The sequence below is a fragment of the Neophocaena asiaeorientalis genome, unplaced genomic scaffold (assembly GCF_003031525.2).
Source record: "Neophocaena asiaeorientalis asiaeorientalis breed wild unplaced genomic scaffold, Neophocaena_asiaeorientalis_V1.1 scaffold196, whole genome shotgun sequence".
Lineage (NCBI taxonomy): Eukaryota > Metazoa > Chordata > Mammalia > Artiodactyla > Phocoenidae > Neophocaena > Neophocaena asiaeorientalis.
In genome coordinates this window covers 6,075,821-6,219,999 of record NW_020173929.1, presented here as the reverse complement: position 1 = coordinate 6,219,999, position 144,179 = coordinate 6,075,821, and positions in this window count along the sequence as shown.

The following is a 144,179-nucleotide window of genomic DNA, read 5'->3' as shown; positions in this document are numbered from 1 at the left end:
TTTTAAGATCTAATAAGGCCATTGATCTTTCCAATGTCCCCTTTGTCAAATTCCTCTCATATTAAATAGTGGAAGTGGCTCCTTGTGGGTCCACTGCCCATTTCATGGGAAGTCGAGATGCAACTGGACACTCAGTTTAGGTTGAGTGGAGTTTAGGTTTCCATGTACATCTAGTATACTTTTAGTACTAAACATACATGCATATATAAGTATAGGTAGACCTCAGAGATACTGTGGGTTAGGTTCCAGAACACTGCAATAAAGCAAACATTGCAATAAAGCAAGTTACTGTTAACCTTACCACCGGAGGAATAGCTTTCATCTCATTGACTCACAAGGATGATAACAGTTTTAGGACCAGAGTTCATCTCAGAGTATGAAATTTTCCTACAACTTTGAAACCCAGAAATATGTGGGCATGGGATGAGATACAAGGGGTGAGTTGCATAGAGCCAAATTCAAAAAATTCTATACAATATTAGAGCTTATGTATGAAAGACACTTGATAGAGATTTTTCCAATTTTTCAACGATCCTAAACATTTATATGACATTACTAATGAAAGGTTGTGAACCTGAAAAAAATGGAAAATTATTAAAATCAGGCAGGCTAGAAGAATGAAGGATTATTTTTTAATTTTCTCTGTGGAAATAATATCACAAAACTAGTGAGATTGAAAGATGTGTTAAATTACTATGTCACTGAAAAGGGAAGAAAATAGTGTTAATAGAAATATTTCAAGCAGTTTATCAATGAATAATTTTATGAGTTTTGTGTTATTAGTGGTATTAAACATTTTTAAAATTTTAATGGATTGTTTCTTTTATCAAAATCATAAAATATTTAATTTTTAATATTTAATTTTAAACCAGATTTTGTATTTGTATTCTTTCCCCAGTTCCAAGTTGCATAAGCTTCAGGCTTCATAAAGCTTAGACCCTCCTCAGAAAGTGGGGTGTGCTAAACATTGTCCTTGACACCTTGCATCAAGTACTTCAAAAGCATTATATTTTTAAAAGTTAGGTCAATTAGGAACATAGAGAAAGACTCTAAAAACAATATCTAATAGGAAAAGTTTGTTAATAGGCTGTCAGGAAATAAGTAAAAGATTAAAAGAAAAAAATAATTCAACTTAGTTGGTTCCAAAGAAATGTTGTAAACCAAATAGACTTAGTTTCTTATTAATTTGCTCATTTTATAAAACCTAGAGTCCACAAAAATGTTGGATATTGTTTGTTTTCCCATTTTTTCCCTAATTGGGAAATTTCATTTTACCCCTTCAAAATATTTCTTCCTTATTAAAATTATTATTGATTTTTTTCTCTTCTACTAAAGACATCATCTACCGTGAAAGAAGTTGAGTTTTAATTAATTTTGAAAGTTATCTAATCCAAACACTGATAAAGCAACTAAGTTTCTACAGAGTTTTCATCAAATAAATAAATTTGATCATGGGTACGGATTTTGATAACATTAATTCTCCATGTATCCCATTTAATTTTGCATTAGGGATATTGGAAAAGTCTTCCACGGTTTACGTTAAATTTTTCCCTTTAATTTTTTCTTTCTTTTTTTTTTTTTTTGTGGCCACAACATGAGGCTTGTGGGATCTTAGTTCTCTGACCAGGGATTGAACCCGGGCCCTTGTCAGTGAAACTGCAAAGTCCTAACCACCGGACTGTCAGGGAATTCTCCCTTTGATGTTTTCCACCCATTGACTTTATTTTTCTCTTTCTTTTTAAAGCCCTACAGTTAAATTTCAGTCCCTCCTTCATGCAACAGCCTATAAAGAGTTGAGAATATTTGTCATGTTACTTTTGAGTTCTTCCATCCTTTGGGAATCCTGCCAAAGACTTTCCACTATTCCCAACATGAAATCATGTATTCTATAGCTTCCTTACCAACCTGACTCTTTCCAGTTTATTGATATTCCTTAAAAAGTATGGTGCTCATAGCAGAACATATCATGCTTGTGGTCTATTGAAAAATGAGTAGAGAAAGACTATCATGTCTCTTATGGATGTCCTCTTTCTAGTTCTGCAGCCAAATAATACTATTGCATCATCTTAAAGTAACCACTGAAAAAAATCCCTGAATATTTTTCCATGCTCTTCCAAGATCACTTGTGAAATTGTGTAGCTGGTGGAGGGCTTCTAGCAAAAGACCTCTCATGCATTCCTGTTAATTATCATCTATTGGAGAAGACTACTTGGCAATGAACTTAGAGTGACATATGGCCAACAGCCAGAGAACTGAGACTCTCAGTCCAAACACTGTCAGTAATTGAATTCTGCCAACAATCTTCTTCTTCTTCTGAGCTTAGAAGAAGACCTTGAAAGTTGAGCTTTCAAATGAAACCTTATCACTGGCTGACAATTTGGTTGCAGTCATATGACAGAACCTGAAGTCGGGTTGCCAAATTTAGGAAACAAGAAAGAAACAGACAAACAAAAATCAAGATGCCCAGTTCAATTTGAATTTAGATAAACAAGGAATAATAATTTTTTTAGTATAAGTATATCCCACAGGATATTTGAGACAAGCATACATTAAAAAATGTTGTTAACTTCAAATTTAGCTGGTTACTTTATCTGGCAGCCCTAACATAAAACAAAGGATGACACGAAGCCCTGACTAAACTCCTGACTCAAATTATGTGTGAAACAATAAATTTGTGTTGTTTTGAATCACTACCTTGTGGGGCAAATTGTTGCATAGTAATAAAGAGAAAACTAACACATTGTCTTGTTAAATTTATCACATTTTCCAACAAATCAAATTTATTTTGGATTTTGAGTTTACTGTACAACATACTTTTCCCAGTTTCCTGTTCAAAAACCCATTTTCTATGTTTACCTAAGTTAGTTAAAAATAATTTATTAGGAAATAGTTGAAAGTAGACACTATTGTTGGCATGGATTAATTACATGAAAGTCACGTTACTGAGATTTAGACAGATAAATACATATTTAATTTACTTTGTGTTTTCTCCAAATTCTACAATTTTCTAAGTAAATCAAAAGAGCCCTCGCAGTTATATTTTGTCTAGTTGACTTACTTATTGTCAGACTCAAGGATAATTTGTTTGACTTGTTCTTAATAGGTGGTGTTCTTCAGATCCCTGTTTCCTCCTTGAGATGCTCACAAACATAAGGTGAGTACAAAACCAAGTTAGGATTTTGCCTGTTTTAATATTGATTACCAATCTGTAAGTTATAGATTGAAAATAAGAGTAGCAGCCATGTATTTCAATATCTGAGCTATTTTAACACTCCACAAAAATAATTAATAGTGGTTCAGTAATATTATTTTCAGTTTTTTTTCTTACCTAGTACCAACTTTTATTCCTCTTATTAGAGAATGTCTAGTGTGGGAAGAGCTGGTTCAAAAGGAAATATTTCATTGTCTTTGGTTTCATGAACTTACCAGAAATTTGGCCGTATTTACCCAAATAAATTTAGGATTTATTTATCTTTATCTATTGGATTTTAATTCTATCACTGTTCTTCACAATTTCTCTCTCATTTTTTTTTCTTGTGAGAAAGAAAACATTCTCTTAACTATTTCTCCATCAGAAACTTTCTGACAAAAATGTTCTACCCTTTTATGAAAGGTTCAAAGAACAGAGAATGGTTCAACCACAGAGCCAAATATATTAGATTTATGATTCATATGCTATAAATCACTTAATTCATGAATCATTAACTTACTAACTGAACTGCATCATGAAATATATTTTTCTGCAATGAAGTTGGAAATTTTTACTTCTGCATTAATCGGATGTTAAATTAAATGTAAAAGAAAACTAATGTCTGATAATATTTGAGGGATAGACCAAGTGCTGTTAAAATGAGCAAATTACTTCAATATATATTTCTACGAATATTTCTGCAAGTAGTTTATGATTCTCAAGAATTGGGGTGCATAGAAGATTCAAGTGCAAAGGTTAAAATCCAGATGCCAGGCCCCAAACTAGCGATTTTTACTCAGGTGTTCTGAAGAGTGACACAGATATATGGATTTTTAATCAAGAACCAGCAGTGATTCAAATGTTTGTCCTCATTTTGAGAACAACACATATTGTATATCTTTATACTTTTCATAAATTTTCAGGGAAAAAAAACCCCATAGTTTTTATGTGAGATTCAACCTTCATTATTTCCTTGTGTATCCAGTGAAAAGGAAGTCAGAGACATAGTACACCAGGGGTTTCATAGTAGCTTAGTAAGTGATTCATTTGAATGAACCTAGAGCAAGGCTCAGCCTTACAGGCTTTGGGAGTCTGACCCTTTTATTCTTGCATATGCTTTGTGGAGTGGAATACAATAAAAAGTACAATTGTCTTTATTCTTACTTTTACATAACCCATGCCACTTTGGATTTGGAGGAACACTTGCTCTTTGTAAGGTGTACAGAATTGAACAAATTGCTAAGGAATACTAATGATGAAAATGTGGAGTCCTTTCCCATTTGGAAAATGAAAAATATATGTTCTGCATGTGGAGGTCAGTAGAGACAGTCAAAGAGTCAAATAAGTCAAACTTATTTCACTCACAGACCTATATTCTCCAGCATCTTACTGCTCTCTTATTAACTGAGGAGGCCACAACATTTTCTGCACTAGCTTTATCATTTTCCAGTACAATTTTCAAAACATTCTCATTCCACTCTTTTTTGAATGCTTTGCTCCTCTGAAGCTCATGCTGTCACCCATTCTCCACAGGACATCATCTGAGACCATTAACTTTCACTCACCAAGAGTATTGCTAATGAATTCCCAATGTTTCTCTATACTCTTCAATTCTGCCCTCAACGTAGGTGGGTTCATTCTTTAAAATTTTAAGTAAAAGTCCCCTCCTTGGAGAGTTTTCAAGTTTGTTTACAAGCCTACATGACTAGATTGAAAATCAAGAGCTGTTGTTTTCCCAAGACAGTCATGAAAAGTCTAGTAGAGCCTTATTCTTCACAATCAAGGACATAAATAAAACTGAATTATCTTCAAGTCATATAGTTATTATAATTTAATTTTTATTTTATATTAGAGTACAGTTGATTTACAATGTTGTGTTAGTTTCGGATGTACAGCAAAGTAGTTCACTTATACATATACATATATGCATTCTTTTTCAGATTCTTTTCCCATATAGATTATTACAGAATACTGAGTAGAGTTCCCTGTGCTATACAGTAGGTCCTTGTTGATTATCTATTTCATATATAGTACTGTGTATATGTGAATCCCAAATCATATAGTTATTATAGCACTTCATAATTATTAAGGAATTTCTACCCTCTAAGAGCTATACTGATTCTTTTATATGTGTTAACTTATTTTCTCATACCTCCAGCTCCCTACTTAATATTTCCACGTAAACGTCCCACTGATACTCTAAATGTATACACTTGAAGTGTTTCAATTCTGTTACCAAACTTTTCTCCCTCATTCCCCAATTCCTATATCCTTAAGTAATACTAAAATTGACTAATTATTTATGGTATCACTCTAAAAGGTCAAGAGCCCTCTCCCAGCTTTTATTAGAATGAGTAGAGAGATAAAAATTTTCAATAAGAATATAAATGTTTTAAACTTCAGTACCACCAACTGCACTAATTCACAAATTAAACACGTGATTGATGTATGCAACAGGAAGCATATATCTCGTAGACATTTCGCTGAGAAAATGCAGCTCTACATGAAGATTATATTGGATGATTTCTATTTTCAGAAATTTTACAGTAGAACAGGCAAAGTTAATCGGTTGGGTTTGAAATCAAAACAGTGGTTGTTTTCCCACAGGAGTGGTATTGACTGGAAGGGGTAACAGGGAAACATTCTGCACTGAAGGATGGATTTTATATTGGTTGCTTAGTGCATTTCATAGGCATGTATAATTTTTAAAACTCGACTTACTGTACATTTAAGAATAGAACTATGTAAGACAGAAATGCCTTTTCAAAAAGAATTCTTGAGGTCTACTTCTTCTGTACTACTTCTTATGAACTTGTGATGTCATTGGCAAATGGCAGGTTTCTTCTCCTTTGTTAGAATACAGTAGCTCCTTTTATTAATCTGCTATTTTTCTTTTTAATTTATGTTGACCTTCTGATAGAGAAATGCATTTTTCTTCTTTTTATTCATATGAAATCCCCCTTATTTTTCTTAGAAATCTATTATGTCCTACTCACTGTTAGATACCAATAATTCAGACACAAATTAGACAATTTCACTGTTCACAAGGAGTTGATAGTCCAGAAGAAAACAAATATACTACTAGGAAATGGAAATAATCTATGCAACAACAAAAAAATTAACCTTACCTAATCTGTTAGATAGTGCTAATAAGTAAAAATAATGACATATCTGAGGTACAATCATATTCCCAGCAGTGATATCATCTCTTTGCTGGTTTCAGGGTGAACTTTTAGATAAAGACAGACCCCTACAACTAGAAAGACTATCTAACTGGGTTAACTGAATATTCCTGTAAAGTCAGTCATTCTGTGGTTAATTTTGGATAAATAAGTTGTCAATAACTGTGAAGGGTCTTGCCATCTCGTAGTTACCCTGCCACAGTTTCTTGTTTGGTAGAAGAATACATGTAAATCCTAGGTCAGAGACAAAAGAATGTAATTCAAAAAATAGCATTACAGAGAGTATCAGCATTTTATTGTCCTGGTTCCCTGAGCCCCAGTTCCTATAGGACAACACAATGAAATCCAGGTGACAATTGTAGACACAGTGGGTTGAGTTACTGGAGAGGAACCCTGAGCATTGGAAATCTGAATCTTACACAATGGCCAGTAAGCATGCCTACTCCGTGCTCCAGAGAAAGAGAAATTATGTTTAGAATACTGGAGAGTAATTTAGCATGCCTTCTATTTGTTCCAATGGCAGAGGCAGCTCCAAAGCTGATCAGTATACAATCTTTGTAAAGATAGTGTAAAACAAAGTCCATCAATGCCTCTGTTCACAAATTGTGAAGAAACATACAAGACTCCTGGAGAATATTCTTCCAACAAAGGTTAGACTTGTCCCTGGATTGTTTTAAAATACATCCCTATATGTAGCATGGTATTTAACTGTATTTCAGAGTTTCAGAATCACCCTCTCTGACAGGTGTTATTGCTATTTACTCTAAAAGTGTACTTTCTTTCTGAATAGCTTCAAATGGGTATTTCAAACAATGCTCACTATCAGGTAACAGTGTACTCTTGTAAGTATCATCTGAAAAACTTCCTTAGCATTGTGCTCTTCACCATTGGTGACATTCTGGTATATGAAATGCTACATGTATTTTTCACATTTAAGGCAACTCTATTTCTTATCTGATTAGATTTTTCATAAAATGAAAGCATGAAAATAATTAGGAACAGAAAAGTTACTTTGGTGGTACCACAATATTAATCTAGCAAATGCATTTCAGAATTTCTATACTTTGTCAAGTCTTTAGAATACTATTTTTTCTCAAGGCCTTGATATTTACTATTGTTTTGACTGGTCCAAGCATTAGCAGTACTCTTAGGAATCATATCTCATTTGTCTTTCATTCTTGGGCTGAAGAGAACATCAAACTATCTGATTGATGTCCAACATCAGTGGACCACTATGTCCTGTAGATTCAGTTTCAAAGATCACTTCTACCTGAAAGGGCAGCCTCTCAATTTGCCATCCACTGGTGAATTTGTGATCAAAGCATTTTGATAAGGAGGGCTACTTGTGAACGGGGAAGCAGTATAATGTTTCTGGCTTTGCTTAGTCTCAAGAGCAATTAAATTTGGAGAAAGAAATTGAAAGAACACGAGAGAGTCATATTTATAGAATCATTACATATTAAAGCTACTAAATCTCATTTTTACCTCCCAGCAACACTTTTTGATGAATGTCATCATCTCTATTTCATTTGAATGAAACTGAAGGCTAGAAATTTTGAGAGATTTGCCTGGAATCCTGTAAACATCATTGAGAAATCAGCCAATTGATTTTCATTAATGAGGAAAATGAGTCCCAATTTGGGGGCTAAAATCCAAGGCTTATAAAAGCTTAACCAGTCATATTCTTTTGATGAATTGCCCATATAACTCCTTGCTCCATGGATTAACATACCTAATCACTACTACATCATAGGATTCAAGCTAGGGGCACCGTGTTCTGTTATCATAGCTTGGTAGCAGGTATGTCACTGGAAGGAGAGTGACCATCACAACCTGCATACGATGTTAGTTTATGTTTTCACAGTAGAAAAAATTGAGAGAAGACAGTGGCAGTTACCCAGAAATATGAATCTTTACCCAGAAATATCTACCACTAAATATTAATTACAAGGAAGATATGTCATCAGATATCATTAAGATATTATAACATCTATTCTTAATTGCTGGACAGGACCACATGTCTAAAAGCAGATCCAGAGTCTCCTTTCTCTCATTTCCTTAGGAATAGAGGAAATATATATTTAGCTCTATAGTTCCTATTTTTCACTCTTCCAGAGGAGTGAGAGAATTGACCTTGATTCTTTTAGTAACTGGGGTATACCATATGACCATAGGATATTCAGGAGGAAAGGATAGAGGTTCCTGAAAAAATATTTGAAAAGTTTGTCTCTTGAGTTCCGTACATAGGTGAATCTAAAGGATATTGCAAGTACAGTTGTGATTTAGGCAGTAGTGCTTCTCAAGCTTCCTGCTTAGACAAGCAAATCAAATGGTGGTGAAATCGACAGAGTCCAAACACTTGGATGTTAGCATGTCCTTTGTCTTTCAGCCATACAGCCAGGGTTTGGGGGTCAGGCTTCAGTTCTGGAGTGGATTTAGTGTACTAATTAGAAGACCCATTTGGAGTACACATGGTAGTGAAATAGGAGCACAGATTTAGAAATCAAAATGTGTAGGTTTTAGTTCTACCTGTCAAAAATAGCTCTGTCATGTGACTTGTACTCTCTATACTTCAGTTTCCTCTTCTGTAAAAAGGATTTATTTTTGAAATGAACAAGATGGTTTTGAGATAGTTAATATGTGAAAGAGTACATGGTACATAGTAAGCTCTATATGTGTTTGCTATATTAATAATACTAGTTATTTTTAAGAATTATAGCAACACGTAATTATTAACAATTAATAATACCTTGTTGCTAATATTACATTCAATTCTAGCTGGCTAACTGCCTTAAGGACACTTTCTGAATCTCATTTTGCTTACTCATTAAATGAGGTTAATAGCACTCATCTTTCAAGATTGTGGTAAGGATCAGAATTAATATGAAGTACCTGGCATGGAATTCGGGTGCAATGATTTAATGATAATTTCTAAGAGTAGATATCAAGGCAGAGCCTAAGAATATAGACTATTTAGTAGCTACCACTGGGCAATAACTTAGGCACTCAGTTTCCTCAATGGCCCACCAGGTTCCAGAGCTTGAGAAAAAAATTGATTTCATTTTAAGCTACAACCAACTGAGGTTAGAAAGGTTCTGAACACTTAGAATTGCCTTTGCTTCAGGTAATATTGGCTCAGGAATTTTGGTTGGATGCCATCACTACATCCATCTTGAGAAACACACAAAGCTGAGGCTGGTAAATATTTTGAGCTCAGAATTTCACTGCTAATTAATCTAAGGTGGAAAAATGTCTTGCTTTGTAAAGGGTGAGTATGGAGATGATACCACTTACTAGATAGTTCTTGGCAAAATATTACACATTAAATTACTTTAATACCATCAACTATGTACTTTAATATGATTTTGATATGTTAAAATATTACCAGGGTATGTTAAGGTCCATCGCCCTTGATATACCTAACATGTGTTTTTTGGGACATTTAATTTACTTCATGAAAACTTCATATAAAATAAAGATATGTCATACAAAGGATCTTGCTGTTCCTGGACATTATTCAAATTGTTAGAAACATGACTCATTTGCAATATTTGAATGCACACGGGTCCCTAATATTGAGTTCCTGGAGAGTATCCACTGGCACTGATTTCTGGGAGTAGATTTAGAATGTCAAGTTTACCATTCCTTCCATAACAGAAACTACATATCAAAATAGTTGTACCTTTCTATAAAGAGAATAAAAAGATTAAAAACTAAAACAGAGATTTCTGATTTCCTTTTTACATTAAGCGTCATTAAATCTGTTCAAAAAATAAGGAAAATAGATTTCTTTCTGGATTAATCTTATTTTCCCCAAATTATCTGCAACTGATATGACTTTTTCCATAAAAAGACAAAAAAAAAAACTGGCCTTGTTGCCTTCTATTTATTTCAGCTTTTAAAAGATGTACAAAATAGAAAACAGAATTAAAATTGGGCTCCTTAGTCAAAATTTCAGAATGATCTGTATTACCCTGTATGAACTATCAAATAAATAGTTCAGTGAACTACATGCAATTAAGCATTTATCTCTGTTTAGTTAAAATAAAATATCCACAGTAAGCTGCAGTCATGAATCTATTTATTCATTAAAATAAACAAATCTTTATTCATTACCAACCATATGACAGACCTGTTCCAGAAAATGATGAAGAAAACATACTATCTGCAGAGTAATATATAATATAAAAAAATCTGTATTTATTTATTCAGGATTTGCTGAGTATAAATAGTGAGGGAAACAAATACACAAATCTGTGTTTTCATATATGTGTATGTCACAAGAAACATGGTATATTAAAGACAGCATTAGATTTGGGGGCAGAAAACCTGTATTTTAGCTGTATGACTTTGAGCATTGTTACATTCAGGTATATGATGAGATAAATCATATTAAATGGGAGATTTTAAAGGTAGAAGCTGAAGGTGAAAACAGCCAGTCAAATGATGTGAACTTTAAGATTGACCATCAGTATCTAGAGTAGCTCAGTAGATGTTCATTTTTATTAGTTGATAATAGAGTTAGAAAAATATAAAAATAAATTAAAAGGCATTATTATTTCCACCTCTCCTCATTTTTTCCACCTCTCTCCCTTCTTTCTCAACCCCCAGAGTAAGTATTAAACTTATTTTGATGTTCTTCCAGTGCAATCTTTGTTGATTTATTAATCTGATATGTCAGTCTCATCTGGTTTAACAAACTGGTGCTTTCACAACTGTGGTACCGTGGTGCCCAGTTATTTTAGTCTTGATAAAAGGCGATTGTCAAGCTTTAGCTACAGCTAGTTTAAAACTTCCTCTCTGTGCTTGCTATTTCTGAATATATAGGTGTTGATTTTATTTATTTATTTTCCTTTGATGGAACTACTTTCTTGCCTTCTGGGAATTCATGCTACACTCAGAAAATATTTGCAGCTCTGGCTGAAAATAGCCACATGCAAAATTCTAAATTGCTAAACTATTATCTAAACTTTGGTATAATCAAATGTTGGTGTCATTATTTACTGTACAATTCATCCATTTAAAGTGTACAGTTTTATGATCTTTTAGTATATTCACAGATAAGTGCAATTACTTCCACAGTAAATTTTAAAACATTTTTACCACTTCCAAAACATGAGCTGAATTCATATTGTCCCCAATCCCAATAGAGAATTATAGGCCAATAATCCTAGGGATGAGATCAATATAAGAGCATGCAAATTTAATTAAATGATTTTCTCTAAATTTTAATAATAATTAATTCAAATATTTATATGTCCTTATTTTCTTAGATGTTATTTAAAGTTAAGTACAGATCCCTGTATAAAAATGTAATTTTAGTAACTAGAATGTTTCACATAGTCTTATGTCAAGGTGACTCAATAATATCTTTTTAATTAAATGGTTCATTTATTCAGCACATAATTATTGTTTTCTTGCTATCTGTCAGGTAGTCAAGAAGATAATAAAATGCACAGTCATTGACTTAAATTAATTTTCAGTATCTTTTAAAGGCACCTATCACAGAAATCAGAAATTAGAATTAAACATGAGTCCTTTGCTAGAAGTGAGCACAGATGCTAAAAGAAGTTGAAGGAGGCTGACCTAGATTATCACCCTGGTAGATATTATTACTGAGCACAGTTATTTTTTGATGATTGGATGAACAAATGATACAAGAAGAAGGAAGTCCTGGTTGAAGCAACATCAGGTGTAAAAGCATGCAGTTATATAGTAAGTACAGTACCTTTGCATGAATTCAGGTAGTTTCTCCTGTAAGGTAGGATTTACATTAAAATAAAGTATACAGTATATAGAAAGAGACCTTTCTATGTATGCAAGGAGTTTGTAATCTAATTTAAATTTAACTTGAAGATAATAAGAACTCAAGAGGGTTTTATGCAGAGAGTAACATAATGATACTTGGGCAAGACTGAACAAGTCTGAGATTAGATTGGAAGGCTAGGGTGAAGGAGTGATGGTGAAACTGAAGACTGGAGACTTGTTAGTAGAATCCAAGTTAGAAATGAAGAGTGAGGATGTAAAATGATGTATCTACTTTGGAAAACTGTGTGAAGGTTCTTCAAATGGTGAAACAAAGTTGCCATATTATGCAGCAATTCTATTCCTACTTATGCAATCAATAGAAATGAAAACATATATCTACACAAAAAATTTAACACAAATGATTACAGCAGCATTAATTATAATAGCCAAAAGATGGAAACAGCAAAATTGACATTCAACCAGTGACTGGATAAATAAAATATAGGGTATCCATGCAATAGAATATTATCTGGCCATTAAAAAGGAACAAAGTACTATTACATGTGACAGGTTGGATAAACCTTGATAAGTGAAGGGAAATCATCATAAAAATCTAAATATTTTCTGATTAAATTCATATGAAAACCCAGAATAGGGAAATCTATGGAGACAAAAAGTAGATTAGTGCTTGCTTACAGCTGGGGGTAGGGGGTAAGGTGAAGGAATAGGTGGGTGATAAAGTGCATAATGTTTATTTTTGAAGTGGTAAAAATGTTTTAAAATTTACTGTGCAGATAGTTGCACTTATCTGTGAATATACTAATATCGTAAAACTGTACACTTTAAATGGATGGATTGTATGGTAAATGAATTATATCTCAATAGAGCTGTTTAAAAAGGAAGAAAAAGTAGTGATGAGAACCTGAATAAAGACAATAGCATTAACAATGAAGAGGAGAGGATTGAGAAAGTTGACAGATATAAAGGGCTTTAAGGCCAGGTGGATTTCTTGGCTGGCTGGGAAGTGAGGAAAAGGGAAAAGACTAGGGAAATATCTGGTTTATTGTTTTGAGAAGTAACTGAGTGATGGTGATTCCAATTATTGAAAAGGGGTCTTCAGGAATATCATGCATGTTTAGAGGTAATATGGAAATATATAATTAGTTCTGTGGTTTATTCGTTGAGTTTAAGCTGCTTGTGTGACATATGTGAGGATCACCAGTAGGTTGTTTAATATGGGTATATAACTTAAGAGAGCCATCTAGGCTATAATTGCAGATAGAAGGTCACCAGTGACCATGTAGGCAATAAAACTGTAAACATAGATGGTTTCTCCAGAAAGAATATTTTGAGAGATATTAGTAAAGAGAATGAAATTTTGGAGACCACTGTGGCAGGAAGAGGAAGAGAGCCTTTGCCAACATTATTTTGGAGTGAATGGATCCATTTTGAGTAGGACTTTGAATTAAATGAGATATTGCAGATTGTCTAGTACAGTGTTCTTTAAATATGGGATAGGTAGCACAGATCAGTTGATTCTCATGAAATCGTAATAGAAGCCCAAATATAAAACAAATAAAATAGCTGCTCTGTTCCAGGAAGAGCACGCAAGCATGAACTCTGGGCTGTTCCTATTCACTTCATAAGGAGGGTCACTGAGTTGCTTACTACAATTTTTAGGATGAAGAGATTATAGTGTGAAAATACCTGCTATTTTAAATTAGGGGAGCAATGATGCCTCAATCAGAAGTTAATCAGAGAAGAAGAACTACAATGAATAGTATATAATGAAGGATTTACTCTAGGAATGAAACCTACCCAGTTGCGGGAGAAGCTGAGGAAGTGAGAGTCCAAAGTGAAAGCTGGAGAATCAGAGAATCAGTAATCACTTCTCTGGAAGCACTGATGCAGGTGAAAAGATCAGAGCTTGCAAGGGAATGTGGGAAGCCAGATATTTCAATCTGCTAGAATGAGACCAGAAAGAACTGGTGGAGAAGGCTATGGAATCTGCTACTGCATCTGGTAATGAAAGTGGCAGTTGAAAAGAGCTGAACACAGAGTGAGGGAGAATGAGGACATACTAGTAGTCACTGGCACCTCTGTATTTGTCTTTCACCACGGGTAACCAGGCCAGCGTTTAGAGAGTAAGCTGCCGTTTCATGTCCACCTCCTAAAGCCCATGCAAATTTCTCTTTTGTACTATTTCTACTCAGGATTGTGATTTCTGGGAAATATAGATTTAGTTTGGATAAGCTGACACAGGACAAAAATGCCACAGTGACACTGAAAAAACTTGAAGACAATCTTTCACTGAATAATTAATCAACCTAAATACTGTTTATTTTAACCACAGAATTCATTTTTTTAAATTCATAAGAACTATTTTTTAATCTTTGCACTTTTTTCAAAACTAATTTTATTTTTTAAGTCGAAAATTTCCCCTTGGATCTGAAGATAGTAATTAGAATTTATTAAAGCATAGTTTTGGTTTCCTAAATTACCTATTTTTCTACTGTTCTTTTTTCTGTTTTGTTTTGTCTCCTTATTTTGCTTATATGTCATTTTGCATGCTATATTAATTCATTTTTTTCATGCTATCCATTTCCTTCAAATTTCTATAATCTTTTTTTTGAGTGTTCCTATTTATAACACATGAGCTTTATTTTTAGTATAAAAAGTTGATACAGGTTTCTCTTGAAGTTACATGAAACTATTTCTTCAACTAATATTATCCTTAGATGGAAATACTAGTTATTACTTCCATCAAGAGGAAAGAGTTCTTCTGGGACTTTCTAAAGGAAATCCTCACACCATTGTAAAGCAATTATACTCCAATAAAGATGTTAAAAAAATAAAAATTAAAAAATAAAGGGAATCCTCAAATTGGCAACAATTGGAAAAATAAGACAGGTATTTCTCTTAGAATAGGGAAATATTAGTGCCTTCACCTATTCTGTTGTTCTGTCCTGCTCTGGCACCTTTTCTAGGATCTATACCTCTGTGTCCCCTGCATCGGCAGGTGGACTCTCAACCACTGTGCCACCAGGGAAGCCCTCTCTTCCTCTTTTTAGAGACCAATTCTTAAGCTTTATCTTGGAAGCAAAACCCACTCCTGCCAGCTATTTTATTTTTCCCTGAGAAAGGAACAATATTAACCATCTACTTATACAAATACCAATTATAAAAAATCATCTTAGTAATTGTTCCCCAGCTTTGTCAAGTTTTCTGTAGATCACATTTAATCCAGTTACCCTAGGAAAATCTATGCTCATAATATACATGTTCTCCATCTATTGGATTTTACATGCTTGCTACCTCTCATGTAGTCTTAAGATTTTTGGACCATTGATAGCACAAATTACATTTTTCCAACACTTTTAAAATTTAATGTTTCTTTTAAAAGATATTTCTTGTTTATTTATTGCCAGATAAAACAGTTGGTAAATGTAGATGTGTGTGCTGCCATAATTAAACTGAAGAATACTGTTGGACTTCATAGCAATACCACACTTACACTGGGGCAATTTAGAGGACCTGACCCAAGCCCTACACATGAGGTAACCCATGGTTTAGAATACTTTCCCTAAAACTTTCTTAGTCCCCCTCTATTGTCAGAGACTAGCCAGACTGGAAGAACTGAAGACAGGGGTCCTGCAGCCAGGACAAGACCTTTGTCTTGAGTCACCATTTACATCCATTGGGAAGCTTTCCAGCTCTACATCTGCACCTACCACACGGGATCAGTCTGAGGCATGCCAGGTCACTCCAGAGACCTGGTAGTTGGCCACATACTAGGAAGGTAGCCTGGTGAGCGAATCATTCCCACTGAGTTGCCTACTTCTTTTGCGAGACTGATCAGGGTCCAGAGTGATTCCAACATGCTGATTTTAATGACTGTTGCTCACACTGGACATAAGAAGAGCTCAGGGCTCTGGGATATCAGTGGTACATCACTGATTTCCCCACACATGGACCTATATCTGGGTTTTCATCCATCCATGTTCTCACCATCACCTCAGTGATGGCGGCAGTCATCTTTTAGCCCTTGTAAGCTCCACATCACATGTCAGGCAGTCATCCAAGGATGACTTCTCCTTTGTCCTCAATAGGACTTTGGAGACCTTTGCTCTGCAGTGCCAATCGGCCATTCCAATTAATGTTCTCTCTTGCCTCTGATACATGTGAAATGTTTTGCCCTATCGGAAGAATCTTAAGACATGCAAAGGAGGGACAGACAAATAGAACTTTGGCAAACAAAACCACTCCTGTTACTTCATCAATGGATTCTTTGAGTGTCCTCCGCACTGGTAATGATGTGTGGAAGGCAGGTGCGCAATCAACAGTGAAAGAGATCACATTCAATAATGTGGTGATTCTGGCCTAGAGACTTCATGAAGATCTAGGAAGATGTGTTGCTCTACCTTTGCCCTATAAAATTCTGAACAGAAAATTCAACATGAATAGAAAATGAATTATTGCTCACATTTTCCTGCATAACAGGCCACAGGGCTTTCATTCATAGTCATTATCAGCAAAGCACAGCAACCTTTGTGAGAACATTGGAAACCAGTATTTACCAGAAGTGTGAAGAAAGATGCAGCATCGCAAGGAATGATGTAAAAAGCAATAAATAAATGGTATTAGAGAACAGCAGAAGCTGAAGAACTTTATTGTTTTCATAAACATTATCTCTAAAGAGCCATGGTATTGCAGATAATACCACGTGGCTACCTTCTTCTCACGTATATTAGGTTTCTAGGGCTACCATGAAAAAATACCACAAACTAAGTGGCTTACACAACAAAAATGTATTGTCTTACAGTTCTGGAGGCCAGAAGTCTGAGATCAAGGTATTAGCAGAGACATGCTTCCCTTCAAGGTGTTACGGAAGGATCTCTTCCAGGTCTATCTATCTCATAGTTTCTTATAGTTTCATGGCTTGTGGCAGGATAAGTCCAGTCTTTACATGGTGTCCTTCCTGTGTACATTTCTGTGTCCAAAATTCCCCTTTTTATAAGGACGCCAGTAATATTGCATTAGGGATCTACCCTACTCCAGTATGATCTCATCTTAAACTTAACTCATTACATCTGCACCAGCCCTATTTCCAAATAAGGTTATATTCTGAGGTACTAGAGGTTAGGGCCTGAATGTATGAATTTGGATTGATGTTGTTTAACACAACACCTTGAGTGTTGGGAGATATGAAATTACCCAGCAGCAGTTAATTAAAAAATAAAGGAAACAGGGCTTCCCTGGTGGCACAGTGGTTGAGAGTCCGCCTGCTGGTGCAGGGGACACGGGTTCATGCCCCGGTCCAGGAAGATCCCACATGCCGCGGGGCGGCTGGGCCCGTGAGTCATGGCCGTTGAGCCTGCGTGTCTGGAGCCTGTGCTCCGCAACGAGAGAGGCCACAACAGTGCAAGGCCCGCGTACCAAAAATAAATAAATAAATAAAAAATAAAGGACAAAAAAAAAATGGGTTTCTGGACATGAACAGTAGCATGATGGTACCTGGACACTATGGAAAATCTTCATGTGATTGGATAATAAAACACATGAGCTAGCACCTCTTCTCTATCGATTATTATAATTTTTTTTTTTTTTTTTTTTTTTTTTTTTTGTCCCCTGCATCGGCAGGCGGACTCTCAACCACTGCGCCACCAGGGAAGCCCTATTATAATTTTTTATTGGAAAATCAATATATCTCACATGGGCCAATGAATTTTATAATACACTGTCAAATCAAACTGTTTATATAGACAAGGGTCCTACCAAAAAAATGCTTTCCTGACATCCCATACACCCAGAGGACAACCCTGAGGATGTCTCTGATATTTTTTCTTTGCTGTTATGATTTTATTCTTACCTTTTCAAATCAACTAATCTATGTTTGTTCGTTTATTTGTTTGTTTTGTTTTCCTTTGAATAGAACCCTTGGAATGAGTGCATGCAATATGTACTCAGTTTGCCATTTTTTGACTGGGAGACTAAACTAATTTAAATGCATCTAATTATCAGCCTATTTTAGTTCTAAAAATATGTCATAGAATAGGCTATTTTTTGAAAAAATTTAAAATCAGCACTCACATGATATATGTACTTAATTATCCAAAACTACAATAATGTTTTTTACTATTCTCTTTCAGATACATGTAGCTTACAAATATCTTCTTAACTAAATATTGTGCAATGGTACCAATAAAAAAGTGAAAATGTACTGAAGTACATTTATAAGTTATTGATAAGACAGAAATATTAAAATCAGGGTAATTGAGGAATAAGTTAGATTGTAAAATATGTTATGGCATCATTTAATAATCTTTAAAGTTTCCTCAAGAGAGACTTCCCTGGTGATCCTTGAATCCATCCTTCAATGCTGGGGGTGTGGGTTCAATCTCTGGTCAGGGAACTAAGATCCCACGTGTGCGCCACAGCTACTGAGGCCACCATGCCTCAACGAGAGAGCCCACGCACTCTGGAGCCCATGCACCACAACCAGAGAGAGAAAAAACCCGTACTCCATACCTAGAGAGAAGCCCACGCTGCAGTGAAGAGCCCTCACGCTGCTACGAATGATCCTGCATGCCACATCAAAGATCCCACGTGTCACAGCTAAAGACCTGATGCAGCAAAAAAAAAAAAAAAGTTTCCTCAAGAATAATGACTAATGGGAGGAGTAGCCAACATGGCAGAGTAGAAAGACCTTGAGTTCACCTCCTTTCAGGGGCACACCAAAATTACAACCATTTACAGAGCAAGTATGTATAGAAGACCTGAAGACCAGCAGAAAAGATTGTCTACAGCTAAAGATATAAAGAAGGAACCACAAAAAGATGTGTAGGAGGGGTGAAGACACAGTACAGTCAAGACCCATACTCCCAGGTGGGAGACCCATAAATAGGAGGATAATTACAATTATAGAGGTTCTCCCCAAAGAGGGAGGGGTCTGAGCCCCACATTGGTCTCCCCAGCCCTGGGAGGAATGCACGGGGAAGATGAGCCCCCAGAAAATTTGGCTTTGAAGGCCAGTGGGGCATACTTTCAGAAGAGTCAGAGGGCTGTAGGGAATAGAGATTCCACTCTTAGAGGGCACACACAAAATCTCACACACTCCAAGACCCAAGGCAACGCATGGCCTGGAAACCAGTCAGACTGGGGGCCAGCCACATCTACCTTTAAACCCATGGTGGTCAGCCAGTGAAACAGACAACCTATAAGAAATGGACAAATTCCTGGGAATGTACAATCTCCCAAGACCGAAGAAGGAAGAAATAGAAAATATGAACAGACCAATTGACAGTAATGAATTGAATAGGTAATAAAAAAAAAACAAAACCCTCCAAACAAACAAAAGTCCAGGACCAGATGGCTTATCAGGTGAATTGTACCAAACATTTAGAGAGCAGGTAGCATCTAGCCTTCTCAAATTATTCCAAAAAAAAAAAAAAATTGCAGAGGTAGAAATGCTCCCAAACTTATGAGGCCAGCATCAGCCTGATACCAAAACCAGACAAAGGTATCACTAAAAAAAATTACAGGCCAGTATCACTGATGAACATAGATGCAAATATCCTCAACAAAATATTAGCAAATCTATAAATACATCTCTTGTGTAAAACTGGATTTTATTTGGTGAATTTTCTTAAACAAAGAATGACTGTTAATAACCAACTTTAAAAAGTGCCTTTCATTATTTCACAGAAACTTGAAATTAAGATTTATACATTTAACTGAAGGTATACCATTGACAAGATAAAGACCGAAATAAGCAATTAGACATTCACATAGCATCTCTTTGAAAGAGAGAGAGAAATCTTTTTTCTGAAGAGTATACCAAGCTATGAAGAGACCTTAATTATGTGGAATTCCAGTTAAGAAAATGCATAAGAAATTATTACCTACAGTTTAAGTACCCAGTTTGATTTTTTCTATCTAAATTTTCAAGAAGAAATACCATTTCTAAATGAGGAAGATTTCCTCATGTCTTTAGAAAAGTTAAATAATTTATTTTTAATGTAAGTATAATTCCTCTTAAAGTAATGTATGCATAAGATTAGTGTATAATGAAATGGAAATTTTTAAATGCAGAAAAACCTTGCAGGTTTTTTAACAGTTTTAGACCCTCACATAGATCTTTTGACAAACCCCTTTTATAGAGTAATTCTGGCATCTTGCTTGAGGTGAGGACAGTATTTGGAATGTCTGTATGTGTATAAATTTGGAAGGTACAAATTAACAAGTTGCTTGATGATATGTCCAGAAACATTTGCAAATATTTCTGGTCTCAGCACAATTCAGATTCAAATAAGAATTTGTCTGACACAAGACCATCTATATGTAAATTAGTAAATAAGATGGAAGGAGAGGAAAGAAATGAGCTGAGCTTTGTCACCCACCGCTGGATTCCAGAGTAATCAGTAAACGTCCTGTACAAAATAATCACTTGTCGTAAAATAAATGCAGAACATTTTGCCTATCTGTCCAGGCTGAAAGAAGCACAATGGTTATACAATTAAAAAATTATAAACTATCATCTAAAATATATTATCCAGAAGTTCTTTCTAGTAAGTTTATTATGTGTGATTCCTATACCCATTTTGGGTTTAAGAGTGTCATTTGTTCAAATTTGATTAAATTTGCTCCAGTCTGGTCTTTGACACCAATAGAACTCTTCTTGCTTTCCTTCTTTGTTTCTTAATTAAATTAATTGGAATGGGACTTCACAAAAGTCCTTGAGGCCTTGAGGAAAGAAAAATATGTATAAATTTTCTTGTAATAGAGGACATTCGGTAGTTTTACTCAAGCATATCAGAGTAAAATTCCAGAGGAATAATGTATATACATTTACACGTATTAAATTTTTAGTAGACAAAATTACATTAAAAAATGCTTTTGTTTACCTAATGCCCCCCAAAACTTATAAATTATTTATTAAATACATTCTGTGTGTCAAAGCACCATTTTCTGCTGTTGGAATCCAGTAAGCAAAATAGTTGAAATGCTGATCTCTGGCTTAAATTATAGATGGGGAAGGAATGTTATAAAATATGAATAAATTTATTAAATGAATTAAAATGGTAATATATGATAAGAGAAAAATGAAACTATGTGACAGGAACAGAGTGATTGTGACAAAACCCTTCTTGAGATTGAATGATCATGTAAGGCTTCTCAGAGAAGTGACATATAAAATGTTAATTTAATGAAAATGAACAGCCATGTAAGTGAAGAGTTAGGATCAGAAATCCCAGGCAGAAAAAAAGCAAGAAAAAAGATTTTCTGAGAGGAACTAGCTTATAATGTTTATGGTTAAACTTACTGGTGTAGTCGGTAAGTTTTGAGCAAATGGAAAAATGAAAGAAAATGTGGTATAGGGGTTAAATAGGAGCCAGATTTTGGTAGTCAAACGTCATTGAAAGGAATCTGGGTTTTAACTGAACTGCAGTGGTTGAGAGTGCAACATTCTATTGTAAAATAAGTTCATCTTGGATTGACCCTCTTGTAGAACAACTCTCAACTCTGCACAAAATATTAAAAAGCACAAATATCTGAAGGCATTCAGTGTGCAGAAATGCAGGCAGATTCTGGAAGGATGTCAAGACTTAGAAGAGGGAACGGGATAAGGTGGGCTTTCCATTTTACTGTTTCTGGCCTGAGGGCAGGACATATTCAGCACATACAGAGTGTCTAAAAATTTGCCATCTTCCTGGCTTTAGAAAATCAGAAGACAGAGTCTGAGAGAGCTACAGCAGCTGAAAATTTATGGTAGTACTTCAGACACTAGAGAACCATGAAGCAAGGAAGATGGGTTATCATGAATTTTGAGTGTAAACTATGCCTAAATAGCTGACTGACACCTAAATTACACATGCACAGGTTAGAATCAAGGCATCCCAGTAAAGGATAAAAGAACTGAGTGGAAATTTGAACTGCTACCCAAGAGACAGACCTTGCAGTTTGAGTCCAACCAACTTAAAGCCTGAAAACAAAGAAACAAAAAACAACATTCTTCAGAGGAAGAAAATAGAATCTAGACATTCAGAATATAATATACAAAATATCTGAGATACAATCCAAAATTATTCAGTAAAAGAAGAATAAGGACAATATGACCCATTCTCAAAAGAAAATCCATATAGACCAACCCTGATTTGAGACAAATATTTAATTGAGAAAAAAAGAATATCAAACATCTATTAAAACTATATTCAATGATGGAATGAAAAATATGGTAATAATGAATGATTATACATGAAATATCAACAGAGAAATGAGATCTATTAAAAAAGAAGAGCCAAGTATAAATTTTAGAACTGAAAACTACAATATCTGAAATTTTAAGTTCCCTAAACTTAACAACAGAATGGAGATGAGAAAGGAAACAGTAAAGTTGAAAATAGATAAAGGGAAATTATCTATTCTGTAAAAAAAAGAAAGAAAAAGACTGAAAATAAAATATACAGATCTTTAGGGAAATTTGAGATAAAGTCGAGTTTTAACATCACCTATAAGGAAAAGAGGGAGGAACTGGGGTGAAAAAATATTTAAAGAAATAACCATCAAAATTTTACCAATTTTTTGAAATATGTAATTCTAAAGATTTAAAAACTTCAATTAACCTAAATAAGAATAGATAAGAAAAGAAACATTTCTAGGGACATCGTGGTGAAACAGCTGAAAGCGCAACTACAGTAATGGAAAATCATGGAAGCAGTGAAGGTAAAAATAACAAATTACATGGGTGGGGAAACATGGCAATAATTAGAATGATTGCTGATTTCTCATTACAAAATATGGGCTCCATAATATAGTGAATTAATATCTTTATAGTGCATGTTAAAAAATAATCAACACAGAATTCTCATTCTATATCTACTAAAAATTTTGTTTATGAATGAATGTGAAGCAAATATATTTTTAGATAAATCAAAACTGAGAGAATTCATCACAGCCATTCCTAACTAAAAGAAATGCTGAAGAAAATTCCTCAGCCTGAAGGAAAATTATTCCAGTAGGACATTCAGATCTATAAGAAAGAATTAAGAACTTTGGAAATGGGCTGTTAAGAAAAAAAGTAAAAGCAATGGAAGATTTTAAGCAGAAGACTAACACAATCTGATTCATATGAAAGAAAAATTCTGATTTTAGAAAAATGGATTTTATGGGGATAAAAGCAGTGGCAGAAAACACTTGTTAGGAGTCAAGTCAGAAATCTCAGAGTAATCATAGTGCCGTAAGTAACAGTGGTCTTGATGTCAGTGTCGGCTTGCACTCTGAGTTCAATAGTCCTTGAAATGTTTCTTTTTCTTCCACACCTTAATAAATGGTAATATGTCCTTCTGCTGTAGGATTGTAGGGATTATGATTTTGTATACTTACTGATGTGTTATAGTGACCTTTTTCCAGGGCACCCACCTCTACTTGGTTTGTGGGTTTCTAGATCTAAAAATTATTTCCTTTTCAGAAATTTGGCATGGAAACATGGCTTTTTTATTTTAATTGGGGTAACTTATCAAACTCTTGATTATCCATTCTTGATTTCTTTTCATGGTATAAGTTAAGTATCTTTGCTGGTTGCTCATCTCTTCTGCCTGGAAGGACATTATGTTCTCTTAAACATCAACATATTTTCTGTAGGTCAGACTTGCCTGACTGCCCTCTTACCACTCATTATACTAATTGTATACAGCTACTTGCTACCAAGTACAGTATTTACCACCATGACTTGATTGTTTTAAGATCCTTTCATTGCCATTGCTATCTGTGAGTTTCCTAACAGCCTCTAGCACTGTTAGCCCTGGCATACGTTGAAGCATCACTCACTTGAGTGATCTGGTGCCTCTAGCAACTGTGTATTCTTTATGGCCTTGGAAAACAGTTCATATTCTTTTCCTTCCTATAGAAAACAATCATGTTTCATTTTCTGGCCTTACATAACGTTCACTTTTCTGAGCCTTTTAATCACTTCTTCCTCCATTTGTTCCTCCAGATTAATATGGACCATATCTTATTTTCACACTTTTAGAAGCCATCCTACTAGTAAGCTCACACCATCACCTAGGCTCCTTGCCAGGATATTAATTCCTGTAACCAAGAAGAGTGCTTACAAATCAGTAAGCTCTTCCATATACAACTTTATTTCCACCTCACTTTATCAAGCACTCTCAGAACCCAATTACACACATACTTCCCTAGCTCTGCCTAGTATATGCCAGCTGGGTCTTGTTCCTCTTTTGTGGTATAATAATTCTCTCTTTTATTAGGTTCAGCATATCTTCAACTAGGGTATGTTTTGACTTAGCCCTCATTACAAACCTTTTTTCCAGGAGGCATGCTGAGGAAATAACCTGAGATGGAGGGAACCTGTTTTGTGTGCATTATCTCTATGCAAGGAGGACATGTCAGCTTTTTATAGGGATAAGCGGGAAATTTCTGCAGCACAGGGAATCCAGGGTGCATCAATGCAGATACCTTCATCCTGTTTGTCAGGTTCCTCTTCTTCTCTAATCTGAATTTTGACCTTGGTAGATCACATCTTCTTTGCTTCAAGGTTTAACATTCTTTGGAGCTTGACTGCTCTGATAATTAAGTCTTGGAACATCAACTTTGAAGATTTTAGAAAAACACATTACTTTCATATTAAAATAAGCAAAGATATATTATGGAGCAGAATGCAAAAATATGTGAATTTTTTTAATATGAAAAAAGTGACTTCAAAGAATGTTTGTTCTTATATCTGGTTTGCTTCAGGCTAAGGCACTTGATCTCAGGGAGGTTATACATTCACTGTCCTATGCTGATATGAGTATTTCAGTGAAAAACATGAAAATTATTACATTATACAAAGTTTCTCCCTGCTGTGTGTTGCATCTGTTAATATTTATAACTTTCTTATAGGCATGTGGTTAGAACAAACTCTTCAAAACTTAAAAATATATTGAAGGAATACAGACAAACATAAACACAGTGGCACTGGAAGACTTTGCCTTATCTAAGTTGGTGATTTCACTGTTTTCACCAGAATCTCTGTAATTTCACAGTCATCATGGGACTTAAATCTACCATTTAGATTTTCTAGATTTATATTTTCTAGATTTATATGTTACAGTAATCAAACTAATAATTTCACAAATCGTTGTTTTGAAGGTTGTGGGTAACATTTTGGCAAGTTGAGATTGAATTCAGATAGAAAACAGTGAGCCTGGGGGATGACTTAAATATTCTAGCTGACCATCTTAATAGTGAGTTTAATATTGATGATAATAAGAATGAGTTCTATGGAAACTCTTTATAACCTAGAAAATATACTCATATAAACTATCTCACTTACTCTTTATAACTCTTCTCTGAGGCAGGCCGGAAAAGCTTACCATTCTTGCTTTAAAGATGAAGAAGCTGAGATGGTGACTATAGCTAATAATATTGTACTGCATACTTGGAAGGTGCTAAGAGAGATCTTAAAAGGCCTCATCACAAGAAAAAAAATTTTTGTTACTATTGATGGTGATGGATTTTAACTAGACATATTATGAGGATCATTTCAAAATATATACAAATATTGAATCATTATGCTGTACACCTGAGACTAATATAATGTTATATGGCAATTATACCTCAATAAAAACAAAAAATTACTTTGTCAATAAAGTTTGCTGAATATACTTTAAATAAAAGATGACAAAGCTGAGGCTTACAATAATGAAGTAATGTGCCTATGGGATTATCATGGGATCTTGAAGTAAAGCTTGTCTTCAAACCCATCCTTTAGCTTTATCCATCACATTGTAAAAGAGTGAATAAAGGATTAAGATCCACACAAGATTTAAATTCTGGTTCAAACAATAAATATGCAAATATGGGGTTTACATCACAGGACTATTACATCTTAAGCCATTTCAACTATTTGTTGTTTGTATATTTGAGAAGAAAGAAACCTCAGTGATACTTTTATAAAGGAGTGGCTATCTGAGTTACTCAAGTTAGATCTGGGTAGAAATATGCAGAGATGTACTAAATGACCTTACTATCAGTTGAATATCATATAACTTTTGTAACAGAAATGACTGATTATAAGAAAATATTATTCTTCAAGCCAAGGCTTCCCAGCTTTGCCTTTGTAACTCCCCAGGTTTCCTTCGGATGTTTCAAGGATGAAAAAATGCTTCAAAGTAAATATGTATTGAAATTTAAAATTTTCATATGTGTTATAATTATTTTCTGTGTGTGGAGCAAGAGAGTAAATGGATATTCTAGCATTTAATTTCAGTGTGAAAAGTTTTGCAGATAGAGTTTTCCTGGCATCATGGAGTTATGGCATATATTTGCAAATCTTCTAAAATGCAGAGTGAGGCTGGGGGTGGAAGAGGGTGCTACATGAAGTTTCTAATCAAATAATCATTGTGCACTGTGAGAAATGAGACTAGTACCTTTAGAGCTCTCTCTAAAACTAGTGGAAACAAATTTCATCAGTTATCCCAACTGTGAGTGAGGAAGCTGAGGTATTTACATACCACCTCTTACTACATCATTGGCTGAGGGCTGCTTCCAGCATTAAATCTCCAGTAGTTCCATTTTGCTGGTGTCAGTATGCAGAGCTCTGTGAGGGATTATTTGTGGAGTCCTGCAGTATCTGCTACAATCTTCCCCAGACTATTCATCATTCCTTAGTTCTGCACTTTCAATCCTTCCAGGCTTCGTTCATATTTGGAATGCCTTTCCACACAGGATACTCACAGTAAAGGACAGATCTTCACACGATGCCCTTTTTCACCAAGACTTAAAACTGATCCTTAACTCCCTGTTCTAATATAAGAGAGTAGCCCCTTTCCTCCCAGGTCCTCCCAGTTACAAATAAAAACCTTGAACCTAATCAAACAAACATAGGAAGACTCTGAAAAGTGGCTAAAAAAAAGAAAAAAGGTGGCCCACCTAGGAACCTCATCACTTGTAAAACAAAATCCAATTAGTTCTCTGGGTCTTCTTACTGCCTCCTATATAATCTGGACAGAGTGCAGCAGAAAGCTACAACCTGGAACCATCAACAGGTATGCACAAAAAATAGCTCCAAGAAGAGCCTGATACCTCTAGCTAAAGGACCAGGAAAAGAGTAGCCTGAAAACAACAACAACAAAATATTTTGGCAATATCTACCTCACTTCAGCCAAAACCCAAAGGAAAAACCACACTTATTCATGCAATTTCATCAATCCATGAAGGAAGTAGATCTTCCACCCAACACTCACCCTTTCCTCACCCCATGGATGCTGGTGTTGTACTACAATTCCCCTGCCAGGTGATATCAGTAGGCCACGTGGGATCTGCTCTTCTGTGTTCTGCCTAGTATAACCATATGGAGGTCTGCTTTCTCTTCCAGGATATTGTGTTTTGGAGCGTGGGCTCTAGGCACGTGGGCTTCAGTAGTTGTGGCACATGGGCTCAGTAGTTGTGGCTCATGGGCTGTAGAGTGCAGGCTCGGTAGTTGTGGCACACAGGCTTAGTTGCCCCATGGCATGTGGGATCTTCAGGGACCTGGGCTCGAACCCGTGTCCCCTGCATTGGCAGGTGGACTTTTAACCGCTGCACCACCAGGGAAGCCCCTGCTGTTTTTCTCTTGGTTCACATGTACGTCTGAGATTTTGGCTGGGAAAATTGGGCTGACTCATCTTTGGTCCATATTTTTTTATTTTAATCCTCCATCAGATTACCCAGTACTTGTTAATGTAATGATTTCAGGGTTAAAATATTTAATTGCAAGCTATCCAGTTCTCTCTTTTTTCTCAGCCATGTCGACTTATAAATTTTGAGGTAATGGGTATTCCATCAGCCTGACTCCAAAGGGAGGTCAATGTATTTGTATTATTTTGCTATTCAACCATACCTTAGCCTAGCCTGACTCATTTTTGCATATAATAGGTTCCATATAAATGTTCATTGAAGGAATGAATATTTATTTTTCTTATTAACTATATCAGAGGAAATAAGCATGTAAATGAAACCTTCTTAAAAAAATATACCTTGACAATTTGAGGGTAATGAAGGTTATATATTCTAAATAATATTTCTCAAACCAGAGCTTCTGAGGATATATGACTAATATTTGGATAAAAGAAAACAAAATATTACCAAACTAATTCATATTAGCTATATAATTTCAAAGTCTCTATTCATTCAATAAATATTTAATCACTAAGAAGTAAATGCCAGTCCTTTTTCCAGGTACTAGAAATACAGAAATAAATAAAACAGAGAAAAGTCACACTCAAGGGAATTATTTTCCAGTACTTCCAATCCAAATCCCCAAACCAGCCCCAATCCAAAAAACTGAAAGTTAAATTATATCCCATTGAGTTTAATTCTATCTAGAGGTTAGTAACCCAAATGTATTTCTCCATTTATAGTTACTCGCCATTCAAATTTTTATATCAAATAGCCATTTCAATCTAACATAGGTAAAACATAATACTTCATTTCCTCATACCCATCACTTCTTCCCCACATCACCTTAACTTCTACCCCTCAAATGTGTCTTTCTTCTGACCTTCTTTACTTTATATCAGTGTTGTGGATACTGTGATGTTCTACTCAGACGCCTCTACAAAGAATTTATCATCATCAATGTTATCAATGCTATTAGCAAGCAACCTTCAGGGGTCATGTACCAAAATCCAGAGATACTCAAGTCCATTATATAAATGGCACAGTACAATGAATACCATCAGCCCTCTGTATCCATATAAGGTAAGTCCCCTACATACAAAACTTCAAGTTGCGAACTTTCAAAGACGCAAGCGTGCATGCCAGCCCCTGTATGCCAGCAGTTGTACTCTACTACTCTACTTTTCAAGGTACTGTACTGTAAGTTTAAAATGTTTTCTTTATTTTTTGTGTTTGTTTTTTATGTACATATTATTTGTGTGAAAAGTATTATAAACCTATTGTAGTACAGTACTATACAGCCAATTGTGTTAGTTGGGTACATAGGCTAATTTAGTTAGACTTACGAACAAATTGGAATTACGAACATGCTGTTGGAATGGAACTTGTTCCTATGTTGGGGACCCACTGGAGAGAAAGAGAGAGAGAGAGAGAGAGAGAGAGAGAGAGACAGTCTGTTTCTGTGGTAGATGGTAGAACCCTGATGGATACATGGGCTATGATATGGGATCAATTGCTAAATTGAAGTACATAGTATTTTTTTTATTGGAGTATAGTTGCTTTACAATGTCATGTTAATTTCTACCATACAGCAAAGTCAATCAGCTATACATATACATATATCCCCTCTTTTTTGGATTTCCTTCCCATTTAGGTCACCACAAAGCACTGAATAGAGTTCCCTGTGTTATACAGTAGATTCTCATTAGTTATCTATTTTATACATAGTATCAGTAGTGTATATAAGTCAATCCCCATCTCCCAATTCATCCCATCCCCCCTTCCCCCTTGATATCCATATGTTTGTTCTCTATGTCTGTGTCTCTATTTCTGCTTTGCAAATAAGATCATCTATCCATTTTTTAAGATTCCACATATATGAGTTAGTATACAATATTTGTTTTTCTCTTTCTGACTTCACTCTGTATGACAGTCTCTAGGTCCATCCACATCTCTACAAATGACCCAATTTCGTTCCTTTTAATGGCTGAGTAATATTTCATCGTATATATTTACCACATCTTCTTTTTTTATTATTTTTATTTTTTTTTAAACATCTTTATTGGGGTATAATTGCTTTACAATGGTGTGTTAGTTTCTGCTTTATAACAAAGTGAATCAGCTATACATATACATATGTTCCCATATGTCTTCCCTCTTGTGTCTCCCTCCCTCCCACTCTCCCCATCCCACCCCTCCAGGCTGTCACAAAGCACCGAGCTAATATCCCTGTGCCTTGCGGCTGCTTCCCCCTAGCTATCTACCTTACTACGTTTACCACATCTTCTTTATCCATTCCTCTTTTGATGGACATTTAGGTTGCTTCCATGTCCTGGCTATTGTAAATAGTGCGGCAATGAACATTGTGGTACATGACTCTTTGAATTATGGCTTTCTCAGGGTATATGCCCAGTAGTGGGATTGCTGGGTTATATGGCAATTCTATTTTTAGATTTTTAAGGAACCTCCATACTGTTCTCCATAATGGTTATATCAATTTACATTCCCACCAACAGTGCAAGAGGGTTCCCTTTTCTCCACACCCTCTCCAGCATTTATTGTTTGTAGATTTTTTGATGATGGCCATTCTGACCGGTGTGAGGTGATACCTCATTGTAGTTTTGACTTGCATTTCTCTAATAATTAGTGACGTTGAGCATCTTTTCATGTGCCTCTTGGCCATCTGTATGTCTTCTTTGGAGAAATGTCTATTTAGATTTTACACCCATTTTTTGTTTGGGTTGTTTGTTTTTCTGATACTGAGCTGCATGAGCTGTTTGTATATTTTAGAGAGTAATCCTTTGTCAGTTGGTTCATTTGCACATATTTTCTCCCATTCTGAGGGCTGTATTTTTGTCTAGTTTATTGTTTCCTTTGCTGTGCAAAAGCTTCTATACTACAAAGCTACAGCAATCAAGACAGTATGGTACTGGCACAAAAACAGAAATATAGATCAATGGAACAAGGTAGAAAGCCCAAGATAAACCCGTGCACCTATGGTGACCTAATCTATGACAAAGGAGGCAAGAATATACAATGGAAAAAAGACAGCCTCTTCAGTAAGTGGTGCTGGGAAAACTGGACAGCTCCATGTAAAAGAATGAAACTAGAACACTCCCTAACACCATACATAAAAATCAACTCAAAATGGTTAAAAGACCTAAATGTAAGAACAGACACTATTAAACTCTTTAGAAGAAAACATAGGCAGAAGACTCTTTTTTTTTCTTTCTTTCTTTCTTTTTTTTTTTTTTTTCGGTACGCGGGCGTCTCACTGTTGTGGCCTCTCGTGTTGCGGAGCACAGGCTCCGGACGCACAGGCTCAGCGGCCATAGCTCACTGGCCCAGCCACTCCGCGGCATGTGGGATCCTCCCAGACCGGGGCATGAACCCGTGTCCCCTGCATCGGCAGGTGGACTCTCAACCACTGCGCCACCAGGGAAGCCCGGCAGAACACTCTTTGATATAAATCGCAGCATATCTTTTTGGACCCACCTCCTAGAGTAAGGAAAATAAAAAATAAATAAGCAAATGGGACCTAATGAAATGCATAGTTTTTGATGATCAATTAGTTGTACTGTTTTTTATTTCCCTGTATTTTCAACCCAAACTCTTCTCTTTTGAAAGAATTTTAGTGGGTATGAGATATGACCCAGTTTGTATCAGTGCCCTCTCTTTTAAGTTGATCTCACTGAGACCAAGCCCTGAATGCCTTGTTTGAACACAGTTCCCACTTGGACAAAACCACTTGGACTCAGCTTTCTAACGAGTAAAATGAAGAATTCAGGTAAAATAATGTCCAAGATCTCTTGCCATTCTAACCCTGTTATAATCAAAAACTCATTCTCACTGGCATACAGGACTACTTACTGAGCATTAGATTGCTCTATGTAAGAGTCAAATAATCACCATATTATATGATGGAGAATATGTAAATTATGTTAAATATCTCAAATACGATATGATATATAAACATAGAATTTGCCTTCTGTCTCATTTTATTAAATAAATGTGGATTGCAATTTTTCCTTTCTGAAAATTATTGTGTTTGAGCTCCAAGTGTTATCAACTAGTACAATTATTTTTGATACTTTAATAATGTAGGAAAGGATCATATTAGAGAGAAATGTTTAACTTTTTTGCCTTATTTTGCCAAACTCAGTTTGGATTTAGCAAAAGAGATTTTACAGTGATGGATCCACTCTCATTTCCTACCCCCTAAATTCATATTCATTGTATCTCATCAGCTTTTTAAAGATCTTAGGAACATGTCAGTTGATCTTCTCATTTTATGAATATATATAATATTCTTAGCTTTTAGAGTTAGCTTAGTGCTAAATCATAAGTTTACTTTGTTCATAAATTATGAATAGTGACAACATACTTGGAAATGCAAATATACCTCAATAAAAGACCCTATGTTGTCATCAGAGTAAAAGCTTGATGTTTAAGGCCTAATTAATTACAGTGTTCCGTCAACAGGAGTTTTTGCTGTTTTCTTAAATTATATAATCATCAGTAATGCAGTGCTTCCGTGAAAAGATAAAAATTCTGCTAGGAATGCAGGAAAATAGAAGATAGGTTGGACGTAATTGTCTGGGTTAATAATGGTTCCTGTAACTTTAAAGCTGTTCAAGCAGCAGGGGCAGAGAAAATATTTCATCCCCATGTTCTCCCTTTATATATATGTGTGTGTGTGTGTGTGTGTGTGTGTGTGTGTGTGTGTGTGTGTGTGTAACCTGAGTTATATTCGGGATCATAGGAGTATTCAGACTGAGTATCATGAGACAGATTTACCATACTGTAAGGAAAAAAAGAAGGAAAATGTTTACACTGACAACATTTTTGAAGTTATCTTTGTGGGAAAAAATGGGCATGATTTCTTGTTTGCTTCTATAGACAGTTCATTATGTTCTGAGCCAAGGGGTGCCCTCCTATTGATCACACAGAGGAAATGCTTAAGTGGTTTGGAGGATAGGCCTTTTGATGATAGAGAAATGGAGTAACCCCAGACTCACTACTTAATTTGTCTGAGCCTTACTTTCCTCAATCATAAAATACCTACTGTGCAGGCTTGTTGTAAAATAATAGACACAAAGGATTTAGAATAGTTACTGCCATGTTGCAAAGTCCAGTTTGTGGCCACTGCCTAACATGCTTGTTGTCAGAGAACAAAAGAGGATAAAGATTTTTTAAAAGGGTTTGAGACACGGAACACTGTCTAGTTTTTAATTCTGTGACATTAAATAATCCATGTACTATTTTGCTCTTATAATTGAAAGAAATAATTATGAAATCACTGTTATATACTTTAAGGCAAACTAAGGTTTGTTATGTAGTATACAGTGTGTATTTAAGAAATTCACCATGTTTTTCTAGGAGACAATATTTCCGGAACAATTAAGCAATTTCCATGATAAATGTGCTGTTTTCTTTTCTTTTGCATTAGAGTTTTATTTCTCCTCAGAATGAAGCATGTATATTTCACTTATGAGGATTTTCCTCCTAAAGGTATTTCTAAAACTTTTAAAACTTGTAATACTAAATAACCAACTAATTAATCAAGTGGTTGAAAGGACGCTTGTCTGGGAAGATATTTTTGTCTATTATTTTCTAATATCTAAGAACAATTTAAATGTATAAAACATATGATTTAAAAATAGATAGACTGTGTTTTGCTTTTTGAACCCCAAATAAAAAGTTGTTTCAGTTCATTTAATTCCTCCAGAGCAGTGGATGTTTACAGTGACTTTCATATAAATCTTGTGTTCAGGTTCTATGAGGTCATCTTTCCTAATACAGCTTATAGTGTTAAAACTTTCAGAGAAAAAAAAAGTATGTCTACTATAGATTAGCCAACATGTATATGAGTCAAAATAATATATCTATCATTTAAAAAAAATAAAACAACCACAACCTAAAGCCATATCATGTAAGTGTTAGAGCTCAAATACTGGTGCCATGTAGGACTGAATACACATTGTGGCTAAGCCTTTTGTTAGATGTCTGTCCTTGCACAGTTACTTAACTAAGTTTCAGTTTTCACATCTGTAAAATGAGCATAATAGTAATCCCTTCCTCATTTAAATCTTAATGAGTGTTTCATATTTGCCTTGTAATTTCTTAATGAATGTTAGAAGTGATGATGACGACGATGATGATGATGATGATGATGGAAATATGTAAGTGATTCTTGGATTTGGTTTTCTCTCAAATTGCATGATGAACAATGTATAGCTCAACAGCTACGAGATGACTTAAGAGAGGCATGAGTTTTGGGACTCTTTCAATGAAATGAGAGATGTGGCTTAGTTGGAGAGTTAAGACTTCTAAAGAGTCTAGAAGTAACAAAAAGAGTTACAGACCTCAGTGTAGAAAATTAGAGAGAAATATTGACCAACTGGAACTGAAAATAAATTCCATTATATTTGATTGAAATCAGAAAGTGGGTATTCTCCATAATATAAAACCAATGAATTTGGGTGGATTTAGATATCTCAGAAGACAATTGGTTTCTGTAAGGCTAATGTAGAGCAGGATATGAAAACTATGGAGAAGGAGTAGAATTCAGGGATGAGAGAGAGTCAGAGAATGAGAAACGGAGAGAAATTGAGAAAATGAAGCAATTAGTAGGAATTTTGTCTTTCTGTTTTTGCTTTGTCACCTTATTTATCAAGTGCAGTGTGTAAGCACTGAGGGAGAAATGAACAGTAAATGCCATTAAAAATACCCCATGTTAGGTTTGGTAGAAGGCCTGGCCAGAAAATTCTGGGGGTCTGGGATAGCTGGAATGTTACTGACCTTACATGAAGAAGGAGCTCTCTCCATAATGTCAAATGTTATGGAAAATCATCCCAGGAATGCTCAAAGTACGATCTCTCATTTGGATATACGAGTTATATAATATATGTTTATTCAAATTCATGCTGTAAGCCTGCACTTGTCCTGTTTTCAGATATTCCCAGATGGTAAAGAGGGAATATGCCCCTTGGCAATAACCCGTAAAACTAATGGTCTGGGGAAATTCCTGTAAAAAGATGCTGACAACAGATTAGGATAAAAAATTAAAAAAAAACCTCACAAGCTCAGTTTCTTAGGAATCTGATTTAAGTTTCTTTAACCAACTTTGCAGCATATGGTCAGACTGCCCTTTAACCTATATTAATGTAACTGGAAGATATGTAAATTTGTGTATGACATGAAGCTCAGAAGAAAATAGTGACATTCTTTTCTGTAGACTGTAGTAATGTAGGAAATTCAAAGGCATCCCTAGGAGAGTATTGGTCATACCTTTTCCATCTTTATTAGGGTCATCTTCCCTAGTCTTTTTTTTTTTTTTTTTTTTTTGAGGTATGCCAGCCTCTCACTGTAGTGGCCTCTCCCGTGGCGGAGCACAGGTCCCAGTCGCGCAGGCTCAGCGGCCATGGCTCACGGGCCTAGCCGCTCCGCGGCATGTGGGATCCTCCCGGGCCGGGGCACGAACCCGTGTCCCCTGCATGGGCAGGCGGACTCCCAACCACTGCGCCACCAGGGAAGCCCTTCCATAGTCTTTTTAATTGAATACTTAATTTCTGTTCTCACTGCCCTTCTGCATGTGGCATTCAAAAAGGATTTTTGTTTTGAAACTGATCCAATAGCCACTGCTAGATGATATTCAAATGGCTTATTCAGTTTTAACACACTTAAAACTGAAATGTTATAACATTATATGGAATATATGCAGCAGAAACTTAAATAAATGGGAAGATTTTTCAAATTTTCATGAAGAAATGCTGTATTCAGTGCTTTAGAAAAATAGGAAAAGACAATGTGAATTAGTTATGTTAAAAGTTGAATAGTTTTTTAATCATTTTGATTATTCTTCAAGATTATGAACCAAAAAATAGAAGTTTATTACTCATAAGAGTAGTAACACTAATAATGATAGCAATGAGGGCTTCCCTGGTGGTGCAGTGGTTGAGAGTCCGCCTGCTGATGCAGGGGACACGGGTTCGTGCCCCGGTCCGGGAAGATCCCACATGCCGCGGAGCGGCTGGGCCCGTGAGCCATGGCCACTGAGCCTGCACGTCCGGAGCCTGTGCTCCGCAACGGGAGAGGCCACAACAGTGAGAGGCCCGTGTACCGCAAAAAAAAAAAAAAAAAAGGAAGGAAGCAATAATAATGATAGCAATGATATTTATATAACACTGGGTGCTAGGCACTGCTCTAAGAACATTCATATGTTAATGAATTTAATGTTCACATACATTAAGTCAAGTACAATGCAAGAAATGTAATGAAATAATAATATTAAATACTCTTCATTTCATTGTGCCTACTGAATTTCATCCTTTAAATCTATTCTGAAACCCCATGTACCTTTTTCTAAACATAGCAAAAGATTTCCTACTTAAATGATTTTCCCACTATATTCATCCCTCTTTCATTTCCTGGTGAATTTCTATGAATATTTCAAGAATACAGCCCAAACGGCAACTTGATGAAAGGTTCTTATCTAGCCTATCCTTTTATTTCTACTTTGAAAAATAAACTATATACTGTTAATTTCCATACTACTTTTTATGCCTAACTAGGTCATAATGCATTGTATTTATTTGATTGATTATCATTTTGCTCTTGGTAATCATAACCTCCATAGATTAGATAATGTCTTTGACATGCTTAGAACAATGTTTAAGCTTGATTTCTGGGACAACATAATATCAAATGTGAAGTGTCTGTAGTGATTGGAAAATGAGGCAGCAGTTTCTTGGTAAAGTGCAGAAGATTCTACTCCTTTTAAAGTTGAATTCTTTGTACTACTTTTAGGCATTGTTCTGCACCTTGAGTATTTTTTTGCATGGAAGCTACCTGAGCTGCCATGCCAGTTTATCTCCTTATTAAATATGCATTAATAAATCAATTTTTTCTGTAGACAGGAGTTTGTTTGTTTCTCCTAGCTATAGCATTTAATATAAAACATGTAGTAGCAAATCTTAGAATAGATGGATGCAAAGAGAATAAGAGACCTAAAAAGGAGTTAGGTTGAGGAGGTTGAATGTTATACAGATGGTCAATTTAAAAATCAGTGGTACTTGGTGGCTATTTTAAGTACTGAGAGCACAAGAGTTTTTGTTGTCTGGACTATACTTCAACTTTCAAACAAAGATAAGGGTGGAGGAGCAGGGAAGTAAAGAGAGAAAAAAAAATGAGCAAAAGTGATGGCTCTGACTGGATTGATTCAGATGTACAATACTAAGTCAAGAAATACCTTAATAGTATAGTGTGTTTACCTTATCTCCTAGAGTCAATGACTTTCTTTTCTAACCAGATTCTGAATCTACATTTTTTTGGACTAAAACATATATGGCCTTGAAAACATTTTCCAGACTCCAGAAATTGCCTTCATTGAGATACTACTGAGGAATTAATCCTAATTAAAAGTTGGTTCTGAAATCAATATGCTCCCACGCACGAATCTCTCTAAGTCTTTTCAGAGTAGTACTGGGAATAATAGAATTTTAAGTGTGTATATGATCTTTTGATGAACAGACTATAAAAGAAGAAATAAAGAAATATATAGTGAACAAATAAACTGTAAACCAAGTAGAAGTTAAAACTTAGGGACTCAGACCACATACGTGCTCTATGATTCTACTTTTTCAGGAACAATGACCTGATTCTATGAATAGTATTAGAGTCTTTGATGACAGTATAAAAACAATTAAATGAGTTAGAATGTAATAAGTTATCACAGAAACATGAATCTGGCACCGCCAACTCAAAATTGGCACTTACCGTCTACCTCTACAAGAATTAAGTCACTAGCCACTGCAGTCGCTGACCTTCAACACATCCTGAAAGGAGTTCAGGGTGGCGATCAGGAATGAGGCACTCTGTGCTCTGGGAAAAACTGGCAGAACAGACCTTCAGATAGTTAGATATTTTCAGGAAAAGACATTTTGAGGCCAAATTCTTGCTTCTTCTTATATCTAGAAAAGCACTAAAATCATTAACGGAGACGTCTGTTCCTCGTGACTAGCAGTAACCGTCACAAGACTAGCAGCAATCTTCTGCAAAAATGTGTGCTTGATTCCATGTATCCCCCTTCACCAAAGTCACGTATATACGAACCTCCCCCTACCTCTTCCAAGCAATTCCTCAGAGCTATGAGACACTGTCTCCATGGGCTATAGTCTTCATTTTGCTCCTAATAAAACTTAACTAACAGCTGTCACTTTGTGCATTTTTTTTTCAGTTGACTGCACTTATGGTCCCAAAGATTTGAAAACCCTATGATGAGTATGAGCCCTTTTTCTGAAGAAAAGGGTAAAAGAAAACAGCTATATGTTTTATCCTCTTATTGCATGTTACAAATATGATGATATAGAGGTGACTTTTGGGATTACTTACCATAACATTTTTCTTAAAATGGAATTTACAGATTATTCAGTATCTCCTACTACAGGTTTCATGGAAAGATGGAAGGAAAGAAGAGCGTTCCGTGATTATAAATATTTTCTGTGATAAAATATTCTTGAAAAATATTGGATGAGGCAAAGTTTAAAAGGCACTTAATTTTGTTGTATTTTGTTTTATGCTTTGGTATTTCTCAACCTTTTATAAAAGCAATCTAAATGACAGTGCCAAGCAAATAGCACACAAATATTTACTGAATGAAATACAAGCTGCATAAAATAATGAAAACGTGCATTGTGAGTCTCCAAAAGAATAAGTGATAAACATACCTTTAAAAACTAATTTTACCAGGGAATCTTTTTTTTTATCAGCGTTCCCCATGACTAGTATGCACAAACTATATTGGGAAATGCTGGTCAGATCAAACCATGTTATTTTAACATGAGAAGCTGAGGTCTAGGGAGAGGAAGCAACCTGTTCAAGGTCACACTTGTATTTAATTTTTAAGATGATTTCTAGTTAACTGAAGGAAAAATGTATATTTTACAATTAAGATGCCCATGTTTTAAAATATTTTTCATAGTCTAATCAACACTAATATAGATGTTTGAAAAATATGACAAAAAACATTCACAACTTCCATTTTCTTAGAAGGATGTCAATTTTCTAATTGTTGCTAAATAGCTTGATAGCAACAAGCTATTATGTTATCCAATTTGACACACACAAAAAATGAGCACGTAATAGTTTAGTTAGCTTGAGCAGGTACAGATAGCTACTTTGTCATATCAAACCAGTTATTAAGATGGACTACTCATACGTTTTACCCATACTCTTAAAATCAAGTAAAATAACACTGACCTGACATATTGGGTTGTTACTAATTGTAAAACACTTTGTAAATATTAAATTCTGATTTATCACTGTTCCAAAATTAGTATATAAAATTCAAGGCAGCAGATGAAATAGAAAATCTTGAGAGCTTAGGAAGCTTAGTGAAATATGTCATGATGAAATACTAATTCCAGTTCAATCTTTTCTGTTCCACTTTCACTGGAAGTGCAATTTAACAAACCCATTAATAAACTATAAAATTGATTTTTCACCAATTTATTATGCTCCCTGAATTTTAAGTGTTTTTTCCCTGTTCATTGTTGAAGAAAATATTTAAAAATCGAACACTGAATTATTTATGTTGCTTTAATTTCTTATCTATTCAATGGTTTAGTATTGTAAATGGTGTCTCTGGTATATATATACATACACACACACACACACACATATATATATAATGTTTTCCCCATATCTGGTTTATGAAATATCTAGTTTGGTTAAATGACCTAGAAGAGCAAAGGAACTCAACCAAGGTTTGTAAACTGTGTAAAGTCACATAGAATGTATCGAAATCTCTGTCTATTGTATGTAGTTTTGCAGGAAATACATTCTTTTTCTCAATGTCATATGTAGCATATCCATCAAAATTCAATAATTTTAGAAGTTAAAAGAATTAAATTTGAGTATAGACTAATATAATATAAAGATCATGGCCTTCATGATTAAATGTGTTTTGATTTATATCTTAAATTCAAGCTAGTGGGATATATATTTGAGAATGTTAATATTTCTGGAGCCAAATTTCCCATTATGAATTAAAGAATTAATTCTATATGTTAATACTGTACATTAGAGTATTATATAGTCTATAATACTCCATATTAATATATATCCAAAAATGTTTCTATGAGGAATAATGAAGCTAGGTTATGTATGGAGTCTTGAACAATTACACAGGATGGATTTAATAAATGTTAGTTCTTCTCTATGAATTTCCTTCTTTGTATCAGGACTCATATTCATTCCATCTAATATAATAAACATGACTGAGTGATGAACATTGCACACAAAGAATGACAAGAGCAAGGATATGTAGACCACATTTTCTTTAGTATTTAGATGGATTTAACCATGATATTTTCTCCCTAAATCTAAGCCATTTAAGGATAAGATTAACTCATTTCCTACATGAAGTATTAAATTTGTCTAGAAACCATAAGCTCTTTATGAGTTTCTACTGTTTGGATTCTTATCATACTAAAACTTATAAACTCAAACATGTTGAGCATCACATGCCATTCATCGTATTTGATGCAATCATATAATATTTAGCATAGAGCTAGAGGAAGTAATACTTAAATTGCAACTTTAAGGAAAGAAGAGGATTACCCAGCTACAAGAATGAAAAGAGAATTATTTTACAGTAACGGGGATGAATTTGAGTGAGAAGTAAAGAAGAGCAACTAGTTAAAGTTGTCTCCCATATGTCTAGTTTTAGTAGCTGGATACACAGCTGTTTACTGCAATACATACTGTAGGGGGCTTAACGTTTTAAATATAATGAAATTTTAGACATGCTAAATTTGAGAGATCTCAGAAGTCCTAACTAAATTGTGTTAAGCTAGTACTAGAAGCCTAGGGAGAATATACTGCTTGAATGGAACAATTATGGCATAAGGTATGTGCTGGGAAACCTGATATTTAATAGAAAGGTACAGGCAAAGAGTAAAAAGAGTAGCCAGAGAGGTAAACTGTAAATCAAAGGAGGCTGTGATGCCACAGATACCAAAGAACTATACTGTGTTAAGATGAAAGAAGTGGCTCGCCATCACTTAGGCTGCAGAGAGCTCAAGTATCATTGTGGTTGAAGTGTCTGTTGAATTTTTCAACATGGAAGTCACTTGCCTAAAGACAGTAATTTTGATAGAGTGTGTGACACAACATCCGTATTGGAATAGATTTAACTGTATTCATAAAAACAAAAGAGATAAACATCGAGGGCTTTATGTTATGTGAAATAAGTCAGACAGAGGAAGACAAATAGTCTATGATATCTCTTATATGTGGAATCTACAAAAGCTGAACTCATAGAAATACAGACTAAATTGGTAGTTAGGAAGGGTTGGAGGTAGGAGAAAAGCAGAGATGTTGGTTAAAGGGTATAAACTTTCAGCTATAAGATGAATAAGTTCTGAGAATCTAATGTACAGCATGTTAATTATAGTTAATAATACTGTATTATATACTTGAAAGTTACTAAGAAAGTAGATCTTAAATCTTCTCACCACAGAAAAGAAACAGTAATTATGTGATGTGATGCAGTTGTTAGCTAACAGTATGGTGGTAATCATTTTGCAATATATTGTGTATATTTAAAAATACACTGTATTTTTAAACGTGCACAATGTTTTTTTCTTCCCATTTTACTGAGATATAATTAACATGGAACACTGTATAAGTTTAAGTTATACAGCATAATGGTTTGACTTACTACATCATGAAATGATAACCACAATAGGTTTAGTGCACATCTGTCATTTCATATAGATACAAAATAAATGAAATAGAAAAAAAATTTTTTCTTGTGATGAGAGCTCTTAGGATTTACTCTCTTAACAACTTTCATATATATCATACAACAATGTTAATTATATTAATCATGTTGTTCATCACATCCGTAGTACTTATTTATCTTCTAACTGGAAGTTTGTACTTTCAACTGCCTTCATCCAATTCCCCGTGCCCCCAACCCACACCTCTGATAACCACAAACTTCTGATCTCTTTTGCTATGAGTTTGTTTTTTGAAATATAATTAACCCACAACACTATGTTAGTTCCTTGTGCACGATATAGTGATTCAATATTTCTATATGTTAAAAAATGATTACAATAAGTCTACTTACCATCTGTCACCATAGAAAAATATTACATTGACTTTATTATTATTGACTATATTCCCCACGCTGTACATTTCATCCCCATGACTCACTATTTTGCAGCTGGAAATTTATACCTCTTAATTTCCCTCACCTTTTTCACTCATCTCCCATTCTCCTCCCCTCTGGCAACCACCAGTTTGTCCTCTGTATCTATGAGTCAGCTTCTGTTTTGTTACGTTTGTTCATTTGTTTTGTCTTTTAAATTCCACATATGAGTGAAACCATATGGTATTTGTCTTTCTCTGTCTGACTTATTTCATTTAGCAAAGAACTCTCTAGGTCCATCCATGTTGTCAAAAATGGAAAGACTTCATTCTTTTTATGGCTGAGTAATATTCCATATATATATATGGCACAATGTTACATATCAATTATATCTCAATAAAGCTGGGGTAAAAGATGGGATTAACTTCTCTTTTAAAAAAAAGTTGAGGTTGGTTCTCAGATGTTTCACTGAAAAATCTAGAGAACACAGAAAATAAATGATCACACGTAGACTCTATGATGCATTTTAGAAAGTAACACCATGTTTCCAATGTATTGTGTGAAGGCATGGGTTCTAGAAAATGAAGGAAGAAAAACTGAGATGGAAAAGAATTTAAAGGCAGAAATAAATAAAGAATGAGATGAGACAAAACTATTTAAAATATTTTATGAAATTCAAACCAATGCATAATTATTACTGAACTCATAGTTAAAAAAAAGAATAAAGCTTCGTCAAACATATTTGGGGATTAGGAGGAACCAGTTTAAACATCTTTCCTTTAAGAGGCTGACAAAATAAAGATATGAGACGGAGGATGACATATGGAGAGGTCAGAAAATAGAAATCTAACATATATATCACTAAGAGCCTCAAGTAAGGGAAAAAACTTGTGAAAAAGAACAAAATTAAAGGAAAATTTGAAGAAATCTTTCTGAATCTAATTAAAAGTCAGATTTTGGTTATTAGAGTTCCCTCAATACCAAGTCAAGATACCTAAAAGAATGACTATAGGGCTTCCCTGGTGGCGCAGTGGTTGGGAGTCTGCCTGCAGATGCAGGGGATGTGGGTTCGTGCCCCAGTCCGGGAGGATCCCACATGCTGTGGAGCGGCTGGGCCCGTGAGCCATGGCCGCTGGGCCTGCGCGTCCGGAGCCTGTGCTCCGTGGCGGGAGAGGCCACAAAAGTGAGAGGCTCGCTTAACGCAAAAAAAAAAAAAAAAAAAGAATGACTATAATCTATGAGTTACTCTTTGCTGAATTGTGCTTACAGAACAATTTCAAAGTCTCAATGAATTAAAACCATATATATTTATAATTTTTTCTCAAATTTAATATTTTTGTTTGCAGATCAGCTGCTACAACTTCTCTAGGAAATAGGGGAGGTTCATATTAGGTCTCTGCGGCTTCCTGTTTCTAGATACGGGCTAAAGCACAGTCCTTTCTCATGCCAGTGGGCATAGCACACAGAAACAGGAGGCTGAACAAATGAAACTAATATAATATTGTAGATCAACTACACTTCAATAAAAAAAAAGAAGCCAAATCAAATCTCTTAAACACACTGAAAGTTTTTGCTCATCTGTGTCATACTCATGTTCATTGCATTATATTGATCAAAGCAAGTCTGATGGCCAAGCTCAGTATCAGTTGGTCATAGGAGTATTACTTCTCAGAGGTAACAAAAGGGAGTGAATATTTGTAAATAACGATAAGGTATACCATATTAGATATGACATAGTAATATGTTTGAATTTTAAATATATATAGTGTGTATATATATATATCTATATATATATATACACACACACACACACATATAGAGAGAGAGAGGGAGAGAGAATAGAAGATATATAAGAAGAAAACAGAAAGAATGTAAGTGAATCTACACAAAATAAATTCAATTTATGTACGTGAATAAATACTTGGCCATCCTATGCTGTTGTCAACGGGCATAAAGCGATCATATTAAGCTTTGAAAAAAGAACAATATGGAATTTAATTTAGTGGGATTGTAAACATAGCTATAGAACCGAATGTTGGTGAAAAATTATGAGAAATAAAATATATTACATGAAATAAATTTAATTGTAGTAATCAGAGTTCAAATTGCATACCAAGTATATCCAAACTAGTAATTAAGGGGACAAGTGTTTAAAGGAAATAATGATATATCAAGTTTTCATATTAAATTAAAGCCAGAAAAGAGTTAAACTGGTGATTTGAAAAACATGAATTTATACATACAAATCATAGTCTTTGACAGAAGTAAACAATAATACAGATTATAATATTCAATTAAGATGTCATTTTAAAAAATCAAGTCAGTATTACACACTCTTAGGAATTATCCAAGTCAATAATTGAGTAGACATTATTGATTAGATTTCCTGGGCCATATGCTAATGTGAGTGCTAAGGACACAGAATGAATATAAGACCTTGCTGTTCTAGTACGAGTTCATAGTTTTGTGGGCTCTCATGATCTAGTAGCCACAAAGAAAAAATAAAAGATGGAAATACCACCATTTTGGACACAAAGTCAAATTTTAAAAAAAAAGAACAGGCGAAACGAAGTATATAAAGTTAAGAAATACACAAAAATACTGAAAGTGGTTTTCTTTTCGTCGTGGGCCTTCATAGAAATTTAAAATCCTGTGTTTTTCTGAATCTTCCACTCTCTTTATTCACTGAGATTATTTTATAGACACATGTGATTATTACAAACAACAATAGCAAAATTATAAAACTAAAAGTCCACCAAGACAACAAGAGGACCAAAGTCCAGTTAAAAAACCTCATCTTATTATTATTTGTTAGGACCTACCATTAGTTGGAACCTGGCTGGATTTGGATATACCATCTAGTGGAAAGGACCCTGCTCCAAACACACTGAATTACTTTGCTATGCAACATGCAAAATAGTTATTATATATAGAAGTGATATCTTATATATACATATATGTATATATAAAGGTAGCTCCTTCATTTAAAAATAATATCAATATATTATAGTGCTTTCCTCCTTCAGGAAGGTGACTTTCTTAGCCATTAAAAATATTGACTGATGTACTGATGAAGAAATGAAGTAGTTCATAAGATTGTCTTCTGGAAATGTAGACTTAGAACTTACACCAGCTCAAAGGTACGTCCCCTGATCAGTCAGTGGTTTTTACTTCCATCTTATCTCTCTCCTGACTCTTTTTTTCTCTTCTTTTTTTAAATGTAAATAACCTCCAAATTAACATAATAATCTACATAACACATGCATTAAAGTCCACTTAATTCCTGAAGGCACAATTCTTTCCACAGTCTGTGCAGACTGAATTTCTCATGACATGTTTCTGTGGAGATTTTACATTCTATAATTAATCTATAATAGATGTTTTGGTTGGCACTCTAAATGAGCGATAAAATTTTGAATAAATGTTAGATACTGAGGGTAATTGAATTTAGCTTTTGCTTAAGGAGAAATAAAAAAAAGAAACAAAAAAAGCATCATTATATATAAAAACAATGAAATTGGACAAGTGATAAGGAATCAAAGAGAAAATTCGTTGGGAATTTTCCATCGTCCTTTTTTTTTTTTCTGTGGTACGTGGGCCTCTCACTGTTGTGGCCTCTCCCGTCGCGGAGCACAGGCTCCGGACGCGCAGGCTTAGCTGTCATGGCTCACAGGCCCAGCCGCTCCGCGGCATGTGGGATCCTCCCGGATCGGGGCACGAACCCGTGTCCCCTGCATCGGGAAGCCCTGCGCCACCAGGGAAGCCCTCCAGCGTCATTTTTTTCTCCATGATTGATATGCTTGTTTTGTCTTTCCAAGCATACTCATTTGTTTATATTTTTCTTTCTGATTCTTATCAGAATTTTGATAACAAATATCTTTAAATTTTCAGTAAAAGCAAACTTAAGTCTTCTATTTTCTCAGCCAAAATAGTTGGAGGTATTCTTTACTTTTCTGCTGTTCATATTCCACCTGCTATCTCTAAACAAATCTCATCAGTTCTATCTTCTAAATATATCCAGAATCTGGCCACTTCACATTATATTCACTGGTCTCCACCTGGTCCAAGTCACCATTATCACTTATGTGGATTATCACTAAACGCTCCACATCAGGGTGGCCCTGACATTCCCCTCAGCTTGCCTAAGCTCTAGACAGTATTCTTCCTGACTACAGTCCCTCACCTCTCTGTTTTTAGAGGATTCACTTTAGAAAACCTTTTTATTTATGTAGAAAGTAGAATGGAGTTTTCCAGGGCCTGTGGGGAGCTGTTGCTTGATGAGTGCAAAGTTTCAGTTTGGGAAGATGAAAAGCATTCTGGAGATTGATTATACAGTATGAATGTACTTTACTAAACTTTACACTTAAAACTGGCAAAGACAGTACATTTTGTGTTATGGGTATTTTACCATAATTTTAAAAGATAGATAAACTGTCAGCTGGTGATAAGGACTATGGATAAAACAAGATACATGTGGGAGCACACAGGATGTGGGGTGATGTGGATTGCTATTTTATATTTGGTGGTCAGAGAAGATGCCCTTGATGAGTGACATTGAAGCTGAGGTATAAAGTATATGAAGGAGGGATTGCACACCTGGAAAAAGAGCATTTTAGACAGATGTTAAAGAAGTGATAATGATCAAAGGCAGGAATAGTTTGGTGTGTTCCAGAAATAGGGAGATTGCCAGTGTAGCCCAAGCAGAGTAGGCAAGGAGGAGAGTGTAGAATGAGATCTCAGAGAAGCGGGGGGTGGCAGATCATGTTTCAGATGATGACACTGAAAAGATACCCTGATATGAATAAAATATGGTATTATATTTCTGTGGAAAAAAGAAAACCTTTCATTTTCAAATTCTTTCTCTGCCCCTTTGAGATATAAATCTTCTCCCAGCCTCTTGCCTCTTGCTGGTCTATAACTGAGGAATGTCTTCCTCAAGAACCTGAGAGCCACTATCCATCCATTGGAATAGAATCATCTAGAAAGATAGGAGGCCTATCTCTCAGTTTCTGTGAGAGGGTAGGAGCCTAACTTCATGGGTACCAAAGAACAAGTGCAAATGGTCTAATCAAATTACCAATATCTCCTTTAATTCCCTCTATCACTTTTCCACTAGCTCACTCCAGTACTTAAAAACTCCCCTGCCTTTTGTTTCAGTGCAACTGAATTCAGAATTTCTCCTCTACTGCAATAGTATTGGTCCCTGTTGGAATAGTCTTGAATAAAGCTTTTCTTTTCCTGTTCAGCCCCATCAGTGGAATTTCTTAAAAATATTCCTTATAAAATAGCCCTAACCCACTTAACAGCAATTCCTCTCCCATCATCCTGCACAATTTTTCTCTGCAGCACTTATCACCATTTGACGTATGATATATGTACTTTTAGTTTAATGTCTACTCCTCACAACATGTAACAGCCTTTATCATTTTTGTATACTATAATTTCCACAATTCCTTGAAGAGTACATAGAACACAGTAATCACTCAATAAGTAAAAATAAATGAAAATGTTATTAGGTGGCCTATTTTTACACTTACTCTGAAACTTAAGGAAAGGACTTTTGGACTTGTTGCTATATAAGTTTCTACAGAAAGGATAATTTATGTTTTCACTTAGTTTCCCTTTATTACTGATCAGAACTATATATCTATGGCATGAACTAACAAATGGAATGATTCCTGTGCTTAGGCTTTTGGAATAATATATAAAACACTCTAGTGAACCTGCAGGTAGTGCATATATCTTTTTTTAAGAGCTTAAACTACATTGCAGAGAAAAAGCATAAGCAATTGTTGTAACCATAAAATCTTTCTCCATGTTACATTACTCATTCTTAACAAATCCAGGTATAAAATATGTGAAGAAATTGAGTGTTCAAGTACAACTTGTTTGTTTTAATTTTATGGATATGTTGATTTCAACAGCTGATTGTGTTTCCCCCTTTAATTTGGCTACTAGAAAACAAGAGCAAACAATGAGCCAATCTCTAGCAGTTACAAAGGAGACATTTCTCTGAAGTAACTTTATTCCAGTTTTTTTTTCCAATTCTTTCAATCTCATGTCTCTTTGAAAAAGGAGTGCTTCATAGATAAACATGAAGCACTGTTTTTTCCATATAAAACATAGTTGCTCTCAAAATTATTAAATAACATTTAATTAGTTATCTATGTAATATTTTTGTGATTTAAATCTACTAAGTAGGAAGTTTTGTCTATCCTTTTCAGTGTGACATTTTGCTATGCTTTTCAAACTAAGGAATGCAGTAGTGTGCCGGCAGTACATCAAACCAAAGGCGAAAAATATCCATCTGCCCAGAATAAGAATGTTAATATATCATCTGAAAAAGAAAATTAAGTAATCTGGCCAGAAATTTGATTAAAATAAGTATAACATCTTGTGGAATAGAATTCAAAAGTTACAAATGTTATTAGTCTAACACCTAATAAAAGAAAATTTACTCTCTTAAATGGATGGGCTTATCCTTTCCTCTTCATAGAATGAATGATAGAATTGTTCTCTATCACTGCCAGGTATGTTATCATGTAGGAGATCCTAATTACCCACATTCTCTATTACCTCTAGCTAATCAGAAATATAAGGCATAGGCTACTCCCTGCACTAGGGAATACTTCAGCAGTTAACACTTAAGGATGCAGTGGTAGTTACCTTACGAATTTCATGTGGTCATGGAAGCTCAATATTAAAATACCGAGTTTCTGGTAAGTGGAGAATCTGCGATAATGTAGCTTTGGTATTCTTGAGAAAAGTACACAAGTTTTAGTCTCATTTAGCTCCAAAAGACACTATCAACATTCTCTTTTCAACTACTCCCTTACAATGAATATGTGAAAATGGAAACTTGTATAGAAATAGCTACAGTCCCTTTTAAAGGAAAACTCACAAATACAGAGGATCATAATAACCCACGCAAGCAGTATGATCTAAGTTTATCCAAGCTCTTGAACTTGAAAATTATCTGTAGGAAATATTAAAATGTCATTAGTTTGAGTTTAACGTCTGGCAAATATCAGAATTGTACAGGAATTCAGGAATCACTTTGGTCTTTTTTGTATATATTACAAAACAAGTTCTTTTATTCTAAACGCTCCACCTATGTTAGATTGAAGAGACAGGTATCACAGTCAGCCTTTTGTACAGAGGTGTTTATGAGGACAATAATATTCAACCTTTACAAATGTTACTAAATGTATTTTTATGTCACATCTGTGGCAAAATAATTATTCTAGGAGCTAGTTTTGTCATATTTCATATATTGTCAGTACAGCTTTATTCAGGAGTATTGCCTTCTGCTCTAATTTTCAAGTTACCATCCATGTATTATAAATACTGCAACATGGTGCTGTTCAGAAGTCTTGCTCAGCTAGAGAATCCTCTTCCTTTCCATGAATAGTACCTTGGGATAACCTCTAAAAATCATTATCTATCTACAGAGTTTCTCATCTACTATATGTGATACCATTTGAATTATTGACTGGCACATGAAAGATTGCTGTAAACATAGCTTCTTTAAGGTAATTTTATCTGTATGTGATGTAGTGCATATCATGCTATGAAACAGTACAGACAGACCTTGTTTAATTTTGCTTTGCTTTATCGTGCTTTGCAGATATCGAGTTTTTCACAAATTGAAGGTCTGTGGCAACTCTGCCCTCTAGCAAGTCTGTCAGTGTCATCTTTTTTCCAACAGCATTTGCTCACTTTATGTCTCCTTGTCACATTTTGGTAATTCTCACAGTGTTTCAGACATTTTCATTATTATTATATTTGTTATGGTGATCACTGATTTTCCATGTTAACTACTGAAATTGTTTTGGGGTGCCACAAACCACACCTATATAAGACTGAGAACTTAATCGATAAATGTTGTATGTGTTCTGACTGCTCTACCAACCAGCTATTCTCCCATCTCTCTCACCCTCCTTGGGTCTCTCTATCCCCTGAGAAACAACAATATTGAAATTAGACCAATGAATAACCCTATAATGGCTTCTAAGTGTTCAAGTGAAAGGAAAAATGGTATGTTTCCCACTTTAAGTCAGAAGCTAGAAATGATTAAGCTTAGTGAGGAAGACATGTCAAAAGGCAAGGCAGGCCAAAAGCTAAGTCTCTTGAGTCAAACATTTAGCCAAGTTGAATGCAAAGGAAAAGTTCTTGAAGGAAATTAAAAGTGTTTCTCCAGTGAACATATGAATTATAAGAAAGCAAAACAGGCTTATTGCTGATGCAGAGAAAGTTGTAGTGGTCTGGATAGAAGATCTAATCAGCCACCACAACATTGCCTTAAGCCAAACCCTAATACAGAGCAAGGCTCTAACTCTCTTCAGTTCTATGAAGGCTGAGAGAGGTGAGGAAGCTGCAGAAGAAAAGTATGAAGCCAGCAGAGGTTGGTTCATGAAGTTTAAGGAAAGAAGCCATCTCCATAACAAAAGTGCAAGGAAGGCAGCAAGTTCTGATGTAGAAGCTGCAGCAAGTCATCCAGACAATTAATGGACAATTAATGGATAATCTAGCTTAGAAAATTAATGAAGGTGACTACCAATTTTCAATGTAGACAGAACAGCCTTCTATTGGAAAATGATGCTATCTAGGACTTTCATAGCTAGAGAGGAGAAGTCAATGTCTGGCTTCAAAGCTTCAATGGACAGGCAGACTCTCTCCTTAGGGGCTAATGCAGCTGGTGACTTGACGTTGAAGCCAGTGCACATTTACAATTCCAAAAATCCCAGGGCCTTTGAGAATGATGCTAAATCTATACTGCCTGTGCTCTGTAACTGGAACAACAAATGTGCTGGATGATAGCATATCTATTTACAACATGGTTTACTGAATATTTTAAGCCCACTGTTGATACCTACTGGTCAGAAAAAAAAGATTCCTTTCTAAATATGACTGCTGATTGACACTGCACCTGGTCAGTCAAGAGCTCTGTGAAAATGTACAATGAGATTAATATTTTCATGCCTCCTAACACAACTTGATCCATTCTGCAGCCCATGTATCGAGGAGTAATTTTGACTTTCAAGTCTCATTATTTAAGAAATACATTTCATAAGAATGTAGCTTCCATAGGTAGTGATTGTTCTGGTGGATCTGGGCAAAGTCAATAAAAAACCTTCTGGAAAGATTTGCCATCCTAAATGCTATTAAGGACACTTGTGATTCATGGGAAGAAGTCAAAATATCAACATGAACAGGAGTTTGGAAGAAATTGTTTCCACCTTTGAAAGGTTCAAGATTTCAGTGGAGAAAGTGACTGTAGATGTGGTAGATATAGCAAGAGAACAAGAATTAGAAATGGAGCCCGAAGGTGTAACTGAATTGCTGTAATCTCACATTCAACTTTTGATGACTGAGGAGTTGCTTCTTATGGATGAGCAAAGAACATAGTTTCTTGAGATGGAATCTACTCCTGGTGAAGATGCTGTGAAGATTGTTGAAATAACAACAAAGGATTTAGAATATTACCTAAACTTAGTTGATAAAGCATTGGCAGGGTTTGAGAGGATTGACTCCAATTTTGAAAGAAGTTCTTCTGTCGGTAAAATGCTATCGAACAGCATTGCCTGCTACAGAAATATTGCTTGTGAAAAAAAAAAAGAGAGAGTCAATAGATGCAGCAAACTTCATTGTTGTCTCATTTTAAGAAGTTGACACAGGCATCCCAATCTTCAGTAACAACAGCCCTAATCTGTCAACAGTCATCAAACTGAGGCAAAAAGATTATGGCTCACTGAAGACTCAGTTGATGGTTACCACTTTTTATCAGTAAAATGTTTTTAAATTAAGATATGTACATTGTTTTTGTAGACATAATGGTATTACACACTTAATAAACTGTAGTATAGTGTAAACATAACTGTATATGCAAGAAGTTGATGTGTCTTGCTTTACATTTGCTTTATTGCAGTCATCTAAAAGCAAACCCACAATATCTCTGAGGTTTGTCTGTATTGACACTGTGAATTGATTTAAATATGTTTAGTATCATGGTAAGTGATAGCTACATTATGCATTATCAAGTGTTTATAAAAATGTTCTTAGGTTGATATCAAAATTAAGAAGTTAAATGAAAGAAAAACAAGCATGCCTGAACTCAAAGAGAGATATAAAATCATTTGTTACCAAGATACTAAAACTCTTGTGTCACATTGAAATACTAAAATACTGGGTGGCGGGGTGGGGGAAGACAATAAATGCTGGAGAGGGTGTGGAGAAAAGGGAACCCTCCTACACTGTTGGTAGGAATGTAAAAATTGGTACAGCCACTATGGAGAACAGTATGGAGGTTCCTTAAAAAACTAAAAATAGATACCATATGCCCACTCCTGGGCATATACCCAGAGAAAACCGTAATTCAAACAGATACATGCACCCCAACGTTCATTGCAGTACTATTTACAATAGCAGAACATGGAAGCAACCTAAATGTCCATCAACAGAAGAATGGATAAAGAAGATGTGGTACATATATAGAATGAAATATTACCCAGCCATAAAAAGCAACGAAGTTGGGTCATTTGTAGAGATGTGGATGGACCTAGAAATTGTCATACTGAGTGAAGTAAGTCAGACACAGAAAGACAGATATCATATGATATTGCTTATATGTGGAATCTAAAAAAAGGGTACAAATGAACTTATTTACAAAACAGAAATAGAGTCACAGATGTAGAAAACAAACTTATGGTTTGCAGGGTATAAGGGGGGTGGGGGAGGCATAAACTGAGAGATTGGGATTGACATATAGACACTACTATATATAAAATAGATAAAAATAAAAGCCTTCTGTATAGCACAGGGAACTCTACTCAGTACTCTGTAATGGCTTATATAGGAAAAGAATCAAAAAAAAAGTGGATATATGTATATGTATAACTGGTTCATTTTGCTGTATAGCTTAAACTAACACAATATTGTAAATCAACTATACTCCAGTAAAAATTTAAAAATAAAATAAAATATTGGAGAAGACATCCATTTAATAAACACAAATGGAATTTTTAGCTGTAGCCTTTAGAGTTAGGTAGTACTATTTCTTATTGTACTTTCAGTATTATCTTTAGTATATAGTTATATATATATATACACACATATATATGTGTGTATATATATATATATAATATACAACATTGAGAACTTATGGAAACAGGGTATTTTCAGTGTTTCACAGTTAGTTGATTTCCATTCTGTCTGGCCCACCCACATGGCTCAACTCAAATATGCAATCTTTCTGAGTTTTAAGAAGAGAAAAAGAGATGGAATATTAAAAACAAATAAAAAGCCCAAAATAATAGAATGTGACAACTGTGTACCAGTTTCCCATGTGCCTAATTTGCTCTATGCTACAGCCAGAGTAGAAAACTCTGGAGTCCTACCATTCTCTCCTTCTTATAAGGGGGTGACTTACGTGGGATATGGTATTAAGAATCTCAGTAGACCATTGCTCCATTTTCTAGGCCCCCATTTATATGCTCCAAGAGTAATGTTAACTCGAATGTATACTCAGTTTTCATTTGAGAAGTGACGTGAATTAATGTTCAATATAGAAAATAGGTTAAGTTTTTAAAAGACCTAAAGAATGTAAAGGGGACCCACTATAAGGAATTAGGGTTTTTATAACCCTAGTTCCTCAGGAGGCTTGCCTTATTTTATATACTCCATGGTACTTATTTTAGGTATCTTCTGTACATTCCAATAGACTTTAATTGCCCTGGAAGGGCAGTTATTCCCCCTTGACTGCATGTATTCCCTTTGCATGAAAGCAGGGCTCTCCAGAGTCTATCTTAAGAAAGAATATTCTTGTCACTTGTTAAAGTCCCAGGCACGGAACAATCTTGGTCTACTTCTAAGTCGACCTCCAACAATTGTCATCCCTGGCTTTGCCAGGGCCACGGTCCGCAATAATGGCAACTTCTCCAAATACTACAGCCTCCTACACAAACATCTTAATTCTTTTAAGTCAAAGTTAGCTCTTTATTCATTATGCTTCTATAACACTCTGTGGTCACCTCTGTCATAGCACTTATAACAGATATATTCATCTATAAAAATCTATTCTGATGTCCAAAGGGGAACAGGGAAGGTGTTTTATTTTAATTTTGCTTTGTTTTGTTTTTAATGTCTGTATCACCAGAACTTAATGCAATATGTATATAACCATATGTTTGATAAATCTTCATTAAATAAAGATTTTTTTTAAAAAAACATCATAACAACTTTTCCAATAAACCTGGAAAATAAATTCCACACATATAAACTGCAAAGTAGTAAATTATCATTCCATTTTTTTTTTTTTAATAAATTTATTTATTTATTTTTGGCTGTGTTGGGTCTTCGTTTCTGTGCGAGGGCTTTCTCTAGTTGCGGCGAGTGGGGGCCACTCTTCATCGCGGTGCGCGGGCCTCTCACTCCCTCGGCCTCTCTTGTTGCAGAGCACAGGCTCCAGACGCGCAGGCTCAGTAGTTGTGGCTCACGGGCCCAGTTGCTCCGCGGCATGTGGGATCTTCCCAGACCAGGGCTCCAACCCGTGTCCCCTGCATTGGAAGGCAGACTCTCAACCACTGCACCACCAGGGAAGCCCTATCATTCCATTTTTGAAGAAATAACCTTCCCCTACTTTTCATCAAGCTGAGATGAAATTACTTATTGTTCAAAAATGACCTCTCCTAGTTTAAAATTAGAGCATTATTGTCTTACTGAAATTGATATTCATTATAATCAAAAAGGATATTTAGGTACCATCTAAGAACTCTGAGAACAGGTCCCATGAGCTCTATAGACAAAAGCATAATTGAATTAGTTTGTGATAATTAGAATTTTATTTCATGGATTCATAAAATGAAATACATACAAGGATGGAAAAAGAAAAAGAGATATGGAGGAAGGGTGGAAGAAAAGACAGGAAGAAAGGGAAGGGAGGGAGGAAGGAAGGAAGGATAGAAGGAAGGGAGGAAGGAAAAATGGAAAGAAAGAAGGGAGGGAGAGAAGAAGGGATAAAAATGTTTGAAGGCAAGAAAGAAAAACTGTACTAAGTAAATTCAGGAAAACACTTGGTAATGTATGTGAAGAACAGATGCGCCATATCTTCCCTGAATGAGGCTTTCAGGGATAAATTTGTTGTTGTTGTTTTTCCCTCTTTTATTTTGTCATCAGTGTCATGCCCATAACAATAAGCAGTTGGACAAATTGACAAATTGATCATTTTGACATGCAATTTTCTGGATCCCTTTTGCAAAGCCATGCTTAAGTTGTGAAGATGTTTCAGTGTAAGAATAAATTGATTATGATGTTCTACAGATATTTATGTTGGATTATGTCTTTTCATGTATAAATCTAGTCCTGTGGTCCTGACTTTTCTGTGTGATTTGGGTACACTTTAGATCGTGGTAATTATAATGATTAAAATAATTGGAGACTATAGAAGATTATACACTTACAATACTAAGTTAAAGTACAAAGCCACTATCCATCTTTGTGAGTGTGCTAGATGTTTTAACAAAGTATTAAAGTGTATTGTATTAATTTAGTAAATTATGTTTTGTATTTGTTGTGTTTTAACTTTTACTTGGTATCAAAGTTACAGAAACATAAGAAGAATATAAACAATTCCTAACATCTTTTACCTGGATTGATAATTGTTTACTGTGCCAGTGTGGCTCTTTTTGGAGATGGGGCCTCTAAGGAAGTAATTGAGATTAACTGAGATCCTAAGGGTGGGGCCCTGATCTCATAGAATTTGTGTCTTTATAAGAAGAAACACTAAGGAATAAGCCTGACCCTTCTCTCTCACTCTTGTTCTCTGTCTCTGTCTTTCTCTCTCTCTCCTTTGTTCATGCACAGGTGGGCATCCCCACTCTACCTGTGGATGCACAAGGAAGACGTATGAGCACACAGTGAGATGGTGGTCACCTACAAGCCAAGAGAAGAGACCTCAGAACGAAATTTGATCTTGGATTCCCTAGCTTCCAGAACTGTGATAAATAGATTTCTGTTATTTAAGCCACCCAGGCTATAGTATATGGTTATAGAAGCCCAAGCAGATTAATACAGTGAGTATGTAACATCATCAATCTTGACATCCAAACAAAATTTTGGGTGGAACATCTGCCCTATCTTCATCAGGTGATGAAAACAATTGACAAGGTGAGCAGGTTATCTAGATAATGATCACCACAACAGAGGGTTCTCTTCTCTTTCTTGTCTTGCTAGCTGACTGCAGCATGCTGGGGAACATGGACTCTGAGGTTCTGTCTGCTGACTCATGTTCTTTGAGCTGTACTGTTGCCTGCTGGAGTTTATAATTTGTGTTGCTATTACTTATATGTTAAGTATTACCAAGCCTCTATTACAGATTTAACTGACCAAATGGAAGCTTCTGTAATTGGTATTTTGGGGGAGGAGAATGGAATTTTGGCCCTCCTGAATGTGCCTCAGATTGAATTGTATGTCTTGATTCCAGCCTAAGATATGACTGATGCTAGGCTCAAAGGGAACAACTCTTGCCCTGTGACCATTGGTTATGGTCTCAATCAGGCATTGGCCCCTATTCTATAGGGTGCTCAAGAGAAAGACTGATAACCTACACCATAGATAGGCCGTTCAGGTGGTTACTAGTCTGGAGGAAATATAGTCACCATATGGCATGCTAAGGTTCACACCTCTAAAACTAGATGGCTCCCTAGAACACTACAAATGTCTTTGATGATCCTAACGCTCACACTCATAAGGAAAATGCCCATGGCACCCTCATGGCACAGCAAAGGGATTAAGGGATTAATTCAAACTTGATTTAAGCCCAGGATCCATAAACTCAATAAAGCCACTATTGCCATAGAGAAGGCTCCTAACCATGAAACACTAATTTGAGTCTTCAGAGGAAGAAACAAATATTAGCAAGCTAGAGTAGAATTATCCTCAGAAGTTTATCCAGTAACCACAATATAAAATCAATCTATAAGCAGATTAATAAACAAATAAATACCTGGGTATATACTAGGAGAAAAAAATACCTCTTTAAAAATGGTCAACAATTTGACTCAATTAGAAATCCAAAAATATACTAAAATCATTTACACAGCAAAAAGATAAATGGGCACTGATTGGCTTCTGCATCCCAAAACATAGGTTCTGAATTTTACTTTAACATCTGCTGAAATGTACCATTGACAAATCTTCATTGCCTTCATGGACACTGAGTCTCAGATTACAGTTTTACCTGGGAATTTCACTACATTTAAACAAGATGTCTCCTATACTCTTAGGGAAGTTACCAAACATAAAATAGAGAACAAACAGGAATGCCTCACATTAACCTTTGCCTAAATTCTTCATATTTATGGAGCCCATTGCCTTAAAAATGAGCATGGGCCCTCTGACTCAATGAGTAATACATTAAAATAAAATTTTGGGCATTTAAAATTGGTTCCATAAAGTAGGATTCCATAACCTTCCCTCCTGCTTAATATAGTTAATATGGCCTGTGGTAAGCAGAATAATAATCCCCCAAAGATGTCTATGTCTTAACCCAGACCCTGTGAATATATTGCGTTATATAGCCAGAGAGAATTAAGGTAGCTACAATCAGTTGATGTTTGCATAGGGAGATGATCCTGGATTATCTGTGTAGGTCAATATAATCACAGGTGTCCTTAAATGTGGAAGAGGGTTTAGAAGGGGAGGTCAGGTCAATGTGATGTAAGAACTTGATCCACATTTGCTGGCTTTGAAGACTGAGGAGAAAGGCCATGAGCTAAGGAATGTGGAAAGCTTCTGGAAACTGGAAAGAGCAAGAAAAAGATTCTTCCCTAGAGTCTTCAGAAAGGGTTAGAGTTCTCTTAGCACCCTGGTTTTAGTCTACTGATGCCCATTTTGGATTTCAGAACTGTAAAACTATAAGAAATTTGTGTTGTTTTAAGCTGCTAAATTTGTGGTCCTTTGTTTCAGCAGCCATAGAATACCAATACATAGCTCAAAATAAATCAAAACAGGGCTTTCAAGAATTCAATTAAGACCTATTTAGAAAAGGGATGAACCTCACTGCTTCTCCATTTAACAGCCTCTTTTGGCTTTCTCTTAAACCTGGAAAGAATGAGGGGAGCCTCATAATGGATTACCATAACTTTAGTGCCATGGCCCCATCCACCAAGTTTCCCATATCCACTATTATTGAAATTAATGATTCTATCCAATCATTAATTGGTAATTATTTTGCTATTATAGATTTGGCTTATATGTTGTTTCCGTGCTTATTTCAGTGATTCTCAGGTATAGTTTGCCTTCACTAAGCTACTCATGAGGAATCTCAGTACCTTTGCCATTGTACTCAGTCATCGCAGGCAGGATCTTAACCTCATTCAACATTCTCCAGGAAAACATGTATGGCATTATATTCATGCCATCCTCCCCAAGAAGATTCATTTGACACGCTCACTCAAGACAGACAAATGATCTCACAAAAACAGATGGTATTTTGTTCCACCCAGTATATAAGGTGTTATGATCTCAACTAAATGTATGGACATCATTTGATCAGTCAAAGGCCACTACATCTTTGAAAATGTCAGGAAACTGTTATTGACCCTTTACAGCATCCACAACATTAAAATAAACCCAATATTTGGGAGGGGAGCTTTTTGGGTTCTGGAGGTAACATATTCCTCATTTCCAAATTTTATTTATGTTTATTCTGTTGCTCACAAATCAGCCCACTTTGAATAGAGCTCCCTTAAAAAAACAAAAGAAAGCAAAAGGATCTAGATACTGTCCAGATTACAATACAGTAGGCACTCAATTGCAATACAGTAAGTACTTCTATTAGTAGTCACCAGAGACTTCTTCACTATAAAAGTTGTAGTAAACTCCTTTATTTACTGTAGTCTCCAGACTTCCTATGATGGCTGGAAGTTATCCATGGTTCTGATGAATAAAACTACCCTCCTTGACCCCACACTACACATCAGAGAGTTAAAATTGCTGGCCACTATTGAGATCTTCTGAAGATTGAGACTCTCAGACCCTGAGCTCATGACCATCAGTTCCCAGGTGACCATTATGGATGCCTCGAACCATGGAAGCAGCATTCTACAAGCTTGGCATGGCCACCAAAACATTCCTGCTAAAATATAAATGTTACCTATAGTATAGAACCAAATCTGGGTTTTCTGGTGTATCCCACCTTCAGGAGGAGATGACTTCCCCTGACCTCAGTCCTTTGCCAGATACCATGCTGTTGAATAATATTATCCCTGCCAAGAAACCTTGGCCAACTGAGGGGCCCCTTGAAATCAACTGAGTGAATAGCAAAGGGAGTTCATACACTATAGAGATGACAGTGTCCCTAATGAAGCTCACTGGAAGGCTCCTGATTTTCATCCCTTAAAAAAGATGTCCTTAATAAAGGATGCTAACCAAGGGTTAGCACAAGTGACCAAACTTCTGGAAGTCATCTTAGAACTAGATACTCTGCACATTTGCACATTTTTACAGACTCTTGAACAGTTGAAAATGATTTGTCAATCTGTTCTGGACAATACCAGTGACAAAACAATTCCTTATCCAAATTTGCTCCCTGTGAAATGAAGAACTGTGGGGATTTCCTGTCTTACAGACAAACAAAATATAAGTTAATGTCGCACATCTCCCTGCATACACTAAAACCCAAATACAAGACCTCATCAGGACACTTAGGTCCTTTAAAATTCAAATATTAAGGTCTTGTTAGCCTTCCTGGGTACCAAATGCAATGGAAATTTGAAATAAATTCCCCTTAAATTCACACTTCGTTCCTCCAAAGTTGACAGGTTCCAGGAATTTCCCATCTTCAAGGAAATTCAAGGCATGATTTTAATGTGGCAGTCTCCTAGCAGCAATAATTTTAATGTAAAGCAGACAATCAAGCTTGAGTGATTGTGTGCACTGATCACCTTTCTGATAGCCTGCCTTGAGAGCCAGCAGGCATTTTACCTGCAAAGTAGTCATTCTAATTTCCTGCTTTCATTTTGGAAACCATACTTTATAGGATAAGACTCTTCTTTAGTGATTGAACATGATAAAATAGGCTAGTGCTAATAGATCTAGATATAAAATTTTAGTATCTTTTAAAGAATTTTAGGTAATGAATTCTATTAAGTAATATGGTATCACTACAGGATTGACTTTTCTTGTATGACCTTTAAATACAACTTAGACGAGCAAGGCAGTCTGGAATTTGTGTTGTTTATTAACTTAAGTTTCTCTTATATATATAGGCATCTATGTAGAAAAGAGAAAATATAATCATCATTGTTGTATTGTGTCTGTAATAAAAAATAAATATATTAAAATTATAATGCTGATTTATTATTAAGCCCATATTAAATCATCCTTGATTTCTTTAGTCTAAACTGAATTAACTTCCAGAGTTTCATATTTCTTTTATGCTTGCAATCAAGGTATGTATACGATGTACTAGCCTATTTTTCTTTAAATTTACTATTATATTATAAAATATTTATCACTTATTAGTTTTCAAAATTGCATATGAATTGCTGTGTAATGTATTATTTCTAGAGCTGGTTACTATTGTTTTAATAATATGGCTCATAGAAATGACAGATGTGACATACTACTAGCATCATAGGGGTTCATTATGGCTGCAATTTTTAGGGCAGGAGATAAGTTATAGAGGTAAACATGGTATGAATCTTGGTGAAAATAACCTCACAATTTGTACTGATACAGTTTCATAATTAGAGTATTTTTCTAACCACTTCCCTGCCTGTGAATATGAGAATGTACCATAATTCCTCTCATGGAGCTTGACTTCCAAAATGTTACTATTTTAAAGTCTGCTGTTTAAATAGATAAAATCTGCATAGTTTAGTACCATTTTTGGGGTTTAACTTAGAGTAGATTCCTATGTGTTAAAATGATGGGTCAAAAATGGACAGCTTTGTTTGCCTTTTTTCTTTATATTTTTGAGCTATATTGTTGTCTAGAAATACTACACCAACTACACTGCTTTGCTCTGGTTTACTGCATGAATCAACATCACATAGCTGTCTGGAAGGATAGGTATTAGCATTTGTTTTACTTTTCTAACTCAGTAGGCAAAACTGGCACCCTGAGGGAGTTTATATTTCTTTAATCACTGTTGCTTTCAGGAGCAGAGCACATGATTTAGGCCTAAGCCCAATAAATCATCATATACCTCATATTCAGAGGTTGGTTAAGAGATCAGCATCAACTGGATCTAACATCATACGTTCCTGTACTATTATCTGGGAATGTTAGAATACAGGTACTTGTTATTTGTCATGAGTGACTTTGGCTAAATGTAGCCTGTGGAGCTGCTATCAGTCATCTGAAGACGAAAAAGAGGGAGCCAGTCTGGGACTGAGGTCAACATGAAGTGAGAAGTGATAAAAAAAATTGACAAGATCTTCTGTGTCCATTCGGGCCTAAACAAAACAAACAAATGATATCACTTAACGTGAAATTAATTCCTTTGTGTGTTTGCACCATTTTTATTCATTTATATATTTGCTCTGTATCTAAATTTACAAACAATATGAACAGAATCATTACTATACTTTTTGTTGTGAACTTGGCTAATTTGGGGTTTTATTTTATAATTTTTAACATTTTAAACCTTAGAGCTGAGTAGAGTTGAGTGTGAATTAAATAGCAGAATTGAAGTATTTGGGATACAGGCTTTTAAAGGCAAGAATCTAAGGAGCTGCCTTGGCTAAATAATTGCTTTCTTTTTTCCCCAGCTTTAGCACTTTTGTAATCATATAATATCTGATTTCCCTATAAAAGGGGTTGAACCTGGTAGCAGTTCTATTTCTCTTTAGTTGGGGCTGATTAAACTTTCCCATCCATGAATAAAGAGGCTTACATATGTTGCTACCTTAGCCCTGTTTTCTTATGTAAGGTTTATTTATGTTGATGCTGAAGTGTATAGAACAAACTTCTCTGATTCTTTCCTTGTGCTAATTGTGATACTGTCAATCAAAATACCCAAAAATTATGACATAGAATATATAATCAATAGGGATTCTGAAAGTGGTATATTAAAAATGTCCTCTTCCCCACTCTTAAAAATGATTGTACTTGTTTTATAGTCATTAAGGCTGTCATTAGAAGAAAATAAAACTGATGTAGGGATGTGGGGGGAATTGGAAAAGATACTGAGATTTAAAAAGTGCCTCCTCTCTATAAATTGGGTAAATTTTTATTTCTTTTTTTTTATTTATAACTTTTTTCACACTGTGCCAACAGAAATCATGATAACTCCAAAATTTTCTGTTTCAGATTGAGGTTAGTAACCAGACTCCCACTTCAGCTTTCTGACTTTATGTGGCATTTATTCCACTTCGCTTGAAGCGTGACAGGCCTTTCCCTTAAAAACTGGAATTACTATATCTTTTTTATTTTGTTGATTATGTACCAAAAGCCTTTATTTGGTCTCCAGGACTTACAGTCCATCTAGGCTAGTGATTTTTAACTTTTCTCTCCTCAGTAATCCTTTTGAAAATCAGTTAAAAGCAGTAGCATTGCAAAGGCACTTCAAGTGGAAGGCTTTAGTCACTGAATACTTGCTGTCCACATGCTCCCATAGCCATCGCAGTTAAATATTCAATCTAATTAAATACAGTTTCCCCCATTTATATAGGAATTTTGGAGCTGTCATTGAATGTAAGTATAGAGACTTTCCTGTAAAATATATGTTCTCATTGATTTAATTACATGATTTTCATAAACCCTCTGCCACTTATCCACTAATCGCAAGACTAAGAAGGTCAGATCTTTACATAGATAAGAAAACTGAAGACCAGAGGTGTGAAGTGACTTAACTAAAATCACACAGAGGCATAGAGGCTAATGGAAAATCTAGAATTATTCCTGCAACTCTTCAATCTCATTCCATTTTTCCTTCAGAGACTTAGTTATGATTTAACCTTTGGATATGCTTATAGATTGCATAAACATAATCCAATCTCTAAATACCTATTAACATACTATAAAAAGTTGCTATAATCTATTATAGGATATGAAAATAAAATAAGTATACATTCTCCAAAGAATTATTTGTCATGCTATAAGTAGAAAATTTCTGAATATTTCTTTAGTGTTGTGCTCTGCTTAAATTATTTTTTGTGTGTGTGCGGTACGTGGGCCTCTCACTGTTGTGGCCTCTCCCGTTGTGGAGCACAGGCTCCGGATGCGCAGGCTCAGCAGCCACGGCTCACGGGCCCAGCCGCTCAGCGGCACATGGGATCTTCCCGGAACGGGGCACGAACCCGTGTCCCCTGCATCGGCAGGCGGACTCTCAACCACTGCGCCACCAGGGAAGTCCTGCTTAAATTATTTTTAATAAAATAATGTGTATTTTTAGTTCACCTAGCTTTTTTTCTTAACTTGAGATAAATCTTTGTAAATGCTAATAGATGTAGTTCACAAAATGTCATAGTGCGATGTTATTTTCTCGGTGGGTAAAATTTGTAGTTAATTTATAAGACATTATTCCCAATTTTCCCCAGCATTAATTAATACAAGTGCCTTACATATGTTTTCCTATACTTTTAAAATTAATAAACTTCATATTTCAGAGCAGTTTTAGGTTCACAGCAAAATTGAGCAGAAATTACAGAGAATTCCATATACCCCCATCCCTACACTATCAGCATCCTGCACCACAGTATGTTTCCTACATTTTTTTTTTTTTTTTTGTGGTATGCGGGCCTCTCACTCTTGTGGCTTCTCCCGTTGTGGAGCACAGGCTCCAGACGTGCAGGCTCAGTGGCCATGGCTCACAGGCCCAGCTGCTCCACGGCATGTGGGATCCTCCCGGACCAGGGCACGAACCCATGTCCCCTGCATTGGCAGGTGGACTCTCAACCACTGCACCACCAGGGAAGCCCCTGTTTCCTACATTTTTGAAATGGAAAAATACAGTATTAAAAAATTCGGGGAAATATAGATTTTTATTCATAAATTTGTGAAAGGAAATTCCTACTCAGAACAGTAGTTCAGGGCCTTCCCTGGAGGCGCAGTGGTTAAGAATCCACCTGCCAATGCAAGGGACATGGGTTCGAGCCATGGTCTGGGAAGATCCCACATGCCGCAGAGCAACTAAGCCCATGCACCACAACTACTGAGCCTGTGCTCTAGAGCCCATGAGCCACAACTACTGAGCCTGCATGCCACAACTACCAAAGCCCGCACACCTAGAGCTCGTGCTCCACAACAAGAGAAGCCATCACAATGAGAAGCCCGTGCACCACAGCAAAGAGTAGTCCCTGCTCGCCGCAACTAGAGAAATCCTGTTAGCAGCAACGAAGACCCAATGCAGTCAATAATTAATTTTTTTAAAAAAAGAAAACTAGTTCACACTTTCAAAGAAAATTTTACCAAGAAATTATCACACAGCACTAAGCAGTTTCAACAAATTTATAAAGCATTTGAAAGAGATAGTCATGGGGAAAGGAGATGAATAATTTTTAGAGGAAACAATTTTGAGTCTTTAGGGACACAATCAAGGCATTTGTTTGTCTTGTGTTGAGAACGTCCATAAATTTACTAATTATACTACATTCCTATGTACTGACATTGTGCCTTTGCTTTGTCTTTTTTTTTTAAGCTACAGAAAGGATATTTTAAATTGCAGTTATATTGCCATGTTTATCATGGTGTTTATCATGGTGTTAAAGTGGTGTTTTATGGTTAAATATAAAAAGAACCTTGTGCCTTTCTGACTTGTCACCTTCAGTAGGGACAAAAATCATGGACAGTGAATGTCACCAACACTACCTTAACAAACTAAGATGGTTCTACAATATTGCATGTTCATTTCTTCAATTCTCTGCCTCCTTGGAGCCAAGCTATGTCCTAGCTTTGTGGCCACAGGATATATACCCAACATTGCATAGTCTTTCTTTAGCAATAACCACAACTGATGTTAATGTATCATCTGAAAATGGGTGGATTTCAAATGGAAGAATTGAGGTAGAGTGTTTCCTTCAGTCCTCCAAAGAAACTTTCATCTAGTGTCTTCCTAAACATCTTCTCACATATGAAATTTGATTCCAGTCTAGAAGAATGAAGAAACTGTTGTGTCCCAGATTACTCCCAAATTCTCATCATTTCATTGAATTGCAGAGTGTTTCAAATAAGCAACTAATATTGAGAACTGGTAAAAATGGAAAATCAGGAGTCGGGAATATAAATTCTGTTGCAGTTTTAGGGGCTAATGAGTGATGCTTCAGTTGCCCTTTCAAGTTTGAAATCCATTGAAAATTTCTAAATTGGATACATAAGTAGCAATATATTATCTTTATTCTGATAGGGTTGATACTGGAGAATATGACTTAAAGGTGAACTAAGTTTTGTAAAGTAGTCAAAGGCAGATATGGAAATACAGTGCTGGAAATTTTGTTCTAAAAGAATTCCATAACCAATAAAAGACTAGAGACTGTTTGCTGAGAAAGAAAGACAATCCCACTAGAAAAACTGAGGAAGTCCGAAATTACCAGTTCCTTCCGTCAAACACAAAAGTCCTTCCCTAAAATGATTCACCACATATATCTGATGGTCATTATTGTGTAATTTCAATCTCAGTGGTAAAGGAGGGTTTGCAATGGGCTTAAGAAGAAAAAATACTTGGAATTTACACTGCTTTTATAGCTATAAGGAAAAAAGTTGAGAAAGAGGAGATAACATCAATGTCTGATATCTATGTGAATAACTCTCAAGTGTTTTCTACAGCACAGAACTCTCCCAGAATCACAGACCCATAAATCTCTCTAGTTGAAAACTTCAGTCGTACTGCCAATAGTTACATACAACAGACTGTCAAAAATAAAGTTTTTAATTTTTTAATTTATTGAAGTATAGTTGATTTACAGTGTTGTGTTAATTTCTGCTGTACAGCAAAGTGATGCAGTTATATATATATATTATATGTATAATGATGTAGTTATATAATCCTATAGTTATATATATGTATATATATTATTTTTCATATTCTTTTCCATTATGGTTTATCACAGGATGTTGAATATAGTTCCCTGTGCTATACAGTAAGACCTTGTTGTTTATCCTTTCTATACATACTAGTTTGCATCTGCTGATCCCAAACTCCCAATCTGTCCCTTCCCCACCACTCCTACTCCTTGGCAACCACAAGTGCGTTCTCTATATCTGTGAGTCTGTTTCTGTTTCATAGATAAATTCATTTGTGTCGTATTTTAGATTTCACAAATAAGTGACGTCATATGATATTTGTCTTTCTCTGACTTATTCACTTAGTATAATAATCTCTAGATCTAACCGTGTTGCTGCAAATGACATTATTTCATTCTTTTTTTTTTATGGCTGAGTAGTATTCCATTATATATATGTAGGATATCTTCTTTATCCATTCATCTGTCGATGTACATTTAGGACATTTAATTTTTTATTGAAGTATAATTTACATTCATAAATGCAAATATCTTAAGAGTAGTTTGATGAGTTTTGACAAATATGTATACCCATGTAACCAACACACTAGTCAAGATTTAGAATAGTTTTCTATCTTAAGACCCTTTCCAGAAACTGCCTAACCCAATAGAGGCATCTGATTCCTGTCAATTGTTTAGATTAATTACCTGTTCTAGAACTTCATATCAATGAAACCACACAGTATGTGATCTTTTATTTCTGTCTTCTTTCACACAACAAAATGTTTGGAGATTTACCCATGTTATTGGATATAACAGTGGTTAGTGCTTACTTGTTGCTTATTAATATGCCATCACATAAATAACTTTTTTCCTCTGGAGATAAGCACTTAGGTTTTTCCAGTGTTTGTCTATTACAAATAAAGCTGCTATGGATGTTGCTGTAAAAATATTTTTTGTGGATAGATGTTTTCATTTATGTTTGGTAAATAGCAATAAGTAGAATGACTTGGTCATAGGAAAGATATACTTCAATTTAGAAGAAATTTCCAAAATCTTTTTCAAAGTGGTTGTAACATTTTAAATTCCCACCAGCAATATATATGACAGTTTCAGTTGCTCCACATCATTACCAACACTTAATATCAGCCTTATTTAATTGTAATCAGTCTAATGAGTGTGCTGGTATTGTACTATGGCTTAAATTGCATTTCTCTAATGTTTAAGGATGTTGAGCATCATTTCATGTGCCATTTGTATATCTGTTTTTGTGTGTGTGTGAAGTTCTGCACAAATTTTTTGCCCACTTTGTACTGGGTAATTTTGTGTTTCTAATGTTGTGTTGCAGGAAAGGTTATTGAATATAATTAAAAATTGAAGAAAAGTAACATCTTAAAATGATTGAGTTTTGAGTTCATGTACATGGTTTATCTCTCCATTTAGATAAGATTCTTTGATCTCTTATCAAATAATATCAAATAATATCAAATAATATATAGTGTTAGTGTAGCTGTCTTGTATCTTTGTGTTGAATTTATTCCTAAATATAACTTTTTAAATTTTCTTGTAAGTGGCATTTTAAACATTTTATTTTGAAATAATTATAGATTTGCAGGAAGTTGCCAAATTGGAACAGAGAGGACCCCAGTATTCTTTACCCAGTTACCCCCATTGTTTACAACTTATATAAATATAGTGCAATATGAAAATCAGAAAATTGACATTGGTAAATGTGCGTGTATTGTTCTGTGCTACTTTATCACGTGTGGATTTATGTGACCACCATCACAAACCAAATACACAATTATATCATCACAACAATCTCCATCTTGTCAACCCTTCATATGCACATCCATTCCATTTTCCCACCACCTCCTCAGGCTTCTACTTTCTCCACACTTTCAGGTTTCGTCCATTTAAATCTTAGACAGACTCCAGTAGGATAAATAGGCATGAGAGAAAAAAAAAAAAGAATTTCTCCAAAGTTTTTTTCAGGTTTCCAAGTTATCTCATAAATTCATCTTATGATCATTTCTAAGTGTCTGAAGTTTCATTTGCATATTTGATTATTTTTTCCATTTGTTATTAAATTATTTTTACAGAGTTTGAAATCAGTTGGTAGGGATCAAATCCAGGTTCTTTCCTAGCTATGAGGTCTGGAGCAAATAGCTTAAACTCTCCTTACATCAGTTCCCTCATGTAAAATGTTTATCAAAATATTACTTCTCTCATGTTTATGAAGATTAAGGGGGTTTATCCATGTTAAGCACTTATAAAATATGTCTATCACATAATTATCATTCAATCAGAATAACCATTTTCACTAATACTTTTATTATTTTAGCTATTATTTCATTGTAGAGGTGTGACTAACATAGAGGTTTAACAATTTAAATATGACATAAAATAATATGTTTATTGTACATTGCATGATATATATTGCATGTTTATTATATATTGCATGACATAAAATAATGTTTATTATATACTGCACGATTTTAAATGAATAAATATGAATCTATTCATAATGTTTTTAATCATTAAATATTTAGCTAGGGTCTACTATGTAAAATGCACTGGAAATTCTATAGTAATGCCTACAAATGGTTGAGCATAACCTATAAACTTCCTGAATATCGATATCCTCCTATACTTCTAAATAGAAGGTAATAAATTCTGTAACTGTGAGACACAAGATCTCTCTCATTTATAAAGAAGACCATTTCAGCTTTGCAGGTATTGTAAAGATTGGAAATGAGAATTAGAAAACTTGGCATAGAATCCATGCCTCAGGCTATACTCCTCAAGTCATTTCAATTCTTTGGACTTTCCTCAACTGAAATAAGGCTTCTGTCCACATACATCCCTTTCTTCAAGTCTAAGACCTCACAACTAAGTTGTTTCCATGCTGGGTAAAGTTGTTTTTACTCTATGTCCCAGCAGTTCTTGATCAGAGCCGAATATCACTAAGGAGAGTTAATCTAAGTGGAATAAAAACTACCCATGTTAAAGTTAATGAATACATTAGTATTCTTGATGCCTCTATTTTTGTCTCACTCATGAAGGGCAAACAATGCCTTGATCAATTGTGTTTCTTAAATGACATCTTTCATCTGCATAATAATTATTTGCTTCCCTAAGCTTCTTCTCATCAACCAAAAGTTTACTTTGGAAATGGAATTTTCTCAAAGAGTGGAATTTGTTAAAAGGGCTAAATCCTTAACAGAGAGGCAGAAAATCCTGTGTAAATTAACCAAGGCCCAAGAGAAAGGCCATGTTCATGCAGGCGTGTAATTGATTTTGGTTAATGATGATGTACACTTCATGAGTACAAGCACCAGTTAGGGAGAAAAGCAACTTGCCTATGCTTAAAATAAGCAGAATGGTCAAGAAAGCAAGGAATTCCAGGAAAGATACCTTAATAGTGCAAACCACCCATTTTATGTTACAGGAGAGATGTGAATCAGCTTTTCCATTTTACTCACTTGAAATTAGCCTTGAAAATCCCAGGATTTTAAGAGTGCTTAAAATCTGGAAATGCTGGAAACACCTGACTAAAAATCCACAGCCAGGTGAATCACAAGTGCAAGGTGATTTTTTTTCATAATCTGAGTTATATATAGGTAGAGATGTCCATGTCCTACTACGTAGCTGCACAAAGCTATTAGTTCCTCTGCCAAATGGCATTTATTCCAGATGGTATGTAAACCACATGTTAGATTTGGAAGTCGATTAAAATGATTACATTGACTAGAATTTCTGCTCCTGGTTCCATCAAAAATGGCTTCCAATACAAACTGGCATTCAGTTTGGATGACTTTTTCTAAGGGCTATTGACAAAGAGCAGAGAAAAGAATTAAAGGCTAAAGGTGATTAATATAAAGTAGATTGAGAAATCCAACGGGCTTCTTGGCCGCATATAAATAAGTAGAGGACAGAAAGAGAATGAGAATCTGAACTAGAATTTATTACAAGTGAAGAGATCTCTAGAAAAAGTTGCATTGTCAACCCTGGCAGTTCTTCTGTTTCAAGATAAGGAACCGGCTTAAAAAAGGATGGATACTTGAAACCTAGAATAAGGCGTCTGAATGGATGAGCTTGAAAATTATATCTATTTCCTGTGGATCTTCTGAAATTATAAAAGTTGCCTGCTCCTCCTTATTAAAGCTAAAGCATCCTGCTTACTTGAAGATAAAGCAAAAGCTTAAGAGTCACAGAACAGCACCTTTCATTCAGGATTTACCTCTGTCTTTCCTCTAGATCAACAGACTTACAGCTAGTGTCAAGGCATATTGTAACCCAGCAGAGGAAGTATTGGGCCTGCTAAGCAAAGAAAAGCATTATATATCAAAATGCTACAGAAGGTAGCCAATATGAATTGGCAGGTCATGGGATGTCTGGACAATCTACAGAATATCACATCGATCTTGTCTGGCAATAACCTCATGTTAATGAGACTGCATGAGCAACAAGTAGGAGATATATCTAAGGCCACGGTAAGACAGCCTGCTCAGAAGGTATGGACAAATGCTGCAAAGTTTAAAGAACCACCTCATCTCCTCAATGGATTTCAGGTTTCCAGTGGTCTGAAGCATGCTGAAATAGTCCTTGCAAAGTAAAAGACAAATTATTCTACTGCAATTTGCATCTCACCACTAAGAAGGAAGCACTGTGCCTGGTCGGCCTGTCTGGGTTCTGGAAGTAGCATATTCCAAAGTGGTAATGTGCTCTACCCATTTACCAAGTTACAAGGAAGCCTATCAGCTTTGATTTGGACCAAATCAGAAAAATGCTCTTCAGTAGATCCAGCCTTACATAAGTAAATCCTTGCATCATCACACAATTATTAAGACAGTTGTTATTATATCTCTGTTACATGTGAGAAATTGAAATACAGTGATGTGTAGGAACCAGTCTATGACACATGAATATATATTAGAATCAGAATTTAAACCTGTGGCCTTTCTAATGGGAAATAACAAGAGTCGTGTAAACTCTACATTGCCAGAGGTGTAAGGTATAATTGTACCAAGTCCATGGAGAAACAGAATTTCAGTTGGGACTTGAATAAGCTAAGTAATGAGGAGGATACCACAGAATATGCTAGAACACAGGTCAATCCAACCCGCTGCCTATTTTTGCAAATAAAATTTTATTGAAACACAGTGACATTCATTTATTTACATGATGTATATGGCTGCTTTCATGCTGCAATGACAGAGTTGAATAGTTGTGATCAATACTTACTGGCCAACAAAGACAAAACCTTTGCTATCTGTCTTTTTACAGTAAAAGTTTGCTGACCTCTGTTTTAGATACAGTCTTGGGATGGTGATGAAAGAGTAGATTAAGAGAAAATTCTGAATATTGTTAGCTCTTTTTGTTCACAGTTATTTTCACATACCTAGCACAATGCTTAGCACTTAGTACATATTAAAAATACTTGTTGAAACAATGCTGAGTAAAAGATAATAGAGCTCTGTAGAGGATTTTGGATATAGTAAGAGTTTAATGAAAATTATTGAAGGATAATTATTCTGACAGTATTTTCCCACATAAATTAGAGGGAAGTGATTTTAAAAATGTGAAATATTTGAAAAATCTTACAATAGTTCAGGTAAAGAGTCACACTAGTTAGTTTGGTATCAGCATGAAATTTTTAAAAAAGGGAATTGATGAAAACAATATTCTGGGAAAGAAAAAAGAAAGGTCACTTCTAGTTGATTGAAAGTGGATAATATATTTCTGCACTCTACCTCTAAAGATTTTTAATAAATACTGTGTTTTTTAGATGTTATGACTCTTGTTAGGATTTTATAGAAACTGGCTGCTAGTGGAGATTCCTGTTGTCTTTCTGTCTATGGGGTGTTGCCTTAAGAAGCCATTTAGTTCAGAAACCCGTACTAGCAACAATGCAAATTTTTCTTTCATTGATGACATATAAGTTGTATTTCCTTCTAGCTGGTTTAGTCAGAGACTTCACTGATTCAGTTGTCTTTTTGTTTTCAACCCTCCAAATACTCTTTTTCTTTCTGTTTGTTCAACAACTTCTATTATTTTTCTAAGATGATCCCCCTGAACTTAGACTTGATTGAAATCCTCTGTGTCTGAAACCAGGTCTCGCTGAGGATTCATACACAGTTCATTTTGCTTAAAGAGAAAGTAAAAATAACAGTCAAATAGCAGACAAAAAATCTTAGTATTGAATGTTTGAGTTGCTGTCTATCTTTCTTTCTAAATCATCTCTCTCCAGGAAAGATAGCAACCCCTAAACAAAATAATAAAAAGCCTCCAATTCTTTGGAGGATTACATAGACAGTTAAAATTTTCCTTAACATGTGCTTCTCTGTAGATGGATTGCACATAGATATTTGCCATGGCAAATAATTTTTATGATTATTTGAATGTTTTTTAAGGGAAAAATAGTCTTATTTTTTCACATTATTGATAGGATATTTAATCTCCAACCTATACATCCCATCTGAATGATTTTATTCCAAGGTTATCAATTCATTTGTTCATCAAATATTTATTGAGTGTAAAAGTCATGCAATACATGAGCTGTAACATGTGATCTCTTTTTAAGTTTTAAATCCAAGAAGAAATATTAAGGAACAACTGAACAATTTTTAGGTTTGCTAGGTAGATAAACTGGCCAAGAACAAGGATCTTGATGAATTGTGAAGCACTGTGAGAAAAGCTGAACAAGGATCACAAAGGAACCAGGGGAGAGATAATCATGGTCCTAAAGGTCTCACTGGGGTTGATCGATGGAGAACTTGGGCACAAGAACTGGAATGATAGGAAAGCCATGTTCAAAAATAACAATTTAAACTGAAATATCAGAATTGTCTGATGATAACAAAATTAAGGCTGTGGCTAGCATAGTCAGTGTCCAAGGTGATGTGGGTATAATAGTCAATGGAGGATCCTCCAGGACCTATCCTCCCATGAAATATTAAGTAAACAACTACAGACTGATGAAAATAACTACGTGGGAGCTCTGGAAACCAGTCAAGGATCTGCAGCAACCAAGCAAATGTCCAATAAAGAAAAATTCACACTTAAAACGATAGAAAATTTTGTGGGTTTTTGGTCACTCTTGTCCCACTCCCTCCTTGGCACGGTGCAGTGAGGTCAGGAGGAAACAGCCAATTTTCCTAAGTTCTGACCATCCCTCGGAGAAAGAATGGAACTTATTTGCAGTGTTCCGACCAGTCTGTGCACTACCCAAGGGAATGGTTCCTATGTAGCCTAACTCTGAGCTCACACTGTAATGGCAGTGTGGTTTGAATCTGAGGTGGGGAGCTGCAGAAGACAGGGACATTCAAGGCTCATGAAAACTTAGACTCACCCTGGTGCCTGGGGGTAAGTGATCACAGGAAGAGAAATACAATAGAACATCTAAGACCTGAGAAGAAACTGAGGGGAGATACTTAGGGAAATTAAGACATTTAAATGTAGCCACATACAAAAAAAGAATTGGAAACACACACACACACACACACACACACACTTGCTATCACAAGACTGAACCTTGAAACATTATGCTAAATGAAATGTCAGTTATAAAAGGACAAATACTGTATCATTCCACTTCTATGAGGTACATAGGATAGTCAAATTCATAAAGACATAGTAGAATGGTGGGTGCTAGGGACTTTGGACTGGGGGACATAGAGAGTTATTGTTTAATGAGAACAGTTTCAGTTTAGGTATATGAAACCGTTCTGGAGATGAATGGTGATAATGGTTGCACGATTATCACGGTTAACGATGTGAATGTACTTAATGACACTTAAAAATGATTAGCATAGTAAATTTTGTATTATGTAATTTTTTACCACAATTTAAAAAACATTGCATCAAAACAAGTTGATGGAAAAGAGCATATTATGTAACAGAGTTTAGACTCTTGGTGTTTTACCTCTGTGGATGTGCGGGTCACTGGGAATGAAGACAAATGGGAAAAAAGAAGAATATAAGTGGGTCAAATGGTCTTGAGTAAAAAAAGACACTGTGACCAGGAGGCTGGTAACTGTCAACAGTGAGGAGAAGATGCTGTGATTCTCAAATGAGCAACATGGAAGAATAGTAATGGTCTGGAATTGGCAGCGGGGCTGAAAGAGGGTACCAGTTCTAACTCCTGAACCTAAGATTACACAACATGGAAAAAAAAGAGAAGTTGCTTTGGGGGGGACTGTAGGGTATATCACTTGGGAATTGTGTTCATTTAATAGGCAGAAATTCCAAGTTACAGTGACATAAACAAAATAAAGATGCTGACTTCCTCTTTCACCTAACATAAAAAGGAGTAGGCATTCGAGTGCAGGAATGATTATCACAGAATCAGCCTCTCTAATTTTCTCACCTGCCTTCCTTAGAGTTGGATTTCATCTCCAGTATGCCCAGACATTAATAAAAAGGCACTACAGCCATGACAATCATATTCTCAGCAAGATGAAGAAGGAAAAGCAGAAACACTCAGACATGCTTCCCAGATGAGCCACTATTCTTCACAAGTTTCAGGGAAGTCCAGCCAATTAATCACTGCTAGTTTCCTTTCATGGGTAATCTCTAAGCACAAGGAACCATTGGAAATACAGTCTTTAGCTGAGCACATTGCTGGCCCAGATAACATATGGCTTCTGTTAGTAAAGATGACAAAGATAGTGGACACTGAGTAAGCTAGAGAATTCTCTGTCACCTGTGGAAAATTAATATACTTGGGGGCAATTCCATTTCAGTTCAAGGCAGAAAGATAAAGGCAAATCAAAAGGTGTAGAACCAGATTTGGATCATATTTGGCAAAGTTCATCCAAACATGTGACAAGCTAGTAATAATAAATAACGTTCATGCTGCCTATTTGAGCATTTCTCTCTGTCAGTTTATAACTAATTTAAAATTCAAAACTTAATGTCCTTATTGAACAAAGAATAGTGTGTTTATTGTGTACTAACTATTATGGATATACTATGCATATAATAGTGAACAAAATGAACATGGTCAAGGTCCTTAATGGCAGTAATGTTTTAGTGGTGACAAAGACATTGAACTAACACTTAAATATTTAATTCAAACAGTAACAAGTATTATGCACAGAAAATCCATGTTGCTATTAAAAAAGGGTCAACAATTCCCCCCCCCTGCTCAGGAGGAGTAGAGAGTATATATATATTAGGCTTTGGGTCAAAACAATCTCTATCACAACTATTCAACTTTACTGTTGTAGTGAAAACAGCCAAGACAGTATATAAAAAATGAGTATAGTTGCGTGCCAATACAACTCTACTTACTAAAACAGGTACTGGGCTAGATGTGGCCTATAGTCTATAGTGTGCTGATCCCTGCCATGAGAGAAATATTTTAAATTTGTAATTAGAAAAAGAGGATTAGGTGAAAACAATTGAATTTAAATAGAATCAACCATCTATATCTACTGTCTGCTAAAATGTATAACAATGTGCATGGTAAATTACAATAAATGCCCAACTACTGTGTGGTTTTAATGCTTATTATAAATCCTCTTCTCTATATTATTGTTAAAATTTTAGCCTTCAGTTTTAGCCTCTTCGTGCTTTTTTATTCTGAATTATTTTCTTTTCCTTTCTCAATTTTTAGCACTCTTTAAATTGTTGATTTTCAATAATCAACAAAATTATATATCAGATTGATCACATCTTTTTGCCAGAGCTAAAAAATTCATTTCCAAAATTTATAACCTAAACCTGAAATCACTCCAGTATATAATAGGAAAAATGAATAACTTCTAATCTTAGTTTTGCGTGGAAAACCACCTCCTCATTCCTCCCACTTACTCAAAAATTTCATTTTATCTTTAGCTATTTCTTCTATTTCATTTTATTGTTATTTTATTTTTGCCCCTACTGGATTTAATAATTGGTGGTTGTATTACTTTGCTAGTGACAAAATACCACAGACTGGCTTAAACAACTGAAATTTACTTTCTCACCGTTCTGGAGGCTATAAGTCCAAGATCAAGGTATCAGAAGTTTTGGTATGTCCTGAGGTCTCTCTCTTTGGTTTGCAGGTTGGCCACCATCTCACTGTGTCCTCACGTGGTCATCTCTCTGTGTGCACACATTTCTGATGTCTCTTTGTCTTCTTATAAGGACACCAGTCCTATTGGATTAGGACCCTGCTCTTAGGGCATCATTTAACCTTCAAATACAGGTTAACATTTAACCTCTTTAAAGGTCTCATGTCCAAATACAGTCACATTGGGAGTTAGAGATTCAGCTTGGAAATTTGGGAGAATACAGTTGAGGTCACAACAGTGGTTAAAATATGTTTCCATGAAATAAATCATTGCTGAATTTATCTACTTATTATTTCATATCCCATATATAAAGTCTATATCTGCCATGTGTGATGTTTACTTTGAAGACCAAATGCTTCCTTTCCAGCTCCCGGCTCTTACCTACAGGTTATCCCTCACAAAAATAAGTCATCTTAAGCAAAGGGGAAGGTAAAACTATTGACAGTCCTAGTAAAAAGAACTGAATTAATTTCTTTCGCTCATGGAGTATTGCACTGCTTTATTTGCTCTTATTGTAAAATACATATTTTAAGGTGATACATTAATTTAAAAAATAGGAAGCTAATTTTATATCTTGCCTTATATAAAAGTGGAAATGATTTGTTACTAAAATTTTTTTTATTTAAATTATGGCAGGTTACCTCAATACATAATATTAAATCCCATTAAATAGCAATAAGAATGTCAACAATTTGCATATCTGCTAAAGTAACCCAGAGTAAATAAAATGCCAGTATTACATATATGGAGTTTGTTTGGAAATTAACTTTACTCCCTGCCCTGAAACTGGAAGGTAATTAATGTAATTTATATGATGACTAAAACACCTTAAATAAAATAAACTTATTGTTTGGGGCCAAAAACATCAACAACAAAAAAAAAAAACCTCAAAAAATTTTGAGAGGAGGGCTTATGTGATAACATAATCTTCTGGAAATTGTTATGCTTTCAAAGAAGTAAAATGCTTAGGCTCATATCTCTTATAGGCTTATAGGCTTATAAATATTTCTCCATCACCATATGCTTTGATCTTTCATTTCTAAGCATTTGTTTGGAGAGATGTTAAGTTAAGGAATCCAGTAGAGAAGCATATTCAGTACAATTGAAAATGAGAATAAATGTGTGGAAGCTGTGAAAGAAATTGCTTCTATCTAAGAATCTAGTCTTTGCCTTAAAATTACAAAACTATTACATGTGGAATATAAAATGGGAGCCAACCCTCTGTTTACCTCGCCTACACCCAGTCACTTTTGCTACTATTTATTTAGCAATTAAGGATGGTTTTCTTAATTATAGTATTATCTTGGGCTAGAAACACATCAAAGGACGACGGTTCAGGAGGTAATGAGAGACATGTGTAACTGAGTTTTCTATTTCAGGGGAGAAAGCCAAGACAGGTTATAGAATACAGGAGGAGATGCCTATGTCTTCATGATGAGTAAGAGCTTTTAGGTTCAGAGAATTATTTCAAAGGACATGCTACAAATGTAAACACATTTCGAGTTTTCCTCAAACTAAATATCCAAAAATAACCAAAATATTAGATTGCTTAGAAGATTAATTCAGAAGGAGTAATTTTATACCTGCCATTGCAAATTGCATATGACTAAATTCTTAATGTTTTAAAATTGACCTGGGCATTTTTCTTTCCTGAGGCATCCGTTCACTCTGGATTTGATCAGAATGCAAATATAAAATGAGTGTTTTGAACTACTATGACACAAATGTATCTTGTTCTCCCACAGATATTTTTATGACTTCCTTCTATGATTTTCTTTTCCATCAGATTAAATTGGTCTCAAAGCCACTGTGAAGAAAAGATGGGAAGTGACATATAGTGGGTACAACAGCCACTCAGGAAACAACAGCATTCTTCTATATTGGCAGACCTCTAAGGAGCTATAAATGTCATCTCTAGCAGAGACAGTGTTTATTACAATATAAAACGAGAGCAAAGACTCCTCAAAAGAAGTATTATTTTTTAAATTGACACATACTGGAGCCTCTTTTCTGTGCACACACAATTCTGTCATTCCCTTCCCCACAATATCTTCTCCAGAATCACAGCAGAGAAGAATCTCCACTAATCTCCACTACTTCTTCCAAAATCCAAAATATTGTCAAGATCTTTGAACTGGAACTGATCTATCTGAAAGTCATGTTGACATTTATACACCCTTGTCAGTCAAATAGAAACTCAAATTTTTATTGTTTCAAAGTTCCGTTTCTCTTTTATTCTCTGATGTTTCAATTCTTTGAGTCCTTTGCAGGCAAGAACAATTCTCATTCATAGTAAAACAAAAGCATTGCATAATTATAAAGAAACAGAGTATCCTTAATACTGTTCATCTAATGTATATTAGGAAAATAACCTGCAGAAATTTCAACTCATATGGCATTTCTATTTTATGGAACTGTATAATGTAGTTATTACACAGTTATTAAGTGTGAAATTATAAATAGGTATATGTGTGTGTCTATATAAAAAAAGAGAAGTTAATACAAATAGATAACTGGTGGATAGACAGATCAATATTCCCTTTAATTTCTCAGGCTTTCTGAACGCCACATCTATTCCTGAAGACTTTGCAGTGGGATTATAGTAATCATTAAAAACAAAATCAAGGACTCGCCAAAAAAATGTTTGTTAGTTTGTTTTTATTCTTTTGTTTTAGGCTAGGGAATTTTTTTAATTGTCAAGGGCTTAGGTCCTATTTTATGTATTCTATGTGATTGAAAACATTCTGTTAAACTTGGTTGAATAGAAAAAAGTCTAGTTATCTTGCATCTATAATTCCAAATTTCCGTAAGAACTAGTTGCACAAAATGAAGAGATACAGTCTTAGATCTTACTCCCAGGAAGAGTGACAGCACACACATGGTGCAATGGAAACGCAGAACATGACAATAACGTATTTCTCAGTTTCAAAGGACTAAGTTGTGTGAAGGAAAATATTAAGAGGTAATTTGGGGATGAGTGGAAATGTGGAAGAGTAATAAAGGACTTTTTTAAAAAATTGACTTATTTCAGGAGAAAAGTTTTAATTTCTATGGAGTCTTCACTTTAAGGAGGTAGATGACTTTAGGATTTAAGATTTAAAAGTTAACCCAATGATGATTTACATATGTATATTTTGTGTATTAAATGGTAAGCTTCAGTTTATTGATAAATTAAGCCATAGTGAAATGTGCTTCTTTCAACTTTAACAGAGCAATACTTAAGTTGATTTTAAGTGGCCAGCGTAGATTTGAATCAGTAAGATATATTAATTACTAATTGCTTAGGTTCAGTCTTAGTAAGAATTAATGCTGCTTACAAAACTCAGGCAGTTTTCATTGTTCATTCTAATGCAGTCATGATAATGTTAAAGCTTTATTTTTCCTTAGTAGAAAATTGGTAATTTCAATCAAAATATGAGAAAAAATGTCTTTTTAAAAACCAGATCTCTCTTAATTTAAAATTTAGGCTTCAGACAACCTAAATTTTGAACGTAGGTGAAAATATTTACTTTAAAACTGGATCTAGATATGGGAACATATGTATATGTATAACTGATTCACTTTGTTATAAAGCAGAAACTAACACACCATTGTAAAGCAATTATAGTCCAATAAAGATGTTAAAAAAATTTTAACAACAAAAAAATTCAAATTAAACCTGGATCTATCAAAACCCCCTTGAAAATATTATTACATGTTAAAAAATGTGAAGATGACTTGCAGTGAATATTATTCTAATTCATAAACAATAATATTATAAGAAAGAACTTTCAAATAGACAGAGCTTTTACATATTGGTGCAGGCTTTTGAAATATTTCCCACTGAAAATGTTTTTGGCAGAAACCTTTGGCTTATATCCAATAGCATTCCCCCCAATTCTTCTCCCATCCCCTCCTCACAAAATAAAGCAAGAAAAAACAAAACTGCTGACCCATTCTTCCTAGCCCTTAAAAAGTGTCCGTTGCACACTTGCCGCAGAGATGTAAGGGAAAACCTTCTGTGAAATATATTTATTTGTCTCTGGTAATAGAGAAGGCACACATGAAGAGATCATATTCCTCCCTCTCCTTTTTTTTTCTCTCTCTCTCCTTCCCCCTTTCCCTTGAGTTTCTTGCTGCTTCCTGCCTTCATATACAATTATGTTACTAAGTATGTGTGATTTCTACACATCCAGTGGCCACTAGATCAAATATTACATCAAGGTTGAGATGTAATATTTGATCACAGAGAGAGTAACCAAGTGATCCAATATTTCAGACTTCTTAATAGATTAGAAAATGAATTATGTAATTAGATTAGACAATAAATTGCCTATGTTGATAAACCATTGCTCTTTTGATATTCTGCTAATTGTAGCTAAAGCATTCCTAATTTATACCAGATCAATCAAATATTGGATGGCCACCTGACATTTTTGTTTCTGATGAACCATATAATTACACTTCAATGTCTTTAGGAACAGATGTTACATTTAAACTCCCAGAAAATCAGTAATTCACTATTATCTATATCTAATTATCCGTATGTATATACATATGCCAAGGAGATTGCATTTGGCTTGAGAAATTATTCTTTCTTATAAGCTGAGCCTCTGTAAAAATAGGCAATGTATTGATATCTTCTGAAATAAAAGTTTCTCCAAATTTGTTACTTTCAGGTAATAGATTGTCACATTTAGCAACTGTCTTATATACATCAAAAATTCCAGAGAAAAAAACGATTTGAAAAACCATAATAAATGGAAAGAGAACTTTTCCCATTTACCTTATACCATTTCTTTTTTTTTATTTTTTTTATTTTTTTGCGGTACGCGGGCCTCTCACTGTTGTGGCCTCTCCCGTTGCGGAGCACAGGCTCCGGCCGCACAGGCTCAGCGGCCATGGCTCACGGGCTCAGCCACTCCGCGACACGTGGGATCTTCCCTTCCCGGGCCGGGGCACGAACCCGTGTCCCCTGTATCGGCAGGCGGACTCTCAACCACTACGCCACCAGGGAAGCCCTTGTCTTATACCATTTCTAAAATATGAACAGTTACATAGATTATAAGAGTAGAAAACAATAGAGAATTGTAACGTATTGACTAAAATTATTAGTCAAGTGAATGGACATCTCAATTTATCTAGATTATCTAAAATCCTTGGATCTGTGAAATTTGTAGGGAAATTTTTCACTATCAAGGCCCCCCACCATTTCACTGTGTTATTCAAAAAAATAAACTGATTTTACTTTTGTAAAAAATTGGACTTTTGAACCCTGATACTAGCTGGTTTGCAGAAGTTTATTGGGTGAAAAGAAAATTTTTTAAAAAGCCAATTTTTTCTGCTTATTCCACTCAAATTTTAAATTGAGTTTTACATTGTTTCATAGAGTATTTTAGCTGATACACTCAACTTTTGTGTAGGTAACTTCTGGTAAAAGTACTTGATTAAAGAGAATTAACTCTTAGTATCTTAACTTTACACATAACGCTACTCCAATCACAGAGGCTTCTGGTATACGAGCCACTGACATCTATAAAATCATCTTTTTCCTGAGGCTATGAAGGAATACCACTTTTGAAAACATAAAATGATACCGGGATCCCATATTGAGTTTTTATTATTTGATTCATTCTTCCAACATAACACAGATCTCATACAAAAAAAGATAATGTAATATCAAATTGTTATGAAAAAGTCTGAGTGGAAAAGAAGCCTGGCTGTATATATGCAGACTCCAATTTCAATAGCCAGACACTCCTTTTGTAATGTGATTAGGTTTAAGCAAAGAAAGATATGAAAAGCCCCACACATTCTCCTTTCATAGTATTGTATTTTTATATTAGAAAACAGAACAATTTTGTGCTACCATATCCCCAAAGTTTTAGGAAACCAGAAAATTACTTAAAAGTTTAGGTCTATACCTGTCCAATTTATTTTATAGCTCCCAGTTGTCTTGGGGAAATATGTGATCAAGATATAGACTTCTGAAGCAATTCCATTTCTCTGTACTTTGTAGGCCTAGAAAATGTTGCCTTGATGTTTCCGGTAAGTATACCTAATCAATATGTTATTCAAAATCAGAGGCAAGTGAGTTTTATAGCTGCTCTACAAATTGTATGTGCACAGTTCAATTAAAATGCAATCAATAAATAAGACTCAGTGGAGAATCCAAAGAAAAAAGCTAATGCATTACCATGTACTGGGGGTAACACAAAAAGGTAGAGTCAGATCTGATCATTGGGAGTAGAAATGGACTATTAATCTCAGGGAAAGTTTCCTCTTCTCACAGACTCTATGTGTGACGTTAAACATGTAAATTGACCAGTTTGAACCTCATTTTTCTCTGTTGCTCTGATGAGATTGGAAAGGGTGCTACCATCTCTAGGAATATGAATCAATGACATAAATTCCATTGATAAGCTGTGAAAAACAGTTTGTGGGAAATGTCAAAAAGTTGCCTAAAAAATTTCAGCAGAAGAATCTGGTGGATATTAAGGTGATCATCACAGCTCCAAGTAAAAAGGGAAACCTGACATTTTCCAAAGGTTGTCTGTGGAGCAGAGTAGAGGGGTCAGGCTAACATAATCAGGAGCTAGTATCAGGACAGAGTTTGGGTATCAGAGCAGAAAATGAGGAATGAGCAAGTCATTCCAGGAAAAGAGAGTAGATAAAGGTAGAAAAGCAAAAGACATAATCACTAATTAATTAATGAATCATCACTGATTCATTAATTAATCATTACTGATTAATTATTTAATTAATTAATGATTAAACAGAACATTTTAGAGGAAGAAAGAGCTTTATCAGGGAAGGTGGGGGAGATAAAAATGGACAGGTAAGCTGGAGGAGATACTTTTTGGGAGGCCTTGAATACCATGGTAAAGTCAACATTTTAAGAACATTTCATTCATGTTTTCTTGCTTCCAATTTATAATACCTATAAGGCACCTTTTCAAGACAAAGTATTTCTGAAGAATATTAAATGTGTCTCTAAAAGTTGTTTATTACAATATGACCCTTTATCTTCGCAAGGATGAACATCTGAGAGAAACACTTGTTTTATAGTAACCACACCACAATTGAACTGGACATAGGGATTTAATCTGTCATGACAATATTTAGTAATATCCATGTTTTTTTTTCAAAACAAAATGTTTAAGCCTCCTTTTTCAAGGAACTTCCTTAAACTGGCTTTGTTAAAGTCAGAAAATGTGATATGATAAATAGATATCAAAGGTCTGAAAATAATTTTTTGTTATTGACTCCTGTCCAATTTTTGTAGATTACAAATGTTTAAGCTATTTTTCAACCTTGTGGACGTTATAAAGCTCATTTTGGAATCTGGGAACAAAATAAAAAAATTAACTCTGAGAATTTTTACTCTTGCCACTTATTTAAAAAAATAGAAAATTGGAATTCAGCTAACAATTTAAATGGTATGGGAAGCAGGCTAGAATTCTGCTCAGTTTGCTCTGGGATTTTTAAGCCTATAGTCATGACAAGAATATTTTGTCGTGGAAGGAAGCAGAAGAGATTGGGAAACACAGAGGCAGCTAATAAGATGAATTACGCAGTGACATCTTACGTGTGTTGTTAATTTTTCTGTTCACACTGCATCCCATGCCTCTTCATTTGAGCTTTTAACTCTAGTGATAAGATGGGAAAGGATGCTTTAATTAAATATATATAAACATAACTGGTATAATAAATATGAAATATTTGTATTTCATATATAATATCTATATTTGTATTTATATATCATATAATATTTATGATAATTTACAATTAATGCTAGTGGACGAGAGTGTAGAGACAGGCTCTAGGCTGGCAAATGGACATTCCATCACTCAGTGATCAAATGGGCATAGGGAACAGGGAGTGAGGTCTAATGTGACAGGAGGGACAGAGACAGGAAAATCTGTATTAATTATGACAGAATGTTGAAAATAAGCCAAGTAAAAGCATTAGGTTAAATCTGCCTATTCATTGTGGAACCTCAGTAGCTAAGGGGCTTCAGTGCAACTGCAGGTGACATTTCAGGAGAAGGATGAACACAGTGAGGATCCCAGGCAATCAATCAATCAGTGAATTTGGGCAGAATTTCTGCTTTTAGTCTTAAAAAATCTGTGTCTCATGTCCTTATGTATAAAATGAAGGCAATATTGATTAGTTCCTCAAAATGACTAAATAAGATGGTGTGCATAAAAACTATTGCCATGTGAAAAATACTCAAAATATTAATTCCTTCCCCAACGATATAATCTCTAATCTCTAGACATGAATGCAAAATTCAGTACACAATCTGCTGTTCAAAGGTACCCCTGAGAACCTTTAAGAGACATTCCTTTTGGTGAAGAAGGCTACACTAGTTTAGCATTCATAAGTTTGGGATATTGTATTTTCTTAGAGTTGGGGTGACATTAGCATTCAAACCCTGAGGGTGTACTTTAAAAAAAAAAGCTTTCAAAACAACTTGGAATTGTATTTGAAGAGTTCATACTATCTGTATCTTGTTTCAAATTACACACTTGAGAACATTTTTGACATTATCTTAGTTATTACTCTAAGGAAATGTTACTTTTACTGTTCTCATTTGGCAAAGATGATTGAAATATTGAAGTAATTATATCACTTGTCTGTAATTATGAGATTGCTCCTTTTGTGTCTTTCTTAAAATCTGATATTGTTATTGATTGAGGGTGCTCTACTGTGAGTTTAGAATGCACTTGAAATTTCATTTTATGAAGATATATAATTATTTTACCTTTCTGCTCCTAGCTATCTGACAGCTTATATTGCTCCTAGTGATGGCAAGTTTGAGTGCATATCTTATTTTATTTTGCAACCTGTTCTAAATAGCTGTGCCTTTTGTCCCTAATTGCAATGATTTCCTATGCACCCACTTTGTATTGATTTTGAAGTTTTTGACATTGAAATTCCTTTTGTTTATTCTTGACCACATCTGTAATCTCTCTGTAGGTCAGAACATTCATCTTTCATCCTGTCAAGTATATGCATCCCCTTAAAGTCACTCTTAACCAGGAATAGTAATCAACATAATTTTCCACTTCTTAGCCTCAGATTTTGAGTCAGTCGCAAAATGCCATTTCTGAGGTCCTGGTTTATTCAATGCTCAGGTGCAAACAAACAGGAGATGAACAAATAACCCAGTGGACGTTTTTCCCATTTACAATTCAGCCTTCTGTGCCATTACTTCTAATTTTACGAAGTCCCAAGCACGTAGGCAATGAATTTAAAAAGGTTGCAGTCTCTATGAGCTTCCTAAAATGATAAATTGTTTATCTCACACCACTGTAAAAGAAAACATTTAAGGCCCTCTGCTGTATAGACATTTTATGAAAGTGTATTCCATCTCCAGAAGGCATCCATAGAGGAATTCACAACTTTCTCTAATGGCTTCAGACCATTTGTCTGGCTTCTCTTTGATAAGAGACAGTCTCTTTTGTCCTTAGAACAAGTTCTCATCCACATTCTTCCAACAGGTGCATTAGTGCTGGAAGACTGTCAGGTGGATAATGAGAATTCAGTGACTTGAGAAGGCATGTCATATTTCTGTAAATGATGGAGAGTCATTTCCCCCCTCTTTCCCCTCTTTCCCAGGGTGCATGTCTTATTTTCCTGCCAATCTCCCAGCATCACATTAGTCACACATTGCTTGATCTGGTCAGATTCATCAAATAAGTGATTTTTATCAATTAGGTGACAGTTTATATTGTCCAAACTTGTCATGAGCCCCACTGATTTTTCAACATCATCTTTCCACGAATATATCCGATGCTATCAGTCCACCACTGCACCTCAGAGATGCAGGAATTCTGATGGGAATTTTGATGCCTAGAAAAACTTTCTCCCACTTTGTTCCATTAGAATAACTGCAGTTCATTCTTTGGATTTTTAACGTAGGGATCAGCCCATTCAAGAAGCATCCCTCGGGCTTCCCTGGTGGCGCAGTGGTTGAGAGTCCGCCTGCCGATGCAGGGGACGCGGGTTTGTGCCCCGGTCCGGGAGGATCCCACATGCCGCGGAGCGGCTGGGCCCGTGAGCCGTGGCCTCTGGGCCTGCGCGTCCGGAGCCTGTGCTCCGCAACGGGAGACGCCACAGCACTGAGAGGCCCGCGTACCGCAAAAAAAAAAAAAAAAAAAAAAAAAAAAAAAAAAGAAGCATCCCTCTCTTTGTCTATCCACATCTGCCACACTCTCAGACTGAAGATATCTGGTTTTCATTTCTGTCCCCTAAAGCACTCTGTGTACACACCTGTCACACAGTTTGGTAACTTGTCTATCTCCCAAACTAAATGAGAAGCCTTAGTTCTATATATAAAAAGGAAATCATCTGAAGTCTAGAGAAGTGAGATATTTCAGGCTGTATTTTATTTGAATGAGGGCTTTTTTCCTTCCATTCTGTTGGTTTCTGAGGGTGTCTGCATGCAGTGATAAACCAGCAAGTTTTTAAACACATGATCTAAGGAAGATGCTCATTGGTCACTTACGATTTTTCATTTAGTGTTTTTCTTTATTTTCTGGTACCATTTACCTAGTGTATGCTCCAACTCTTCAATTGATTGCTTCATGTTTGTCTTGTATGACTTCATTCGTATCCTCTGATTATTCCTTTGTTATAACATTATAGTCTCATTTTATATGTGCAATACCTTTTGTTGTATCTGAAATGAACATAGAGATTGTAACTGGAGAATTGTGAGTTCTGTGAGGAATGGCATCAACTAAATGGACAGGAAACTATCTATTCAAATGTATAATCAACCATATTGAGGATTTTTTCAGATTTATTGAAGATTTTAAAGATAAATTGCTGATGAGATCTAAAAAAGCTAAAAATATAGAAAACAAAAGACAAATATGAAATAAATGGAGACATAAAGGAAATGACATAATCATAATATACTATTCAACTCACTTATAAGTGGTTATTGTAATAAATTTAATAAAATACTTGATAAATTTTATAATTTAATAAAGTTAATAAAGATACTGAATATTGAGTTTACCAAAATATATAACTATATGGGAAGGACTGAGAGAAGGGTTATGGATACAGGAGTGGAAAAATAAAGAGCTAAACTCTAAAAAACTAGTGAAGGAAGACATGCAAAGAAAAATTCAGTTAATACATATTTAAGCATCATATTTAGAAATGAACATGTTGGTATCAGAAAAAATTACTTAAATATTTTATAAACTTTTCAAAGGTATTCAGAGAGGGTGCCTAGAGAGTGTGAAGCAGTGGACTAGAATGGTATAGAAGGGACAGAAAAATTGTCAAAAGTCTTATAAAATATATGAATATTCAAGTGATCATTTTGTATTTCTATATTTTATAATAATCGAGTTTAACTAAAAATAGGCTTCTATTGTTTATGACTTAAAATATTTTAGATTTTAGTTCAAAACATTCGCTTCATAGTGTTGAGTAAGCTGAGTTATTTGGGAGGTATATTAGACTTATAAGTCTAATTTCTGAAATCTATAGTGTATATATCTATTATATTACGTGTAAATGAGAAACTAGAATATGAGTAAGAAATAAAATGCTCCACTATAGGCCTTCTCATCTACTAGGATATATATGAGTGTTAAGTGTATTTTGTGTTAGTGGAAGAGAATAAGCATGGAAATATCTAACAAAATTAAGAGTAGAAAGAAATGAATAGTTCAGAGGACAAACAATGTCATAAATCCACAGCAATAACAAAATGACCTCAGTGCTTATTAGAGCAAAAATATTGTTCTTGTTTTACCTCTTGTGCTCAATACAACTGAAACATGATTTTATGTTACTTTTTCTATTTTTTCCCCACAAGTCACATGTTTCCCTGCAAGACTCTTTATTTTATCCCTTCACGCATTATGCCTTTCCAGGGGAGGCAGACGCAAGCATTTGAACCAACTTCTATTCTCCAAAGGAATACCTGATATTTGCAAAGAAAATAGGTGTATTTTATGCCATCCAGTTTTCCCTGTCATTTGTCTATGGCAAGTTGAAATATGTGGTTTTTGCAGTTTAAGGAAGTGCTTTCGGTTCTTATAAATAGTGCACATATTTAATAAGAGAAGGAGAAAGTGGTGAAGGAAAAGGAGGAGATGGAAGAAATGAAGAAGAAGAAGAAAAAATGCTAAGGCAACATTTTGGGTATGAATTTCAGCAGGAGAAAAAGTGCCTTAGTAGACTACATTCCCCATAGTGAGGTTAGTGTTGTATTTGAAAGTCATTAGCTGTTTATATATTTGTTTTCATTTTGTATATTTAAGAGCTTAAATATCCACAATATCTCTCATCCACCTTTGCTCTCTTTCTTAACTCGTCTCTCATTGCCCTTCTAGCCACCCCCCTGCCCCATTTCTTCTCTCATCTTCTTCCTCTACATTTCTCTTCCCCATTATTTTTCTTATTTTCTCCTTGTTTACCCCTCCCCTCCTCCTTCCTTTGCATCTTCACCAACACTTCCACCAGACAGTGATGCTTCTGGATATTGGAATAACAGGGATCCCAGATGTTTTTCAGCTCATGTTGTGGCAGTCAGCTAAATTGCAATTCTCTGAGAGGGACTCTTCCCAGAGAGCTGGTGTGAGACAATCTATCCACATGTGACACACCTGCCATTCTCCTTAGGCTAAGTGAAGATAATCCTTCTTCAGATGACAGCCTGTTGATGAGTATTCCCGGGTCCAAGATGCAACCCAGATTCTAATTAACCTGATTAGACCTGTTGTACATGACTCATTTTTTTCCCTTCCTTTGATCAAGTTGTCACTATCTATTTGGATATTCATCTTTTTTCCTGTTATTTACTAGCTAGGATGTGTCACAAATAGATAGAATCAACACAAGGCATCTACTTTTATGTTGCTATAATCTTTTCCAGTGCCCTTGCTTCTTTCATATGTCAAAAGCTACAGCATCGTTGACAAGTTTGAGATCTAAGGGTATAATTATGACTTACTAGTGTCTCAAATCATTTGTGCAGAGCATGTGGAGATTCACGGTGTTCAAGCAGCTGAGAGTAAGGAGAGCATACTCTGATAAAATAAAAATATTCTTTACTCTCACGGGAAGTCTCAGCCTTGCTGCTGTGGAATGCTTCCTAAAAGGGATGACCTACATGAAGTGCATACTCAAAGTCTTGCAGCAACCACGATGCTTTAGATATTAGTTGCAGAAACTCAGTAGCCATACTCCTACTGATGTTCAACACGCAAGACATTTACAGGTCACTGTAAATATTTCAATAACGAAGAACAGAAACTATAATACAAAGATTAGAATTTGACTTTTGCTTTCATGGTAGCTGCAACCCTTGCTTTGCCATGTGCTTATTTTGTTTATTGCTTTTTTTGTGTTTTCACAGAGGGATCATTTACACAGAATTCAATTAATTATTTTATCCTGGGGTCATAATGCACTATCATAATTAAATCTCATACACAGCTTTTTAATTGCTTAATTTCTGTGTATATGTATTCAGATATGTATTTAGATTTATATATTTAAATATATATTTATTCACATAAATATTTTAAATAATCTAATGAATATTGGTGAAATTATTGTGCCTCAAGTTACAACATTACCAGTAACTTGCATCTGGATATGTATGTCTCCCTTTTCTTACCCACCTGCCACCACCAAGTGGAAAAGTGTCTTTAATTTGTTTAACATTTGCTTGATTTTTAAGTGTATTTTTATCACACACATATATTTCTTGCTTTTGCTTTTGTAAAAAATATTTATGTATGAGAGAGTGGCATGGACATATATACACTACCAAATGTAAAATATATAGCTAGCAGGAAGCAGCCACATAGCACAGGGAGATCAGCTCGGTGCTTTGCGACCACCTAAAGGGGTGGGATAGGGAGGGTGGGAGGGAGACGCAAGAGGGAGGACATATGGGGATATATGTATACGTATAGCTGATTCACTTTGTTATAAAGCAGAAACTAACACACCATTGTAAAGCAATTATAGTCCAATAAAGATGTTAAAAAAAATTTATGTAGTCTTACGTGACTTTTTTTTTTTGTTTTTTTGCGGTATGCGGGCCTCTCACTGTTGTGGCCTCTCCCATTGCAGAGCACAGGCTCTGGACGCACAGGCTCAGCAGCCACGGGTCACGGGCCTAGCTGCTCCGCAGCATGTGGGATCTTCCGGGACCGGGGCATGAACCCGTGTCCCCTGCATCAGCAGGCGGACTCTCAACCACTGCGCCACCAGGGAAGCCCCTGACTTGTTTTTTCATATTACATTATGACATTAAAATTCATAATTTGCATGGGACTTGAATTCAATAATATTCACTGCTGTGAATAAACATCAAAAATGATTACTTCTCCTGTCAATAGACATTTGTGCCATTTCCATATTGATTGCTATGAAGAACAATGATGCTATGGATATTTTTATATACATATATACATATACATATCTCATATTATATACATGTCTCCTATTATATACATCTCTCATAGTACACAAATAACAATTTCCTTGCATATATACTTGGAAGCAGAATAGCAGGGTCAAAGGATATTTGAATATTCAAATTTAAAGGATAATGCCAAATTGCTTTTGAAATTGTTCGTATTAACCATCAGTTTTTAAAAAATCCATATGCTTACTAATATTTTGCATGTCTTAAAGTATTCCAGTTGAATGGATATAAAATGGTTATTAATAAAGTTTAACACTTCTTCCTACGTTCACTGGCCACTAATATTTTCTCTTCTGTCAACAGCTTGCTAATATCTGTGCACATTTTCTGTTGATTTGTTTATTTTTATTTGTGGAAATATATATCTGTGTCTTTCTATAGCTATATGTTATATGTGCCACAACCGTCTTCTTCAGTTAATGGTTCCTCTTTATGTTTTCTATAACCAACTTTTGATTAATGGAAGTTTTAAGTTTTTAAAAAAATATATGAACATTTTCTTTTTGTGGCTAGCTTTTTGTATCTTGATTAAGAAATCCTATTTACAGCCATATAATAATAGATTTTTTAAAAATTAGCTGTTACTTGGTTTTTATCAAGGTCATTAAAGCAATTCAATGGGGAAAGGAAGTCTTTTCAACCAGTAGTGTTGAGAGGATGTCATACTAAAAAAAAAAAACAACAAACAAAACGTCGACGCTTATCTTACATTATAGGACAAAAACATAAACATAAAAGATAAAGGTATATGACTTCTAGAAGAAAATGGGATAAACATTCACAATTTTGGAGTAAACAAACATTTCTCAGAGAAAACACAGAAAGCAATGACAATACAAGAGAAATAATGTTAAAATAACAATAATTAAATACAGATAATGAAAAAAATTTGACATATAAAGAATAGCATTTCTAAATTGCCAGTCTGTAGTTTTCCAAGTTGCAAATCAAACAGGTAAACAATTTGCAATAGCCCAAGAGTCAGTAAAAACAAAGTTCATCAAGGGCAGTATTGACCAGATATATCACCTTGAGTTCTGCCCACTGAACACAGCAACCATGTCCGTTTTCAGTTCTGCAGAGCTGGTGCTGAGTCTGAACAGGCACAACGTCCCAGTGGATGTCATTGCATTTCAGTTTAGATGAACCATCCGTGCAACAAGCTCAAGTATTTACGAGAGCCTCTGTGAATCCAGAGCCCCGTGGAGCCAGCAGATTTGCTTCAGGACATAGGAAGGAGGACAAAGTTCCCCCCAAATCAATAACTGCTATTTTTTCATGTAAAGCCAAGGTGCTGAAGGGGCCTTGTCAGCATGCTTCTGAATATGCCATTTACATTTTACGAGTGAGTTTTGCTGGGTCCTTCCCATCTTAGTAGTGATTAAGTCTGAGTTAAGCCACACCAATATGGGACTATCAGGCCAGAGTCATGACCCATGTCTTGGGTCAGGCATTCATTTAACAAGAGCACAGTAGCCATCTAACAGTTGTTTTCCAGAAGGGATGCACCTCATAGCAGGGTCGGGGAGGTGAAGAGTCAAAAGCCCAAAGGAGGCCTCATGCTGGAGGCTGACACACTTTGCTAGAGGATCCACCTGGCAAAATCATCCATCAGAGGAACAAGTTATCTAAAGTGATCATTGGGATGGTGAAGTTCCATATGTAAACAGCATACCACGACTCGTTGAACCATTTCCAATGAAACCTGTGGTTTGGTCTCCACTCAAAGCATGCTGATTTGCAGTTAGCCAATATAAGAGACCAAGAAGAACGCCCACGTGAGACATACTGTCTCCAAAACCTAAAAGTCCAATAAAATGCTGGGTCTCCTTTTTGGTAATGTTGTTGGATGAAGAGAAAGAAATATTCCTTGAATGCTAGAGGAACTAAGAGTTGTGAACCCACCCACATAGTCTCAAGAAATTTTACTTGGTAAGTGCATCCCTGAATTTGATCATGGTTTATCAACTGCTCCTGTTGATGGAGGTATGATAACGCTGCAGTCAGGACCTTTGGAATGAAGTTTCTGACTTGCCAACTAACAGGGCATTATCTACATAGTGAAAACTTGGCATCACAGAATGAAGAGACATTCACACCGAATCCTGACCCAGCCCCAGGTGGGAAATGGAAGGATTTTTTATATCCCTGAGGGAGTATTGCAAATGTATGTTAAAGGGCTTGCCACATGAATGCAAATCAGTCTTGGTTGTTGGGTGCCTTTGGAAGAGAAAAACAAGTATTGGCAATATCTAAGACGATGACATACCAACAAGTTTGTGCAAAAGGTTCAGTAATAGTTGCAATGTTTTTATAATCACAATATCTGCAACAACAGAAACTATGAGATCAAGAATGAAATTCAACTGGTTGTCTTCTGTAAGACTCCAGCTCCTGTTAGCTTTGCATACAAGGTTGTTGTTAGGAGATATTGTGTCTCTTACTACCTGTGATGCACTAAGGCCTTAATCAAGGTTGTGATTTCCTTTTCCCTTCCTCAAATACTGTACTGTTTCCATTGCACCATCTGTGTGAGGATAGGAGACACATTGAAGAGTGACTCAGTAGATATTCTCCATACCACAGTCCCTGAAGGAACAAATTCCCTCTTGATTTTCTAAGTATTTACAGTACAAGCATGCAAAACATCAATAGAAATAGTATGTGAGCAGTGGAACCACCAAAAAACATTAAATTGCCCATTTGCCAATGGTCCATTTCATCAGCCTGTAAAACAGATCTAGCACTGTATAAGCTTGCATAGTGGTCATGCCTTATTTACGATTTCCCAAAGATTTTTTTTTTTTCCATGTCTTAGGGAAATCTCTCTGAGAGGGCCAGGGCTTTATTGCAACAGCCAAGACCCACTGCACAAACACATAAATAGAACCTCTGAGACCTTTCGGTTTCATGTCTGAGTGGATGTAAGGTTGGCTTGGTAGTCTGCAGAAGGTGCTTGGCTGCTGTCATAGTTTCTTGACAAGCAGCATGCACCTCCATCCCCTTATCTTCCAAGAATATCTACCAGCCAGAGATTTAATAATTGGCCTGGTTTATGTGCGTAGCAGTTGTGAATAGCCCTCCTTTCGCTGTCAGCGTAGGTGTGTGTCTTTGTAAATATGGGCTAAAGTGTGTGTGTGGGGGGGTGGCAGGTAAAGGGTTCTGCCATCAAATACAAATCTTTGTACTAATTGTCATAATGGATAAACTTGAGAATGATTGCCAGATTAGTGAGGAAGTCACCCTACCTGGAGGAGGGTTAGCAGCAATCAGCTCACCATATGAGCAGTTGTTTTTAACCTACTTGCTGGACTCAGCCTGCAAACATCTCATCAATGTCTCCTTATAAACATACCTGTTAGCCATACAATTCGATCTACATGTTTCTGCCGATTCCAATGTACTTCCTTCAAATCTCATAAAACAGTCTGCATCTTTCCTTTTCCAGGAATCCAGGTCTTGTCAACATCTAATCCTTGTTACCAAACCACAGAGACCTAGAAAATTTTGAGATTTTACCCTACTTGCAAGGCAGCAACTAATTCTGCCATGGTTTCATGGAAACAAAATACTCCTGGGTCAGAAACAAAGAACAGTTCCTTATTCACAGCAATGGCAGGAGTTGGAGTATAAGCATTTGTGCCAGTTCCCTGAGACCAAGTTCCCATGGGGTGATGGAAGGAGAGTCGGGTGATACATGCATGGCATTCAGTGGGGCTTGTTAGGGGGAAGGAACCCTGAGCTTAAGGAACTTGAATCTTATATAATGAAATGATGAGACGTTTGTCCTGGAGGGAAGCATTGCCTTTACTATACTGGACAGTAAGCAAACCTGTCCTTTGCTCAAGAGGTAGACACTATCTCTACTTTCCAAGGCTTTTCTATGTGCAACATTAACACAGTGTCCAGAAGGAAGACAGTCAGTACCTCTGCTCACAAAACATGTCAAAATGTGAGAGGTCTGTAGAGAGCTGTCCCCCAACATGTTGGTAAGACTGCCTTATCTTAAAAAGTTAACATACACTTATACCCTGTAACCAAGCAATTCTGGTCCTAGGTATTTACTCAAGGAAATGAAAATATATGTCTACAAATGGCTTGTACAAAAATGGTTATAGCAGGCTTATTCATTATTAACCAAACAACTGAGTTGTACATCGTCAAGAAAATGGATAATTAGACTCTGGTATAGTCATGCAATGAGCACTTCTCAGCAAAAGGGGAATTTTAAAAATATTCTTTGGAGTCAAAATAGCAAGAATGGGTACACATGATTCCATGTATATGGACTTCTAGAGCATGCAAAATTATTCTCTAGTGATGGAAATGATATCTGTGGTTGCTAGGAGATTTAGTCTGGAAGGGAACATGAAGGAACATACAGGATGATAACTATATATGTAACAGAACTTAATTTTACAGTTCAATCACAAATTGATGACATCGATAAAGATGTGTTGTGGTTCTCTGCCTGAGAGTAACTTTCCAATAGGTGGATTCACATAACTGCTGTTCCCTGACTTCTGTGAGGTGTAGGATTTAAGATGATGGGATCTGGACAAAAGCTTCATCTTATATTTGAGAAGACACAAAGAAATCAAGCATAGAGTTAACAGAAGGGGTAGAATTTGACCTCAGACTTTTAGACTTTAGACCTTATGACCTTAGAATCCAAGTTCATAATCTTAACCTATATATTCCAATGATAACTACCTGTATATTATAACTCACATTGTAAAAAGCTAGGACTTATCATCGTGCTCTTTCTTTAAATTGTCATATGTATGCAACAAAGAGGGGAAAAAATCCAATATTCTTGATTTGTTTAACATGATACTGAATTTTGTCTTTTCTTTTAGTCTTTATTAATCATTTTATCATCATATCAGAGAAAAAGCTTCATCTTTAAATCTGAAAAGATTTTGTTGTACCTTGTGAAATATAGTACATTTCACAAGATGCAACAAAGATAGAATGGCCATTTTATTTTATGGTAAATGCTTTGCAGAAGTTCTCCCAAGAAATGGCCTTGAGTTGAATCTGCTGCTAGTCCCATTTACCTTACAGAGACATTATAGAGAGAGAGTGTTGTATCATATAAGCAATAACTGGTTGGTATAAAGTTATTAAGACTTGAAAATTTTAGTAGTTATTTTATCAATACTTAACAAATTATTGAGTTTGTTTTCATTGCTCTAGGATCCCTAGATAATAATCATTTATATTCCATTAAAAAAAATGAGTATGCAGCCAAATTTCTCTTCTATGTCTCTCTTCAAAAGTTCTTCAGATTGGAGTTATTGAATTTTTACACCTAAATAACCATGTATAATCACCTGTTTTCCTCTCTCATAATATTATATAAACTTGGGCTAGTTGCCAATGACAATTTTAATTTGGAGTTAATGATTCTTTTAATGCTGAAGGAAGGTAGAATTTTAGTAGGAAGCTAACTTATTAATTTATTAATAACCTACTCTGTGATAGATACTTGTCCCATCCATTAGCTCACTAAATCATCTCAAAAACTTTGTAAGTTGGAACCATTATCCTTAATTTTCAGATAAAGTCTGGTTATTCAACAGACTATTGAGAGCTCGTAGTTAGGATTTTATTACAATTCTTTGATTTTAAGGCCATTCTTTTCTTTCTGTACTTTACTATATTTTCTATTTTATATCCCCCCACTACCATTTTTCCAAGTGGAGGAAATATATACATAGTATATCAATATATTTATTTACATATTTTTATATTGTCTTTTATATATATATATATATATTTTTTTTTTTTTCCCCTTCCTAGAGAAGGAAAAACATCTCAGAAACCTCACAACATTCAGGAGTATAGCCAGAGCTAAAACGAACATGTACAAATCCACAACTGTTTGTACCTACAGGTTTGTCCAAAATGCTGAGGTCATTTCAGAATTTGATTAAACTTATCATTACTTGTAGAATAGACAAAGGACTATTTTTTTAAGGATCTGATTATTTACTGAGTGCCTTCTAATTTTTTGTTTCTCTAACTAATCATAGCTGATCTAACATGTTTTGAAAATCTATTGTGTTGGATATTTTGCAGAAACATGTACACATTTTATCTCAAAATTCTCACAATTTATATGAAATATATTTTATAATCCCAAACTATAATGCTTTTTATGTGCTTCAAAGAGTTTAAGTAACCTCCTCAAGTTTATAAGTAAATCAAATGCTATTAGGCACTGTAAGCCACTTGATAACTAGTAACAAAGCATAGAGTCAATTTTACCAAGGTTACAGAAAACATGTTGCTTCCACGTTAACAGCTATTGCTCTAGTTGATTACCAGCAGCTGACCTGGACTTTTACCTTACTTTTATAAACTGGAGCCCTATTCATTGTGACATTTGTTTCCACTTAAGCATCTCACAGATGTCAACAATGCAGTGGTTGGACAATAGGAGGAAAACCTAAGGAATATCATTACATTCTGCCAGTTTCACTGCCTATTAATTTTTATGAAGAAAAAATCAGTATACGTAGGATATTTGACATAATTCTCATGCTAATATCCTATCTCTAATATCCCTTTAATTGCTAAAAGGGTATATGTATCTGGATCTGATATTTTATTTACTGAGGCTGATTGCTTAGTCTATTACCAAATAAATATTGACAGATGTCTCAGGAAGATTATGAGTGAAGGCATTTCTGGAAGTTTGTAGCAATTTCGTGTTAAGCCATTTTTTTTTTTTTTTTGTGGTACGCGGGCCTCTCATTGTTGTGGCTTCTCCCGTTGCGGAGCACAGGCTCCGGACGCTCAGGCTCAGCGGCCATGGCTCACGGGCCTAGCCGCTCCGTGGTATGTGGCATCTTCCCGGACCGGGGCACGAACCCATGTCCCCTGCATCGGCAGACGGACTCTCAACCCCTGCGCCACCAGGGAAGCCCATGTTAAGCCATTTTTGTATTCAGACTTAACTATTCTACAGAGATAGAAGAAGTGAAAGAAAGATGTCCTTTTTAAAATCCGTAAAATTACTTTTTTCATTTCTATCTAATTACTTTCTTTATAAAATACCACTAGAAAGGAAAAAGAGATAGTCTTCCAAAATCACTAACAAACCTTTGCAAAATTTCAATAACTCAAAGTAAAAATTCCTCAAATGTCAATTTCAAGACAATTTTACAGTTACTTTGAAAGTAATGCATTTTCATTAAAGAATAATTGGAAAATAAATAAATACTTAAAGATGGATAAAAATAACTATAGTTCTACAATTATTACCCAAGATCGAGCAAAGTATATATTTTATTATATTTACATTGGCCTTTTTTTCTTAAGGTAGATAAAGTTTTTTTCTTAAAAAAGAAAGTGGTGATTACTCAATATGTAGAATCTAATATCCTCTGTCTGTGTTTTACATAAATCATGAATTGAATATACATTAAACTTGAATGCTTTAAAACTTTTCAGTATTCTGGAATAGCATGCCCCTATATTCAGATTTCATTGAAATATTGAAATAACATTTGTATCCCTGAAAAAAATGATTAATTACAAATGAATGTTTATTCTCAAAGTCTAGGCTCTGAGACTATTTGTATATATATTCCAAGTTGTAGTGTATTTATATGCAGACAAAACAAAAAAATACTGCTGATTTTCCCAGAGGTAATTGAGAGGCAAGTTAACATACAATTGTTCCCTGAGATTCTTAAAAGGGGTAATGCTAGTTTCATTGTGTGCTGATGCTGAGGAAAGAGAGAGACCAAGGGGCTTCGGCAACCACCAGGAATCGGTTGGTAATGGCCTGTATAATTTTTCCCTGTGCAGAGCTGCCTGCACAATCCTCACCTGCCTACTTGCAATGTTTGTTTCACTTAAGGGCAATCCAGAGCGGCACACGGAGGTGTTCCTGATGCCAGAACTCTACATCATGGATAGCAGTGCTCTTCTCTGGCCTAGATGTGAACTCCAGTGTGAATTATATGTTCTGAATGTGAAATCAGGTTTATCCATAAACGTCTTTGAAATGAATGTGGGCTGAATAGCATTCCAGATATAATGCTTATAAGTTCAGTCATCCATTGAACAGATATCTGATACATTGAGCTCCTTCAACATATTCAAGGCAGGGTGCCGATCTCTCAAGACTTAAAGATGAACAAGAAAAATACAGTTGTCCCTCAGTATCCACAGGGGATAGGGTCCAGCACCCTCACGGATGGCCAAAATCCACAGATGCTCAAGTTTCTAATATGAAATTTGCATACTAACTATGCATATTCTCCCATTTACTTTAAATTATCTCTAGATTACTTATAATACCTAATACAATGTAAATGCAATGTAAATAGTTGCTGGCATGCTGCAGTTCAAGTCTTGCCTTTTGCAACTTTCTGGAATTTTTATTTCCCAATATTTTTGATCCGTGGTTGGTTGAAACCACGGATATGGAACCCGCAAATATGTAGGGCCGACCGTGAACCCTTTGTCATCATAACTGAGACTGATTGAAATGGGTATATTGGGATGCTCTAGTAGAAGGGGGTCTCTCCTGTGATCCAATCTGTATTGCTTTTGTGGTGGTGGCATTTTCTTTCCATCTCCCTAAGGAGATAGGTGAAAGAAATTCCCATTAGGATCACCTGTGCAATTTCCTTTAAAAGAGTAAATTACTCTGAGGTTTCTTTAAAGCAACCACTGCATTAGGGTTATCTGGAGGCAAAGAAGGTATTTTCTTTAGGAGGATGTTGAGTGACCCCATATTGCAATAAAGGAAATGCAGACAGACCCCTTGTATTTTGAGAGTTTAGGAAAAATGCTGCCGCCTGGGAGAATTTCTAGAGAGGGAAAAGTTTCCCTAGTTTTGGACCTGTGAGGAAACCTAAACTAATTTTGCAGTTTAAAGGAGGCTTCTAGGAGGAAATGATGACAAAACTTCCGACTAACAGGTAGATATTAAGTTGATGGTGAAAGCAGAAGTTTTTGTGAAGGCCTGGAATTTAGAGAGAAAGCCAGGCAGTTTCAGCAAACAAAATGTAGTTTCTTGTGTCATCATCCATAAAATGTGACAAAGGCAGTGGTGAAAGCTGAGGGGCTAGAATTATGGAGGACATTGTGAGCAGTGTTAATGGATTTGGAAAATATCCTGAAAAAAGAGCCATTGAAGCAAGAAAGTATACAAGCAACTTCACAAAACTACCAGCAAGGATGTATCCACCACAATGATCATTGTAACTTGATGCTCATTGGAAGAATGTAAATATACATTCTTTTTATCAAAATTATTATAATGGTAATGAAGAAAATTTAGTAAAAACAAAAAGATAAGGGAAAATAATCCACATTTTATGAAGTCAACCACATTTGGCCCTTAAACAATGTGGGATTGAACTACGTGGGTCTACTTACATGTGGATATTTTTTCAATAGTAATACTGCAGTACTATAAGGTCCCTGGCGGATTGAATCTCTGGACATGGAGAAACCCTGGATACAGAGGGCTGAGTATCAGTCATGTGCAAATTAACCCCTGGTGTTGTACAGGAGTCAACTCTATTTTTATGTTTCCATATTTAGTTTCGGCTGAAACATTTGGGGATCAGGTTTTTGTTTTACTTTGTTCTGTTTGTTTGTTGGAATTTGCACAGCAGATCTTCCTAGATGTTTGGGCAGTTCATGGTCCTTATCTTAGTTGACCTATCAGCATTATCTGATATCATTGCTCACTACCTCTGCCTTAATTCTCTTGCTTTTCTAGGCATGCAAGTCAGCATTCTCTTTTGGTTTCCCTCATACCTACTGACTTACTGCCTGGTCCCCGTAGTGTTTGCTGGTGTCCCCACTTCTCCCTAAAGTTTTACATTCTAATAATCCAGAGCTTAGTGTTTGGTATCTTGTCCATCTTTACGCACTCTCCTGTTGTCATAATTCATTATCACATATTCAAATACCATTGGTATGCTGAAAATTCCTTGAGGATATATCTTAGCTCCCTCCTAAACTTCAAAGTCATATATTAAACTGCTTACTTGATTTTTCCACTGAGTTATCTAACAGACATTTCAAACTTAACTCATTTAAAAGTTAACTCTTGATTTCCCCCATTCAAAATCTATGCTACCTTTAGCCTTCCCAATTCACTAATGGCAACTCAACTTTCTATTTGCCCCCATCAAAAACTCGGGGATCATCACCATTCTCTTATCCCACATCTAATGGAGGAGAAACTTTTAGTGACTCTTCCTTCAAAATAAATTCTGATACTGACCTGTTATTACTAGCTTCTTAGCTAGTTTCCCAGCCTCCACTATTACTACCCCCCTCACTCACATAGCATCCAAAGTGACCTTGTAACAATGCAGGTCAAGTCTTGTCATTCCACTCCTCAAAACACTGCAGTAGGTCCTCATTTCAAAGTTAAAATCAAAATTATCATAATGGCCAGACATCCTCATATGTTCTTCATTGTTTTTTCTCTCTCTTTCACTCTCTTACTGTATTCTACTGCTTGTTGTTTTTTTATCTTGAAGCTGAACACCCAACAACACTCACCATTTTGAAGTTCTATGAACATGTGTCCTATTGGGGATATTTTGTGTTGGTTTTGTTGTCCCTCTACCATTAACAATTTGTATTTCCCAGGTAGCATCATGGCTAACTCTCTCACATATTTCATGTCTGTATTCAGTGTGATACCTTATTAATGAGGACTTTATGAATTCCCACCCTCCTACTCCCATCTCCCAAAGAATACATACATACACATGCACGCACACATACATGCCTCATTCTATTTTTCCTGCTCTATTTATCCCAAAGGGGTTTTCCTCTACAAATATACTATATAATTTGTTTATTATACTTATTATTTATTATCAGTCTCCATTTGCTTTGTAAGTTCTAGTATGATCACTGTTTTCACTTTTTCTATTAGTAACATACGGTAGGGCCCTGGAACACTGTGTAGTTAAGAGATATTCAAAAATATTTGTTGCACAGATGAATGCAGTATGTGATGCCTTATGAGTTAGGGCCAGAAGCATAATGCGGATCACACTTTGATCTTTTATTTTCTCACATGTCAAAAGGCATCCATTACTACATCTGGAAAAAGAAAAAGGGTGTACGTTGAGGGATAGTCATAAAACAGGGTGGCATGGGCTTCCCTGGTGGTGCGGTGGTTGAGAGTCCGCCTGCCGATGCAGGGGACACGGGTTCGTGTCCCGGTCCGGGAGGATCCCACGTGCTGCGGAGCGGCTGGGCCCGTGAGCCATGGCCGCTGAGCCTGCGCGACCAGAGCCTGTGCTCTGCAACGGGAGAGGCCGCGACAGTGAGAGGCCCGCATATCTCAAAAAAAAAAAAAAAGAGGGTGGCATAGTTTTCATATTGGTCTAGGCTAGGATGAAGGGATGGTTTTGGCACTCACCACTTTCGAAGAGCATGTCTTTTCTTTTGAAAGTTATATTCATTTCTGCATTCATTCCTACTCATGCTTTCTGTGTGGCAGCCCTTGCCCTTGGTTTATCAAAACCATAATTTGACTTTTATATTTAACAGCTTGGAAATTGATTATGTGAATAGAAATTCACTTTACAGAAAAGTTAGGAGGTGTAATCCAGTTTCGGGAACATCCTGTTTAATGAGGAACATCTTTATTTATCTCATAAGTTGGTACCTGACTGTGGCTCTTTGTCAGAGTTCCTGAGAGTTTAACTGCTTACCTTTTGCTTTCTTTCAAATTGGAAATGGGATAATAGTATGCTCTCACCCCCAGGGTGTTTTGAGGTACCTTAAAATTACTCAGAATAGGCAAAGAGGAAAAACAAATTTAGGATTACAATGCCATCCGTGTGTTCTTTAGCCAGCCTCACTGTGCCTCATGGGAACACAGTTCAGCAAAGTCACTTGATACATTGGTATGTTCAAGTTCATAGCTAATAGCTTTGGGTTTCTGCTCTCACTTGCTGTAGGTGTAATAAGCCTCAGTTTACCAGCTGATGAGTGACTTAATAGAAAAAGGGAGAATGAGTGCTAACTTAACAAAATCAAGGAGCTACCTACAGAGAAAAGAAGCACTTTTCTTTTTAAGTCTAATTTGGGTTCTATATAAAAAAAACGAGTAAGAATCTTTTCTCATTGCTCTCAGCTCGAAAGAAATAAATGTCAAGTAGCAACAATTCTCCTTAATTTTTTCCTTTCTTTACATTGAATGGGTAAAAATTACCCAATTTGTACATCTATTACATGTTGCCTTAGTGATTCCCAGAGAAGTAAGCTGTATTCCTCTTTCCCTATACAGCTGCAGAATATTTCAAAGCAGTATAGATGGATCAAATGAAGATCTTTGACAAAAGCACCTGTAGTGCTGAGAGTTTATAGAGGTGGCTCTATATTGCCTACAAGTATACACATGGAATGAATTTTGACAGACTAACTAGAGTTATTTGGCTAAATGAAAAGTAGTATTCCATGCCTCAGGGGGAAAAAAATCACTTCTTTGTCCAACTCATCATTTTACAAAGAAGAAATGTGATCTATAGCTAGCCCAATATGTAGAGAGTAATGCGTGTAAGTACTTTGTAGATACATGCAAACAGCTTATGTCTACCCCTTTCCTGATAGCAAAGGAGCATGGACTTTGGTAATCAGAGTTAGAAAGATTTATGTCACTATTCTCCAATTTATTCACTGTGAGGCATTGGGTAAGTAACTGAAGGTCTCTGTCACAGCAATAAATTAGAAGATCAATTCCTATTTCTTAGGATATGGCACATAACTACAATAAAAGTAACAGCAACAACAATAATAGTTAAGTTGTAATATATTTCAACTAATGTCCTAACAACTCTAAAACTATAGTGCTATTATTATTCCCTTTTTACAGATGATTAGCTAATCATGAAATTAAACCATGTAAAACACTTGGTAAAGTTCCTGATTGTGTAAGTTTAAATTGTCATTTCATCATCACCACCATTATATTCATTGTCAAAATTATTATTAATATTTTATTAATATTATTTATTATATCCTAAGATATTTTCCCTCCATTTACACACTCTCTTAACCACATATGACCCTGGGCACTAAAGCAGAAATTGTGGGTTTGGAGAGGAATTCTCCATTGACATCAGAGGTTCTATGGTAACAAGTACAAAACCTATATCTTATTTATTATTAAATAGGACTTGGTTTTAGATTATACAACTCCTTTTATAATTTTTTATCTGTAGGGCATATTCTATAAATAAGATGTGTCTCAAGTTGCCCACTGATGCTTAATTTGACACACAAACACTGACACACACATATGTTTTGCTTTCCATTTCAAATTACAGTTGTTTCTTGTAGGGTAAGGAATATTGATGCTGCACAATGAAATGGTTATGGCAGATTTGTTCCAATTCTCAGTAAACATAGGGCTGAGCTGGATGCTATGTTCTAGGAACTTTTTTGTAGATCTCCTCTTCCCTGTCAATCATCTATAATTGATCATACGTGGTAGAACTTCAGACAGTAGAGAAGAGGAAAAAATAAATTTTCTGTTTAGATATGCATTCATTTGGTAAACAGTGAAACAGAGTGCATGGGGGAAAAAAATCTTACTTTCATTCTTAGTCTCATTAAATAGAGGCACATATATGCTTCAGGCTTGAAGCCTCATTGTCTAGGACCATTGAAGTAAATAGAATGATCGGGGCAGAAAAAGACTGATGAAACGCTATTTATGATGAAACGCTATTTAACTTCCGAGTGACTGTCTGTCTAAGCTATGAATAAAGCTGTTTCACACTTGACTTTAAATTTCCTGTTAGTCTATATTTCAGCTATGCCTTGTTTTCCTAAAAAGATAAATTTGGCTTATAAATTCCAGAAGCTAACAGATGTTAGAGACAGAATTTTAATTAAAATCTTTGTCTTGATGCATTTTATTAGGCAAGAAGAGGAAATGCAGAGAAAAGTTTATCCAATTCGCTTTAAGAAATGGGATATCGTAATAACTTTGAACAATGCTGGATCCTGATCGAGACCACAGTTATTAGACCCAAAGAAACTCCAGTTATTAGATCAAAAAATCAAGGAAAATATAAAGAAACAATAAAGTGGCATTTTGACAATTCATACTTAAAGTGGAATAAAAGCATGTTAGTTGCGTAAAGTTATTTGTCTCTAAAAACAAAGAAGGTGCCAGAACTAAAAAGGGACCTAAAAGATTAAATCCACCCATTATATGGAGGGGAGGAAATTGGAAAGTCTTCCTGTGGCTTGATGGGTGTGTTCTTCTTGGTTCTCAATAAATGCTAAAGAGAAGAGATAGCATGTAAAGAATAAGCCTAGGGCTTCCCTGGTGGCACAGCGGTGCCCCGGTCCGGGAGGATCCCGCATGCCGCGGAGCGGCTGGGCCCCCCGCCCCCCACCGCCGTGAGCCATGGCCGCTGAGCCTGCGCGTCTGGAGCCTGTGCTCCGCAGCGGGAAAGGCCACAGCAGTGAGAGGCCCGCGTACCGCAAAAAAAAAAAAAAAAAAAAGAATAAGCCTAGGTTTCAGATCTGACATTTCACACTTCTGTTAGCTTATGTTGGATTCTAAATCTCAGTTTAATTATGTATAAATTGGAAAAGTAACACACACTTTATGGATATTTGTGAACCTGAAAATAATGTATATCATTTATTTATTGGCGTCTCTGTCCAAAACAAACAATAAAAACATTGCTGCTGCTATCATTTTTGTTATAACAATAATTATTACAATGATAATTATATTATCGTATTAATTATTATACTCAAACTGAATCTTCTTTGTATGTTTCCTTTCTTACCAAGCCAGTGACAACATTTTATTTCCTCCTCAGACCAAAGCTCTAGGATAGTATTATAGCATATTCTCAGGTAAGAATGGAGAAAAAGTGAAAGCGTTTAAAATAATGTTTACAATATTAAGGTTAACCACACACCTCACACGTACAGACACACACATCTATATATATATATCACAAATATGAGAATCAAAATAATAGAAAGGAAAGATTATAATCACATGGGAAATATCTTGTTCATACATGTATTTAAACACACAAGATGAAACCATAGAAGCACAGTGAGTAAGAAACTTCAGGCACAAAATAGAACATTTTATTTATCATTATATTTATATACATTTCAGAAACTAGAATATGGTCTTACATGAGAGAAAAATGATCGCCCTAGTTAGTGTTATAAACCAGAAGGGAGCATGAGGCGGGTTATGGGACACTCAAAACATTCTTTTTCTTAATATGTATAGTGGTTCTAACTGAAAATTCATACAGTTGTATTTTTATGAAGTGTGCATTTGCCCATATGGCTTCAGAAAAAGATTTACGTACACTCATGTGTGAGAAACTAATAAAAATGAGGTTTCAGCCATGCAGGGCCCAAGAAAGTTATCAACCAAATGATTCTCTTTGAAACAGTTACTAGAATGTTTACAAGCAGAAAGAAACACATGCAGGAGAGGGAACTGAGAGATTAGAAGACATGGTAAAGAAACCAATTAGCAAAACATTGAAAATGTAATGGAAAGGAAATGTGCAGCCCATACTGAAAACTATTTTATAAGCAAAGGCTTATGTCTATTTTACAACGGGACAGAACAGTGCCAGTCATTGGTTTAATGTTTGGATTGTGTAACGCATGATTTTAGTCAGTCAGAGAAATAATTTATGTGCTTCATGAAGTGGTTAATGCTAAAAGTATATTAAAACTATTTTTGTAATATAGATTTGTATCAGCTTAAGAAAAGAGTAAACCATCAGGCTGACCAGTGCTTTGGAAAATGTTGTAATTCCCTGGCCCTTGTTGAGAGGGGAAGTCCTCACTCCAATACCAGTTATATAGGCATTTTATTCTCAGAAAGAGGAAAGCCTGCCGTAAAACTAACAGGCTATCACTTAGTAGTCTTTGCCGGTTTTTGTTGGGTCTGTGCTGGGCGTGTTAGTCACCTCAGTATACATATGGGGGTAACCCTCAAGGATATTACTGCAGCCTGGATTGTATTTATATTGGTATTAATGCACTTGTCTTGAATTATGAAGACAGAGCAAGTTTGATTGATTAAAGCCCATAGTCCTTTTTGACTCACAAGCAAATATTCAAAAGCTGTTTTATTTAGTGTGTTTTCTGTTATCAGTCCTTAAATTCCTGTCTATTTCCCTCAAGGCATCTGCAATCAATGTTGCCAGCTATTTAATAGTGACTGAGGGACCTGGTACAGCTTTCTCAATTCATTTATTCTAACTCTGGTATTAGAATTCTAAAGGCCTTATGAAACCCCAATTGCCATTTCTGAGGCCTGGTAAGTCTTTCTTTGTGCTATTAGGAAGTTTGTTAAGTAATTCTAAGCAGGACAGATAAAGTCTTAAGAAAATCTTCAGCTGTCATTTCCTTAACTGCCCTCTTATATTATCATCAATAAGATCAAAGCATTGCTCTGTATTCATAAGAGTAACATTTTTAAACTTTTTTCTTAATTTTTGTAACATTGACATTTATTGACATTAACCTTTTAAACATTTTATTATATTTAATTATTTTAAATGATTGAATAATTCCTAGACCTCTATTAAAAGGTAAAAATATAATACTGCTTTGAGTTTATGCTGACATAAATAATTTACTATATATATTAGTCCATGGATGACCTTGATGATGGAGTTGAATGAAATTCATAAGTTAAGAAAACATACAGATATGTATCCAAAATAAAATAAAAATAAGAAGCTCTTGCAGAGATCAAAATTCATAATTATTTCCCAACAGATAATTTTGGATTTCATGCTGCTAAATAGGTTAAAGAATGAACTTGGGTGGAAGAATTTGGAAATATCTTCTAAAGTAAACTCCAGCCAAATGTCTCAGGCTGTGAATTCATCAGATTGGAACCAACTAGGCAAAACTGAAATAACTAATGGAAATCTCAAAGGACTGCTTTTTGGCAATGCTGACTTTACATGTTTTGTTTTGTTTTGTTTTGTTTTTCTTCTCTAGTTTAGGTATCAACAGACTCTGAAAATTAGAGCTACAGTGAATTTGGTTTATTCAATGTACAAATAAAATAAAATTAAAATTCTACGTTTAATTATCAAAGTACTTTTGTAATAACACATGGTTTGTTGCCTCCAAAATGACCAATAGTAAATTACTAAATATTGGGACTTTCCTACAACATACTTTTCAATTCCTGATCTCAAAATATCTTTTGTGAGATATTAAATACATTGTTTTTCTACTAAATAGTTAGCTTTTGATGTTCTCTGAAATTTGAGAATTTCAAATTTGAAATTTGTAGCAATTGGTTGAGTCTTGAAATCCTTCGACAAAGATACTAAATAGCAAATGTTTTATCTCTTATATGTCATTCCTGACATGTGGCAAATATTTTAATTATTTCAATATCTTTTAAAATTGAATATCAAATACTAAGACTTTAAAATGTTTTCTCATAATTCATTTTATGAAGTAATGTTATTTGATTCTATTTCACATTTTTATTTGATTTTCTTATTTTCTATTTTCTCCCTGATTATAAAATAAATTTAGGTACAAAAATGTCCAGATTATTACGATGAAGTAAAAGTAGAAGATAAAAGAAAGGGAAACTTACCATTCCCTTTCCTACTGTGTATGAAGTACAATCACTTGCATTTATTTTCACTTAATCCTCACAATAGCTCATAATGTATAAATTTTATTCTCATTTTTTACATGTTGAAACTGGGACTCAAAGCAGGGTAAGGATGGTGAAGTAACGTGTTCATTTTCACAAAGGTAGGAAGTGGAAAACTTTGGAGTCAAGATCCAATTAGTCTGATAGCAAAGTCTGTGCACAGTTCATGACACCATAGTCTTATTTTGTGAGACAAACTTTGGTAGATGTATGTTTGTTTGCTTGCTGCAAAACCAACCAAAAACTAATAAAGTTTCCTCTGTTCCATTTTTGAGAAATAAATGTTACGTTTTCCCTTTGATGATGGGACAAAGAAGATTAAATTCCTGCTTTATTTTATTGTGCTTTATGGAAAGAAAGAATATTAGAAATAATTTGACAAGAAGTTTATTTATTTTAGGATTTATAGGGTTACTGCAGATAGAATTGTGTGCTCATTTGCATTTTAAGTTAAAAATGCAAGGGCGAAGATACTTAGTATCTTGAATGCTGAAAGTATGAGGAATAAAGGTTCAGATAGTTTGAAGTGGATGGTCAGTTAACAGAAGTTACCTGTTAGAAGCTGTTTATTAGAAGTTTAGCTGTTCTTAAACTGTTCTAAAAGCTGGTTTAGGAAATTTCTGGCCATATTTGTAATATATAAACAGCTGGGCTTTTTACGTCTCTGGCATACTCTTCAAGGAAAAAATTGAAGAATCCTTAGGTATACAAGCATAGTGGTAGGATGACAGAATTATAGAGGATGACTGAATTAATCAAATCTTTACAGATTAGGGAGGAAAATTAAGAAATGATACATGTATAATACACACAAACCTAAGAAACGCACAATGGATTTTAAACTGAAGGTACAATCACAAAACTGATGTCTTCATAGTGAGATATTGCCATCTTTTTAATCATTTTTACATTCAACAATGCAAAAGCAATCAGAAGAGAGAGCAACCAATGAGGGATGGTGTTTTCACGGAAGATTCTTAGAAATACTGATGGTCAAAGAGAAGTCAGTAGGTAAGAAAAAGAAGCCACGCCACACAAACGTTTAAGTGCTTCTATCACTGCCTGAAAAAAAAAAAGTGATTTACTGTCATCTATGTTTTCGATCTAGAACTTGATATTGACATTCACATGACTGTTATAAAAATGGTATTAGAAATTATACTCACTTTTCACTATAAATAGATTAGATAACTTGCATCTGTAACAAAAATTGTATAACATTCTCTTTTGTAAAATTCTGGTACAATTGTCTACACATCAGTGCAGAAAAGAATTAACATAGTAAGATGAGATTGCCATCCCTAGAAAGGCCTCCTTTCAAGGTTAGCTCTTGACTAACAACTAGCAACAGGAATGGTAAATAGTTCCCTACATTGATAAAAGAAATAATTCCCTAAATGGTAAGAGCAGCTCACTGTGCCTAGACTGGGCAAACAATGTGCTTTATGGGGAACACCTGCTTTTTTTTCTGAAAATTTGGATTTTGGTACATATTAGGCTGATAATGCCTATGTGACAAGCCCCCATAAGAACTTTAGGTTTTGAGTCTCTAATGACCTTCCCTGTTTAATGATATTTCACACGTACTGTCACAATTTGATGCTGGGGAAATTAAGCACATCTGGTGTGACTCTACAGGAGAAAACCCTTGGAAACTTACACTTGGTTTTCTCTGGGGTTCTCTTTATGTATTTTTCCCTTTGTTGATTTTGCTTTGCATCTTTTGCTGGTATAAATCATAATGAAGAGTACAACTGTAGGCTGAGTCCTGTGGGTCTTCCTAGTGAACCAACAAACATAAGGATGGTCTTGGGAATTCCCAACACAATGAACGTGAAGAAAATAATAAAGGAAAGAAAAAAAATCAACAATAAGGTATTTCAAGGGAAAAAAGATGAGAAGCTGTCAAAAATCAAGGATTACAATTAGTCCAATTCTTAGCACCTAAAGGAAATTTAAATGTTGAATAATATCACAGGAAATTATATAGGGCTTATAAAAGTTTCTTCTTCCACATGTATATGGACATGTGATCATATTAGCAGTTTCCCACTTATTGTCTGGCTTCTCCATATTCCTGACAATGGAGATGGATCTAGGCATGCTCAAAGTATCCCAGTATCCTTCCCTACAAATTGGAAAGAGAGATGATTAAATTTCTAGGCATGCGACTTTAAGCATATGAGTACATAGTTATTGGTGGAATCTAGAGGTTATAGAGAATCTATTTTGCAATCCATATTATTGTAGCCATTCATCAGAGAATCCTGACAGTGACGGAGTTTCAGGTTTATTGCCAGGATGATGACTAGGATGAGTAAAGAAAAAGGAAATTTTAGATAGATTGAGGAAATGTGAAGCAATTGTGGTACAACTTTCAGGTTCCACCAACTTGTAAAAATAAACAAGACAAACATACAATGAGAGAATACTGCATAAATGAATTGAGAAATTGGAATTCAGCCTTAAAGGATAAGCTTTGGCAGAGTGGAGACTACAAGGTTTGCTTAGGACTAAGAGTCCAATGGAGCGGGATGCTTGGAGAGGCTTTCCTCTGTAATTTCTTATTTTCAGGTATATAGGAGTAGATAAATGGCATTAGATTACTAGTATGCCAAAATGGCTTCTAGACTTAGAATAAGAAAATAGTGATTTTTCCTCTGACAAGGAAGCTAGACTTGACAAGAAACAGCATTTTATAGATACCAAGTGCAGCTTGGTGACTGGCTGGGCATATTAAGTGAACAAAAATGGGACTTTTGTACTAAAGATGCAGTATATTGGACACAATTTTGTGCAAATCGTTTAAATCCTTTGTCTATGCTTAAAACAGTGGCAGATTAAACAAAAAATTGTTCTAAACTTCAAATCTTAAACGTTTCACACATTACATCCCCGAACAAACCTAGTTACAAGGAGTTCGTACTGAGGGGAGGAAAATCACAACCTTTTTTTTATTCCTATTCTTAAAGTGTTTACCCTCAAAAAATATGACAGAATAAGGATACTATTTCAGCATGGAATGGATAACAAGGTAATAAATCTCTCTCTATTCCTCTATATATAATGTGTGTATGTGTGTTGTCTGTATTTTTTTTTCTTCAAAATACATTAATTTAAATAGCAACATATGGGGGCATTTGCATATTCCACATCACAGTTATTTTGATAAATTTTTGATGCAAACAATTATATACAATTATATCATTTTTTTTTAATTTTTGATTTAATTTATTTTTTAAAATACTCAGTTTCAAATTGAAAACACTACAGACTGGAATTCATGCAAGCAGAATGACATACAAATTTCATTGCTATGTGTGTGAACCCCTTTGCCCTCATTGCTCTTGGAGATTTCTTGTCTTCCAGGCCACATGGTTTGAGATGCAGAATAATTTATTAGTTAGCAAACGAGTACCATATTACCAATATGACTATTTTGGATTGAAAAATCAAAGTATTTTGTATTGTCCTTGATGCAATCTGAAATAGAAGACAGTGGTTAAGTTCTGGCCTGGGCCACTGGCTGACTGTTTTGAGAATGACAGGCAAAAGACAAAGCATCCCATAGGAGACTTGAACATGCAGAGTAAGAAAAGAAAAAAACTAGTTAATTTTTTGACCATGAATCTGAAATAAAAGAAAATTTTATTGCAGTGATAATAATCAATAGTAAAACAGTACTTGTTTAACTATATAGTTTGATTTCTCAAGGGATGGAGAAGAGGAAAGGTTAATAAAGGTTAAATGTTAGAATCTTTATCTACCCTGTCCAGTAATTTTAATGACCCTTGAATGTTCTATCAGTAAAAATAACAGTGATCCTTCTGCAAGAATAACGGATACATTTAAAAGAGAGAAATGTTCTACTAATTTCTTGCCTGGCATCTGAGATGGCCCCTCTCATATAATGCATATGCCATTAATAATAAAAATTTCTTTACAGAATTCTTTCCTTGATTCATTATAGCAGATTCAGCAAATTGTTAGCAGCCAATGTTCAAAAACTCAAAAGATGTGAACATATAAAACTTTCTCCCATAAAAGGACATGTTGAACTCATTAGACTGGTGAGTTTAACTTCAGTCCTAGGTATAGATTATCAAAGAGATAGTTTGGAAAACATTAAATAGGAAGCCAGAGGTGCAAAGTGCATAAGGATTCATAAGCATTCTAAGGAATACATCCTACAAAATTAATCTTATTTCCTTTATTGAGAGATAAAAGGAATTACCTAGAAAGTGCATTGTGACTTTAAAAGATTGTAAAGTTCTATTCGTGTATCATTGTGAATAAAGCAAACAAAGTGTGTGTGTAGGTGGGGCAGGTATGTTCAAGAACTATTAAAAAATTAGAATTGATTTATTAGTATTAGCAATTACTATTAATACAACCCTTAATATGTCCCCAATATATTTTTACACGTATTGAAATTTAGATGGGATAAAATTCTAATCTATGTTCACACACCTAACAAGTGACAAGTATACACCAAGAAAAGAAGAAAAAATCCTGCTAACTGATCTCATCTTGAAGAAGAATTTTTGGACATGGGATCCAAGTTTTTCCTAGCTTCTCTCCTATTCATCATAACGTAGTAGGATATAGAGGACATGTACATGAAGCTATATGAGACGTGACATTCATTTAATAGAAAAAATGTATAAAGAACTAAGACATTTTAGAGATTTAGGCTTTTAATAAAATTAACTTTAATAGGTATAAATGTAAGAATGTGCAGTTAGTTTCAAACTCTTAAAAATAAATTACTTTATTCCAGGTATGCAAGGCTGGTTCAATATCTGAAAATCAATTAATGTAATACAGTATATTAACAGGCTAAATAGAAAAATCATATGATCACATCAATTGATGCAAAAAACTCATCTGACAAAATACAGCTCCAATTCATGATAAAACAAACTAGGAATAAAGAGGAACTTTCTCAACATTATAAAAACATCTATGAGAGACCAACAGCTAACATAATACTTAATGGTGAGAGGCAGGATGTTTTCTACCCTCTAAACTCCAAGGATATCTTCTATTACCATGTTTATTCAATATTATACTAGAAGTCCTATTAAGTTCAGTAATACAAGAAAAGAAAAGAACACGTATACAGATGGGAATATGAAATGATAAATGTCTTTCTTCACAGGGGACATGATGGTTTGTACAAAAATGTGTTTAATTGTCCAAAAATACAATTTACAATAACAACAAAAAATTAAATTTCATGGGTATAAATCTAACAAAATATGTACAAGATCTGTAGGCAGAAAACTATAAAACATGTATTGAAGTCATCAAAAAAGATCTACATAAATGAAGAGCTATTCTGTATTCATAGATTAGAAGACTCAATATTGTTAAAATGCCAATGCTTCTAAACTTGATCTATAGATTCAATATAATCCAAATTAAAATACTGGCAAGCTCTTTTGTTGAGATTGATAATTCCAAATTTTATATGGAAAGGCAAAGAAACTAAAATAGCCAACACAGGAGTGAAAAAGATCAGCATTGGAGGACTCGCACTACCAATTTCAAGACTTATTGTAAAGCTACAGTAATTAAGGCAGTATTGTATTAGCAAAAGATGCATAGATCAGTGGAACAGAATAGCGAGTCCAGGAATGGATTTGCACAAATATAAATCAGCTGATTATTGACACAGGCATAAAGACCATTAAACAGAGAAAGAGGGGCTTCCCTGGTGGCGCAGTGGTTGAGAGTCCACCTGCCGATGCAGGGGACACGGGTTCATGCCCCGGTCCGGGAAGATCCCACATGCCGCGGAGCGACTGGGTTCATGAGCCATGGCCACTGTAAAAAAAAAAAAAAAAAAAAAAAAAAAAAGGAAAAACAGAGAAAAAATAGGCATTTTAACAAATGGTTCAAGAAAAATTTGATATTGATATGCAAAAACAGAAAATGAAAGGTCCTAGACACAGACCTTACACATTTCACCAAAATTCACACAAAATGGATCATAGGCCTAAACATAAAATGTATATCTCTTTAACATTTTTTTTAACAATGAGACAATACACCTTTTTTAAATGATCTGTAAAAAAGTTATACTCCGGCAGAGTAACACATTCCCTAACTCAGCAGAAATGAAACACTATGTCTGAAAAAGTCCTTCCTGAGATTTGAGAGTGTGTAACCCTGAGCTAGCTTCTTGAGGCTCTCGAGGTCTGAGCCTGTGCTACAGTTTGTTTCACCATCCTCTTAGGGATACTCTGACTGGCTGTAATCCCCTCACACAGCAGTAGATAGGAGGCAGAACACAATTCTACCTGGATAGGCTGCCCTTACAGATTGCCTCTTCTCTCCTAAGTTCACAAAAGTGAACTTACAGGATTAAAACTTGCATTTCCTATAATTTTACATATCATAAAATATTATTATTTGATTTTTCAACCATATAAATAGATAGAAACAATATTCTAAGCTCATAGGATGTACGAAAACAGGAAGCAAGTCTGATTTGGCTGACAGGCCATAGTATGCCAGCCCCTTACCAAGTTGTTTCCAGGTTCTTAGAGGTTAAAAAAGGCAGCCAGAGTAGAAAGAGTGAAGATTTTAAGAACGTCAGAGAAACTTTTAGGAAGGAAAACCATGTACAGACAAGAACACAGAGAAGTATGTGTTAAAATTACCAAGGCCAGGAAGGAAACATGGTCTGTGGGTTCTCTAAACATGGGGCCTATAACTAATGCTCATACCTGGTAAGTAAGCAACAGATGCATTAGCTTAAGTCCTGTACAGGGAGCCTGCAACAATATGCCCTGGGGAATTATGACTGGAGGGACGTACCCAGATATTAATTTTGTAGAGATACCATATAAAGAGTTATAATAACATAATAAACTGTTATTTATTTATTTATTTATTTATTTATTTCGGTACGCGGGCCTCTCACTGTTGTGGCCTCTCCCGTTGCGGAGCACAGGCTCCGGACACACAGGCTCAGCGGCTATGGCTCACGGGCCCAGCCGCTCCACGGCATGTAGGATCTTCCCGGACCAGGGCACGAACCCGCGTCCCCTGCATCGGCAGGAGGACTCTCAACCACTGCACCACCAGGGAAGCCCTAAACTGTTATTTTTAATGTATGCATGTACATGTGTATGATATATATATATATAAAACAACATGTATTTATGTACACATAACGTTTATGTAAACAAAGCATCCAAGGATAGGCTTTACTACTGGGATGAGGGGAGCAGGACTATAAGGACATTGGGCCATTGAAAATCTGAAGAGGTTTTTATCTAGTCTGTTGAGAGCAACAGCACCATCATATTCAGACATTCGTCCTGGGGGAAAGCAATACTGTCCCTACTGCAACATTCATTTTCTCTAATGCAAATTGAATGCCTTCTCTATGCTATCTTTGGTTACTTGAGAATTGCCTGATTACCTCTCAAAAGAAAAGGATGTGCCTTGATAATAGATTCTGTGGGTACTTTCTTTGCAACACAACACATATCAATAATTTCATCTGGCCAAGAAAGTCAGGTTTGACTCTAACTAAATTCAAGGCTTTTTCTAAATGTCTTTAGCATTTTCCCTTAGTATTCGAAATATCTTAAAGGCTGTTTATTGCAATTCTTGAAAGCCAATTAAAAGCTTCCCTGTTGGCTCCCATAGAGACCTCCTACATACCTCAAAAAAGTTCCTGGTTGAGAAATAATTTAATGAGAATGAAGCAGTGAGTTTCTAACTAGCTTAAAAGTGACATGAACTGAGCAGGGAGGAAGGGTCATTGCTTTCTGGAGTAAAGGAGAGAAGAGAATTCATTTCATCTCTTGCATTTCATTATTTGGTTCATATTATGAAATGGTGTTAAGCAGATTGGAAAGAAAATAAAAACTACTGGAGTTTTTATAAAGCTACAAACTAAGAGTTTCAATCACAGGCCCTGTACCCTAGAGTTTACTGGTCATTTTAATCCATTTTGTAATATCCCAAAATGTTTTCCTGGAAAACACAGTAAAATTTATTGTTTCTTGAAGACCCAAACTACATGTATATTATCACATTTATAACTGTAAAGTCTTAGTCAAAGTTTTGTTTGCTTTTTTAAACCAAATTCCCATACTTCTTAAAAAATATATATCAACCTGTGATGCGTTTTGTAAAGGAAATTTATGGGGACTTACGAGGTGAAAGGAGAGGCCTTAGCAACAAAACAGGAAGTCTTGGGAGAGAGGTGGTGTAGGGAGTGAAATCAAATGAAGCTTAAGAAATAAAGTATGCAAGATTATTCTGATAATTGTAATACCTTTATTTTGATACAAAGGGAAAACGGAAGTTATTAAATATTTTTAAATGAGGGGGTAGAAATGTCACACAATCAGAGTTGAAATTTGAGAAGAGTGCTCTATTAAGTACAAAGAATAGTTTAGCAGCTAGAGAGGAGGCAGGCGACTAGTTAAGAATGAAATCTTGGCCATGACAGAGAGAACTCAGAGTAAAGAAGGGAAGTAGAGAAGACCTAGGAATGAGTATTGAAAAGCTAAATATTTAAAGGTAAAAGAAAGAAGTCTGAGGAAGATAAAATGACTAAAAAGTGGCCATAGTTATAGTAGAAAAATCAGGGGAGTGTGGTTTTAATGAATCAAGTGGAAGAAAGTATTTTCATATTGTGAAATTCTTCTCGGGTAAAATAAGATTTGGGGATATATTGACCTAATTACACTCGTGGTCAACTCAAGGCTTAGTCTCTATACATAGCTTTCCCTGAAATTAATTCGACACTGTTTTAGTTCACCATTCTTCTATCTTATATTTTCAGGACCACAGAATATATGATTGAATCAGTTCACACAATCGTTAGCTATGTGCCAAACACCATGCCAGACAACAATTTCAGACATGAGAACAATTTTCTCCTGACCCTAAGGTGCTCACAGAGAATTGGAGATTCAGATACATATTTAAATATCTATGTATCTATCTATCGACTGATCTACCTATCTACCTATCTACCTATTTTGCTTTATTGTTTAGGTTTAGATTGACAACAAAATTGAGAAGAAGGTATAAAAATGTCCCATATATCCTCTGCTCTCACACGTGCAAAGTCTCTTCCATTATTAACATCCTCCACCAGAGCAGTGTATTTGTTACAATTGATGAACCTACATGGAGTCCACCCACAGTCCATAGTTTGCATCAAAGTTCACTCTTGGTTTTGTACATTCTACTGGTTTGGACAAATATATCCACCATTATAGTATCATACAAAGTAGTTACATTGCCATAAAAATCGTGCCTCGCTTATTCATCCCTTTATTCAACCTAATCCCTGGTAACCACAAATCTTTTTATTGCTTCCACAATTTTGCCTTTTCCAGAATATCATATAGTTGAAATCAAACAGTATGTGGCCTTTAAAATTGGCTTCTTTCACTTAGTAATATGCATTTAAGTTTCCTCCATGTCTTTTCATAGTTTGATAACTCATTTCTTTTTAATGTTGAGTAATGTTCCATTGTCAGAATGTATCACAGTTTATTTATCCAGTCACATACTGAAGGGCATCTTGGTTGCTCCAAGTTTGAGCAATTATAAATAAAGCTGTTGTGTTAATTAATCAGGGAATCAGGGTTCTCCAGAGAAATAGAAGCATTTGGGGAGATATATATATATATATATATATATATATATATACACACACACACACACACACAGGGAGAGACAGAGAAAGGAAGGAAGGAAGGAAGGGAGAAAGAAAGAAAGGAAGGAAGGAAGGAAGAAAGAAAGAGAAAGGCTGAGAAATTCTACAATGTGTTGTCTACAAGTTGAAGACCCAGAAGAGGTGGTGGAGTAATTCAGCCCAAGTCTGAAGGCTTGAGAACCGGGAGACCCAATGATTAAATTCCAGTCTAAGGGCAGGAGAAGATGAGATGACATGTATCAGCACAGCATTGAGGCAGGAAAAAAGGGGCAAATCCCTCCTTCCTCTGCCATTTGTTCTATTCAGGACCTCAGGGAATTGGATAATGCCCAACACATCAGGAAGGACAATCTCCTTTACTGAATCCACCAATTCAAATGCTAATCTCATCCTGAAATACCCTCACAGACACATCCAGAAATAATGTTTAATCTAGGCACCCTGTGATGAGTTACTTTGCCACATAAAATTAACCTTAACAACTGTTATAAGTATGACTGTGCAGATTTTTGTGTGGACATAAGTTTTCGATTCCTTTGGATAAATACCAAGTCACAAGTAGTGTGATTGCTGAATAGTGTATTAGGAGTGTGTTAAGTTTCGTAAGAAGCTGTAAAACTATAGTGGTATATCATTGTTTTAATTTGCATTAGTCTGATGACGCATAATGTGTATCTTCTTCGGTGAGGTGTCTAAGATCTTTGCCACATTTTAAAATTAGGTTGTTTGTTTACTTATTGAGTTTTAAGCTTTCTTTTTATCTTTTGGATAACAGTCCTTTATTAGATGTATCCTTTGCTAATATTTTCTTTCATTCTCTTCACTGTCTCTCATATAACAGAATTTTTAAATTTTAATAAAGTCCAATTTTAATAAAGTCCAATTTTCAATTTTCATGCATCTTGCCTTTGATGCTATATCTATAAAGTTATCACAATATCCAAGGTCATCCAGGTTTTTCCTATGTTATCTTCTAGGAGCTTTATAGTTTTGCATTTTACATCTAGGTCTATGGTTCATTTTGAATTAATTTTATAAAAGATGTACAGTCTGTGTCCAGATTACCTTTTCTTTTGTATGTGGATTTTCACTTGTTCCAACACCATTTGTTTAATACTATCTTTTCTCCAATGTATTACTTCTGTTCCTTTGTCAAATATCAGTTGACAATATTCATGTGGGTCTATTTCTGGACTCTCTTGTCCCATTGATCTATTTACTTTTTCTTTCATGAATACCACACTGTCTTGATTACTGTAGCTTTATAGTAAGTCTTGAAGTCAGTATCAGTCTTCCAACTTTGTTCTTCAAAATTGCGTTGGCTGTTCTGGGTAATTTGCCTCTTCATATAAACTTTAAAATCAGTTTTTTATATCCACAAAATAACTTGCTGAAGTTGATGGCAAGTGCATTGACTCTATAGATCAAATTGGGAAAAACTAAATTGTTTACAGTATTGAGCCTTCCTATGTGGAATGTCTCTCCATTTATGTAGCTCTTTGCTTTCATTCAGTAGAGTTTTATTTTCCTCATATTGATCTTGTACATGTTTTGTTAGATTTAAATCTAAATATTTTATTTAGGCAGATGTTAATGTAAATGATGCACATTTTAATCTCAAATTCCACTTGTTCATTGCTGGTACATAGGGAAGTTATATAGTTTGGATAATTGCCATTGTTTTGTCTTCAAGTTTATTGATTTTGTTGTTATGCTATAAAAAGCATCCAGTAACTATAGATTAACATTTTAGATATAGTGTTTTATTCTGGAATTTTTCAGTTATTCTTTTGTTATTATTTCTATTTCTGTATTTAGATTCACCATCTACTTTCTCATTATTTTTTCTTTATATCCTTAGACATAACCATAAAAATTTTTAGTCTTTTTATGATAATTATACCATCTCTGTATTTTCTATGTATGCTTCTCGTGGCTGAATTTTTTCCTGCTCATGTGTCACAATTTCCTTCTTATCCACATGTCTCATGATTTTAAGTATATTTATGACCTTGTAGGTGCTGTATTATTAGTGTCTAGGTTTTGTTATCTTTCTCTGAAGAGTGTTAAGTTTTATTTTCTCAGATAATTTATTTTGAGATTGTCTTGATCCTTTCAAGACTTTGTTTTTAAACATTGTAAAGTATATTCTGAGTAGATCTTATTTAAGATTGTGGTAGTCCCAATGTCAAAGTATTCTATTACTGAATCCTACTGAATGTCCATAGTATTCAATGAGACATCTCCACACTTGCTTTCAGAAATCCAACCTCAACCTTCTACAATATGTGGAATCTCAGTCCATCACCTTGGTAATTATACTTTGTCTAACCCTTCAGACTTGCCCTGTGCGTGTGCATATTAGTGTTTGACTAATAATTCAAATGATTCCCTCGTTGGATTTCAGACACTTCTGTACAGCTCTCTCTTTTTTTGGTATCTTGTCTCATAAATTTGAGAATGCCAACTTATCTCCACAGTTCAGTAACACTAATATTATCTGCTTAGGCTCCCTAGCACCTCAAGCTGTGGTCTAGAAAATGCTTCCAGGTAGAATGTCAGAGTGATCAGGGTGGGAGAATGGCCTTGCTTCTTTCTTTTCTCTTGGGGACTATAATCTTGTACATCCTGTGTCCAATATTTGAAAACAGTTGTTTTGCATGTTTTGTACAAATTTATAGTTGGTTAATGTGGGATAGCTAGTCCAAGGGAAGATATTATTTTTTTAATGGAAAAATAATTTTTCCTTCAGACCTGGATCCCTTTGTTCCCTGTTAGGATATGATCACACCTCCTTAAGGAAATGTAGCCATGTAGTATTGAAGAAATCAGCTTTCTCACCTCTCATTCTTGGAAAACTATTTCCATGTATCTCATTATTAATTCTGTAACACTATTGGAAATTCAATATTGCTCATCTGGTCACAACTCTTACCTTACCTGTGAAAAATCAGTTATTAAAGATTGTTCCCTATGTAAAATTCCATATTTAAAATTTGAATATTCTAAGTTCTTATCCCTTAAATCCATTTCTGATATTTGAGAGAGAATTGAAATAAGAAAATATACTATTATTCGCTCATTCTAGCTTTGTTGAAATCAAATACCAGTATTGTCTATCATCCTATACCCCCTTTCATTTTCCCAATATATCTGGACACACATAGTATAGCAGAGTGATTAAAATCATGGATTTTCAAGTCAGATAGACTAAGATTAGAATCAAAGTTATATATTTTATCAGTTTTGTGACCTTGAGAAATTATTTAACCTTTTTAAATGATAGTTTTCTCTCTGTAGAATGTTGATAATAAATCCTAACTCTTAAAATAATTGTGAAAGTATAATTAGATTATGTATATGATTTTTGTCTAGTTTCTGCCATGTAACAAAGACTCAATAAATGACATCAATCATGATCATTTACAGCTTTGAATTTACAAAATTTTACCTCAATTGGAATACTCGAAATAGGCTCCAATTCTTCATTAACAATGTTTCAGCATGTTTGGAAAAATGCTAGGAAAAAATGTCTACATATTATTAAATAGGAGGGGAATAAATTAAACAATTTAGAAAATTAGCCTTTTTCAGACATGGCTATGACTTCTAGAATGCACATCTTGAATAAAATTGCCTTGTTCCTATCGCTAACAATTCAATACTCTAGAGACTGTTGAATAAGGAGGGGTTGTTATACAGAAGAACAAATGGAGGTACCTGGAAAAAGGCCAAATTGGTTCATTTGGTGCTTTTGTATGAGTTATCAAGTCATACAAAAAGTCAGTAGGAAAATAAGAAACCTCTTTAGAATCAACATCTAGTACCTTAAGTAGTTGACTTCAGCTCTGAGCTTGACTTTGGAACATATTTCCCTTTGCAAAGGCTGTGAAACTGTGCAATTTCAGGCAATTTGCTTTTTGTAATCCAAATGTGATTTTCTAATCAACTGTTGACTGCCATTTACACCATTCAGTGGGAGAGCAAACATGCATCAGATAGAATTTGTATCTGGAACACTAATGAGTATATTGTGAGGAGATTATTAGCAAGAGAATATTTGTTGCTATGAACCATCAGACCCTTTTCAATTAAGTTTTTAAAAATGAGATGCTGAAATTTTCAGTGTTGTTATGTTGAGCCCCATCTCCCAATAATAAGCCAGTAAACATGGGAGAATCACAGAACACTGATAACAACACCTGCTGACCAGTTTACACTGTCTGCGCTAATGAGAGTTATTTTCAAACCTGCCTGACATCCTACCAATTTTAAAGTGTACTTCACTTCACACACCATTAAACTAGTGGAAGTAGGGTAGTGAGGCACAACTAATCATGATAGGCTGCCAGAGCCCATCACTGTGAATTTACAATATTCTTTTAAGGGGACTCTTCCCATTCCCCAAAATAAAAACCATAAGAAACTTCATTTTCAAGGATAAGAGTTGTAGAGAACCATTTAACTTTATGAATATGTTTTATTTTTTAACTGCAATCAAAAATCTGAGAACTACATATGGGATATATATATATCCCTGGGAGTCTATATTTTACATTACATTACATAAACCTGGAAATGTGTTGTTTCTGTTTTTTCAATGAGTCTAAAATTTGCTTTCAACCTCCTCTGTAAATGAAATTTGCCCAAGTCAAGCAGAATTGGATCTACTTGAGATATTCACCATCGTTTGATGTACTCTATAAAGATGTGTTAAATTTAATATGCTTTTCTGCTCCAGATGAAAGCTGTAATTATTAAAAGTGTATACAGCCAAATGAATTTGTTATGAAAATTAGTTTTATTATTGTTGTTGAAAAACAGTAAGCTATTAAAGTGCCTTTAATTTTTTTTTAATGGTGTTCATATAAATTTTTTTAACATCTTTATTGGAGTATAATTGCTTTACAGTGTTGTGTTAGTTTCTGCTATATAACAAAGTAATCAGCTATATGCATACGTATATCCCCATATCCCCTCCCTCTTATGTCTTCCACCCACCCTCCTATCTCACCCCTCTAGGTGGTTGCAAAGCACAGAGCTGATCTCCCTCCTGGAAATAAAAGCAAAAATAAACAAATGGGACCTAGCACCTTTGATTTTAAACACCTCTCTCACTAAATGTAAATTGTAGACACTGGGGAATTTATTCATTATTAAAATAATAAACATAAACTAAGAATTATTTTTAGTGAGACATAGAGTTCATCCATTAACTTCAATGGTATCTCTCTGCCCACCCACGCCCACTCCCCATCAAAAAAAAGACTAGGAAATATTTTGTGGGAAAATATCTGAAAGCAGTTCTTTTGCCCCTTTGCTGTTTGCTCATTTCTGTTCCCCTCTAACCTTGAAAGAACCTGATTAACCTGTTGATTCTTTTCCTATATGAAAAGAAGTAAGAATGAAGAATGAAGTAGTTGAAGAATGACTAGCTCTCTACCTCCAATAGCCCCCTTAGCAATACTGCAGGCAGATTATGTGGGCAAGATAACATCTGAAGAGAGTCAGCCAGCCTGCACACAATGGAGAATGATGCAGAACCCAACCTCCTGACTCAATGATTCACTGAGATTCTTCCCCCTTCCCCCTTTTGTCCTTTAAAAACTGTCATGGCTGAGCAGCCTTTGGAGTTGGTTTAGGGACATGAGTCCACCTTCTACCCAGATTACTGGCTTTTCTGATTAAAGCATCTTTTCTTTCTACTGACACTCACCTCTCAAATTATTGGCTTTTGAGGAGGGAGTAGCTGAACCTGAGTTTGGTAACATATCTACTTTTGTTTGAAACACAATTTCAAGAATTTTTTTCATGTTCAAATAATGCACAACACAGGGGAAACAAGCTGCTTTAAACTGATATTCCATTTATGAGTTTTAAGTTTGCAAAGTACAGTATGCTACTTAATTTATGACATGGTGGGGTATTGGGGAACAGGTTGCTTTCTTGAAAAGGTAAACTTGCACTCGCAATAAAATAAAATAAAATCATACAAAAACAGCACAACAAGCTTCAAGGGTTCAAAATTAATGAAATTTTCCCTTATGATTTTTTTTTCTTATTTCTGGTATTTTATTTTCCTCCATATCCTTTTCCTTTGCCAGGGAGGAAGACATTCTCCCCTACACTTCTAAGTTCTTCTGACTGATCTAAAAATGAAATTGGCAGGAGACAGACTAACAAGAGAAAACAAACCAACATTTAATAGCATGAGAGAAGCCCAGGTAAAATGAGTAACTCACCAATATGGCTGAAACCCCTCACCTTAAATACCATCTTCAGCTAAAGACAAAACAGGATGTTGGGGGTAGGGTTTTGAGAATTCAAAGGGGAACAAGGGAATTAACATGGAGATGGAAAAACAAATGTTTGGTAAATAAATGTTGGCTGGTCCTTGCAGAGACAGTACAGAGTGGGCTCTGATCTCTGAGTTTTCCACACCACACATAGCTCATATTCTTTGAAGATATCTTTGGGGAACAGGCCCTCTATATAATTTTTATTTTTAATTTTTTAAAAAATTTTATTATTATTTTTTTTTAGGCAGCTAGGGGAAAGATAAAAGTTTCTTCCTGAGTCTTTTGGGCTTTAATTATTTTCAGCTCTAAATAATTCACATGCCAAAGAGCATTTTGGGGTGGCAAGTTTTGCTCCCCTACACCTCTTTACGAATCTATTAGCATTTCTCATATAGCTTAAAATGGCTTCCTTAAATTCTGAGTCTAGGACAATTCCACACAATTAGGTGTCAACATTCTTTCATTGTCCCAATTCATGAGAAGAATCCATTTGTAACAGTTCATCACTTATTCTACATTAAGAAATTATAGTTTATTTATAGGCTTTAAATGAAATTCTTTTCAATCATGTTCCACTCTGTCCAATCACCCATAAACTTAGATGTGCAATCATTTTGTTTAGACTCAATATATGGAGGTGTACATTAAGCAAGACTATTTATAGAGGTGGATTCTCTAAGAAGTGGATGCAGGTAACATAGGTAGTTCAGTGCACATCCTTGACTCATTGTTTTTAAACAAAGGAAGAAAACAAACAAATGGTCCAACAATAAGGAATTATTAGACAAATGATGCTACCAATAGGTGATAGAAAAATATTTAGTAGTAATAAATTTAATTAGAAATACTTAGAAGGAACATAGAAAATTATCTGTGGCTAGGATAATCAAATATCCCAATTTGGGATAGTGATCAAGATGGCCTTAAAGTTTCCCTCAGCTTGAACAAATTTTAGGCAGGCTTTCTCCTTCCTCCAGATCTCTGATCTCCATTTCCTAGAGCATTTACTTTAGGAAACTTGAAATTGCAAATTCTTTCTCTACCACTTGGAGATATAAATTTTTTTTTAAGTTTTTTTGCCAGTTTTACTGCCAGGACTGTCTCTCTCAAGGGACTGAGAGCCATCCTCTGAAAGTCATCATCAAAGAGAACAGCACCCTTATTTCCCAGTCTCTGTGGGAGGCTAGGAGCCTGACCTCAGTAACTGTCCTGCTCCACATTGTAAGACTACCTCCTTTAATGGAGATATGATATGAGAAACTTCATTTTCCCTTTGGGTAAAGCCAAATAGCAATCATAGATGGTTTATGATCCCAACCCACCCCCATCCCCGCTCTTAAAATCTCTCCACTTTATTTCGGTGGAGTTGAGTTCAGACTCAGTTCTGGTCTCTCTCCCCTATTGAAATAGCTTTGTGAGAAGTCTTGTTTGCAAAGAATTATCTAAATTTCTGTTTAATTCTGATTAAAAATCCTTCCAAGATCTTAAGCTCGAGTACTCAAAAAATGTAGTAAATGAAACTTTAGCTTTGAAGATTTAATTCAAAAAATTCATCATTAAAATTTGTACTTACAAAATTAGTGTAGGAGGTGAAAAAATAAATTATAGAAAATTCAAATGATTACACATTTTGTTTTAAAATTTTTAAATATATCTACTTGTAGAATGTATTATGGTTCTCCAGAGAAATGGAACCAATAGGAGATAGATGGATGGATAGATAGATGATAGATAGATAAATAGATAATAGATAGATAGATACAGAGAGAGAGACATAGATAGAAGAGGAGATTTATTATATGAATTGGCTCATGTGGTTAGGAAAGATGAGAAGTCCCACAGTTTGCTGTCTGCAAGCTAAAGATCCAAGAAAGCTGGAGGTATAGTTTAGTCTGAGTCCAAAGGCCTGAAAAACAGAGGAGCTGATGGTGTAACTTCCAGTCCAAAGCCAATGGTCTGAGAAGTGGCAAGCTGATGGTGAACACCTTGGAGTCTGAAGCCCCAAGAACCAGGAACTCCAATGTCTGAGGGCCAGAGAAGATCAATGCCCCAACCCTAGAAGAGAGAGAATTCACCCCTCCTTCACCTTTTTGTCATATTTGGTTCCTCAATGAACTGCATTATGCCCACCCACATTGGTAAGTATAGATCTTTACTAAGTCTACTGTTTCAAATGTTAATGTCTTCCAGAAACACTCTCATAGACCCACCAGAAATAATGTTTAACAGCTATATGGGTATCCCTTAAGCCCAGTCAAGTTGACACATAAAATTAAACATCACATAGGGGCAATTGTTTTTTTTTTTTGCGGTACGTGGGCCTCTCACTGTTGTGGCCTCCCATTGTGGAGCACAGGCTCCGGACGCGCAGGCTCAGCGGCCATGGCTCACGGGTCCAGCCGCTCCACGGCATGTGGGATCCTCCTGGTGCGAGGCACGAACCCGTGTCCCCTGCATCGACAGGTGGACTCTCAACCACTGCGCCACCAGGGAAGCCCAAGGGGCAATATTTTAATGAAGTCCTCATTCAAAATTAGATGGATTTAGTTTTTTTCCAGAATTGTATCGAGTTGGGAAAACCAATTTTGCATTAACAAAGTTTGGTAGACTATTCAAAGTAGTCATAAATAGTCATTATTTGATGAATTTTATCTTATAAAAAATATAAAATATGAATTATAAATGAAGGCAAAAGTCAGTATCAATGAAAATATTTAAGCTAAAATATTTATACATTTCAATATTAAAAAGTAAAATTAAAAATATCCTCCAGTTAGCAAAATCTGATCTGTGTATGGAATGGTGGCATACCAACAGCACAGACAGTATTTTTCCAATTAAAAATAGTACATTGTCTTAGTAGTAATTTTCAGCAAAGCAAGGACCTGCAACAACTAATAGGAAAACTGGGACAATTTACATGTTTTTTTATGTTTAAAGATATTAAAAGACAAGGAATTGTTGAGAATTGGATTAAATAAAGTTCAGAGAGAAGAAATTGTTTTTCAAGTTTGGCTAATGATCTGCAGACTTTTTTTCCCCCTGAGGGTATTTTCCAAAATACCACGGTCTAAGACTCTGGTCTTCCCAGGTAGAGAGCCTCTTGTAGGGAAAAAGGAAACCAGCAAACATTTGGGGCTGGAGTGAAAAGTTAGAAATCAGAAAGGACTCAAGCACACTACTCAGTGTCCCAAAATTTGGTGAGTTCAATGCTCTATGGGCAAAATGGGAGATAGGTTAAAAGCTTCTAAAAAGTAGAGTTAAATCTCCCATCCCAACAGACAAGAAACAGCATACTGTTTGAAATGGATCCCTATCAACCACTCCATGGATATCCACTGAAAATTTTTTTCCAGATCTAAAAACTGTTTGTAATGACAGTCTGGGCTTGAATCTCACAGTTTTTTAGGGTTGAGAAGCCCACGAGCTACCAAACTCACAATCAGAATCCTGGAAGTGGTATCACTCTGAGAGCAAGAGAAAATTATACGTAAATTGTATCAAACCTGCAATTTAATGAAGTTTCACTTCAGTTTCTGATTAGGTTGGGGTTAAAACCTCCTGATTTGCCCAAAGGAGAAAATAACATCAGTTAAGTGTCTATATAGTTCTTGTAAGCAAGTCTGATATATATACGACTTGTAAAGAGGCAAAGATACATGATTTACATTTAATAAGAAAAGCAAGAAAGATATGTACCAGATATTGTATACAAAGAATTAGCTCTGATGAACTTGTTAAACACAACATAAAAACATAAGAAAAAAATCAATGAAAATATATAGAATTTCACTAGAGGATTTAAAAGTTTTAAAGTAATAAAATGGACTTTCTGAAATTGAAAAAACGCAGTTTCTGAAATTAATATCCTAATATATATGTTTAAAAGCAGATTGGCCACAGAACAGTGAATTAATGAAATTAAACAAAGATCAACAGAAAATACATAAAATGAAATATGGATACAGGGAGAAAGAGAGAGAAAAAGAGAGAAAGGAATAGCAATATAATGAAAAGAAAAATCTAGGTTAGAGTTTAAGAGACAAGTAAGACATACTTTTATAAGGGAAAGGAAAATATCAACCCACAGACCCAATGAACACAGCAAATCACAATCAGAATAGATCCAAAGATAACCTCTCTTAAGCACATTATAGTATAAATGCTAAAAACCAAAAACAAGGGGAAAATAATCTAAAATTCATTAGTGAAAACACCACACATTGCTCTCAGTGAAGCAAAAGTCAGATTGGCAGCTGACATCTCAACAGAAATGAGGAAAGACAGGAGGAAATGTAATAACACTTTTAAATTGCTGAAAGAATATAACTATCAACCTAGAATTGTATACCTAGAGAATATACCAAAAAGGAAGGTGAAATAAAGATGTTTTCAGATAAACCAAGACTGAGGGAACGTGTTGCCAGTAGCTCTGAAGTAAAAGAAAATAATTTCAAATAGTAACATGGATGTATAGTAGGTAATGAAAAACAATATAAAAGGTAAATCTATGTATACACATATTGTCTTTATAATGCAGCAATTATAATGTCTCATGACATTATAATTATGTATATAAAGTTATACATAAATTATATAAAGTTAAAATGATGCAAAAGGTGGTAATATATCAAATTTAAAGGTTTTAATATTTGAGCAGACTAAATTAATTGTATCAGACATTAATAAATTAAGAATGCATATGCTAATCTGTAAGGTAACCACTACAAGGATAATAAAAGAAAGTGTAACAACTAATAAAAGGAAAAAAAAAGAATCATAGAACAGTTTGCTTAGTCTAAAAGATGGCAAGAAAGCAAAATCAAAGAAATATAAAACAGATAAGTCTATACAAAATGAATAACAATATGGTGTATATTAACACAACCTTATCAACAATTTTAGTAATTACATAACATGTAAACATGTAAATGGAATATGTGTGTGTATATTTAGATATAATTATGAACTTCAGTTGGATGGATAGATAAATATAACTTCAAACATCTCTACCTTTTTGTAACAATATAAAACAGCTCATTTTTTGAATTCCCATTACAAATACAGCTTAAATTTAATTTACTCCATTTTTGGTTCACCCTCAGTCCATCTTTTGTGGTTTAGGACAGTAATTTTATTTTATTTTATTTTGATCTGCCTTATGAGGCCTTATGAGGCCTTATGTTGTCTCAAAGGATTTTCTCACATATTAATGGTTAGGGATTGATTGGTGAGCATTTGATATTCATCCACTCCATTCCTTAGGTGATCATATTTTTTAGCTTTTATCTATAAAGATTTATAAATAATGAATTCCTGTTTTCAGTTTAATCTTGTAGAAGGACTTTTGACTATTTCTTTAGCCGTCCTCTGCATTTCTCTCCCACTTAGGCAAAAAAGAAAATACTGTCTTATAACTTACAAACAGAACATCATACGGAAGTCTGGGCACACATACACCATGTTTGCAGATAAAGATAATGTGATGATCCTTTTTTATCCACAGTGGCACACAGGATACTTAGTTCACTTTCATTGGTTCTAGCTAAGCTCAGAGGCTATAGTTTCATAAGTATAATTTAAATCCCTAAATAAATATAATGACTGACATTTCATACACTGAATTTTAGTTGCCATTCTTCTGTCTATGTTATGAGATAGTGAACTATTTTGAGCTTTTAACTCAAACATCTTGGAATTTCACTATCTCATACTAAGGGACCCAGGCATCTATTGGGAACATAGTCATTAGACTGTGATACAATGAGAAGAAAATGTTATACGTGTCAAACCACTGAAATTTTAAGGTTGGTACATTATGTTGATGAATATATTGATTCAAAAGAAATGATTTCACTTTATCCATGCCATCTCAATGAAACTTAATCTCATCCTTACTGTGTTTTTGATGATACTATATAAATAACATTTAAGAATGGAAGCCTACTAGATTTTATTAAATGGAAATGAATATGAAGAAAATGTTATATGTTTACATATTAATGAAATCATTCATTTCATGTATATGTTGCTTTACTCCAGCAATAACTCATGGTGACAAATAAATAATTACTTCTACTTGTTTACTGTTATCATAATACAAGCAGAAACTCTAGATTGGATTGAGAGAAGTAAAAGCAAAGGAGATCAGAATTCTCTGCCTGTGTGTGGCCCAGGACTGTACAAAGTCCTATATTCTCTTAAGTGCAGCATATCATGGGGCTTATTAAAAATGGGTAACTAATATGTTTAGTCAGATGACCTTGAAAATGAAATCCTATTTATCCCAACAATGATTAGAAAGTAGTGGAACAATTTCTCATGTGCCCAAAGTTAGAACAAGTGTTGTGAAGCCCCATAAATAGCCTTGTTGAGTTTCCAGTAGCCAAAGAAAAATGTATGAGCCTCTTAAAAGCAGACTGGCCTGGAGAGACATTGAGGTCCAGCAGAGAAGGATGAAGTAGTAACATTTACTGTCCAAAGGAGGGAGACCTGGTAGGGATAAAGACCAAGTACCAGGAAAGAGAGATGTGGACCATCAAAGTCAGATCCCAGCCACAACCCTGCACACTGCAATGCAGATAGAACCCAAGGATGGTGGAGAGAATGCTGATTTAATTGATATGTATAATAAATCTTGCCATATCTTGAAATGGGAACTCTCTATAAAAATTAAGTTAGTTAAAAATAAAAGCAATTGTACTAACTTAACTGAAGTGAGTGAATATGTACCTTGAGATTTTCTCACACCCATAGTCAAATAATTAGGGGAAAAGTGAGATTGTTAATATATTCATGATTAGTTAATAAGTGACAGATACCATCAGGCTTTTGTTATGGAAGAAAAATCACTGACACTCAATCTTTTAATCATTATGAAGTTTAAAATATGTTAAGATATAAATACAAAACGTTCATTTATATGAAGCATAATTCTATATGAGAGATAGATTATAAAAATATGGAAATTATTGGATACAGTAAGAGATTTTCTTTTAGAGGTGTTTAAATATCTCTTGCATATATAGTGTGATATAAATTTTATATATGTCATTTTATTGATAACTTTTACAGTATGAAATATTATGACAGAAAAATAACTGAAGATTGTATATCAAAGAATTGTCATCATAAAATTAAATAGAAAACATTAAATTTATAAATTCAGTATTTTAATATTCCATTGAGACAAATATGATTAGAGTTCTTTTGGCATGTAATACACAGAAACATATAATATAAAGATTATAATTAAAATATTACTGTAAGGATACAAATTTTAACTGTGGCATACTTTACAGATTTATTTGTTAGATGTTTTCCATAGCTCTATGACACAAATACATTTTAATGATCAGTTTTATTACAAAGGTAATTATGTTCATTATAGAAAATTTGGAAATGCAAAAAAGCAAAGCAAACAAAATGAAAATAAACACGAATTTCTATCACTATCTGCATTTTGTGTACATTTTTGGGGGGAGACCCTTTAGAAAAAAATTCTACCTAAAGCCCATCATTCTTTAACCCACAAATGTAACAGCTTATACTTCTCATGAGTTGACATGAATAATCTGGGACTTCTTGTCCATTGACAGTCTCAAGCCCTGCATCTCAATGGTCAATGCTGTAAATTCTGTGGTCAGACTGACCAGCTGCCATTATGGTTCCAAAGCTTGTTCTACGACCTTAGGCATAGAGTTTAATCTATGTGCATTTTACTTTTTTCCTATTGAAAACAGAGGTAATAACATACCTAACTCATAATTAACTTTTTGTAACAATGCCAAGAACACACTAGAGTGCATAAAACAGGGATAATTATCTAACTTATAGGGTGAGTGAAGGTTAGTCAGAAACTAGAGGTTGGTCTATATGAATGCCTAATACATTCATAGTACTATGCTCCATAAACATTCTTAAAAGCTTATACAGTTTTTGTTACAGTTACTATGAATATTAACATTATTAAAGTTGTACAACGATCAGTATACACCTACCAAAATAGGTTGCTTATCTTCAGAAACAGTGAATGTTAGACATCTGTATACCATGTGCTTTAACCACATTTCTTTAGAAGTCGTTCTTACTCTCCTTCATATTTCAATAATAAGGAGAATCCAGCCTTTAATGTCCAAAATCAAAAATATTAAAATTGTTTTTGGAGGTTACCATGGATCCATACTTTCTTTTTTTTTTTTTTAACATCTTTATTGGGGTAAAATTGCTTTACAATGGTGTGTTAGTTTCTGCATTATAACAAAGTTAATCAGTTATACATATACATATGTTCCCATATCTCTTCCCTCTTGCATTTCCCTCCCTCCCACCAAAGCACCGAGCTGATCTCCCTGTGCTATGCGGCTGCTTCCCACTAGCTATCTACCTTACGTTTGGTAGTGTATATATGTCCATGTCTCTCTCTCGCTTTGTCACAGCTCACCCTTCTTACTTTCTTATTTGAGAAAAGCAATATAGGGAGATAGATCATTGCCCATCTTCTCGCCACCTTTGGCTCTGAACATTGCTGCCTTAGCTCTGGGCAGCAAGCATGACACCTTTGTCATCTGCTTTTAGTCACCAAAGGAGAAATGGCCAGTCTGAGGCTCACAACCATTCAGCAGATTAAAGGGCCCACAGACATCTGAAAGCAAGGCCATGATTTCTAGATATTGCTAGGCCCTGCACTAAATAAGGAAGAAACCATTTATGAAACCTACGGGCTGGTTTCTATCTCATAGCATCCTTTTATTTCTGTTTTAATATAGTCTAAAATTACAGGTTTAACAAACTATAAAACAGTATATACCATGTATATAATATGTTTTCTTATATACGATATGTACTTAATATATATCCAGATATATTGATTTTAATTGACTAATTATATTTTGAAGATATATGTGTATACATATATATATATTCCAATGCACAGCATAAAAAAATTGAGTTTGATGAAAAGTGACTTTCAGTTGATTATTTGAAACAAACTTCAGAATTAACCTATTCAAGGATGTTCATACAAATCTTGCAAATATAATATGTACCCTACTGATACAGGTAGAAAGTAAGGGCAAATTCACAAAAATATAGCTTTTAGACCTTCTAACTTCATGTCTTTGCTTGGGTTTCTGCAAAAAGCAGAAACCAAGTCAAGGGATGACATGCGTGTAGTTTATTTGGTGAAGTGATTCTAGTACAGATGAGCATTATTCCCATACTGGTCAAGTTAATCCCTTTCCAAGTTACAGATGTGTAAATGTTGGCAGTTTCCAAAAGATGCCTGTCCCAGACTGAAGCCTCAGAAACAAGCTGGACAGAAAAAGAAGATTCAGCTGAGGCAAGATGGGGTCACAGCCGAATGAAGCTGGTTACAACAAAAATGGTCCGAGTGAAAGAAAAGCACAATGGGATCTTGGAGCATGGGGGTCAGTCACAGGACAAGTGCTGTGGAGTCTTGGGAAGCCTCAGAAGTGTGTGATTCATCCATAAATAGGTAAAACACTACTTAGTAACTCTTATAAGACAAGGGTTGATTTTTAAGACATTCTTTAACCTAAATGATCTTTTAGTTTTGAAAATAGACACTGAGAATAAGATTAAGTTTCCTTTCTAATATTGTCCAGTTGTTAGAATCCTAAGTGTACATTTACAATGTTTGCCCTATTTGTTATTTTTCTTCCTAAGAATTCAACTACAGTGTTTGCTTCTTTTAATTTCTCTTTCTCAAATAACAAAGCATAGCTGAGTATGAAAAAAATAAAGACATTCTTATGATGTTGTGTGTTTGAGAAAAGAATACAAGATACACATCTAAAAGATGCTACCAAGTAGCCAAGTATCCCTCTGTGAGTTACTTAACCTCAGTCTACTTTTCTATAAGCATAGGTTATTCGGTTCAAATAACATATACTGTCTAAGTTAAGAGAGAAGACCTGCTTTTGGACTTGTTTAAAAGCTGATTAATATCATTGTCTCCTATTAATTGTGTGATCCTGGTTATATCACTTAGATTCTCTGTGCCTCAGTTTCGTCATTTAAAAATAGGGGAAAATGGGCTTCCTTGGTGGCGCAGTGGTCGAGAGTCCGCCTGTCGATGCAGGGGACACGGATTTGTGCCCCGGTCCGGGAAGATCCCACATGCCGCGGAGCGGCTGGGTCCGTGAGCCATGGCCACTGAGCCTGCGCGTCCGGAGCCTGTGCTCCGCAACGGGAGAGGCCACAACAGTGAGAGGCCCGCATAACGCAAAAACAAAATCAAAAACAAAAACAAAAAATAAAAATAGGGAAAATAACAGTACCTATCGAGTGCATGTAATGTGCTTAGAGTACTCATTAAAATGTGAGTGCTGAGAAAGTGTTTACCTAGAAAGATGAATTGATTTGCCCAAGGTCACGTAGCTTCTGATTAAATCCCAGAACTAGAGCCCAGACTGTTGACTTCCATCCCATTTCATTCCATGCCATTCCCATAGTGTCTTACCTGATTGTCTTTATGGTAATTTTTGTCTCTAAAATTTATTAATACTGTTTTTAAAATTAATATTTATGTAATAAGCTCATCAGTAATCACTAATCAAAAAGTTTAGCTAATGATTATAGGTAGATTTTTTTCATTGCTTTTGAGGTGATTTAAAAATATCTGGGTAAATGTCCTTTTTTTTAAACATTTATTTGTAAAGTATCTGGGACTGCTTGCTCTTAAGGATTTATTCTGGTTCTTTTAGAAGAATTGCTACATTTTAGAATCTCAAGCCTTATCCAGTTTGGGTAATGTAGAAGACCGACAAATTGATTCTCCAAATAGATTCTCTAATACCTTTCAGTGATACTCAGCATAAAATGGGCTTATGATGCAGAGTAAGACCAGAAATCAGCAATCTTAAGCCAAACACCGAGTAGAAGAGAAATTCCCTGGGGATATCACTATGGAAACCAAAGAAGCTCAAGTTAGCAATATCAGAGGAAGGGAAAGTACAGCACAGGAACAGAGCCGCAAACAAATTAAACCACAAACGCTGTGGTTGCAGCTGGAGCAGCATTTATAATCCCTTACAGTGCATGCCTTTATTTCAGATTTCTTCTCCCAAGATGGTGCTAGACTCTGTAAACACCCCTGGCCAGCAAAGACTAGGCATTCCAATTCAGAATCACTACTTCATAACAAAACTTATTTCAAGCTACATTAGGCATCCCCAGCTGGGCTAAACACAACTGTAATATAATACTTGTTCCTAAAAAATAAAAGAGGACCTTTCATTCAGTAGCCAGTGAGCTGAGACTGCTGTATCTTAAAATCTCCAGTGAACTTCAGAGTTATAAATTAGGTCCTGGTCTTCAGAGTTATAAATTAGACCCTGGTTTTCCCTCTGCCTTAAGAGAATTCAGAAGAAAAGATCCAAATGATTTGAAGTGGTTTTACAGAATATCCACACCTTGAGAAATGTTTTGGGAAAGAGTTGATATCCAGACATACCCATACCATAAAGGGATAAATAAAGATTCTGATTGCTGGCCTTGAATGTATGCAAGGTCATGTTGATTTCATCTGTACATCATTCACAGCATTTTTAGCAAGATTGTACATTCTATAGCCTAAAATCATGTATATTGTGTGACTCTGTTAGTTCCAAGCAGTGAGGTATGTTGATATATTCTGAACAGAGAGGATCAAATACTAAAGTAAGCACAAACTTCAGAATATGCTAACACACTCATATTTATTATTGGTGATCTAAGAATCACCTAAGGAGTAATTTTTGTCTCCCTACCTATATCTACCTCTAAAATTTCCTTATTTCCTCCTATTAGATTAACTGATTTTTTAGTTTGCATTTATCACACCTATCTCTTATGCTTGGTCTTTTATAAAATTAATGCTTGTCTACATTTCCTTCTGATATTACAATATTAGACAAGCTGGGACTCTCAAAATTAAGCTGTTGTTTTGAATTTCAGAAATGTGGAGATAGAACATCAAGTTCTGCTTGCTAAACATGTCATAAAAAACACTGCTTGGGGCTTCCCTGGTGGCGCAGTGGTTGAGAATCCACCTGCAGGGCTTCCCTGGTGGCGCAGTGGTTGAGAGTCCGCCTGCCGATGCAGGGGACACGAGTTCGTGCCCCGGTCCGGGAAGATCCCACATGCCGCGGAGCGGCTGGGTCCGTGAGCCTTGGCCGCTGAGCCTGCGCGTCCGGAGCCTGTGCTCCGCAACGGGAGAGGCCACAACAGTGAGAGGCCCGCAAAAAATACCAAAACAAAACACTGGCTTCCAGAAAAACATAGACAGCAAAGGTTTTTGCTCCTCCTTCCACAGAGAAAAGGGCATGTCCTGTGATGTATATAAATCTACACAGGTCTTCACTCTCCAAGTTACCCCGGGATCTCTGAGGACCACTGATGACTCAAGTCATAATAGTCCAAACTGTAACATGCTCCTCGGTAAACCCCTGAACTTGGAGCAAGAAAATTCGGATTTTCAGTATTATTTTGAAACCAATGCCTTATATGATTTGAGAAATGATAGTATTGCTGTTCGGGGAAATCCCTTTCTTTTTCTGTTGTGAACCATTAAAAGATAAACTCAGGAATATTAAAATTTTAAGTTTATTTGAACAAAAATCTATTGGAATCAGGCAGCACCAAACCAGAAGTGGTTGGGAGCACGCCACCCACGAGAGCCAGGGGACAGACTTATCAGAGAAAGTGAGAAGCAGAGAAAGGAAATTATTTGATTGGTTATAGCTTAAAACCTAGTTGGCTGCTTGTAACTGATTGTCCCTAGTGTTTTGATTTCATAATCTCGAGGCATTTCCAGGCTTAGCTTCTGGTTTGCTTACGTAGGCTACCACAGCATGAGAGCCGACTCAATCTAATAGCTTTCTTGTTTAACTAGTTTAACACGACATTATATATTTATTGGCATCGGAGAATGCATAAGACTGGATTTTAGAGATGATCTATTCTAGTCCTCTCATGATTTAGATATAAAATGAATCTAACATAAATATTCCAGGCTTTTGAGCCATTTTCAGAATCTGCTATGATGGTATTGGGTTTCTGTAGCTCCTCTGTTGCAAGCAGTACTGTTTGAGGATTTTCAGGGAATTAAAAGGGAAACAAATGGTAACTTGACAAAAACTGTAGATGCAACACTTGCTGAGATTCCTGTTTTGGTCTGTTTAAGAGCCTTTATCACACTGTGTATGTGATATAGTCAGATGTGTGACAGATTTCATTTATAGAGGAATCATTTATATATGAAAAATACATGCAAAACAGGGACTTTTGTACATAATGTTGAATTACAATGTACTCTGGGTGGTTGTACATAAGTATACAACATACTTATATAATGGCTAATGTTTTGTTTATTTTTATACTGTATTTTTTTTTACATCTTTATTGGAGTATAATTGCTTTACAATGTTGTGTTAGTTTCTGCTGTATAACAAAGTGAGTCAGCTATATGTATACATATATCCCCATATCCCCTCCTTCTTGAGCCTCCCTCCCACCCTCCCTATCCCACCTTTCCTATCCCACCCTTCTAGGTGGTCACAAAGCACCGAGCTGATCTCCCTGTGCTATGCAACTGCTTCCCACTAGCTATCTATACAATGTATTTTATAATGTATTTTTGCCTAACAGATTAACTATGCACTAGACAATAGTATAAATTTTGAGAAACATTATATGGGATCTAAAGTTAATCTTTAACCTTGTCAACAAATCTCTCACCTCAACTCCTGCACCCATCCAGAGATCCTTAACACAGTGAACTAGTTGTTCTGCTATAGATCACTCAATTAGAAAATAATTGGAGAAGGAAGTGAGAGCTTAGAAAATAATTCTATGTGTGGGGAGCTGAGAGTTACAAGGTAAAGGGAGCTGCTGCAATATTAAGGTAGATATTATTGTTTATATTTTTCACAGGAAGGAAAAGTTGTACAAGAATTTTTCGAACCACACAGCTAACAAAGAATGCTATGGCAGTTAATGCCCACATATTTTGATCCTAAGTACACAGCCCCTTTAATATTAAAAAAAAAATACTTCACCTAAGTAATCCGTTGCATAATTCTCCTCATACATTTTGAAACATTACAGATAACACTGAGATTCACTTTAAATCATAACTTCGATTCTAAACTTTCTACAAAAATATTTGTTTTTTGTCTATTCTTTCAGAATATTTTCTTCAACACACACACAAGTATGTCTGCACAGAAAATGTGATGGTCTTTTTTAAAAAATAAATCATAGCATACCATACAATTTTCCTAAACTACTTTTTAAAAGAAAATTTTTATTTTAGAATAATTTTAGATTTACAGGAAATTTGCAAAGATTTGCAAAGATGTATATACAAGGTTTCCATATATCCCTCAAGCAGTTTTCTTTTATTTGCATTTTATGTTACTGTGGCACATTTGTCATAGTTCATGAACCAATGCCGATATATTATTATTAAATAAAGTCCATACATTATTCATATTTTTTTAGTTTTAATCTGATGTCCTTTATTCTAGCATAGATCCATGCAAGAATACCATATTGTGTTTAGTTGTCATGTCTCCTTCAACTCCTCCTGGCTGTGACAATTTCTCAGACTGCTTTTGATAACCTTGACAGTTTTGATAACTTGTAACCCCATGAGAAAAAACTTCATCAACAAGAGAACAGTAAATATACACAGTTCTTTTTGCCTTTGGTCTCATTTTCAAGGTTACTTAAGTCAGCAACATTTCCCCCCATCCCCCTTAATGAGATTGTTTCATACATTCCTAACACAGATTGCTTTGTCACAGTCTACATTCTAGCCTGGGTTTCCCCAACGGCCTACATTTTTTCTTTAAATTTGCATACTTGAATGCATATGCTTTGTGTTGTCAAGTTCTGTCAAGTTTTGCTTTCAAGCTAGTTTCACCAGCGCCCCCACAAAAGCCCCCGTACTTCACATAGTAAAACCTCCACATCCCAAAACTTCTGATAACCATATATATGTTTACTGTCTCTATTGTTTACTTTTTCCAAATGTCATGTAAATGGAATGATAGTCTTTTCAGACTGGCTTCTTTCACTTAGCAATGTAGATTTAAAATTCATCCATTTTTTTTTTCATGGCTTGATGGCATGTTTCCTTTTAGCGATGAATAGTGTTCCATTGTATAAATGTACTGCTGTTTATTTATTCATTAACCTACTGAAGGACATCTATGTTGCTTCCAGGTTTTGGCAATTATGAATTCAACTGATATAACATTCATGTTCCAATGTTTCTGTGGACGTAAGTTTTCAGATTAGTTGGGTGATACCTAGGAGCATGATTGCTGGATTACTGTCAAGCCGTCTTTCAAAATGATTGCAATATTTTGCATTTCTACCACAGACAATCATGCCATGTGTAAACAAATATGGTTTTAGTTCTTCTGTCCTAATATGTATATCTTTCATTTGCTTTGCTTATCTTATTACATTAGCTAGGACCTTCAGTATGACATTGAATAGGAGTGGGGAGAGAGAATACCCTTGCCTTGTTCCCACTCTCAGAAGGTAAACGTCAGGTTTCCCACAATTAACTGTGATGTTAATTGGGTTGGGTTTTGTACATGTTCTTTATCAAGTTGAGGGACTGCTTCCCTATTCCTAGTTTGCTGAGAGTTTTTATCAAAAATGGATGATGGACTTTTTCAAGTCCTTTTCATGCGTTAATATAATCATATGATTTTTCTTTTTTTATCTTCTTGATGCAGTAGGTTACATTAATTTTTGAATGTGAAACCTGCCTGGCATAATTGGTTGTGGTGTATAATTATAATTATTTTTCTACATTATTGGATTTGATATGCTAATATTTGTTGAGAATTTTTAAACTATGTTTATTTGAGATGGTCTTTAGATTTCCTATTTTGAAATGTTTTTATCTAATTCTGAATTAGGGTAAAGCTGGCCTCATAAAAATGAGGTAAGAAGTGTTCCTGCTGTTTCTACCTTCTGGGAGGAATTTTGGAGAATTGGGATGATTACTAATTTAAGTATTTAGTGATATTTGCCAGTCAAACCATCTGTGCTTTGTGCTTTCTCTGTTGAAAGTTGATTAACTTTTATTCAATTACTATAATAGTTGTAAGGCTTTTCCGGTTATCTCTTGTCTCATGTGAGTTTTGATAGTTTGTGACCTTTAAGAATTGTTCCATTTCATCTAAGTTTCAAATGTGTAGGTATATATTTGTGGAAAATGTTCGTTTCTGATAATTTTCTGCCTCTCTCTCTGTTTCTCTCTTCTCCTTTTCACAATTAGTTATCTTGAGTACAGATATATCGATTTTACTGATCTTCTCCAAAAACCAGTTTTAGATTTTGTTGATTTTCTCTATGGTTGTCTTGTTTTCAATTTCATTGATTTCTGCTCTAACTTTAATGTATCCTGTTTCTTCTCACTTTCAGCTGAAATTGCCCATCTTTTTCCAGTTTCCTATGATGGAAACTTAGGTTATTGATTTAGGTATTTCTTTTTTATTTTCTTAACTATGCACTTAAAGATACAGATTTCTCTCTAAGCAGTGTTTTTGCTTCATTCTATAGACTTTGATCAAGTTGTGTGTGTATTCATTTTCATTTAGTTCAAAATATATATATTTTTATTTCTATTAAGACTTCTTTCTTGGGTTATTTAGAAATGTATTATTTAATTTCCATATATTTATGGATGATCTGGAAATCTTTCTCTTATTTATTTCTAATCTAATTCCACTGTGGTCAGAGAACACACTTCGTATGATTTCTATGTGTAATTGTTTCCTAGGGCTGCCATAAAAAAGTACCACAAACTGAGCGTCTTAAACTACAGACATTTTTCACTCAGTTTTGGAGGCTAGAAGTCCAAAAATTAAGCCATGTGCTCTCTGAAGACTCAAGGGGAGGATTCTGCCTTGCCTCTTCCAGCTTCTAGTAGCCCCAGGTGTCCCTTGGCTTGTGGCAACATAACTCCCATCTCTGCTTCCATATTCACATTGCTATTTACTCTCTAAATATCTCCACCTCTTCCATTCTTATAAGGACACCAGTCATATCAGATTAGGGCTCATCATCCTGTCCTCATTTTAACTTGATTGCATCTGCAAATAAGGTCAAATTCACAGGTTCCAGGAATTAGAGCTTCAACATGTTTTTTCAACCTTTAACATTATTCTTTAGAATTTTTTTTTTTAATGTTGAGCCTTCTTTTAATTAATTTATTTTTTTATTTTTGGCTGTGTTGGGTCTTCCTTTCTGTGCAAGGGCTTTCTCTAGTTGTGGCAAGCGGGGGCCACTCTTCATCGCCGTGCGCGGGCCTCTCACTGTCACGGCCTCTCTCGCTGTGGAGCACAGGCTCCAGATGCGCAGGCTCAGTAGTTGTGGCTCACGGGCCTAGTTGCTCCGCGGCATGTGGGATCTTCCCAGACCAGGGCTTGAACCCGTGTCCCCTGCATTAGCAGGCAGATTCTCAACCACTGCGCCACCAGGGAAGCCCCCTTTAGAATTTTTAAGGTGAGCTTTATAACCCATTAAGTGGCCTATTTTGATGAATGTTCCATATTGGTTTAAGAAGCATGTATATTTTGCTCTAGTTCAAGGGAGTATTGTATAAACGGCAACTAGATCAATTTAATTGATAGTGCTGGTCAGGTAACATATCTTTATGGATTTTCTGACTACATAATATATTAATTACTAACAGAGTGGGTTTTTTGTATGTCTAACTATAATGGTAGATTTGTCTATATTTTCTTCCAGGTCTGTTAGTTTTTGCCTCCTATATTTTGATGCTTTCTTGTTCGAGACACACACATTGAAGATTTCTGTGTTATCTTGGAGAATTGACTCCTTTATTATTATGCAATGTCCCCTCTTTATTATCCCCTGATAATCTTTTTTGTTCTGTAGTCTGTTTTGTCTGAAATTAATAAGGCTATTCAGAGTTTTGATTAGTTGTCACGTGGTATATCTTTCTCCATCTCTTTACTTTTAGCCTAGGTCAGTCTTTATATTTAAAAGGGGTTTCTTGTAGACAAAATATAGTTGGGTGATGTTTTCTAATCCACTCTGATGATTCCTGTCTTTTGATTGATGTATTTAGTCAGGGCACATTTAAAGTGATTGTTGATATAATTGGATTATTATCTATCATGTCTATACTGTTTTCTACTCATCGATTTTGGTTTTTATAACTTTATTACTTTCTTTGCCTTATCTGTTTTTAATTGAACATTTATATGATTTCATTTTATCTCCCTCTCCTTAAAATATAAGATATATTTCTTTTGAAAATAAGTTTAGTAGTAATCCTATAGTATATATTTTGTATTTTTAACCAGTTTTAGGGACACCTTTGCAGGTACTGCTTCCTGTGTAGTGAGGGAAACATAACATTGTATTCCAAATTCATTCCTCTTCTCCCTTATGACAACTACAGCATTCATTCCCTTCATCTACATGCTATAATCACCTAATACATTGTTTCTATTATTATATTAAACATAAAGTTAACTTTTTTTTTTTTTTTTGCGGTACGCGGGCCTCTCACTGCTGTGGTCTCTCCCGTTGCGGAGCACAGGCTCGGCGGCCATGGCTCACGGGCCCAGCCGCTCCGCGGCATGCGGGATCTTCCCAGACCGGGGCACGAACCCATGTCCCCTGCATCGGCAGGCGGACTCTCAACCCCTGCGCCACCAGGGAAGCCCTAAAGTTAACTTTTGATCAATTAAAAATAAGAAAAATAAAAGATTTCATTTTGTCCTCATTCATTCCTTCTCTGACTTCTTTTTCTAGATAGCCCTTTGTTACTGACCTTTAGTATTTTCATTCTGACAAAAAGAATAAAAATAAAAAACTTTTAGCATTTCTTATAAGGAGGTGTGGTTGACATATTCCCTTGGGTTTTATTTGTCTGAGAAAATCTTTATTTCTCCTTCACCTTTAAAGGATAATTTCATAGACACAGAACTCTAGGCTGGTCAGATGGTTTTTATTTCAACACTGAAATTATTTCATCCCCCTCTCTTCATACTTGCATGGTTTTTGAAGAGGAGTCAATGATAATTCTTATATTTGTTCCACTCTAAGTAAGTAGGTTCTTTTCCACAGGTTTTTTCAAGATATTCTCTTTGTCTTTGGTTTCCCGCAGTTTGAATATGATATGCTTAAGTGTGTGTGAGCTCAGGGCCAGACAAGCCTTGGTGTGTATCCCACTTGGTTTTGTAACTTCTTGACTCTGTGGTTTCTTTTCTGTCCTTAAGTTTGGAAAGTTTAAGACCTTATTATTAATACTTCAGATATTTCTTCTGACCTTTTCTCTTTGTTCTCCTTCTGGTAATTAAAATGTACCTGTGTTACACCTTTGAAATTGGCACCATTCTTGAATGTTTTCATTCTTTTTTGTTTTGGTAATTCAGTTCAGAAAGTTTCTGTTTACCTATATTCAAGCTCACTGATTTTCTCCTTGGCTGCAACAGTATACTGATGACCCTATCAAAGTAATTTTTCACTTCTGTTACAGTGCTTTTGATCTCTAGCATTTTCCCTTGATTTTTTCTTAGAGTTTGTATCTCTCTGCTTTCCTTTACCACTTCCTCTTCATGCTGTCTACTTTTTCCATTATAGCATTTGGTAAACTATCCATAGTTATTTTTAAATTCCTACCTGAAAAATCCACATCTCTGTCACATCTGACTGTGGTTCTGATTTCTTCTTTTTTTCTCTTCAAATTGTGTTTTTTCTTGTCTTTTGTAGGCCTTGTATTTTTTTGTTGAAAGTCTGGTATACATCTGTAATAAGAACTTAGGTAAACAAGCCTGTGAGAAGTTATAGTAACCTGTCTAGAAGTTGGATTGTTTTCAATGTTTGCCATACCTATGAACGAAAGTGGTTTCAAATTATTCTAGTGTCCTCCTTTTTGTCTTTCCTCTTGTCTCTGGATTTTCTTAGTACTCCTACTGAGAATAAGTCTTTTTCTTGAAGCTTTTATTGCTGTAATTCATTGCTTTACTGGAACTCTTTTGTGGTGATGAGGTGGAAGAGAAGGGAACCTTCAATACAATCTTCTGATGAAATC